At 34.1% G+C, this 123,962-nt stretch overlaps 9 protein-coding genes across 9 annotated transcripts; 4 read left to right on the forward strand and 5 right to left on the reverse strand.

Moving 5' to 3' along the window:
• Positions 1–22,959: 22,959 nt before the first annotated feature.
• On the forward strand, positions 22,960–25,231 carry LOC146165653 (tRNA-splicing endonuclease subunit Sen2-like). Its single transcript, XM_083382638.1, has 4 exons — positions 22,960–23,194; positions 23,457–23,755; positions 24,295–24,493; positions 24,923–25,231. The coding sequence occupies exons 1-4, from the start codon at positions 23,003–23,005 to the stop codon at positions 25,172–25,174; spliced, it is 942 nt and encodes a 313-aa protein (XP_083238764.1). The 5' UTR covers positions 22,960–23,002; the 3' UTR covers positions 25,175–25,231.
• A 1,060-nt stretch (positions 25,232–26,291) lies between these two features.
• LOC146165654 (large ribosomal subunit protein mL52-like) lies at positions 26,292–29,440 on the reverse strand. The gene is made up of 4 exons (XM_083382800.1): positions 29,357–29,440; positions 27,301–27,377; positions 26,740–26,804; positions 26,292–26,533 (listed from the first exon to the last, which is right to left on the reverse strand). Exons 2-4 carry the CDS (start codon positions 27,344–27,346, stop codon positions 26,444–26,446), a joined length of 201 nt encoding a protein of 66 aa, XP_083238926.1. The 5' UTR covers positions 27,347–27,377; positions 29,357–29,440; the 3' UTR covers positions 26,292–26,443.
• A 1,183-nt stretch (positions 29,441–30,623) lies between these two features.
• On the forward strand, positions 30,624–33,728 carry LOC146165655 (NADH dehydrogenase [ubiquinone] 1 beta subcomplex subunit 7-like). Its single transcript, XM_083381913.1, has 3 exons — positions 30,624–32,187; positions 32,778–32,946; positions 33,479–33,728. The coding sequence occupies exons 1-3, from the start codon at positions 32,088–32,090 to the stop codon at positions 33,567–33,569; spliced, it is 360 nt and encodes a 119-aa protein (XP_083238039.1). The 5' UTR covers positions 30,624–32,087; the 3' UTR covers positions 33,570–33,728.
• Positions 33,729–34,402: 674 nt separating this feature from the next.
• LOC146165656 (holocytochrome c-type synthase-like) lies at positions 34,403–39,607 on the reverse strand. The gene is made up of 7 exons (XM_083381641.1): positions 39,467–39,607; positions 38,215–38,318; positions 37,766–37,923; positions 37,013–37,132; positions 36,285–36,371; positions 35,544–35,667; positions 34,403–34,848 (listed from the first exon to the last, which is right to left on the reverse strand). Exons 1-7 carry the CDS (start codon positions 39,525–39,527, stop codon positions 34,648–34,650), a joined length of 855 nt encoding a protein of 284 aa, XP_083237767.1. The 5' UTR covers positions 39,528–39,607; the 3' UTR covers positions 34,403–34,647.
• A 958-nt stretch (positions 39,608–40,565) lies between these two features.
• Positions 40,566–63,113, reverse strand: LOC146165657 (cullin-associated NEDD8-dissociated protein 1-like). The gene is made up of 25 exons (XM_083382738.1): positions 62,993–63,113; positions 62,372–62,515; positions 61,837–61,944; positions 60,957–61,105; positions 60,363–60,493; positions 59,586–59,807; positions 59,097–59,206; positions 57,619–57,748; positions 57,129–57,236; positions 56,422–56,590; positions 55,332–55,555; positions 54,934–55,044; positions 54,196–54,353; positions 51,654–51,890; positions 51,241–51,440; positions 50,513–50,725; positions 49,513–49,691; positions 48,925–49,053; positions 48,157–48,286; positions 47,585–47,796; positions 45,776–45,918; positions 44,576–44,744; positions 43,230–43,337; positions 42,072–42,206; positions 40,566–41,344 (listed from the first exon to the last, which is right to left on the reverse strand). The coding sequence occupies exons 1-25, from the start codon at positions 63,058–63,060 to the stop codon at positions 41,240–41,242; spliced, it is 3,792 nt and encodes a 1,263-aa protein (XP_083238864.1). The 5' UTR covers positions 63,061–63,113; the 3' UTR covers positions 40,566–41,239.
• A 578-nt stretch (positions 63,114–63,691) lies between these two features.
• Positions 63,692–65,714, forward strand: LOC146165658 (protein mago nashi homolog). Its single transcript, XM_083381450.1, has 4 exons — positions 63,692–63,889; positions 64,266–64,435; positions 64,799–64,921; positions 65,428–65,714. The coding sequence occupies exons 1-4, from the start codon at positions 63,802–63,804 to the stop codon at positions 65,485–65,487; spliced, it is 441 nt and encodes a 146-aa protein (XP_083237576.1). The 5' UTR covers positions 63,692–63,801; the 3' UTR covers positions 65,488–65,714.
• A 900-nt stretch (positions 65,715–66,614) lies between these two features.
• Positions 66,615–84,909, reverse strand: LOC146165659 (ubiquitin-protein ligase E3C-like). Its single transcript, XM_083381791.1, has 22 exons — positions 84,777–84,909; positions 83,435–83,494; positions 83,002–83,199; positions 82,593–82,690; positions 81,853–81,998; positions 80,698–81,138; positions 80,051–80,205; positions 79,412–79,581; positions 78,622–78,717; positions 77,486–77,625; positions 77,281–77,407; positions 76,630–76,735; positions 75,990–76,164; positions 74,806–74,915; positions 73,975–74,128; positions 73,418–73,659; positions 72,472–72,596; positions 71,458–71,607; positions 70,578–70,774; positions 69,779–69,909; positions 68,434–68,612; positions 66,615–67,182 (listed from the first exon to the last, which is right to left on the reverse strand). Exons 1-21 carry the CDS (start codon positions 84,840–84,842, stop codon positions 68,445–68,447), a joined length of 3,255 nt encoding a protein of 1,084 aa, XP_083237917.1. The 5' UTR covers positions 84,843–84,909; the 3' UTR covers positions 66,615–67,182; positions 68,434–68,444.
• A 156-nt stretch (positions 84,910–85,065) lies between these two features.
• Positions 85,066–109,707, reverse strand: LOC146165660 (angiopoietin-1 receptor-like). The gene is made up of 30 exons (XM_083380996.1): positions 109,625–109,707; positions 108,018–108,157; positions 107,543–107,675; positions 104,900–105,054; positions 104,388–104,502; positions 104,152–104,283; positions 103,594–103,737; positions 102,943–103,096; positions 102,294–102,378; positions 101,807–101,887; positions 100,946–101,111; positions 100,551–100,710; positions 99,820–99,965; positions 99,360–99,497; positions 98,658–98,825; positions 97,982–98,091; positions 96,894–97,080; positions 96,095–96,276; positions 94,665–94,931; positions 93,403–93,538; positions 91,921–92,090; positions 91,436–91,553; positions 91,180–91,309; positions 90,582–90,753; positions 90,001–90,145; positions 88,665–88,948; positions 87,555–87,739; positions 86,885–87,022; positions 86,345–86,450; positions 85,066–85,882 (listed from the first exon to the last, which is right to left on the reverse strand). The coding sequence occupies exons 1-30, from the start codon at positions 109,671–109,673 to the stop codon at positions 85,811–85,813; spliced, it is 4,368 nt and encodes a 1,455-aa protein (XP_083237122.1). The 5' UTR covers positions 109,674–109,707; the 3' UTR covers positions 85,066–85,810.
• Positions 109,708–112,804: 3,097 nt separating this feature from the next.
• LOC146165661 (transgelin-2-like) lies at positions 112,805–115,676 on the forward strand. Its single transcript, XM_083380997.1, has 3 exons — positions 112,805–112,942; positions 114,693–114,779; positions 115,569–115,676. The coding sequence occupies exons 1-3, from the start codon at positions 112,805–112,807 to the stop codon at positions 115,674–115,676; spliced, it is 333 nt and encodes a 110-aa protein (XP_083237123.1).
• Positions 115,677–123,962: the final 8,286 nt, after the last annotated feature.

A 123,962-nucleotide genomic window follows, 5' to 3' on the forward strand; every position in this document is an offset into this window, starting at 1 on the left:
ACGATTCAGTCCCCGAACGCGCCACGAAATGCGATGGCAGACCTGAATGTCCCGAAATGGACGATGAATGCAAAGGTTGTAAGCCTCGACCCAAGTTCTGCGATGTGGCTTGCATACGTGGGAGAGCCAGGTTTGGACAAGCATGTAAAGGGATAAATTCAGGGTGCGACGAACGTGGATTGTGCCCCAAGCGTCACGATTGCGTCAGTGGAACGTTCACTAGCATCGATGTCAACAACCTTTGTGACGGAATAATAGATTGCGATGACGGATCTGACGAGGATACGATGCGATGCAGCGAAACGAGGTTTTACTGTCGCAATGGAAAGCCCCTGTCGGTCGACATCAACTTGGTTGAAGATGGATTTCCTCAATGTTCGGACGGAAGTGACGAATGCCCGCCCATAAGTAAGCGAAGTTCCACTTTCTCAAATCAAAAGGAAATGATTGGTAACCCTGTTTACAGAGCCTTCTTCTGGTTCATGGGGTTGGCGGCTATCTTCGGGAATTTAGCGGTTGTTGTTATTACGATAAGGGACATTGTAAATAAAAAAAACGCAGATAATTTTACAAAAAGCACCTACATACATTTGCTTAGTTTGGCACCTGCTGATTTTCTCATGGGCATTTATCTAATTGTAATAAGTATAAAGGGTTTACAGTTTTCTGGGGATTATTGCTCGTTTGACGCACTTTGGCGCACAAGTAGTTCTTGTTCCATTCTTGGGGTGTTGTGTGTTGTAGCTACCATGGCCTCTTCGGGTACTATGGCTGTCATGACAGCGTTTAGACTTGTAACAGTTTGCAAACCATTTAACACTAGAACTATGCAGTTAAAGGGGATTTACATTTCATGTGCATGTGTTTGGCTGTTTGCATTGTTGTTTTCACTTTTTCCTTTATTTGATTACAGTTCAGGATTTTTTGTTTCTCATGTTTGGTTTTCAAGCAGGTTTTTTAAAACTAATCAAGTCCTCAAAGAAAAGATGGTTGATTTAGTCAATAAAATAATACCACATAACATGACGTCACTTCATTGGAATGACGTCACTCAGCTAATGAGCAATACTTTCCAAAACCAACCGATAAAAGGAGTATTTGGTTATTATGGTGAAACTAGTGTTTGCATGCCCAGACTGTTCGCCTCTGTAAATGACGCTTCTTGGCAGTATTCTATGTTTCTTATCACACTCAACTTCCTGCTGTTCATTTTTATGCTTGTTGCTTATATACTGATTTACATACGAAGTAACAAAATGGCTAAATGTAGAAACAAGCAGCCCAACAGTAAAATTCAAAAACGTATTTCTCGCTTGCTTATTACTGACTTCTGTTGCTGGATCCCAATGTGTGTGCTTGCTTACTTGGCTGTTTCTGGTGTTCCACTTTCCAATGATGTTTATGTTATTAGTGCTGGTATTTTGCTTCCCATTAACAGTGCATTGAACCCCTTGCTTTACTCCACATTGATAGACAGGTGCACTGTTCGATTGGAGAAACTTAAAAAACTTAAGATTTGTGCATTTAGCAGAAATAAAGAGGGGAATGTCATAGCAGAAAGTCAACTTTAAGTCCAGAAATAAAAAATATATACCAAGTATGATTCATTTGAATATCATTTCAATTAAGGGAACCCTATAATTATATAGACACACAAAAGCTAACTGAATTACCACTCATACAGATTTAAATACTGGAAAATCTTCAATGCTAATTTATGGCATATATATTCACCATCGCTTTATGTTTCTGTTTATCAGTAAGCTTGTTGTAAATATTGTCGTTTGAATTGTATCAAATTGTAGCCTTTATATTCAATGTGTGTAATATGTGCATTTAACAATATAACCATATAACATTTTAAAATCTTGTGTTTTTTTCACACAAGCCAATAGAAGAACATAGGGTGAAAGCCTTAGGGTTCACAAAATAAAACCTTTTCATTCAATGGCTGGTATGCCTTGTGTTAGGAATAGGAAAAAAATTACCTTAGTGTATACCATTTCTTAATATTTGTTTTGTCACAACAGAGTTGATAAACAACCTTTATTGTAGTGACGAGAGCAAAACGTAAACAGTGTGTGCTTTTGCATCGAACGCATAACGCGAGCCTAATACCAACTCCTGAATTCGTTTTCAATCAAAGTTTCCTGTCTTCAAACGTATAGCGAGGCTCTGTATAAACCGGAAAGTTTTTCGCCAGTATTTAAAATTGAGGCGCTCCTTTACAGGTGCCATTATTGAAAGACGTTGGCAGAAAATCAAATGGATTTTAGAGTTTGTTAAAAAAAAAAATTACTTTTTGCATTTAAATACTAGGTTGGCAATAAAAAGTGGTTCTAAAAAATTTAATTAAATTTTAATTGGAAAAGGACGTTAATTTTATTTCACTTAGATTAATATTACCTGTATAAATTTTAAAACAGTTTTTTATGAGAGCGCAACGCATAACCCATGGACTTTTAAACCTAAAACTTTATAACCTGGGTCGACATGAAACTTTAAAACTTTTAATTGGCATTTGTAGACAAGCAGACTAGAAAAAATTGTAGTATGCAAGAAATGTTAAACTGAAATAAAGTCCAAATAAATTCAAGAATAAGGCACAAAAGCGTGGTTTTTGAAATTAATCTTTTTAATTTTATTTTTCACACAATACACTAAGACTTCAATTAAACCTTCATTGACCCACGTATCACTTTTTTTTCACCATCCATCATAAGAACCTACATGTTTGTGTAATCCAGTGATTCTTAATCGTTTTTCGACCAGGCCCCACTTTTGCCTTTACAAGTATGCCAGGCCCCCCACACCTACTCCAATTTATAAGATTATGTGTTCGCACCACATTTTGCTACAGGAAGGAATGTTGAAAGTAAAATCCTAAGGTATCCAAGAATGTTAGGTTTGGAATCTAGAATAAGCAGAATATGGAAATGAAATTCTAATACATTTCAAATATTTCCCCTTTTTTCGGGGGTGTTATTGAAAAAACACCCTTTAGTCACAAAACTACAATTAATCGCAAATTATCTGCTAACTTATCTTCATTGTTATCCAAATTGTAATAACAAATATTTAACATTCTTTACAGCTGCCATTTGAAGCAGTTGATTAACATGTGATACGTACCTACGTAACAAAAACATAATGAAACACCAGGTTGCTGCCCAAACTTGATTGGCAAAACAACTGACATTTTTTCCCTATATATATATATATTGAGTGCAACGCATCACAATGAACTCTCAACAAAATCAGACTGTTTTATAAGACATTGTTGTTTTGTGGTTTTCTTTCAGGTTAATTAGGCGGTCAAACATGATGCTGTAAAGCAGGGGTTCCCAACCTTTTTTACACCGTAGCCCCTTAAAATATTTTGAGAAATCAATGGCCCACCTATTTTTTTCAACCTGATTTAGGCGAAGATTCTTGCAAAGTAACTGGCGCTGACGCCGCACTATATGGCTACATTTAAGTTTATTTTAAGTAAGCACTATAAATGTGTTGCAACACCTACAGGTCTTTATCTAAACTTGCCACTCGCGAATATAAATTACGTGCAACCTTTATAAAACAACTATCTTGTAGCGGTTCCAATTACCCTGTATAAACGCAAGAGAAATACTTTCAACCTTACTAGGTACAACTAAAAAGCGAAATTAAAAAAAATTAGGTAATTGAGTACATTTAAAATTGACTGTTTATAGCTTAATTTCAGCAAGCCTTACCATAATGACGCACATCACAGTTTGTCGCGTCCATTTCTTGTTCAGCTTCCTGTAATAAACTGAGCCAAACCCAGGCTTGCAAGCTGTGGACGAATCTATACCTGCGAAGGTAATTTTAGGTAATTTTCTAGAATTACTAGTAAAGTCGTAACAGTGTAGTTTCCACGTCAATTAAACCAAGTAACTCGTGATGACGATCATTTTCATTTTGATCAAAGAATACTGGCAAAAAATAACGCCGGTCCGGTCCAAGACCAAATAATGTCATCACTATCATACACATCAAACTTTCAGTATTCCAGTTGTTATTCAATCAGTAACATTTAGCCTCCAAACCATGGCTGAAATGCATAATTAAATAAATTTGTTATAGGATCGGTAATAAAACCGGGGTATCGGACAAGTACCAATATTACTACTTGGCATTGGGCATCAATTTGGATCCAGTATTATTGGACATCTTCAAAATTTACAAACAATGTTTGTGGAAAACAAAAAGAAAATCTGTTTGAGTGATTAGTTTGATCGACAAATTACTTAAAATATTACAGTTTTTTAATCTCACAAAGCACAAAATACAGCAAGAAATAATTTTATTCACCTTTTGTGGCAAAGCCTGGATAACAAGCGAGTTCTCTTTGATGAAGATTGGTGGATTGCATCGCTCATTATATTTAAGTGGTTAATATTGTTTTATAGACATATTTATCTAACAGATAAACAGACATACCTCTGGTTATTTAAAATCTGAAACACATTGAATTAAATGTTATAGCTTGATGTAGATAAGTGTCAACACACGTTTAAGCAGAAATTAGTTTTTTTTTTTTTTTAAACTTTACCATGAATAAAAACAAATGTAACCATTCTCTAACCATTCTAGATACAAAGCTCTTTTGTAAAATATTTGTTTGTCGAAAAACCTAGAAACCTAGATAAACTCTAATAAAACAGGTCTAGGTGGAAAACCTAGCACTGGCATCCCTGTGCGGGGTAACCTGGTAAGGTACGTCGTACCTGCAAAAATTATTTTGCCGGAACACAATAAAACCTCAAAACAAATCAAACCTAACAAAAGCAAAGTTACAAACAACTTTTTCACCAATTTATTTTTCGCGCCAAATGTCACCCGATCCGACTCGTTTGGGTCGCTTCAAGCCGTCTTATAATTTCACTTCTTCGGCCTTAAAGCAGTCCCGTGGATGTCCACTGACCCACTGGTGGGTAAACTTGCCTGCTTTATGCCAACAGCTTATTCCACTCGGTTCATAGCACTCACGAATCTTCGTGAATGTGATTTACTGGCAAGCGGCTATAGAGAAACGCAATATTTTGCTTTTTTATTACACAAAGGTAACGATTTCACCCGAGAATGATGCAAAGATGAACTACTTAAGTAATAACGAATAAAAACAGCAAAAATATATTTAGTTTACGAATAACTAGGAAATACGAAAATGTAGAATTTTTAATATTTTTTTTAAAACTAATACTCTCGTATAAGGGGACTCCCCATTGTAGTGACCGTAACACTAAAAAACTTCAATTCAGCTTAAAAAGTTGTCTTTCTGTCAGCACGGTTTTAAAAATTATGAAAAAAGGCAAAAAGTAATTACCTGATCAGTTAACATTTCCTGTCAGCTATGTTTTAGTCATGATAAAGTGTATTATATTCGGCCCTGAGGGTGTCATGTAGCCTGCAGAGCCACTGCCTGTAGCTTTCCCTGTTATTGCATTGCAGCAATAATATATTGTTGAAAATGTTAGGCGCAATCTAACCTATACAAGATGGTTGCTTACTAGTCTTTACTACAGTTTTGGGCAGCCTAATGTATAGTAAAGGGCTTTGTTACTCAAATAACGCTATACCTGCAGAACGAGTCTGTGACCCGACTACCGCCAACATTCGGTCACATTTTTATTAGTATTTAACTGTTTTAACTAGTCTTGACCTATCACTTATCAAGAAACACAGCCGTTTAAACAATCATTTTTTGTGGCTTGTCTAGTTGCCCAGGTCTAAACATGTAGAGAGCCAACATATTTGTAATTATAACTTGTGCGCTGTGCGTAAATAGACCAAATCTTAGTTTAAAACTGTCCTGGCACGTTTTCCCCCGAACCAAAGTCAGCAACTGACTAGCTTACCCGCCATCGCCCTTGTCCCGTATGGAAAATATGACAGATTTTGATGAAATCTTGCGATTGCACTGCCAGAAAATTTGGGGTTACCTGATGCAACTAAGGTCAAAACTGCACCCGCCAATATAATTTGTTGAAAAACTGCTATTATATTCATTTTCAAGGGTTGAAGGTCTAGTCCAGTGTTTCTTAACCTTTTGACTTGGTGGCACACCTAAAGACGTATGAAAACGTGGCGGCGCACCTTGTGAGCAAAGCGAGCGAGAATTTTTTTAGGTGTACCCGGTATTTCTCTTACTGCAATTTTTCAAATATTGTTTATTAGTTGCATATCTTTAAAGGGACTCCAGTGTTTAAGACTGAAAACGTTATTTTGTCCATTTAAGTCTTATTCCGATTAATTTTGGACTTATTTTGACATGTTTAGGTCTTATCTAGACTATTTTAGATCTCATTCTGTCGTGGTTATTACTGCGAATATGGCGTTATCAATGAGCTAAGTTAATTGGAAAGTAAAAAATATGTTTTATATAATAGGACCTACATTATTTTTTCCTTTTGCTTGCGGCGCACCGGTTGAGAAACGCTGGTCTAGTCTGTTAAAAATAATTGTGGGTGCACTTGTCATACTTTCCATGATGGACTCTTGTGCTATAATATAGTTTAACACAGCTACTGGAAATACACCCAACCATACACAACAATCATATTGCAATACTTGCGAGACATGTTCTTGCTGCACTGTGAACTGTATTTATTAAAAGCAGAGCTATGCTGAATTTTTTGAATTTACATATTTTCAAGAACCTGACTATCGCTACACTGACAATATGCACTTTAAAACACTGAGGCAGTTTCTTCAGTTTTCATCTTTTTTGTGTTGGCTCATGGACTGCCTCCTTAAACGACTCTTGACAACTTTCACATTCACTGTGATGTGTTTTTAAAAATGGTGTGCTTAGGAGTATTTTTTTACTTTTGCTCGTTGTAGCATCATAGTGCCACCGTGCTATACATCCCCCAAAATCTATACTGCATTAAACTGTTTATGCCCCAAATGCTGTGCATACTATCGTATGTTGAGCTGTGTGACTTATAAATGCTACAAAGTAAATTTTTATTAAATGAAACTATAAACTTTTTGCACTAAACGTCTAATTATTAGTATTAAGTGTTTTATGACAAAAACTCTGTGATATAATTCGCTTCATGTACTGGGCCTTTAAAAGCACTTGAAAGAGCATTTTGGGCAGCGACAAAAAAGTTTGTAGGCCACTGCTTAAAGAACATTGTACCCAAGTTGGAAAGTTTGCCTTATCTTATGCAGTTGCACTTTGTGCATTTTATGGAAATTTACTGTGGAATCAGATTAACTCCACAATCACAATATAAAACCCCTAGTACAGTTTTCTGTTGAACTTTATCTAAACTAGACAAATTGCATTTGTAAGGTTATTACAGCCTATTCTGTTCTCCAGGACAGGTGCACACCCAAATTAGTAAATTATAGAAAAATATTTAGTTGTGGTTGGATTCAGAATTTAATAAACATTAAACCAGGGGTGTCCAACTCAAACATGCCGGCGTGCCAATTTTTATCTTATAACTTCTTCCCGTGCCAAAGTATCGTAACCGAACCAATTCTTTTTAATCATAAAAGCGCTTTTTTACCAATAATCAGAACGTTTATTTAAACTTGAAAATAACTATCTAGTAGAAAGGTGCATCCCTACATCAAAGTGTCTCTCGGTGAGCTGACTTTTGTTTCTTTACACCAAGCTATATAATATTATGTGAATGCTAGCCTCCACACAGTATAATGTTACTATATCAAAAGTAATTGTTGGTTGTCGTGATTGCCGCGATTGTTTTATATTGTGAACAAACAATGGCAATTGGTTGTATAACAAACTTAATATTTTCTGAAAATTGGCTCTATAACAAATTGAGCTTTTTTGTCAATTGGCTAAATAACAATTTTAGTGTTTTTTGGGCAGGGCTTGCGTGCCATTTTTTATTAGGTCACGTGCCACATTTGGCCTGAGTGCCGCTTGCTGGACACCCCTGCATTAAACCTTAGCCCAACTGAAAATTTGATGCCACTCACCTGAGGTCTTGACCAAATGTGCCATGAAATGCTTACTGAAAACAACACATTTAACGGTTACTAATACTATTTTACCTTGCCAATCCTGTCTTCGACATGTAACTTGGTGTCATTACAATTTTATTTTAATCACATGTGATAACTATGCAGTGCAAAGCAATTTAGTAGAGTCAGAGCTTTATTATTCACGATATACTTTAAAAAAGGCAATACAGCAATCAACCGCAAAACTATTTGCTAACATTTATATTAATATCATGAAATTAAAACAAATATTCAACATTATAAACAACTGACATTTCAAAAAGTTGTATAAATTGTAGTCCATAACTACCAACAAAAAATATCATAATAGAAACACCTGGTTGTTGCCCAAACTTAATTTTTTGTTTATTTAATGAGTGCGGTGCAGCACAATGAGCTCTTTACAAAGGGGGGTAACTGTTGTATTGTATTTAAGTTTTGCTAAAACTGATCTGGTTAATCAGCTGAATATGATGCTGAAAAGAACATGTTACTATTTGCCATTAATATCTTATTATCACTGGGTAAATACACTGTAAAGTAACCTTTGTTAACCTCAAGTAACCCCACGCAAATATTATTATTAGGCGAAGGTTAACAGCAAATAATTAGAAAAAGCTGGTGTCGCAGTACATGGCTACCTTTATAGCAAGTACAGTAATTGTTTCGCCACTGCTACAGACCTTTATTCAAACTTGCCACTTGCGTATGTACAATTAGGAGCAACTCTTTGCACTCCAAGCTCAACCTATACTTCAAGCTAAAAACTATATTGGTTCCAACCATCAAATACAGCAAAATTAGATACAATATAAGCTTAAAGTTTCTCTATTAAATATTGAATATCCCTATGTTTAACCCACTCTTCAGCTAAGCATAATGGGTGCAACAAATTCAGTCTGCAATTTCATTAATATTTTAAATTGCGTATATACAATTGAGGCAATTCTTTGCTGTAAAACTTGAACTATATTGGTTTCAACAATCCAAAACAGCGAAATTAGATACAATATAAATTTGGATTTGAATCTTAAGATCCTTTATTAAATATTGAATATCCCTTTGTTTAACCAACTGTTTAGATAATCGTAATAGGTGCAACAAATTTCCATCAGCAATTTCATTAATATTTTAAATATACTAAAATTAAACAAATTATTATAAGAATGATTAGTATTTGATTACATTCCATAGGATTTAATACATTTTTTGGTATTAGTTATATGTAGGGCGATTACTTTTTGATAAACCGTCCAATACAAATCAGTTATTTTTTCGGGTTTACAAATCTCTTTAATGCATAGGTGATATTTTAGTTATATCTAAATAACAAACAGCTATGAAAATGTCTCAGAAAAACAAGACGCTGGTTATTTTAGAAAAATGTTGTTGGAAATATCTCTTAATGCAAGACAGAATCACAATTATGTTTAATGTTACTTTATACCACTGGATTCTAAATAAAAAATTATATGTAATTTTTTGTACTGACAATGTTTGAGACTACTAAATTATTTTCCATGGATTTTTACACATTATTAGCAAAGATGTACAGTGTACTTTATACTTATTTCTTATCGATAGATAACTTTAATTATTTCAACCAGCACTTCTGCTAAACTATGTATTGTCCTTCAAACTTCATGAGCATTTTAAGGCATTTTGCTAATAAAGTGTATCTGTACTGGTACAACATTCTCGATTACTAGATAATATAGGTATTTTGGAGTTCTAACAACCTGTTTATATTTGTGTCATTAATTGGAAAATACCAATCAAATTTTAACTACACTTCTGTTTTAATTTATACATATTTTTAATAAACAAACCCTATTAGAATGTTGACTAAAAAAACAACATGACTAGGCATTTGTTTAAAGAATTGCTTTGCCTGTATTAAAATTGGGGTTTGAAGGCATAGATTTAAACAAAAAAATCAGCTTCCAGACATTTTGTTAGATAACAGGAATCCTAGTTCATTTTTTTAGCTTTAGGAAAAATTAATTACAAATTGGTTACTTGCTTAAATCCTATAGATGACATGTGGAACAGTTTAACATTAGTTTTTTAATCAGGATTGTTTTTCTTTAATTTGTTTTTTAGAATTCAGCAATAGTCTATCAAAATGTAAAGTTGCTTTTCTCTGAAAAGAATGATACCAAATGATGAACATGCTATACTACATGTTATAAAAAACGGATGAGGTGAATATTGAGGATACATCATTGTAAAAGAATTGATTGATCAATATAAACAGGCATTTTAAAATTAAAATGACAAATTTCATATTTCATAAAACAGGGAATTTCAGTGTTGACTAAAATAAAGCAAATGGTATTTTCAAACTACCTATTCTGTTTATAAATTTACATATACATTCAATGGGTATCTTACAGTCCTACAGTTTGTTGTAACTTAGTATTGGTAAGAGGGATTTTGCTACGACTAGCACTTGAACTATTTATTTTACAGTTTTAGTCAGATATTGAAACCTTTGCACACTATATACTTTGATATTTACTGTCAGATAATAACAACTTATGTATATATATACACAGAGCTACTTTCCAAAGTCAACTACACAAAGACAACTGCTTTAAAGTTAAACACAACAGGATTTTCAACAGACTAATGTTGCTTGATTAAAGATTTACTCAAACGTTCCAAGAATGCTGCATAGTTCTCTATGGGCTTTGATTTTGTTTAAAGCCAACTACAACCTCTAGTTTGTGTTCCAAACTCATTGGCCAATTTGTTAAAAAAACTAATTTGTTTAAAACCGCCATAATTTGTCACTCCTATTACAAGTGCAAGTATGTTTAGTTATGCGTTTATTTTTATACATTGTTTTTCATTTTTGCTACATGACGTTAATTAATTAAAATTTCCAATAGTGCATGATGTTTTTAAGGGGTTAAATAGCAATTGTACGAATTCGTTAACGGTTTGTTAAGTTGAACAAAGGTTAACCACCACTTATTTACCCCGATATCCCTATTCCAAACGACACTTTAACCTAACCCTTAGTTTGATAAACAAACAGACCAGTGCCCAATCGTCCCATTGCTCTCTAAGCTAAATATTTTGATGTTTTGATTTCAATGTAAGGGAATTCCGGTTGGCCACGGTCTACTCCGTCGTAGGATTACATTTGGGTTTCATAAAAACGTTATTTTATTGCTATTTTGCGCTAATGGTGCTTATTCTCGTTACGTTTTTCTATTACGCTGTGTAATAATAAGCTCATCTGCCATTGGTATATGTTTTTCTACTTAGATTTGTGACTCTTACTCTAATTGGCTCACACTTTTGTTAAGAATTGCAACTTTCTTTTCGTCAATTTAGAACAAACTACTATGCCATGTAAAAAGTATCTGTTTTGTGTTGCTTTTGGGTAATATTGTTTATTTTTTTCCGTATTTGTCTGTGTTTTTAACGTTCTACTCTGAAATGGTAAGAAACAGTTATCAATGTAGGGCGGCCTTCTTTTTAACATTGTTTTGAATATGCTTCTGTGCAAAAAAACAAATACTTTTGACCGTAGTCACTAACTTGATCGATTAATATTGTCATAAATCGTCATCTCCTGCGTAGTATAACTTGCCAAGAGTAAAATTTGATTGTGCCTAATAATATGAAATAAACAAAACAGTTGTTAATAAAATACGATTTTAATGCTGTTAACAAGTTATTTAGAAATGTAGTGCTAGTTAAATCAAGAAAACTATTACGTGGTAAATAACGTGGTATTACAAAATATTACTAAATAACGTGTTATTACAAAAAAACTAAAATTTAAGTGCACTTTATCATAGAAATACATTGTTGAGGAAAAACAGCTCCATGTTGTGTAGTGTAGTGATCTAGTGACCTTGTGGGCAACAATTAAGTTGTGCGAGCCAAGTTTAAAAACGACTTCGATAACTTATTGTTATCTAATTCACTTTTAATCAAAGCAAATAATTCAGTGTAAAGCAGGTTTAGTCACGTTCTTTTAAAATATAGCGTTAAAAATTTAACATATCACATATTTTTTCGCTTTTGTTTTACGTACACGATGGAAAAATTTCATCACTCTACATCTATGCCTATTAATTTGGATATTTGCACTGGTGTTTTACCAATTTTTATTAAGAATGGTTTAATCTTGTTTTGAAACAAATCCGGTCAGCTGGGTTGTGGTGTTTCAGTGCAGACGACGTTTAATTCGCCTTTGCAAATTGTACAAACGACCTTGTTATTGCGGTGAATTCTATCGCCACCTTGCGGATTACATAATTCTGTGATTTCGTCAATTTATATAAAATATTTTAGTGGAATTTTATGCCTAAGCTCCAACAGATATAATTAGGACAGATGTACAACGTCCTAAAATATCGAAGTTTTTATCGATTAGGCCTAAATTTTACCTCAAAAATATTCTAAGGTTCCGTTTTATAACAAAAAAATATTGTAAGGTTTTATAACAACAGGAGACTAAAATGTATAGCTCTGCTGTATTGCTTGGTTTATCTCGACATTTTTTTTAAATAAGATAATCTAAGTGTTACATTAGTGGAAAAAATGATTGAGATGAACTATCACAAGAGATACAAACATTTTGAGGCCGAGATAAACACTTAATTAGTATTAACGTGTTCGCTTTACAATGGACATATAATATTTTAATCTCAATATCCAATTCTTGAATCGTGATACAGATTGTAAGTTTAGTTTATTGCATTAAAAACGGCCCGAACAATTAAGGTCATTTTATTTGATTCACTATTAAAGGGTTGAATATTTACTTCGCAAACGTGACAAACATTTAAAAATCGACGCATTGTTTTCATGATCGAAATATAGATTCCGAGTTTAAATCATTTACTTCCGAAACGAGAGGAACATTTCAAGATCGACATTGATCGGAAAACAGATTTCGTGTTTGACTCATTTCCTTTGGAAAGTAGATGGACATTTCAAGATCGACACTAATCGGAATATAAGCTTCGATATCAACTTAGTAACTTCGCGATCGAAATACAGATTTCGTGTTTGACTCATTTACTTCCGAAATGAGACTAACATTTCAAGATCGACACTGATCGGAATATAAGTTTTGATATCCACCTATTAACTTCATAATCGAAATACAGATTACGAGTTTGTGCCATCTTCTAAAACAATCATCTTAAACATTTCATTTTTTTATGAAAATATAACTATTTTTACAGGAAAAAAACAGATTGTTCTTTAATATTTACCGCTCCTTAGTATGTATGACGATATTAAAACATTTCGATCATAAAGTAAACATGTTGATCTTATTCTTAATGTAATCGTTCGAAGGTTGGTCCCGATCGTGGAGCTAATAAGTCAAAATCAAAATTGCTATCTCGATTATGAAGCAAACTCGAAATATATTTTTCTATTGCAACGTTGATAAGCCGATATCAAAACTGATATTTCGATAAGTGTCGATCTTGAAATATTCGTCTCGTTTGTGAAGTAAATAAGTCAAACTCGACATCTATATTTCGATCGCGGAGTAAATAATAATTCGACATCAAAACTTATATTTCGATCAGTGTCGATCTTGAAATATTCATCTCGTTTGTGGAGTTAATAAGTCGACATCAAAACTTATATTTCGATCAGTGTCGATCTTGAAATATTCATCTCGTTTGTGGAGTTAATAAGTCGACATCAAAACTTATATTTCAATCAGTGACGATCTTGAAACATTCGTCTCGTTTGTGAAGTAAATAAGTCAAACTCGAAATCTATATTTCGATCGCGGAGTAAATAATAATTCGACATCAAAACTTAGATTTCGATCAGTGACGATCTTGAAACATTCGTCTCGTTTGTGAAGTAAATAAGTCAAACTCGAAATCTATATTTCGATCGCGGAGTAAATAATAATTCGACATCAAAACTTATATTTCGATCTGTGTCGATCTTGAAATATTCATCTCGTTTGTGGAGTTAATAAGTCGATTTTAAAACTTATATTTCGATCAGTGACGATCTTGAAACATTCGTCTCGTTTGTGAAGTAAATAAGTCAAACTCGAAATCTATATTTCGATCGCGGAGTAAATAATAATTCGACATCAAAACTTATATTTCGATCAGTGTCGATCTTGAAATATTCATCTCGTTTGTGGAGTTGATAAGTCGACATCAAAACTTATATTTCGATCAGTGACGATCTTGAAATATTCATCTCGCTTGTGAAGTAAATGATTTAAACTCGAAATCTGTATTTCGATTATGAAGTTATAGTAGGTGGATATCAAAACTTATTCTCTGATCAGTGTCGATCTTAAAATGTTCACCTTGTTTCGGAAGTAAATGATTTAAACTCGGAATCTATATTTTGATCATAAAAATAATGCGTCGATTTTCAAATACGTTAATACTAATTAAGTGTTTATCTCGGTCTCATAATGTTTGTATCTCTTGTGAAAGTTCATCTCAATCATTTTTCTCACTGTTGTACCACTAAGATTATCTTATTTTAAAAAAATGTCGAGATAACCCAAGTAATACAGCAGAGCTATGCATTTTAGGCTCCTGTTGTTATAAAACCTTACAATATTTACTGAGGTAAAATTTAGGCCTAATCGATAAAAATTTTGATATTTTAGCACGTTGTACATCTGTCTTAATTATATCTGTCGAGGCTTAGGCATAAAATTCGTTTTAAACATTTTATATAAATTGACAAAATCACAGAATTATGTAATCCGCAAGGTAACGATAGAATTCACCGCAATAACAAGGTCGTTTGTACAATTTGCGAGGGCGTATTAAACGTCGTCTGCACTGAAACACTACAACACAGCTGACCAAGCATACGACGGATTTATTTTAAAGCAAGATTAAACCATTCTTAATAAATATTGGTAAAACACCAACACAAATATGTAATTAATAGGCATAGATGCAGATAGATAAAATTTTTCCGTCGTGCACGTTACACAAAAGCGGAAAAAAATGTGATTTGCATTTTTACATTCTATTTCAAAATAACGTAACTAAACCTGCTTTACAATAAATTCTTTGCTTTCTTAAAAGTATATTAGATAACAATAAGTTATCCAAGCCGTTTTTAAACTTGGCTCGCAAAACTTAATTGTTGCACGCAAGGTCACTTGATTACTACATTACACAACAGCTGTTTTTTCCTCAACATTGTATTCCTATGATAAAATGCACTCAAATTTCAGTTTTTGAAGACTTGACATTTTAGCGTTTTAGTCAAAAATACCAGACTTTTTTATTTAAGAACATTCTTGAAATATTTTTTTGTAATACCACGTTATTTACCACGTAATGGTTTTCTTGATTTGACTGGGACTACATTTCTAAATGACTTGTTAACAGCATTAAAATCGCCTTTCATTAACAACTGTTTTGTTTATTTCATATTATTAAGCACAATCAAATTTTACTCTTGGCACGTTATACGACAATAGATGACGATTTATGACAATATTAATCGATCAAGTTAGTGAATAACTTAAAAAGTATTTGTTTTTTTACACGGAAGCATATTCAAAATGACGTTTAAAACGAAGGCCGCCCCAAATTGATAACCGTTTCAGAGTAGAACGTTACAAAACAGATTAATACGGAAAAAATAAACAATATCACCCAAAAGCAACACAAAACAGATACTTTTTACATGGCATAGTAGTTTGCTCTAAATTGTCAATGAGAAAGTTGCAATTCTTAACAAAAGTGTGAGCCAATTAGTGAGTAAGAGACACAAATCGAAGAAGAAATACATATGACAGTTAAGCTTATTCCACAGCGTAATAGAAAAGCAAGAACAAGCACCATTAGCCCAAAAATAGCAATAAAAAGAGTTTTTATGAAGCCTAAATATAATCCAAAGACGGAGTAGACCGTGGCCAACCAAAATACCCTTACGTTGAAATCAAAACATCAAAATATTTAGCTTAGAGAGCAATGGGAAGATTGGGCACTGATCTGTTTGTTTATAAAATTATAAGGGTTAGGTTAAGGGTTGGAATAGGGATGTCACTTTGGGTAAATAAGTGGTAGTTAAGCTTTGTTCAACTTAACAAACCGTTGACGAATTCGTACAATTGCTATTTAACCCCTTAAAAACATCATGCACTATTGAAAATATTAATTAATTAACGTCATGTAGCAAAAATGAAAAATAATGTACAAAAATAAACGCATAAACTAAACATACATGCACTTGTAATGCGAGTGACAAGTTATTCCTTTTTTGAAACATATTAGTTTTTTAACAAATTAGTCTATGAGCTTGGAACACAAACTAGAGGTTGTAGTTGGCTTAAACAAAATCAAAGCCCATAGAGAACTATGTAGCATTCTTGAAACGCTTGAAGCAACATTAGTTTGCGAGAAAGCGTGTTGTGCTTAACTTGAAATCGGTTGTCTTTGTTAAGCTGACATTGGAATCCCTCAAGTTGCTCTGTACATACATATATACAGAAGTTGTTATTATCTGGCAGTAAATATTAAAGAATATGGTGAGAAACTAAAACTGAAAAAGAAATAGTGAAAGTGCTATTGGTAGCAAAATCCCTCTTACCATTACTAAGTTACAACAAACTGTAGGATTGTAAGATACCCATTGAATGTATATGCAAATATATAAACAGAATAGGTAGTTAGAAAACATCATTAGCTTTATTTTAGGCATTATAATTTCAACACTGAAATTCACAGTTTTATGAAATATGAAACTTAGTCATTTTAATTTTAAACACCTGTTTGTATTGATTGATCAATTATTTTACAATGATGTATCCTCAATATTCATCTCATCTGGTTTATCATAACATGTAGCATAATAATATCATGTTTATCATTTGGTATCAGTTCTTCAGAGAAAAGCAACTTTACATTTTGATAGACTATTGCTGAATTCTAAAAAACAAATTAAAGAAAAACAATCCTGAATAAAAAACTAATGTTAAACTGTTCCACATGTCATCTATAGGATTTAAGCAAGTGACCAATTTGTAATTAATTTTTCCTAAAGCTGAAAAAAGGAACTAGGATTCCTGTTATCTAACAAAATGTCTGGAAGTTGATTTTTTTGTTTAAATCTATCTATGCCTTCAAACCCCAATTTTAATACAGGCAAAGCAATTCTTTAAACAAATGCCTAGTCATGTTGTTTTTTTAGTCAACATTCTAATAGGATTTGTTTATTAAAAATATGTAAAAATTAAAACAGAAGTGTAGTTAAAATTTGATTGGTATTTTCCAATTAATGGCACAAATTTAAACAGGTTGTTAGAACTCCAAAATACCAATATTATCTAGTAATCGAGAATGTCGTACCAGTACAGATACACTTTATTAGCAAAATGCCTTAAAATGCTCATGAAGTTTGAAGGGCAGTATATAGTTTAGCAGAAGTGCTGGTTGAAATACTTGAAGTTATCTATCGATAAGACATAAGTATAAATTACACTGTACATCTTTGCTGATAATGCGCAAAAATCCAGGGAAAATAATTTAGTAGTCTCAAATAATGTCAGTACAAAAAATTACATATAATTTTTTATTTAGAATCCAGTGGTATAAAGTAACATTAAATCTAATTGTGATTCTGTCTTGCAATAAGAGATATTTCCAACAACATTTTTTCTAAAATAACCAGCGTCTTGTTTTTCTGAGGCATTTTCATAGCTGTTTGTTATTTAGATATAACTAAAATATCACCTATGCATTAAAGAGATTTGTAAACCCGAAAAAATAACTGATTTGTATTGGACAGTTTATCAAAAAGTAATTAAAATATTAATGAAATTGCTGATGGGCATTTGTTGCACCTAATACGATTATCTAAACAGTTGGTTAAACATAGGGATATTTAATATTTAATAAAGGATCTTAAGATTCAAATCCAAATTTATATTGTATCTAATTTCTCTGTTTTGGATGTTGAAACCAATATAGTTCAAGTTTTACAGCAAAGAATTGCCTCAATTGTACGCAATTTAAAATATTAATGAAATTGCAGACTGAATTTGTTGCACCCATTATGCTTAGCTGAAGAGTGGGTTAAACATAGGGATATTCAATATTTAATAGAGAATCTTTAAGCTTATATTGTATCTAATTTTGCTGTATTTGATGGTTGGAACCAATATAGTTTTTAGCTTGAAGTATAGGTTGAGCTTGGAATGCAAAGAGTTGCTCCTAATTGTACATAAGCAAGTGGCAAGTTTGAATAAAGGTCTGTTGCAGTGGCGAAACAATTACTGTACTTGCTATAAAGGTAGCCATGTACTGCGACACCAGCGTTTTTCTAATTATTTGCTGTTAATCTTCGCCTAATAATAATGTTTGCGTGGGGTTACTCGAGGTTAACAAAGGTTACTTTACAGTGTATTTACCCAGTGATAATAAGATATTAATGGCAAATAGAAACATGTTCTTTTCAGCATCATATTCAGCTGATTAACCAGATCAGTTGTAGCAAAACTTAAATACAATACAACAGTTCCCCCCCCCTTTGTAAAGAGCTCATTGTGCTGCACCGCACTCATTAAATAAACAAAAAATAAGTGTGTTTCTGTTATAAAAAAATAAACAAAAACCAGGTGTTTCTGTTATAATATTTTTTGTTGGTAGTTATGGACTACAATTTATACAACTTTTTGAAATGTCAGTTGTTTATAATGTTGAATATTTGTTTTAATTTCATGATATTAATATAAATGTTAGCAAATAGTTTTGCGGTTGATTGCTGTATTGCCTTTTTAAAAGTATATCATGAATAATAGAGCTCTGACTCTACTAAATCACTTTCCACTGCATAGTTATCACATCTGATTAAAATAAAATTGTAATGACACCAAGTTACATGTCGAAGACAGGATTGGCAAGGTAAAATAGTATTAGTAACCGTTAAATGTGTTGTTTTCAGTCAGCATTTCATGGCACATTTGGTCAAGACCTCAGGTGAGTGGCATCAAATTTTCAGTTGGGCCAAGGTTTAATGCAGGGGTGTCCAACAAGGTGCCACATTTGGCAGGCGAACTAATAAAAAAACATGCAAGCCCTGCCCAAAAAACACTAAAATTGTTATTTAGCCAATTGACAAAAAAGCTCAATTTGTTATAGAGCCAATTTTCAGAAAATATTAAGTTTGTTATACAACCAATTGCCATTGTTTGTTCACAATATAAAACAATCGCGGCAGTCACGACAACCAACAATTACTTTTGATATAGTAACATTATACTGTGTGGAGGCTAGCATTCACATATATTATATAGTTTGGTGTAAAGAAACAAAAGTCAGCTCACCGAGAGACACTTTGATGTAGGGATGCGCCTTTCTACTAGATAGTTATTTTCAAGTTTAAATAAACGTTCTGATTATTGGTAAAAAAACGCTTTTATGATTAAAAAGAATTGGTTCGGTTACGATAATTTGGCACGGGAAGAAGTTATAAGATAAAAATTGGCACGCCGGCATGTTTGAGTTGGACACCCCTGGTTTAATGTTTATTAAAGTTCTGAATCCAACCATAACTAAATCTTTTTCTATAATTTACTAATTTGGGTGTGCACCTGTCCTGGAGAACAGAATAGGCTGTAATAACCTTACAAATGCAATTTGTCTAGTTTAGATAAAGTTCAACTGAAAACTGTACTAGGGGTTTTATACTGTGATTGTGGAGTTAATCTGATTCCACAGTAAATTTCCATAAAATGCACAAGTGCAACTGCATAAGATAAGGCAAACTTTCCAACTTGGGTACAATGTTCTTTAAGCAGTGGCCTACAAACTTTTTTGTCGCTGCCCAAAATGCTCTTTCAAGAGCTTTTAAAGGCCCAGTACATGAAGCGAATTATATCACAGAGTTTTTGTCACACTGGTGCGCCATGGAAGGCTGCCAGGTGCGCCGCGAGCAAAAAGAAAAAATAATGTAGGTCCTATTATATAAAACATATTTTTTACTTTCCAATTAACTTAGCTCATTGATTTCACAAGGCTTTCAAGTGGAAAACTCAATAAGCCTACAAAACAGCAATATCTAAATCATATAATTAATCTATAACAGGCTTCCATAGTTGGCCTATTAAGACCACCGAAAAAATAACGCCATATTCGCAGTAATAACCACGACAGAATAAGATCTAAAATGGTCTAGATAAGACCTAAACATGTCAAAATAAGTCCAAAATTAATCGGAATAAGACTTAAATGGACAAAATAACGTTTTCAGTCTTAAACACTGGAGTCCTTTAAAGATATGCAACTATTAAACAATATTTGAAAAATTGCAGTAAGAGAAATACCGGGTACACCTAAAAAAATTCTCGCTCGCTTCGCTCACAAGGTGCGCCGCCACGTTTTCATACGTCTTTAGGTGTGCCACCAAGTCAAAAGCTTAAGAAACACTGGACTAGACCTTCAACCCTTGAAAATGAATATAATAGCAGTTTTTCAACAAATTATATTGGCGGGTGCAGTTTTGACCTTAGTTGCATCAGGTCACCCCAAATTTTCTGGCAGTGCAATCGCAAGATTTCATCAAAATCTGTCATATTTTCCATACGGGACAAGGGCGATGGCGGGTAAGCTAGTCAGTTGCTGACTTTGGTTCGGGGGAAAACGTGCCAGGACAGTTTTAAACTAAGATTTGGTCTATTTACGCACAGCGCACAAGTTATAATTACAAATATGTTGGCTCTCTACATGTTTAGACCTGGGCAACTAGACAAGCCACAAAAAATGATTGTTTAAACGGCTGTGTTTCTTGATAAGTGATAGGTCAAGACTAGTTAAAACAGTTAAATACTAATAAAAATGTGACCGAATGTTGGCGGTAGTCGGGTCACAGACTCGTTCTGCAGGTATAGCGTTATTTGAGTAACAAAGCCCTTTACTATACATTAGGCTGCCCAAAACTGTAGTAAAGACTAGTAAGCAACCATCTTGTATAGGTTAGATTGCGCCTAACATTTTCAACAATATATTATTGCTGCAATGCAATAACAGGGAAAGCTACAGGCAGTGGCTCTGCAGGCTACATGACACCCTCAGGGCCGAATATAATACACTTTATCATGACTAAAACATAGCTGACAGGAAATGTTAACTGATCAGGTAATTACTTTTTGCCTTTTTTCATAATTTTTAAAACCGTGCTGACAGAAAGACAACTTTTTAAGCTGAATTGAAGTTTTTTAGTGTTACGGTCACTACAATGGGGAGTCCCCTTATACGAGAGTATTAGTTTTAAAAAAAATATTAAAAATTCTACATTTTCGTATTTCCTAGTTATTCGTAAACTAAATATATTTTTGCTGTTTTTATTCGTTATTACTTAAGTAGTTCATCTTTGCATCATTCTCGGGTGAAATCGTTACCTTTGTGTAATAAAAAAGCAAAATATTGCGTTTCTCTATAGCTGCTTGCCAGTAAATCACATTCACGAAGATTCGTGAGTGCTATGAACCGAGTGGAATAAGCTGTTGGCATAAAGCAGGCAAGTTTACCCACCAGTGGGTCAGTGGACATCCACGGGACTGCTTTAAGGCCGCAGAAGTGAAATTATAAGACGGCTTGAAGCGACCTAAACGAGACGGATCGGGTGCAAATGTCAACAACCGGCACTTTACTTTACGTCACGCTCCACTGGCCACAGACGCGCGAGTTTATTATTGTTTTTTACGCTTACACCAATACGTGATTATTTATTGAATAGGGTTAGAATTTAGGTTTGGGTAGCATTAAATTTAATTTTCCGAGTTTTGCATAATTTTAATATTTTTTTCAGAAATCGATTTAAATCACCTTGTTAGCCGGGGAAATAGCCCCAGGAGGTGTTTATCGGCTATTTGGCTGAATCACTCTTTAACGCCTGCACCCGTTAGTGATTATATGTCGATTTAAACTACTTAGGTGTCCTGGTGAATAACCTCTTGCTTTACTAATTTCAAACGAAATAATTTGGTCTTTACTTTTCATGGATATAGAGATATAAGATACAACTAAGTGGAAAATTGCAATGATATAAAATCAACTCAAGCAAACAGAGTTTGACATGTCCTCCTTTCTCTAAATTTCAAATTGCTGTTTTAAATTGAATTTCGGCGCTCTTTTACTTACGTACGTGAAAATTAATAAAAAATAAACTTTCTTCAAATGCCGCATACCACAACGCATAATGTTTGGGTTAGCGTTTGGTTGAGGGTGGGTCAAGTTATTTGGAATAATAAACATAATACTACTTAACCCACCTTCACCCAAACGCTAACCCGCACTCTAACCCAAACAATATGAGTTGTGGTGTGCGTTATTATTTTGTTTTGTTTTTTGCATAACTTTTCACGTACATAAGTGAAAGAGCTTCTGAATTTCTACTCTAGCACACAGTCCGTTTAAAAACTTAAAGGTGCTGGTCTTGAATCCTACCACAACGAAATTTATGGGTTAGGGTGCAGGTTTGGGTGAGTCAAGTAATATTGTTAAATAATAATACTTGACCCACCCTCACCCAAACCGACATGGTGACACTCTAACCCAAGTATTGTGCATTGGTCCAATAAATGTTTCAATGCTGTGGCCTGTGGTAGGATTCTAAACAAACCCCAACTTCAATAATGTATATAGTTTCTGAAAATTTATTAGACAGACAACAACAGTTTAACTTTCCTTATAAACAGTTAGGAATTTGAAATTACAGAAACAACATCGCAGACTGGTTTTAAAACAAAAATTGTCATTATTTACACACAAAGTCACTAATCATTAAGCTGTTTAAATTTTGGGCGCTGGTCTAGAATCCTACTACAGTTCTAAAATCAACGCACAAAATTTGAGTTAGTTTGGGTGTGGGTGGGTCAAGTATTATTATATTCTTTGTTTAATAATTATACTTGACCCACCTTAACCCAAACGCCAACCCTAACCCAAATGGTGTTTCGTTGTAGTAGGATTCTAGACCAGCGCCAAATTTTGTGTAATGCAAAATCGCAATAATGGCAACTTTCAAACCCCCACAAAAGAAGAAAAAGGCAAGTTGTCTTGGATACAAACCCTTTCCAATTCCAACATCCACAATAACACAAAAAACACCCTCAGAAGGGGAATGGAATTTTTACGATGGACACCTTGCTGAAAATTGTGTGCTGGTTAGAAAAGGTGGTGACGCGCATCATTTATTTCAACAGGTAGCTATAGCTTTTTATATATTTAACATGCACTACACCAGTGTTGTAATGACTTAAGATCCTGTTTATATTTTTTTTTGAATATTTTGGGTAAAGCTCGACTTGGACCCTGTTTTTTTTATTTTTTGGTAAAATAGGGTTTATTTTTCACCGATTTAATTTTCCTGTAAACAGTTTCCTATCAAAATGTTATGCAAATCGAAATATCACTCAGAACTTCTGAAGGTTAATTTATTTGCTGGGTATCATTTTATCATTGTAGGGCTTCTTTGGAAAACTTTTGAAGGTTTTAAAGAATGACCAAAATGATGAAATTGAAAAGACTTCAGATAATTGTGAAGCTGTTAAAGATGCACAATCCAGTATTGTCACTTTATCGGATGAACATCTCATGGAAATAGGCCAAGAAGAATCAAGCGACAAATATATTGAAATTAAACAACAATTTGCAACTGGTGAAATCCATTCTCAATTGAGCTTTGAAGAAAGTTTTTTTCTCTCATATGCTTTGGGCTGTTTATTTGTGCTTTCACAAGATTCAACTAAGATTGATTTATCACAGTGAGTGGGTGAAAGAAGATTAGATAATCCAAGTCACTTTATTGGCTATAAATAAATGTCAAACTTATAAAACCAATGATAAAGTTTCATTCTAGGTTATATTTTGCATAGCTATCATCAAAAACAAAACAAAAAGCTTAAGGTTTATTCACAATAAAAAAATTCTTTTGTAATTTATTATCAACATAAATAATCAAATTTTACTAAAATATTCAAATTAAGAACTTGAATTCAAGTAAAGTTGTTTCAAAATAGTAACTCTGTAGCAAAGCAGAATTATAAGAAAAATAACCTAATAAAATGCATATATTTAATGATATTTGTAATCATCAGAAATTCTTTAATACAACAAATATATATTCATTAATATTGGGCAGAAACTAATAATCAAAGTTTCAGTTTCAATATCTGTATGTCACCTTTACAAAGTTGTACTCACCAACAATGACATTGGTACAAGTTTAGCCTTGACGGTCAATAATTTCAATAATTTCAACTGTTGCCAAGGCTGCTATAATATTTTCACATTACAATTGCAGGCAATGGAAAATCTTTTGCGACAAGGACCCTATTTTTCCGATAAGGTACGCAGTCTACCATCATTTCCGTAGTAAAGGTTGGGTTCCGCGCGATGGAATTAGGTACGGAGCAGATTACACGTTGTATCGCAAAGGTCCTCCCTTTTATCATTCGAGCTATATTGTCGCAATACAAGTGGTCGATCAAAAGACACTGCAGGTATTTATTTACACCTTTGATAACTTCTTAGTTGGAAGTTCCTTAATCAAAATGTTTGATATCAATTTTTTTGTCAAATAGAATGTGGCTCTGAGCTGTCCATTTATTTATTTAAACATTAGATAATCTATTATCCTACTGACTTGTCTGTATCGTTGTAAGCCAATCTTACACTTTTACATTTAAAGCACATAATGCAAAATGTTGTCCATATAAAAACTTATACCAAATTAAGTTAGTTCCTTAAACTAGTTGTAAGGCAGACCCTTAATTTATGATGGGCTAGGACACTTTAAAATGGGGCCATAATATAGCTGTGTGTCTTTATTGGACTGCGTTAATGATTTTTTAACTTGGTATGTTGTTGTTACCTTTAACACTAATATTTGTGTGTTCTAATTTTTTTATATGAGGATTTCTTTTTTACAGCTTATTAATTTCAATGGTGCCTCCAACCGAACATTTTCCTGGGTAACAATATCCGCATTACTACGACTTGCGACTACAGTGTCCAAAGAAGTAATGCTGTGTTACGTACTCGTGCCTGAAGATTTAACAGATGAAGATAAGGCTTCACCGGATTGCATAACAAAACTACAGATCCAGGAAAGGATTATGTCGCGTTGGTCATCAAATAAAGACCGGGAGCGCGAATTACTCGATATTGACTGTGATTTTTAACAAGTTGGACGTTTTGTTTTAACACGAGCAATATAATGAAAGATTCACAAAAATTTTGCACAAACTTTAAACTTTAGTGTGGAATAGGCAGTAAAAATGTGACAATTGCAATTCAGAGTCTATTTAGTCATTTTTCAGGGTTAAGATAAATACCAGTAGATGTAAGTTTTAAATGACATGGTAATAATGCAATTTAAAAATATGTTTCAATGTTACATTTTATAATTTGGTAGCTCAGGAATACAACAATTAGTTGGTTTTAGTTAAACACAATCAAGTAGTCCAGTGGATAGTTTGTTGGTCCAATTATTCACGCTTTGTGAAAAGTATGGCAAACCTTGACAAGATAAATGTAGGTTACTGGGTGCACCAAAGGTCAAATATGCACCTTGCTTGTGTAACATACAGGGCAATCGGGGGCACGAAATAAACAATTATTTAAGTCTTTAATAAAATTGTGTTAACTAAAAAAGTGTTTAAAATTATTCAAAAAAATTGAAAAGCAAGGTTGTTTTAAGATGGCTGGCGCTTGTTAGCTAATAACAGTTAATGCGCAGCTGAAATGTGCAATCGCAATTGCTGGTTTCCTGTACAACACTTGGTCAAATCATCTCAAACCTTTCAAGTCATGAAGTGGAAATCACAATCTGCCTAATGTTACGAAACAACATTTTAAGGCCTCTGACGTCATCAAAGAAACCACTAATTGGAGTTTAACTGGACAATACTTAAAAATAATATATTTTTGTGGCTGGGGATGTCTGATAATATCGGATCGGAGCCAACCCCCGATACCAAGTGCTAGGGGTACTTGTCCAAAACTAAATTAATGTAGGAATGCAGGCATGATTAAAGCAGTAGGTTAACAATTGGAAAGAACTTAAATTTTGTCGTGCAAATTGTTTCCCATACCTATAATTTTATAAGTTTGCTTGCTTAAAGATAATAACGACGTCATTTGTTATTGAATTGGAAACATTTTCTGCCCAAATACCGGGTATTGGTATCTGAATAAAAAGCATCGGACATCCTACTTTTTGCTCCCTGGACACTGCTCTGTGGCCACAAGGAGGCCCTGCATCGGATGTTACAATGACATGAGAAAACACACCAGGAATGTGTCAAATTTATAAATAAGATTTATTTGCATGTTCAATCATGCCATAATCAACTCAAGAGCCGTGAACTGAGTTTTAGTCCCGAACAACTTTCTTCACAACACGCTGTTGTTATTTTGCACAGTCCAATGTTTTTCCAATATTGTCACTTTCACTTTCCTTTTGATTCTTCCTTTAACTTTTTTCTTTCAGCGCACATTTCTGCTTCTTCTAAATCAGCGTTCAGTTCAATTATTCGATGCTGCAATGCAAAGTGATTAAAATGTCACTAGTAGCTATAGACTTACAGAGCAAATACATGCTTATAGGTAGTTAAAATAACCCGAAAAATATAAGGAATGGCCCCAGGCAAAGTTTGTAGGATAGGTTCCAGGCCGCATGATTTGCGTTGGTGGGCTTGCCCACCCCTTCTAGAGACTTACAGAGAAAATACCTAAAAAATCTTACACAAATTTGTCGTTGTATTTCCTTGCGAAGAGTTGCTCTTGTTCCAGGTGGAGCTGGCCTTCCGTCTAAAACAGAGTAAAACTTTAGCATTTTGTGAACGTTTCAAATAAGTCTTGAGATAATGGTTGGAGGTTGTAGTTAGATATGGATTTGGAGAAACAGCAGTGCTTTGCCCAACTAATTCAAACTGAAAACAGCCAGCCAATTTGGTACATATAGGTTGACAAAACACTGTTTAACACAGTGGACAAAGGGCAATTTTTTAAACTAAAAAACATGGTTGGGTTCTCAAAAATACTGGTTAGTTTTCCTGATACTCGTAAAAACATTGGTGTTAATATGTTGTTGTATACAAAAACTAGTTCACTTTCAAACTTATGTTTTGGTTTAAGCATTAAAAGTACTTTTTAAAGTCCTAGTGTTTTCTATTTATTATCAAGATATGTTTATGTTTGTTAAAAAACATTGCTTTTTTTCCAACAATAGTATGCCTTTTTGACTATTTGTTGCAAGTTTAAGATAAACATATATTCAAGTTGAAGTATTCAAGTTGTTGATTACCAAGATGGGACCAGTCGGGTGTTTTCACCAATAGGGAAGTCCCCATTCTTCTCTGGCGCTTCTTAAACGAATGAATTCTAGAAAAATAAAAAAAACAAAGGAGATTGCATGGGTTCATGGTCAAAAATAGGGGTTACAGAGATCGCTCGCATGTGTAATGGACTTCAGCAATAAGACAGAAATTATAATAATATCAACATCATAATAAAACACAGGGAGCAAAGACCAAGATCTAATAGTCAGAAGGTCTTAATCTGAATAAAGCTTATACAACCTTTTACAGAACCCTTACATGAAACAGTGGCATCCACACATCAACACCAAAACAGTCGATACCAGACCAATGCCGTATTTTACGGACCATAAGGCGCCCCTGATTATAAGGCACACCGGGCTATAAGGCGCACGATCAATTTATCCAAATCGCCCGGGCGTCCGCAACACGCCGAGGCCTCCACAAAAAAGCCGAGATTTCAGCCGCGTGGTAAACCGCTCCGCTCTTTCTCCTACTTCTCCCACTTTTTCTCCGCACTCCTCTTTTTCGTCTATCGGTACTGGTTTTAAGTGTAGGCAGTAAATGCACTTCTGTACTTGATCCATACATTAGGCGCACCGGCTTATAAGGTGCCTGATCAATTTATGAGGAAAAAAAGGATTTAAACTGCGCCTTATGGTCCATAAAATATGGTAGTTCCCATTGTCACATACGGCGCAGGTTGGATCTGTTGAAAGAACCTTGAGGTTCCACAGTGTCTAAAGCAGGGGCGGGTAACATACATATTTTGAGCGGCCCGCAGACAGTTTCCGGTATTACATGATAATGTGGCCTGCAGCCACAATCCCCCACTACTCGCTTACTACGTCAAATAATAGCGATTGTTAGTTATATATATTTCTCTACTGATGATGCTTAGTAGCGAAATATATTTATCTTATATAACATCCAAACAAACTGATTTTCGGTTTACCAAGTTCTGTACTAGAAAGCAGTATGTTTGATGAGCAATCACAGTGTTGCCGAAGAGTCCAACATTAGGTGCCATTATGCGACAAAATATACCAGCTTTGCCAGTACTGAATCCGGCCCCCCTGACCGGAGAAGTTTCCCTAAAGAACAAACCCATAGGACCAGATGTATTGTAGAGATTTCTTACAAGGAACTTTTACCTAGGCAGGAGGATTAATAGGACATCAAAAACTAATTTTAGTTCAAAATTACTCAAGAGGTTAACCACAAAGAGTTACACTTTGTGCAAAAATTACCCGCCATTTTTTCCCCCACATTCATACATTTGCTAATTTATATTTATTGTAAACATTTCATAATTTAACATTAATGCATAGAATACATATACAAGCGGTCAAGCATTCATATTCACAATCAAAATTGAAAAAAGGTTTTATTCCAAACACTTTTAAAGCTTTATTTTGAATCTATAAAAACCTAATTCTGTAAGTTTCAGGATGTAAATGGGGACCGAAGTTAATTCAACTGACAAAGCAAATCACACAAAGAATCTAATAAATCACAAATCTAATATCACCACCAATGTTTTTCTGAGAAATTTTAATGTTATTCAGTTACATGTATTAACTAGATTGTGATTTTAAGACAAAAGCATTGCTTTCTAGTAGCGACAATAGCCTGCTTCTAATTTGTAAATGAATACATAATTGCAAAAAACATGTTAAAGACGGGTAATACTAATTTACGGAATGATGAATGGTCGGAATGGTTGGAACGCTCACTAATTTAAGTGTTACCCCTTTAAAACAATTATTAAACCAACGCACAATATTTGGGTTAGGGTGGGGGTTAGCGTTTGGGTGAAGGTGGGTCAAGTGTTATTATATTTAATAATAATACTGTGAGCGTTCCGACCATTCCGACCATTCATCATTCCGTAAATTAGTGTTACCTGTCAAAGACAAAAAACTCCTTTAAATGGAAAACATAAAATATTTTGAATCTTAGATGCAATATTAACAATTAAAGCTTTTATTTATCTATTGGTAGACATTTTTTTTAAATATAAAAATCAAACTTGATATTTACCGATTTTTTAACTTGTAAAATTGAACATTTGATGTTGAAAAAAGTCTGGCATGAAATGAAGGTTGGTAGCAAATACTTCCGCAGCGTTCTAAAAAAACACAGTTAAAACAATATTTACAATCACATATCAGTCTCTTTTATTTAAAATAGAATTGTGTTCTAATCACCTGCCAATATCCTTAACGTTGTCATTTTGCAAAAACTTCAGAATAAATTTTCTTCAAAAGGCAAAACACATTTTGTTATTTTGTTAATTTTTTAGCTTAAAAAAATGACGATTACCATAGCGCGAGACTCACTTAAATGTAGTCCTAAAATTAACCCTAAATAGCACATTGCTTTAATTAAAATCAAAGGGAAAATAATTACTGATATTACTGTTTTTAGCGCTTAATTTAATTATTTACAAAATACTTTTACAATGATATAATTGTGTCCTGACTAGGTTTTGATACCGAAAGAAAACATTGTTTGTGGTTCACGGCAAAATTATTTTTTTACCATTGAAAATCTAATTATTCTTTTGCTATTTTTATTTTGCGATAACAAAAAAAAATTGCAAACTCTCTTGTGCGGTTTATCAACAATTGATCAACATAACTGAGAGCACATCAATAATAGTCGAAGACAAATCAAGTAGCAAAATTGCATTGTGAATTTTTAGGACTGTTCGCAAAACAAACCAAAAGATATGACCTCAGAAGAAGAACAACAGGAATTTAAGCGCACTCTCCGAAATATTGGCATCGTTTTGCTCGTATTAACTGGATTAACAGTTATTTTCACAATCGCGTCACTGGTGTTGAACTACTACTACTGGTCGCCGCTGGTCAACGTTGGAATCGGCATCTGGGGAAGTGCGTTTATAATTGCCAATGGAATTTTGTTGATCGTTCATTCGGATTTACATTCGTTCTGCGTCGTTCCGTGGTTGTTCGGCGGATCTGTTATCTCTGGGCTTGTATCACTTACAACTGCGTGTTTAGAAGTAGGCGCGGCGCTCCAAGATAGCCAGGCTTATAATAGGAATATTCTGCACCTGATCATCTTTATAATTACGTTTCCACAGTTTGTTCTATGCTTGTACTTGTCAGTTGTATTTGGACGAATGACCTGCTCTGAAAAGTACAGGTTCACTTGGGAGGAATCGTGCCCCACTTCACAGTGTTGCTTCCCTCACGCCAACAATTACCCAACTGTGCGTTACGGTACTTTACCTTCTAGCTCGGGGTTGCACGTTATATAAGACCGTTCTACATTTCATGACACTTTATGTCGAGATCTTGGGTGTGTAGCACAAAGTTTTGAGGTATGCAGTTATGTTTTTTGCATGTCTTAGGTTGGAAATCCTACCACAATTTATTGATTTTTTTTAATTTAAGTGTGCAATGTGTAAATTCAGGTGTGCACACAAAATTCTTTAGAAAAAAATTTGAGCGATGCACCTGCCACAGAATGCAGAACGGGTTTAAGACACGCTATCTCTAAGATAAGGTAGAAGTTGTCTCAGGGTTCTCCATTGTCCCACTGTATTTCATAATTTGTGGTCGCCAAAGTTCAACGTACATTTTTTAGCTAAAATTTCATACCGGAAAGGCTGTTTATTTTTAAATTACTATGGTGGTTATATGTAACTCCAAATTGGAGCACTGGCAGGTTTTGGCAAGCAGTTTACGCTAAAGATCTTGCAAAATGGGCTGAAATGCCAGCAGAGCTTGCAACAATTTTACACAAAGTGATTACGAATATATAAATTGTATTTTTTCTGAATATGTGGATTTTCAGAAATTGACTTCATAAGGGCTAGATCACAGTTGTTGTTCATGTATATGTGTATCTTTTACTGCCTTAAACAAACCTTTGTTCTGTAAATGGTGATGGTGGTTATATATACTGGGTGCAAAATTTGAGTAAATTAATTAAGAGATAATGTACATTTTTACAACAAAAATAAAATAACTTTTATTATTCTACGATTACATAATGTCATACAATGGTGCTAAATGGATGGGAATTCACAACGAATAACCTACAAAAGTTTTTTTAAGATTACTTATTTTTACTTGTTGCACACAATATTATTTTTTTCTGTTTATTTTTTTTCAATTGAATGTCAGCAATTGCATTACTTTTTTTCTATATTTGTTTTCATTGGAAATGTCAGCAAATTGTGTTAAACATGTTTTCTATATAATGTGCTACCCAATAGTTTACGACCTATTATTTCTATAACATTTTCTACAGCTTAAAAACTTTAATTTAGTAATAACAGAGGCACAAATCTAGTTTAGTTTTTTTACAATTGAAACCATTCAAAAACAGATCTAAAAGTTAATTATTTATTGTGTAACACAAATATATGCAAGTTATATCAGATTTTATTTACTTTTATTAATACTTTATCTCATAAATTTGTGTATTTCTTGCCTTTCTTATTGTTAGATTATACCATTTTAAGCTCTTAAGAACCCATTCACAAAATTGCTTGTCTACATTTAATGTTACTTATTTTATCTGTAAAATATATTGTCCTTTTGCTTTTTCTTCCGAAAACCGCTCTCCTAAGCTTTTCAACATATACATAATAAATAAATTTAAATAGCTTATTTTTGTCTGTAAAATATTGATGTTAAATGGTGCACCAAAACCTTAATGTGTGTATTTCCTCCTTTCTTTATAGCATTTTAGTGAAATAGTTGTCATTGTGACTGTTTTGCCCATCTCTACAAAGATGGGTCAAAGTATAGGAAGAAGTATTTACATTGAAGATGAACCGATCGGCAAACCGGAGGTTTACGAGAAATATTTGGATGAGACCCGCCCAGTTAGAGGTTTCTATCCTATATCACAACAATAATTTGGGCAATGTTTCATCTTGTGGCCCACATAAAGGGATTTTAATGCTACATAAACATCTTTAAAATACTGTGTTTATAAATGTATTTCGGTGGACTGAGACTGTCTCTCATAATACATCCAAATTCTTCTGTGACTATGGTGACAATGTTTGATTTTACTTGCCACATACAGAATTTGATTTTTTGATGATAATGGTGCTTAGATGAATGGAGGCTGTCTAAGATGTGGTCTTAAAATTTCTTACGGGCATGGTCTTAAAATTTTCTTTCACCAAAATTAAACATAAAAAATACTGTTAACATCCAATGATTTAGGTGTATTTGCCGTTGGTTGTTCATAGATATACCGCGTTTTTTTAATAACCTATTCATACTACAAATAGGCATATAGGCAAGCGCACATGACTTGAAAGTTTAGATAACTGATAATATTGTGACATTTGCTTTGTCCGAAGCATTTAAATTTGCTGCAAGCTAAAAGAACCACTGGTATTTACCCTTAAAAGAAAAGGAGATACATGTTTTCTTTAGTAGAGTTTTTAATTTGGCCCTTTTTCTTGCAGAAATGCACACAACCACGGAAGAAATGGACTTGTCGCAAATCAGGCGATGCTACCGTGATTACTGCGCCCACCTTTACATGGATTACATGAAATGCAGGAGGGATTGGTTTCCCCAGTGGTACAAGTGCTCAGATGTTTTGCACAAGTACCAGCACTGCTCTGTGAATGAGTAAGCTTTGTAACAGAAACATATATATACCAAATGTGTATTCCGTCATTGTATTGGCCAATGATAACAACACCCACATATAGTACAAGATACCTAGTCTTGACTGATTTCGAAATCTGGTGTCAAAAAATATATATGTTGCTGCTAAATATAACAATTCAATTTGGTGAAACAATTTTCTTTTAGCGGTACTTTGTTGTGTTATATACGGGCTTTCGATTTTCTAGCCAAAAAATGTTTTATTTGTAGCTGTGCTAATATCTACTGGAATTGATTGTACTTTGATGTAAAAATTGTTACACCAAAGAATCGTTTTTTTCAGCTATAAAAATCCACTTTGTTGTCAACTGTGCCTAAACCTATAGGCTTAGTTTGTAGTTGTTTTACAAAACCTTAGTATTCATAATCAAGTGAAACATACATATGCACAATGTATTCTGTGAACAAGTCGACCCTGAGCAGGTTGACTGATTTGGTGAGCCTTTCCCTGAAGGCATCTTATGTAGTATTCTTAACTTTACTTTTTGTTTAGCTTGAAACACCGCACGATGGAATATGAGCGCGCAAAACGATTAATGGCGAGGGACAAAAGACAACAACGAGAGCTTATCGATGAAGAATAATTGCTGTGCTTATCTTGAAATTTATTCGAAATTCTATTTGTCATCTTTTGCAACAAGGACTTTTGTTTTATTTGAACAAGTTGCTTGCTTTTGTAAACTCCACTGGAAGCCAGGGAGTCTTTAAGCCAATTTTACATAAAAAAATGTTAAATAAGGTTTTAATATTCGGGTCAACAGATTAGAATTGATTTCCAGTACCCAAGTAGTTGTACAGCAAAAAAAAAACACAAAATGCTGTCATTTTACAAGATTTATATTAACTGGAAACATTTATTGATTTCAGTGAACAATATCAGTGGTTTCCAACCAGGATGTCATTTCAAAGGGTCCTAAGAGATATTTCAAATCCTATTGGATTCCAATTTTTACTTTTGTTAAGCTTCTAGGTTACAATTGAGGTTCAACAAAATCCAGAATGCTTTCCACATGTGTACAGCTGATGTGCACATTTTAAATTAGTTTATTGTTACATCACAGTTTACGACTGGGTTAAAACGCTAGTAAGGGTGACGTCAACTATTTAAACTTTAGAAAGGGGGTCATTTATAAGCAGCTTAAAAAGGTTGGGAAATTCCGGCTTAAATATTGACATATAAACTTAAAAGTAAACTGGTGAAATTAGCCAATTATAACCGGCCTAATACAACAGTTCTCAAAAGGTGCTACTGTTTCAAAAAATCATATTTGTTACAACTACGCAAGCGTGCGAGACCTAAATGCACACTACACAAGATATTTGTATAATTTCAGGAAATGGTTCAATGTTTTAGCAAAAAAAACTCAAAAAGTTTTACAGACCAAACTTAATTCAACACAACTATATCACCAAACTCTTGAACAAGCAAAAATGTTTATTTAACAATTCACAGTGAATACTAAACCGAAAAAGTAGAATATCAAAACAAATGTTATTTTGGCAAAATGGCAAACACAAAGATATAGCAGCTTGTGAGATAGACTAAAGAAAATTACAGCCAAGACTTTGTTTTTGAAGTTTTTCCTTTGAATTCCAAATTTTATGTCGGGTTGTATTTTGTCTTAAATTTTCATTCCTAATTCTTCAATGTGTGTAGAAAAATTATTTTGCATGCATTGGACATTCCGGAGGTATATCGCTGTTCGTAGAGTTTGTCTTCATTTCAAGATTTGCATGGGGCTCCCCCATGTGGTAGACCTTGCTTTCGGCGCCGACATCGTTTTGTCGAGTCGTCCAGCGCATCCAATTTGCCTTCGTTCTGTCCCACAATGCACCTGGACTGTCAAGGGCTGGTCGAACATCCTGACAAATAGGTGTTTGTGAAAAGAACATTTCATTTAAAGCCTAAAAAGTCGAGTAAATCAACATTATCTTGAAATTCATTGCTAAGCTACATTACAGATCCGTGCATACCGTTTTTAAATGTCTCTTGTTCGGTAATTTAAGCAAAATATCAACATTATACAAACAGTAAACAGCCTTAAGGTTAAAAATTGCCTTAAATGGCAAAAAAGACCTAAGTAGCAAATCATTTTCTTTTCACTTAACAAAAATAAAACCTGGTTTAATATAAAATCCCTTTTAGGAAATTTAAGACTACACATACTGAAATCTACAAAATGACTTAATTTGTCTCATAAAATCTTGCGAATCTAATGGCACAAATAACTATCATTTTAAATAAACTCTATTACAATTTACTGAGATTTTTTATTCAAATAATTGATTTGACTCATTAACTCAGAAGTTCTCAAAACTGTGCGTCGCACGCTCTGGTGCATTGTTTTAATTTTTCTGTTTCTTATAGACTCCTAAAGGATTACAATTCTCTTCAACAAAAAAAACTTTACTTTTGTGCACGAATTTTAGCAAAATGTCTATCGCTGGGCGTAAGAAAAAAGGTTGAGAACACTAACTAATTGATAATGGTTGGTACAAATTAAAATATTTTAATATGTTAGTTTCAATGTCAAAAGTAAGAGTTTATGAACACTTACCAATAAAGTGAACTGGTAATTTTCCATATTAATTTCGCCACCATCGTAATAATCAATGATATAGCGGACTTTTTTTCCACATCGATCAATAATCCAGTCATGACGATCAAATGGAAGTTCGTAACTGTGGAATATTTTTAACATATTTGCATCGAAAAGTGGGAACAATCCAAGTGTGTTTTCTATGGTAGTAACACAACAACAACTTTAAAAAACTTCAATATTGGGACATTGTTTTTTTAACATTTTAGATCCTAGAGTAATTAAAACTATACTTTAATTGCAACAATACATCATTTATAGCTGGGTAATAATTTTAATAAATCTTAGTTGGCTAATTTATTTGTAATAAAAAACCCAAGACATTTTAATAATCTAACAACCTGCCTTTATTATTGGGACATTGTTTTTTTAACAAATAATAATATTTAAGAAGACTTAAAGTGATAATTTAATTGCAATGATACACCCATTTATAAATGTGCAATATTTAAAAAAATCTTTTTTGGTTAAAATAATTGCAATAAAAGACAAACACATTTTAATAATCCAACAGTATAAAAACAATAATATGACCTTTTTTGTATAACAAATATATTTTTAAACACTTCAGCACTTTTAACAGTTAGATTGGTAATTCAGGTTTACTTTGTTATTTGAAACAAACGCCACTACAAACACGAGTGGTATCTATCAATTATTTATAAATCACCATTTTTTTTAATAAAAACATTAAGTTACCCCATCCAATTCCTTATGCGAGCTCTTGGTGAAAATTCTTTCGCTTTTCCTCCAAACTTTAGAAGTTTAGGCCCACATGGGCATTCCCTTTGAAACAAGATAATTTAAGTTTGATCTAATTTGTAAAATAATTATACAACTAAGACAAAAATAGAATTTATAAATTCAAGATATTAGTTTAAGAACAGTAGTTATGTTTCTAATTTAGAAGAAAAAAACAACTAGTTAAATTGAAATTTAGATCTTACAATATCAGATAAAGTTAACAATTCTGGTGGATTTACAAAAATAATCTCTAAAAACTAAAAGTTAAAGAAGTGTAAACATGGCTGCTCAAAATAAGGACATATTAGAGCCTTCGTAAAGATTTAAACTTTCACCTGAAACACCTTAATTACATAGTTTTTGATTTTAGTAAATGCTGCAATTTATCTGATCTGCACTGTTATGCTATGTTGGACTATCCTTAATTTTAATAAATGCTTTTAAAAAAAAAACTGTAATAAATTATGTTCGGTCCACGAAGATAAACCTAAAAGTATATTTTTATTTGTAATATTTTATGCATCTAGAAATAACATTTTTTTAACAAAAAACTAATAATTATTTTTTAATCCTAAATTTAAATCTCAATTTGAAGGAAATGCACAAAACATTAATCTTGATAGTTTGTAGAATAATATTCTTAAAAAAAATGTTGTGAACAAAAGTCTTAAGTTGATTCTCACTTGTAATGGAAAGCCTCCCACTTAAGGACTTCTTGCCAAGCTTGTTCGTTGTTAGCGTTGTGAATCAGAACAATGTTTTTTAAATCTTCTGGCTTCGGCTCATCTTCTTTCCATCTCCACCTAAAAAATAATAATTCAAAAAATTTCAACAACTGAGTAGAATTTAAAAGTGGGTCTGTGCAACACTAAAAAAACGAAAAAATTATTAAACAAAAATTATCATTAATTTGAACGAAAAAAATAAAAATTTGTAACAATTAAATTTTTAAAAACCAAAAAAAAAATTTAAAAAAATAAAATATTTTTTGTAATGAAAAAAATTATTTAAGTGTCTAAAAACAAATTTTAACAAAAGCTCGTCGCTTTTTGAACCCAGGTAAGATTGTTGCTTTTAAATGTCATTTGGTATGTATTAAAATATGTATAAGAAATAAGTGTGTCTTGTTAATTATTTAGACTAGAGGGTAGAAGTACATTATTTCTGTATGGACCACAGCATTATAAAAAAATAAAAATAATTCTAGAATCTATTTTATTTGAGCATAATAATGACGCCTCTGGAATGAGATCAGATAGTGATACCTGGATCTGAAATATCGGGTATCAGTATAAAAAAAATTAAAATTTCAGACAACGTATTCCCCTAGATGTTAGACTACACAAATCCATCATATTAAATTGCAAGCAAACAGGATAAAGCAGCTTAGCGCTATTATATAACTAACATTAAGGAATAAAAATCCCACTATTCACCCTTTTCTCAGCATTGCATTCCAGAACATTTGTTCGGACGGATAAACCCATTTCTCCTCCGGTTTCTTTGCTTCCGACTTCGGAATGGTCGACACAACACGCGATGTTGACAGATCGAACGGTTGGTCGGGGGCAGGACGTTGGTTCGGAGGGGGCATCTATGACATCATAGAGAGGGTTGGGATAGCATTGCCAACTATTTTTAATTATTAAATAGTTTTTTTTTCATTTGGTTAGTGTTCAAAAAGTAGAAAATGTATCTTTGATAGACAAACAAAACACAATTGTTTAGGTTTTTTTAAATGAATACGACTTTGTGCTAAATAATATTCCAAAGGTCAAATCAGTGTGATATGAGTTTTGCAAGTAAGTCATTTTGTAAAGAACGCATTCTCACAGATTACCAGGCCCCTCTATTTAAAGTTTTTCGCAATAATATGATCACAAACCATGTTTGAAGGGTCAAGATCATCTTTGTTGTGCATTGGACATTCTGGAGGTGGGACGCCATCTCCTTGCGACATCGGGCATTCTGTTGGGTACGAAGCAACTTCTGAAACATAAACACGTTGAGCTAAATTATTTTCTGTATTTACTAATTGAATTTTATTCCCATTGCGCAAAATATATTCGGAAAAAAACATTTGCCCAAAACCGCAGCAGTTAAGTTTGCATTTCATGGCACTTTAGGCCAGGTTGGAAAGTGGATAAATCCCCCGCACAGTAGCACCTTCAACCGCGGTCATAGCCGCGCATTTTATAGAAAATGTGTTCAGCCATGCAAATCTGACTCGATCAAACGCGCAAAACTTCAGCCGCGCAAACTTCTGTATGGAACTAAATTACCTAAAAATGAGTAATGCTGCTAAAATATAAATATGAACTTCAACAACCTTTACTATTTACGAAAAGTATATTAACATAATAGAAACGTTAGTATGGCTTCTGTAAAACTTACGTCACATTTATTAACTCATCACTCGTGTATGACCGAAAATGTGTCAACTTAAATCAAGCCTGCACAACTAAAATGGTACAAGGGCCACAACAAGCACAAAAAAAATTGGCGGGCCGCATACTGAAGTTGCATAACATTTTTTAACGCTAGTTTATAAGACGTATATAATATAATGCATCATATAGAATCCCCTGCGAAACGCACAGTTCTGCGTTTTGGTCACGCATCAGTGGACAACGGTCACGTGTAGTGACGTCAAATTAAGCAAATATCGAGTAATATTGCATATTAAATGCCACACTATCCAACTTTTCAAATATTTACCTGGGCACTGCGCCCGCACACCAAACAAAAATTGCTCAGTGCTTCAAGTATTCTATGAAGGCAGTAAACCTGTAAGTTTATCATAATGTCGCAACTTACAACGTTCGGTAGCCTGATGGTTTATTTTCAGCCGCGCAATATCCAAAGTTTCCAATCTGGACTTTAGGCGAAATTATGGGTGTGACAGCTCAAATGGTTCGAGGGGTGTAATCATGTTTCAATCATGTTTTATTGCACTCCTGACGTTTGGGATCTACCACAACTGCTTTTTTTTTCAATTTTAGGTCTGGTTCAAATCATTAAGTAATGTATGGATAAACTATTTGGATAAACTTTTAATAAAATTACACAACACTAAGAAAATGTATAGTGAAATTTCTATTAAAATTTAATCACAAATAGGAAAACCAGTTACAAACCTTTTGGTGATTCTATCTTCGATTGTATGCTGGTTTCAGCTTTAGTTGATGAGTTTCCCATTTTACTAGAAATCCTTTCAAAACCCCAGAAAATACTACAATTCAAACCCAGACACCAGTATGCTGTTAATTTAGTTTTAGCAACCTAAATAAAGGACAAATTTAAATTTACAGATGTTAAAATCTGGTCTAGAATCCTACAACATGTTTTGCAGTATTATATTTAAATTCAACCTTATGAAGCACAACAGTGTGTAAATCAAGGATAAAAAATACAGTTCCTAGGACTATTGTAACAACCTCTTTTCCATTGACACTGCTACCTGGCTACATCAACTTGAAGTTTACCAGAATTCAAACAAGTTAGAAATGTCAGTGTTTTTAGAGCATTTATATAATTAACTTAAACATCAAAATATTAAAAAATGATCCGAGTTAACTTTTTCAACTTTGCGCGTGACCGACAACTTACGCAATCCGGACCACGGCGGTATGCAGCTGTGACGTAAGTGACGAAAGATGACGTAATTAGTGGGTCGTTACGTAACTGAAATTACGGTGATAAAAATGACACGTTGATATTCGTTAGTTTGTAAAACCACTTTTTCAGCGAACTGTTATAATACAGTTCGAAGATTAGGCGTTTTTTTTTTATAAGAAAGTATCAAGCATTACATTTCAATATTTAGAAACATTTGACCTTGGGCAGCAGTAGCCTACTCATGGAAGTGAGTGGTTCTCGGCTAGGCTGCCGTTTCTAATACTAAGGGGGAGTCATTTAGTTTTTTTTCAAGTTTGGTTCTGGTGGTAAACTTCTTCATACAATTGCTTTTGTACGATTAAAGTGCAATAAATAGTTGCCCAAAGAGTAGGTACACCCCGATGTGTGTTGTTTCAATTTGTTTTATAGTGACATAACAGTAAACCAATTGGCGAATATTTCAAATTTCCTTAGGATTTAAACAACTAACATCGTATCAAAATGTGATGGATATTTACCAGATTCTAGCACCACACGTTATTCTTAAAATAAGTTCTACGAATATTTGCACGCTGGTAACTTCTCGTAACGGTAAACTTCTTAAAAGCTTGCAAGGCACGCTATAGAACTGTATTTATTTGCGACAGAACAAACAAACAAATTTCAATCATTATGAATAGCATTTGACAAAAAGCTGGACTGGAACAAAAAACAACATTATCAGAACCGATAATTACCTTTGAAATGAGCGTGGTAAGTTAAGTCATCCAACTGGACACAAAATGTCGCCAATTGGCCAATAAATCAACGGTGTGACTCGGAACATTGGTTGAACAACTTAAGCAGCATGCAAAGCATTTGGGTGAAATATTGCAACTCTGAAGTTATTTACTGGGCGGATTTCACTTTTCAAGAATACGTTAATATTGGTAATTATTGTGTTTTTAAAATGACCAAAAGATATTTTGCAGAATTAGGCGAAAGAAGGCTCTTAAGTTAAATTTTTTACGATCAACAAAATAATTGCGCGGTAAGGGTGCAGACATCTGCTGAGCGGATTTTTAGGACTTTCAAACTCTAACTGAACTTTTAAAGCGCTTATTATTTCTTTCAAAATGCCCCTAAATATCATTACCTTAGGGAGTGTTTTTCTTATAGAGTGATTAATCAAAAACAAAATCCTCTTTAAAGTCAGACAGAGACATTTTTAGCAACCAATAAAAAACGCGCGATTAAATTCAATCTTGAACTTGACAAGGAGTTTCCCGGATCGGGGACTTCCCCGCACGCGTCTAGCTCGTGTCCATGGTTTCCATGGAAACAGAAGAGACGGAGGAAGGAACAGAATCCTTCTGGATGGTTTCGAACATCGCGGAGAGATCCGAGCTCGAGCGCACCTGTGTGAGACAACAAACAAGGTTGTGACGTCATAAAGAGAACGCTCGGATTTGATTATTTGGGCCGCGTCAGTTGGCAGAATTGCATTTTTTTGTCGTTTTCTTTTTAAACACGCGAGACGGAAATATCTCTTTTTTCAAATAAAGCCAATCAACAAGGTTTTGACGTCATAGAGAGAACGTTCGCTTCCCAAGTGATCTCATTTGACTGTTTGGTTTGGATTTCATTTTGGGTCGCGGTTGTTGCATTAAGATGTTTTAATTTTAATTAACAACACGCCACATTGTTTTTCAAAGAAGTTTTTCTTTTTTTGAAGTCCAAGTCACGCCGTTGGAAAGAAAAATAATTTTAATCAATTAAACTTACAAAATAAAATAATGGCTAATTCATCTTAACCTGAGCAGTGTCCGATTATAATTCAACAATAGACTACAAGCCAATTTTACCAAACAATTATTGAACTAAAGTTTACTGAACAAAAAGGAACTCATTTTTTCGCACGATCATAGCCAAGTAAAAAGTCAAGGTCACAATAGTACACTTATTGCAGTATTTACCAACGTTTGCGGCTTAAAGTTTCTTGTTGAGATACTTGTTATTTTTTTAGTTGTACAAGCAAAAGCTAATATATAAGTTATAAATACTTTTACTTAAGGTAATATAAATTATGAATACTTTTGCTTAAGTTAATGTAGAAGTAATGAACACTGAGTTAATATAGTTCACCTGCGCCAGAAACTCGCTCATAGCAGGCGACTTATCAGCTTCGGGAATCGCCAGCAGAGCGTGGACAGCTCGAAGCGCTGATCTCTTCAACTCGTCTTGTTTCTCAAATTCTTGCTTCACCGAGTCAGCTTTCACCTGAATAACAAGGTACAACAATACAGGTCGACCATAATGTAATAACGTTGCGAAAAATACAAAACAGTTTTGATAATCATGATCCCTTCAGAAAGGTTTACCGAATCAAATCCAGATTAGGTCGACTGATCTTAGTAGGCCTTTGTAAAGACATCATGTGTACTATATATGGGTGCCCTTTTCGTTGGCCAGTACAACTTGAGAAGGACTTGGTCACAGAATATACATTGAGTATAAGTATGTTTCAATTTCGGTTAAATGACGAATTCGTGCTTTGGTGAATGTTTTACCGCAACTACAGGTTTTATAATAAAGCTTACCAGTAAGTGTAGGTAATTCGGCGAAGGCAATATCTATTAGTTAAAATTATTTTGAAAACAATATGTTTCTGTCAATACTATCGTATATATACAACAATATAATGGAGGTTTAGGACTTAACTAAAATTGGCTTAATCCCTGTTTACCCAGCCTACCTTTGCTTTAAGAAGTAAAAAGGGGTTATTTTAATTTCCATTATCCCTTTACATATTTTCATTAAACTAAATAAAACTTTAAAAAATGTTTTTATAAAGATTAGAAATTTAAATCAAGAAACTTTAAAACAAATTTTTCGTTGATAATTTCCAATAGTTTTTACTTCACCTTCGTTCATTATATTCATAGGGTTGTGACAAAGTTATATAAAAAGAATTCAAAGACATTCAAATGCTTTTCAAGAGAAAACTTATTGCCTTTCAATGACCTAAAATTAGATTGCCTTGTTTTAAATACAATTCGAAAATAGGAAGTTAAATTCTCAACACATTAACATTTAGTTAAAAAAGTGTTTTTATTCGCATTTATTTAGCATTTAACGTGAAGCTGCACATAAAATAAATTGAAAGATTTTCGGAAAAAGATGGATTTTTTTAAATGCCAATTCCATTTAAAGGCTTTTAAAGATTAAAAGACTTTATGGATTTAAAGATTGAAAAAGTTTTAAAGAATAAAATATTTTTATGGCGCCCCTTATTGAACATACCTTAACAGCACAAGTGGCTCGTAGTGGTTCAATAAGCCGATCAACATGTTGCAGAACTGCTGTGGGACATAGGTGGGATAAACGGACTAACATCAGGAAAGTGAGCATCTGTCAAGAACAAATATCAAAAGAAAAAAGAAAGTTGTAAGATTGTTTGGACGTTTTTGTCAATTATTTAAAAATAACCGACACTATAGAGTGTAGGCAACCTAGCAAGGCAATTCAGGTGAGACACTATTAAAATTTCCTAATATATATATGCAGAGACAGAGTGGGCCAAAAGTAAGCTTACAGATATAAAAAGTAGGGTTTGGTCTAAAAGTAAATATATTGTTTTGGAGTTCTTCTCATACACCTTGTTCTTTACAACACCCCCAAAAAAGAAATCGATTGGTGCCAGGTCAGGTGAGCGTGGTGGCCATTCAATGCTGCCTAAAAAAGTTGAATAACTGTGCGCCTACTTTTTCCACACCCTTTGCTAGAATATTCTGATGTTACTGATCAGGAATTAAGGTCGACATTAATCTTGTAAGGGGTGATTTCCAATATCATATATTTAGTGCTAAACCGAAACAGGTTGAAAAGATATTTAAACAAGACAAGTTATAAATTGGCCTCCATTTTGTATCCCAGGTATCTCACTCTCGGAATGGTTAGGTTTCGAATTCTCGGCTTTTTACTTTGTATCTATCCCTGATTAGTAGTCAACCTCTAATAATAAAGGTAATTGTAAAAACGCTCCAAAATTTTAAAATTGTTGTAAATATCCCGCTAGGTTGTACTATTTTACGTGACTGTACCAAAAAACAGTCATCTTTAAATACTTTTTAAATGTTTTGCAGAAAACATGAGTTGGCAGAGGCAAGATTCGAACTCACGACCTCAGAAACATGAAACGATTCACAACACAAGTTACCTTGATGTTTTCGTCACTGCAGGCCTTTGCAAAATTGACCCCAAACTTAAAAATTGTTGTAAATACCCCCCCAGGTGTCCACAATCTCCCCCTTGAGACGACATCGGCTCCGTTTAATAACACCATTTTACGTGATCATTTACCAAATAACAGTCTTCTTTAAATACTTTTAAATGTTTAGAAAAGAAGGAAATGTTAACAGAGGCGAGATTCGAACTCACGACCTCAGGAACATAAAACGATTTACAACAGAATTTTACCTTTGATGTCCTCAGTGGACGACATCGCCTCCGTTAAGAGCACTATTTTATGTGGCCGTATCAAAAAACAGTCATCTTTAAATACCTTTTAAATGTTATACAGAAAACAAAGTTGGCAGCGTCGGGATTCGAACTTACGACCCCAGAAACACGAAATAAGAGATTCTTACCTTGATGTCGTAGCTGTCTTTTAATCCACTTTCAACGTAGGTTAGGAACTCGAAGATGTCGAGTTGAGTGACAGACGACTCGAGTAGTGTGTACATACACTCAAATGCTGCTTTGCGAACATCCAATCCGTCATCTACTGTGTGCCGGAATGGACCCATCATAACTTCCCTGTGATGTCGGTGAAACATAAATATCAAGCAGAATTAAAAACATGAACTCTATTTAAAGGGGAAATTTTAATTTTTCTATACAATTTTTTTTATTTTAATACTGCAATCGAAGTTTTACTAACTTAATATATTTGAAGTACATCAGGCCATAACTCCCACAAACTACATATTGTGCCAACTAAATATCACTTTTTCTTATTCTTCAATCAGGTTTTATTATGTTTTTTTTCCAACATTTTATTTTTTTTTAACATTATATACTTTATCTCATAGTTGTTTAAATGCTAAAAAGTAATTTTAAATTAATATGCATTCATGCTCTTTTTCCCCCTCAACCTTGCGTATGTTTAGAGCCTAGAGCAGGGGTTCCCAACCTGTGGTACACGTACCACTAGTGGTACGCGAAGGTTTTTCAGGTGGTACGCGAGTAGCTTTCGTTTTTTTTTACAAAACCCTGGATTCACAACTTTATATTTTGTTTTCTGGTTTTATTTCAATAAAACAAAATTCCCCGAAGCCCATTCTTATTGTTACGTAACTATTCCTGTTGTTTCGAAACAACGCAATCTTCAAAATACAGGCCATGTCAATTGTTGACAAGGAGCACAGTTGCTTTGTAAAGCGTACAACGCTGTGGGACTGTTGGCGTTAATTATGCCAAATGATCGCTCTTGATAGATATGATCTACTCATCCTACCGTTTTATAGCTTAAGCCTTAAGCTACAAATAGCGTTGAATAATGTTAGTTGTAAGCTAAAAATAGATAAAAATATGATTCAATTAAATTATTTTTCTGCTGAAGTGGTACGCGTACCACTACAGAGCGTCCAAGTGTTACGAGATCGTAAAAAGGTTGGGAACCCCTGGCCTAGAGGGTAATTCAAACCCTACATCTCTCATGGGTGACTACAAATAAAGTACCTTATTTAAGGTATTGTGTAATTAATAATTCCTGCACACTTATAATAACTTTAGTACCGGATCTACAAGGTTTATCATAAACAAGCCGTTCCAACACTGCTCCGTACCTTATCAGTTCCTTGCGTATCTTGGTCTCGCTGTAAAGCTTCGGTAGAACTTGTGTCAATAAATCCCTTATAAGCATCGATTTGTTGTGGGCTGCCGAGTTGAGGAGGGTCAGGGTCACTCTACGTACGTTCAAGTCGGCGTCCTGAAGTAGATTAAAGCATTTGGTGATACAGATCAATAACTGAAGACATTCATGGCTATAAGTAAGTAACCGGGTGGCACTATATAAAGACAAAATATATTGATTCTTGAGAAGCTTTCGCAAAACCGACCAGTGCTTCATCAGGTCAACAAAATAGTTTCAAAAAAGAATTGCAAATACTAACCCACAACTGACAAAATAAGTTTTTTACCATCATACCTCAGGGTTGGGCTTAAGCACTCGCCCGCTCGCCAATGCGAGTGCAAATCGCTCCGGGCGAGTGCTGGTTGACACCAACTCGCCCGACTGATGAGTGGCTTCGGCGAGAAATTTAATTAGTTGGTGTAGGACAACTTGTGTTAAGCACCACCAAAGCAAAATATTACTTAGCGCCAGTTATTTCCTTAAAAACTAAGACGCAAATACATTCAACACTACACAAATAATAAGGTTAATCGAAGTCACATTCGGGGCTCGTAATAAAGACTCTTTGTCCCATTTTCAAAAAGTCGTTTACGGACAAACAATCAAAGACGTCATCTTATGTCGCCTACTTGTGTAACTACAGCTGATAATTAGCAATTAGTCTACGTGATCTTTTAATTTAATAGCGGTCAACCAAGCCAAAGCTTAAAAAATAACATTTTTCTATGAGATAAAATATTTTTTATGGGAATTACGTTAAAATACAAACCGAACCATAGCGGAGACCCTTAAAAAATTGAAACGACCCACTATAGGGCGTCGCTCAGCATAGAACCTCTGGTGCATGTGGTTTTTAACTTTTCGAATGAATGGTTTAGATGTAAATTTGACTATTTTGTCAGTATTTTCTGTTCAACCAGTAACTATAGTGTTAGGCAAAATGTGGCGTTTTGTTTGTGGCGCGAAGCAACCTGCGGTGAAACGTCCTTCAAGCAAATAACTGTCACAATACGAAAAAACGAGAGCGCGCGCGGGAGCATTTTTAGAAAAATGGTGTTATTTTTTCACTAAAGATTGCAAATATGTTGCTGAAAAACATTGTTTTAAGCGTAAACTGCTTTATGGGTCATTAATGTATTTATCCATGCATGTAAATAAACGACCTGACTTTTATAAAAACTAATGTATACGTATAGAAACCATAAGTCAGGTTAACGATTAAAAACTTATGGATCCGATCCGATACTGAAGTCTTTATCAGTGTACACGTACAGGAATTTATTAAAACACGAAAAGGCTTAAACAAGTGGATTCTTAACAACGATAACCCAAAGAAATGACCGCGCTAGGACGGTAGTTTACAAACGGCACCAGATATTTTTGGCGAGTGTTATTTCGTCCGGGCGAGTGCTGATTGGTTACCGCTCGCCTCGCCCAACTGGCGAGTGTAAATTTTTGCTTAGAAACAACCCTGTACCTATTAAATTAACAAACAACAAACGAATTTCAAACAAGAATTGCAAACAAATAAGAAAATCCAAATAGGCCAGACTGCCAAAATTAAGTTGTTTCTGACCTAAACAAAACATTTTTTTTTAAATCAAGTTTGTTTGTTTTTCTTTCCAAAAATAATTCGCAGTATTTAAAATAAAAATAATTTATTTAAAAGTTTGTTGATTTTTTTCTACCAAAAATCATTTTTTAAAACAAAAACCAATTGTTTTTTACAATATTTGTTTACCTCCAGTAAGCTGAGGAAATCTCCGAAGCATTCTCGCAGCAAGGTGTCGATAGAGAGCGGTTGGTCCGAGATTGTGAACTTTACAGCAGTGACCACAGTGCTCCGGATTAAGGGCGACTTGCTGGTGAGGAAGGATCGTAGTTTGGGGAGGAGTCGCTCAGGGTGGATCAGTGTGAGCTTACCAAGGCATTCGGCCACTACGTTGCGGGTTCCTATGGGAATGTGGGGAATAAGAGAATTAAAGGGAAATCGTCGGATGCTTTGAGCGTTTCTATAAAAATCTGGTAAAAAGTTGTATTTTTTTTTTTTTGTTAATTTTTTATATATATATTATATATTCAAGGTTTAAAAAAACAAATGTACAACACATTTATTAATTTAAAAATCAGTAAGAAATAAATGAATAAAAAAGGTCTAAAACTTAAGGCAAAACAAGTATTTTCTGGCGAAAATAAGTTAAAATCCATCACGGGTAAAACACTGTTTGGCAAAGGTAATATATATAATTATAAAGTATTATTGAACCAAGATACGATACAAGGCACCAACCGGTACAGGAAATTTACACCCACCTTCTTCGGGACTTTCGGAAAACTTGAAAAGCAAACTCCAGATATTTGCCATGTAGCTCTCCAGCGCCGTTGGTGGTGAGTGTGTGATGGTTTCCTTGAGTGAGTGGAGCAGCAAATACTGCATCTTAGACTGTGGGCAAAATTAAAGAGTTAGAATTGTGAAATATATATGAGCAAGAAATCTTCAATAATATTGGGACGAAGCCGGTTGTATTCGACTGAGAGAAAATAAAAGGTTTAAAACAAAAGACTTCTGACACTTGACCTTTCACCCCGATAGCGATGCCCGATATTTTGGACAAAAAGTATCGCGATTCGATAACAAATGACGTCATTATTATTATGCTCAAACAAGCGAAGGTTTATTGAATTTTTTTCAGGTCATTACGACAAACTTGCGTTAGCGTTAAAAATTTAAGTTTCTTTAAGTTGTTAACTTTTTTTTAAAACAAATTACCTTTTAAGGTAGAAATCAATAGGTTTTCTCGCAAACTCTTGCCGAAATAACTAATTAACTATTACCTGTGCCAATTTGAGATCGGATTGTCACAGATTCAAAACTGATAATATAAGCGTAAAGTTCGAGCTTAAATATTCATATCTTGTTGTACTATAAATAGGCAGAATTTTGCTTGAAAGTCTACAAAAAATAACAACATTAGCAAAGTACGAAACTGGCTATGGATAACCGTTTTTTTTAAACGTCTTAAAAATATTAACATACTTCTGTAGAACATTGTTTTAAAGTTAGATAGATAAGATATTGACCTGTTGTTGAATCTGCTTGAGCATTCCTGGCAGATAATGTTGTAAGTTCCCGATGCAGATTCTTCCGAGTGAAAACGAAGCGGCAAACTTGACTTCCTCGTTCGAAGCACTGAAAGCGCCGATTATAACCTGCCAAGAAAATATAAACATTGAACAAACAGTGAGTAAGCGCACCTCAAAACCGAAAGTTAAACTGTTTATGTTTGATATAATTTGTCATTTTATTATTAATGAAGTGCTAATAATTCAATGCTAAAAGAAAGCACTAATTGCTGGTAAACACTGATAAAAAAAATCCCAACTAACAGTGTCTAGTTCTACAAATAAGCTATAACTTTATATTTTATTAAAAATCAACATGTAGAAAAACAAAGTTAAAATCCCTTACAAATTCGCCTAACCATGTCAAAGTACCGATTTATACCTGACATGGATAAAAATAGGTCAACAGCTAAAAATCGAATTTAAAAATTAAAATAAGAAAACACCAAAAAAATTCCACGAATTTGAATGAGCTACAGATTGAATTTTAACGCAAATCAAAAAGATGAAAAATGCAGCAAAGTTTCACTAAAAATCCCCTCTAACCGTATCTAGGTCTTTGAATGAGCTGAGATCAACGTTTTGTCCGATTTCTCCAAGAGCCAGAAGAACAAAAGTCCGGATGCTTTCGGTGGACTTCTGGTTGCCCACATCCATCATGAACTGACGAACTATCATCTCACACTCGGAGGGACAAGCGACCACAAGTGCAGAGATGCATTTTGCTGCAAGTAGATGGTTTGGGTTTGATTGGGAAATTATATTTATTTAATCATCGATGTGGGTTTAATTTAATTGTAAAGTAGATTGAAAAAAAAATAGAAGGTAGATTTAGTCAAAAAAGTAGATTTCTTATTCATTGTGAAATGGATAGTAGTTAAATTTGAGATTTTTTATTTATTTGATCAATAATTCTATTTTATTTTTTTAGAGAAGTAGATTTTAATGTAAAAGAAAAAGTATATTTCTTCCTTCCATGTATTTTCATATATTTAATAAAGTATGTTTCTGCAGAGATGCATTTATCCGCAATGGAATATTTGTGTTTGTTTCGGAAACCGATTTTGTATTATTAGCTAAAGTTTATTTTTATTCAATTGAAAAAGTGGATTTCTTTTACATTGGGGATTGGATTCGTATTCAATTGAATATTTAGATGCAATAATAACTTTATGTTTAATGAGTAAAAATATTTACAATAAACTTCAACAAAAGTAGACGTCAACTTTGGAAAAGTTAACTTATTCATTTAAAAAAAAAATGGAATTTCAACTAATCAGAAAAGTATGTTTCTTACAATTTCCAAGAAAGTAGATATGAGAGTTGAACAATTTACAGTAGTTTTTTAATAGAAATTCAGAATTTTTTAAGCCGTCGTTATATTGACAAACACACATAGAACAGTTAACAAATTATAATTAATTTTAAAATAAACACACAAATATCTGAAAGAAAACTCGTAAAAAATTAGACTGAAAACAAACCTTTTTTGATAAAATTATAAATAAAAAAAAAGTAATATTAAAACTAAAATCCTTATTCTAACCTGTTGAATGAAAAGCTTGCTTATGTAGCGGAGTTTCTGCGCTCTGCGGCGACGAAGTTTTTTGTTTGGTTGTCCTTTGTGGGTAGATGGGTTCAATGAGCGATCGAAGAACATCTCGGAACGACACGAACGTTTCGTCGCCCTGCTTGCGTCGTACATCACTGCACGTTACGAGGACTCGCAGAAATTCAAGGACTGCATTTAATGCGCCACCTAATGGACAAAAAATTAAAAATATATTATCACAGGAGTTAATAACCAAGCGAAAATTTAACTGAGCGCAAAAAATACATAAATAATTTTGAGGCCTCTGGTGATGGCAATCTTAAACCACTGCGACCTAAAATGTCACCAAAAAATTAAATATTATCCAGGTTCTACTCAACCGTAGACACTAAGTTTGGGTGCTAGGGGTGCTCTGGGCATCCCTAGAAAAACTTGGGGTGCTCAGCCCCCCTAAATAAATACAAAGGTTTAGGTAAAAAAACTAATAAAGGCCGTTTTTCAATAAAACGAAACCGATCAACCATTAATGGGCATTCCCAAAAATAAGAGAGGTAATATTTTTTTGCATGATAAGTATTAAAAGTATTGAATACTTAAAGTTAATTACATTTTACTCACTGTATAAACTCATTTTTTCAGCAGGCATTTAGTGACAGCATATTTAGGGGAATAATAATTAAGCACCCCTGTGAAAATCAAAAGTCAGCGTTTATGAGTCGTACCTTGTAGCAGCGGAGATTTGACGATGACATAAACATTGGGCAGGATTTCGTTTAGCATTCCCTTTATTCCGCTTGATATTGGTTGTTGCACCATTAGTGAGGTCAGCTGCATTGCGAGTTGTGTGATGTGGAGGTCCGTGTCGCTGATCAGCTGGGGCACCTCATCTATTACTGACGTCATCATTTCGATTGTGATGTCACTGATGGAAGAAATGTGCGATTTTTGGATAAAAACAGTATACACACATGCAGAGGTTTTTACAGTTTGTCTTGGTGAGGCCAACAAATTTTTAAGACTACACAACTATTCCCTTAAGTACTAAATGCTGATTCTTTCCTTAAGTTACTGAAAGAGGCAGAAGTAATACCTACATAAAAGGTAAACAGTTTTAAAAAAACACAGAAAGACATACTTTGAAAAGTTCTTGAAAATACTGTCCAAACACTTGAGCGTGGAAATCTTGAGCGAGCGTTGGTTTTTGCGCAGAAAGTTTGCGAGGACCGGCATAGCTTGGCTCAGTATGGAGACGAGGTTCACTCGACCGGATTGTGCCATCGCATCAAGCGACTTTACGGCCGTCAATCGAGTGATTTCGTTGCGAAGTCGATCGAGGAAAAGTTGAAGAGTTGCCGGGACTTCAGCTGTCAACCTAAAACGTATTTTGTAAACATCAGGAGAAGTAGGCTTATACTTGCTAAAAATGGGATTTGTATCCAATTCTACCGTTTGTTTCAGGTAGTTCAAACCAATATAATTTAATGTTTAACTGCGATGGTTGCGCCTAATTGTGTACATACACAAGTGACAAGTTTAGATAAATGCCAGTAGCTGCGGCTTTATAGTGTTTTCACATAACCACTCATGTGATAGATCATATAACCACTCATGTAATATCCCATACAACCACTCATGTGATGGATCTTATAACCACTCATGTGATACCTCATATAACCACTCATGTGATAGATCATATAACCACTCATGTGATAGATCATATAACCACTCATGTGATACCTCATATAACCACTCATGTGATAGATTATATAACCACTCATGTGATTACCTCATATAACCACTCATGTGATAGCTCATATAACCACTCATGTGAAACCTCATATAACCACTCATGTGATAGATTATGTAACTACTCATGTGATATCCCATATAACCATTGATGTGATACCCGATATAATCACCCATGTGATACCTCATATAACAACTCATGTGATACCTCATATAACAACTCATGTGATAGACTATATCACCACTCATGTGATACCTCATATAACCACTCATGTGATGCCCCATATAACCACTCATGTGATATCCCATATAACCACTCATATGATATCCCATATAACCACTCATGTGATATCCCATATAACCACTCATTTGATAGATCATATAACCGCTCATGTGATACCTCATATAACCACTCATGTGATATATACCTCATATAACCACTCATGTGATGGCCCATATAACCATTCATGTGATACCCGATATAATCACCCATGTCATACCTCATATAACTACTCATGTGATACCTCATATAGCAACTCATGTGATGCCTCATATAACTGCTCATGTGATAGATCATATAACCACTCATGTGATAGATCATATAACTGCTCATGTGATACCTCATATAACCACCCATGTGATAGACTATATCACCACTCATGTGATACCTCATATAACCACTCATGTGATGCCCCATATAACCACTCATGAGATATCCCATATAACCACTCATGTGATAGATCATATAACCACTCATGTGATAGATCATATAACTATTCATGCGATTACTCATATAACCACTCATGTAATACCTCACATAACCACTCATGTGATGCCCCATATAACCACTGATGTGATACCTCATATAACTACTCATGTGATACCTCATATAACCACTCATGTGATATCCCATATTACCACTCATGTGATATCCCATATAACCACTCATGTGATAGATCATATAACCACTCATGTGATAGATCATATAACCACTCATGTGATATCCCATATAACTACTCATGTGATAGATTATGTAACTACTCATGTGATATCCCATATAACCACTCATGTGATAGATCGTATAACCACTCATGTGATAGATCATATAACCACTCATGTGATAGATCATATAACCACTCATGTGATATCCCATATAACCACTCATGTGATGCCCCATATAACCACTCATGTGATACCTCACATAACCACTCATGTGATAGATCATATAACCACTCATGTGATAGATCATATAACTGCTCATGTGATAGATCATATAACCACTCATGTGATATCCCATATTACCACTCATGTGATATCCCATATAACCACTCATGTGATAGATCATATAACCACTCATGTGATATCCCATATAACGACTCATGTGATAGATTATGTAACTACTCATGTGATATCCCATATAACCACTCATGTGATAGATCATATAACCACTCATGTGATAGATCATATAACCACTCATGTGATAGATCATATAACTGCTCATGTGATAGATCATATATCACTCATGTGATAGATCATAATATAACCACTCATGAGATAGATCATATAACCACTCATGTGATAGATCATATAACCACTCATGTGATATCCCATATAACCACTCATGTGATAGATTATGTAACTACTCATGTGATATCCCATATAACCACTCATGTGATAGATCATATAACCACTCATGTGATAGATCATATAACCACTCATGTGATAGATCATATAACTGCTCATGTGATAGATCATATATCACTCATGTGATAGATCATAATATAACCACTCATGTGATAGATCATATAACCACTCATGTGATAGATCATATAACTACTCATGTGATAGATCATATAACCACTTATGTGATATCCCGGGGCATATAACTACTCACGTGATACTTCATGTGATACCTATTCATATGAACCCACCTGTGACCCGCTGATGACATGATTTGTCCCATGCACGTGATTGCTCTTTCCTTAACTTCTTGGTCGATGTCGGAGGTCTTTAGTCGGTGAAGCGTAGCAAGGTAAAGTGTCTCGATAAGTGGGTTCGGGTCAAAGGTCACAGAATCAACGCAGATAACCTGGAATAGCAGATAGTTTAAAACAAAGTTTTAATATGATGGGATTTAATATAGAAAGTAAATTACTACTTAGTTGGGAAGTAAAGCGGTTTGTGCTTTATTCTGCAGCTGTGACATGGTAAAGTCAAGGGGTAGTGCATCACAAACACGCATTATTCAGGAAGTTTATTTTAAAAGTATTTAATTAGGAAAGTTGATTTAGGAAAACTAAGAAAACATCCTCCTGTAAAAAATATATCTTTAAACAGAAAACCTATAACAGTTTGTTTCCTTTTAATTTTTAAAAAAATGGACAACAAACAACTTTAGGAAAAATTACAAAATTTAGAAGAGAAATAAAATTCCCTATTGAAATTTTAACACTTGGGGCATTATTGAGGTAATATTAATATAAACCAATAAATGAAATCCTGAGAAATCCAAATTTAATTCCAAATATTTTCTAATCCAAAATACATAATGAAGTTGCCGTAGAAAGAGATATTAAAGTGTGTTTTCAAGAAAAAAAATACTGTGTTTAATAGGTTTGCTTACCTAATAACATAAAACAAATGCCTCGTTATATTTAAAAGTAACTTACTTTTACAAGATCCTGCATTACAAGCAAGGCATCGGAGGTTATTTTGTAGAAAGCGTCCTTTACACAAACAACCACACGAGGTGCCATAGATTGCACGAATGGATGAATCGTCTGAAATAAAGTTCGGAATAGTCAGTTACCTTTACAACAGTGTAATTCAATAGTTAGCGAAGTCTAGAGATGTCCGATAACACTGGATCGAAGTCGATACTGATGCCAAGTGGCAGTATCGGTACTTTTGCGATACTAGGGCGGCATTGTGACCGAATGGAAAAATTTTTGCCATGCTTTGCAATTAAATGCAGGTAAACTTCTTAGAAAACAGATAATTAAGATAACTAATTTTCTTAATACTTTGTACATAATTCCATAATTGGATAAACTTTATAATCTTCTACCTCTGGTTCATGGTTAGTCAGCAGAATATGTAGGAAGCCGAGGGCGTCGATTTTCATGTTCGACGAGTTGTTTCGATTCACCGTCAAACTGTACTCGATGCCGGGCATTAGCGCCCCCAAGTGGCTTGAAAGTGACCCCGGTATGGTGAGGATTAGCTGGGTGAGCAACGAGAAACAACAATGGCGCGTCTTGATGCTTTTCTCCAGCAAATGTTTGTGCATACCTGTGAAAAATGTGGATAAAACATAAAAATAATACACTCTATTGTCTATATATTTATAAATAACAATTATAAATTAGTTTGTCCGATACATATGGATATTTTCTTACCTGTGAAAAAATGATGATTAAATATAACCAAAAAATATACTCAGTTGTGTATTTACCTCTAAATAACAATTATTAAATGGTTGATCTAACTAGGCCTTCTGTCTGGCATACACATATATTTTTTAATAATAATATGATATTTTTCGGATGAACGATTTTATACAATGCCTGCAGCGGCAGTATAATTCATAGCCATAATATTAAACAATAAAACAATATTCTGGCCTTTAAATTTTTATTGAAGATGTTTGGAAGCCAATGAAACTTAGTAAGTTATGTTCAGACTAAGTGAGAAGAGGTATTTACATCTAAATGTAAGCATATTGGGTAAATTGCTTTTGCCTCTTTCTGTGCATTTGTTGAAATAGAAAAAGTAAAAACCACTATTAACATTTTTTTGTACTTTCATTGATTCAATGGTGTTACTATATTCCTTCTATATCAGTCAATTTTTTTTTCTGTAAGCTGCCCTTACAGGTAATGCAAAGAATGAAATAGTGCATAATATTGTATCTTTTACCTGGAAAGTATGTTTGGAAAATGTTAGGAATTAACTGATTATATTTTACAGAGGAAAAGGTTCTTTATTTTTTATAAAAGAAAAGAAAATAACTTACTGACAAACTTGTACAACACAAATATTTTACAGAAACATTTTTTTTAAACACAAATTGATTTCTATGCTTTTTATATAAACTTTTATTTAAATATATAAATTATATTATTCAGCAGTAAAGTTTCTATGAAATGTTGTCTTACTTTTTACGATGTTCGGAACTTGCATCATGAGAAGCGACAACGACTCATCTTCCATCTCCATCGCATCCGAGTTGCCGATAGCAACCGTGGATGAGGTCACGACCCTTGTGTGTTTGACAAGAGCGATGAATGCGTTGAAGATATCCGTCTTCACACTTTCCTCGCGTTCCTGCAAAAAGATGACCAATAAATCTTGAAAAAACATTACCAATTGTGAAAAAGACAATTTAGCGTTTTTGGAAAATTGGTAAAATTACAGTTGAAATGGTAAAACTGAGGGAAATTAAAAGTAAAATTTGGAAACTTAAAGTAGAGAGTGAAAGCAATGTGAAAATGTTAAAATCAAAGTTAAAATGGTAAAATTAATCAACTTTAAAATAAAATTAAAATTGTTAAAATAATAGGTATCTTTTATTGATCTTCCATATGTAAAAAGTTGGAAGAAAAATAATTTAATACATTTAATAAATGGAAGATTAAGAAACAATCAAAAAGCAGCAATTGTGCCATTTCTTTTGGTTTAATACTGGAAACAATATTTTATTAGTATATAAAATAAAGTTTCATTAAATTGAGTTTTCTTCATTATTGTTAAAATAGTATAAAAATAAGCTTTTTTTAAGTTCCAATTTGGGTGAGATTAAGAAAACTTATTTTTTTGTAGTTCATTTGCAAGACAACTTTTACAGGTGTAAAAACTAGTTTACCTTAAATCTTGCGATTAATGGAAGTGAAACATTCTGGTAAAACTCCATGAGTAATTCTGGTCGAGTTGAAACAATTGCTTCAAGACATTTGGCCGAAGCACGACGGACCTGGAAATAAAGGGTTTCTAAACATACAATTACTGACAAGTTACAAGCATTTACCATTATTTGGCCAGAATTAACAAATGAAAGACCAAATAATAAACAAATTAATTGCAGTTTACAAAATATTTGTTGATTCTAGATTTTAAACTTGGCTCAAAATGGCAGAAGCATGAATGTTGGCCACCATTTTATCTTATATTCACAATCACTGATGATTTTTAACCTTCCATTCCATATCTCAATCATCCAAGTAAAAATTATATTTAAAAAAAAATATTTTTGAGTTCTTATATTTTAAACTCGGCTCAAAATCGCACGACTGTGAATGTTGGTGACCATTTTCTGTCTTAATACCACGACAACCAAATAAATGGTCGAAAGTCACCTTCCAGCTCATGTCCTCGTCATCAGAGTAATCCTCTTCCTCCTCTTGTTCCTCCACATCCTGATCATCGTCCATCTCCTCCTCGTCATCTCCGTCGTCGTAGTTGTAGTTCGGGTCGTACGTCAAGTACCTCATTAAAACATTTGCAAAGGTAATGAAAGATCCACACACATGTGTGTTCAACAACTGTAATCTAGACCTTATGAAGCTGCTATTTGACCAACAATTATGAATCTTTTGATCTATGATGCAAGCAGGGCAGGCCAAAAAAAACTATCCTGTAGTGGATTTGAACTCACGACCTCGGTCATACCAGGACTGCCATTCTCCCAACTGAGCTACACAGGCTCAAAGGGGAGCAAGTCAAGAAACAACAATAGCACCATTGCTTGCTACATTCTGTTTTGTAAAAGGTAATCAAGGACACGTCCGGTGTCCCCATGAAAATGGTAACTGAATTTTTTTTCAACTTTTTCTAATAAAATTAGATTAGAGTTATCAATTAGAGATGTTCAAAAAAGAATCCCCGGGGATTTTAAAATCTTAAGTTTCGAATCTAGAAATAATTAAAAAAAAAAATAGTAGGACTGATCAGGGCTGGGGAGCCGGAGCTAAACATTTTCTCTGAAGCCAGAGCCGGAGCCGGAGCCATTGTTATTATTTTTGTGGAGCTGGAGCCGGAGCCGGAGCCATTTTTATTATTTTTGTGGAGCTGGGGGCTGAGCCCTTTTTATTATTTTTGTGGAGCTGGGGCCATTTTTCAATTTGTGGTGCTAAAGCTAAGAAATTATGTTTTGTTCCATGTCCAACGTTAGTAGCCAAAAGCAAATTTTAAAACTTGCGATTGAATAAGTGACTGTGGCACCGGAGCTGGAGCCGGAGTCATTGAGTGTGTGTTTGATGGCTCCGGAGCTGGAGCCGGAGTCATTTAATAATTGCCTGATGGCTCCGGAGCTGGAGCCGGAGCTAATGCTATTTTACGGTCGCTCCCCAGCCCTGGGACTGATAACAATGAATACTTGCGATCAGCGATCACATTGGCAAATAGTGGTAAAGTAAGCCTGTGTGCCTAGTAGACCTTATGACTAGTACTTGTCTTTTGCAAAATGCAAAGGTTTGATACATAGTATTCACACTAAAGTATACCAAATTCGCAAAAGATGAAAAGAAAGCTAAAATTAGAACTACATACAATTATTAAACTAAAATAAACTTACACGCAAAAATATCTTAAAAAATTTACGCCTTAAAATAACAAAAGCATCTCCTAAAATATATGCTGAAATTATGAAGCTTTAACATTTTATTTTGGGTTTGGTTTTTAATAAATCCAAATAATTCCATATATCAGAATAAGTCCTAATGATTCTGATAAACAAATATTTGCTAACATACATAAACAAGAATTCACTTAGTTTTAAAGAACATAATTACATCTATAGATGAAATATTGTGCATTTTACAAGATGGTAACTTACTGCAGGCACATGTTGATGATAGCAGACAAATGTGGAGTAATTTCCATCGGACATCGACGCACAAACAACTCAAACGCTTGGAGGCAATGTTCCCTTAATTCATCATCAGCCTGTGTGATGTAATAGTATAAAAAACGTGTTATTTAAAAGCACGTTTGGAAAACACAAAACTGTAACGGTAATCCTTTAATTCAAATTGATTTTAGATGGCACAAAAAAAAAAAACATTTTTTACACTTTTGTTACATTTTGCAATTCAGCATGATATCAGTAATCTACATTTTCAAAGTTTTAAATAAATAAAAAAATAACATTACGAAATACATTAAAATTAACAAATTTTTTTTATAAACCTTATTACTTTAAAAAAGTAATAACATTCCTATTATTTTTTTTTTAATTTATCAGCAAAAATAATTTTAAATAAACTTAATTATTAAACAGATTTAATAAAAACAAACAAATATAAAAAAGTTAAAAGAATCCAACCTCGTCTTGCGTACAGAACTCGGTCACAAGTGGCATCAGTTGTTCGAGAGATCTGCCCACACGATGTCCTGCTTGCCTCGTGATTGAGCAGATGCACTGGACGCAAGTGCGTCTTGTTCGAACCAACGAGTCGTCGTCTCCGCACCCGTGGTCGTTGCTCTTCAGTTCGGACACTAAGTGGTGCACCAGCTCCCCGAAAACAGCGTTGTTGCAACTTATCACCTTAACATTGGAACATATTATTCAATTTTTTCCGTTGTTGTTTCTCAGAAAAACTTTTGTTTTAACTGAAGGTTTTAGCTAAAAGTATTATTCATGAATAATTATTCAAAATTAAATAATGATATTAAAAAGTTTTTTAATAATTTGAGAAGCGCACCGCTTCGAACGACAGTTAGTCAGCAAGGTCTAAAACTTTTAATAGAAAATCGCCATATAAACATATAGCATCATCAGTTCATCTGTACAAATACAGAGTGTAAAATATTTAAAATGTAAAATAAATAAATAAAATACATCTAAGACTAACATGGACAAAGACAAGGTGCTGTTAATGCCCACCAATAAGTAACAATTCAACATTTTCCAAAACTATCTAAAATTAAGTAAGAGTTACTAAAAATGCTTGTTCACAAATGTGTGATTCAGGAGAAGTAACAAAAACTTAAAATGTATATTATATATCTAAACTTAAAGTATCCTTATTTAAATATTGCCAAAGTTTTTAAACATGTTTGAGATCTATAGGCATGAAAACAACTTTTGTGTCACACCCACCAAATGTCCGATGGCAACATTAGCCCGCTTCCTCACGGCCATTCTGCTGCTGTTGAGCAACGGAAGTAAGGCTTCTTTTATCGGTTGGTGGAAGTTTGTGAGAAGAGAACCGTGTCGACTCAAAAGATCACCTAAAAATAATAAAGGGAATAAACTAATCACTTGTGCGTTCGGAAACCGTAATCAGTCAGCTGATTAGGATTGTAGTGAAAGTTGCCTGCTGCATACCGTTCGTAAAACTAGCTTGCAGTGAGGTTCGAACTCACGACCTCGGTAATATGAATGACAGCTTATTAAAGCTCACCACACTTTTTGTTGCATTTTCTTTATTTAAATCCAGTTAGTAAAAATTGACACAAAATTTTATATCCAGCCGTCAAAAAAAACAAATAAGTTTTAGAATCTCTATTCTGTTTTCACATGTTGTTTTTCTAGGCTACTTTTCTTGCATTATTAATGAACGGATATAGTCATTCTGCGATGGCTTTCCGTGTACTAATGATACCTAAGCCATAATCGTCAGCCCCAATTATCACCATTTATCAAAAAATCAGCATCAAAATGTAAGCAATAAGTTGCTGACTCATTGCTTACCAAGAATATCGAGAGCTTCCAACTGAACAGAGACATCTTTTTGTTTTGAGATGGCTGAAGTGAGTCGACTTGTAATCTTCCTGCAAATATTTCCGACCAAACCCACGTTCGACTGAGGAAGCTCAATAATCACCGTTTTCAAACCAATGCTGGAAAATGTAAATTAAGTGTTTATAAGTGAATTAAAAAAAGTGTAAGAAAAATATCTTATAAATGCATCTTTACCTACAATTAATTTTATACATGCGTATGTAATTATGTACTTAATAAAAGTTGTGAATACAACACAATTTTTTGTACAGTCGGTGATTTGACTTTGTCTTATTGTGAGAGTTAACATACAATAGCAGTTATTTGTCTATTAATTTCAGTCAATTTTAACTAGTAAATGCGTTCTCACAACTACAAATAGTTAACTTCAAAAATATGCTAATACTTGAAGCTAATGATCGAATTCATAAATATTATGTTTAAAGGTTATTTTTAAGCTTCAGTGTGAAATAGACTTACACATTTTAACCAAACTAACTTTATGATCTATATATTTTTGGACGTTGCTAGCTTAATGTTTAATTATATATTGAGTTAGTTAGGGCCAATTCCAGTTAGCCATCGTTTCTTAAAAATTTTTCTAAAAAGTGGATAATTAAAATACATTGTTGCATTGACTAAAGTAATAGAACAAGTTTTGCCGCTTATTGCAGAATACTTTTTCGCATTCTTTTTTTTGTATTGAGAAAATTGTTTAAAATTTAAAGAAAATCTGAGAACATGAGTTGACAAATTTTGAAAAACTTTAAATAAAAGATTAAATGACCCTATATCTAGTTCAAAATTCGAGTGTATTTTAATAATTTCTTTTTTTAATTCCATATTTTACCTTGAAATATCTCTCAGTTGTTCCTTGTCAGAAATCATGTTGCTACAAAGCGTGTCGACAATTGTTTCAATCTGGTATTCCTTAACCTTGCTCACCAAAGGTCCCAGGCTGAAATTAAAAAACAAAATTTAAATGAAAGTTCTACTAGTTTCAAAGCAGAGTTATCCATGGAAACTTGTATAGACTTAGAATTTTTTAAAGAATATGCTTTTAAGAAATTGAGTGAGTGTAAATACAGGTTTAAAAAATCTAACTTATGGAAAGGAAAACTGAAAAATACAAAACAGTTTGACAGAACTTGAAATTTTATTATTTTTTTATTTATGTGGACTTGTTTAGAATGGGTATATAAATAAATGCTCAATCTTTAATCAAACAATTTTCATTAATTTGCTATTTAACAAAACAAGACAGGTCAGTTTGCGTTTGGTTATCACAAGAAACAAATAACTATCCAAAACAATTATGATTATAAAATCCTACTTGTTAAACTAGGAGAAATACTTTTTTTTACAAAAACCCAACGTTACCGTACCATCTCACAGCCAGATTCTGAACCTCTCCATTCTTATCTTCAAGCAACTTCAAGAGCATTTTAATAACTTTTCTTTCACTTTCATCGTCCAATTTAATAGAGTCTTTTTGCAGCTCGGACATCAAATCATTTGTTGCCATGAATCTAAATGAACAATTTGTTGATAATTCTGGCTTATTTTAATTTAAAACAAATTATTAAAAAAAAATTATGATTGCAATTAGCAATCAACATTGATCAATTTGATTTATTTTAGTTACAAAAAAGTCTTTATCATAAAGGTAAAACCAATAATCATTCTTTCTGCAATAAACTTTTGGGAAATTAATTCTTTACAATTTGTTGAAATCTTGGCTCTGGTCTAGAATACCACTTTTTTACAGTAACGAAACAAGTTGTTAAAATTAAAATAAAAAGATAGAAATAAATATGGGAGAATAAATATAACAATAAAACCTGGCCCACCCGAATTCAAACTTGCACCTTAACCCAAATAATGTTAGGAATATAAACCCTGAATATGTGGTAGGATTCTAGACCAGCGCCAAAATTTGAATACATTTCGACTTTAAGATATATTTTTGTGTAAAACTTTCTATTATAAATAAAGTAAAAACACACCTGTAGTCCTTATCGTGAGAGTTCATTTTATCCAAGAGACTGGATATATGATAAGAAGCGTTAGCCATTGCTAATGCTGCTACAATACAATTCTATTTCACATGTAATGTAAGGTAAACCTAAAAATAGGTATGTACTGTTAGGCGAAAATGTGTTCAGACAGATTGAAAAAACAAAAATAATAGAAAAACATGAAATTTATCGCATTTCGTAGCGTTAATATATTGTACGCGACTAATTAAAAAAAAACGTTTAAAACTGATAGTTTAAAGCTTTCATCGGCAGCGGGATTAAGACTTGATATTATACTAGTTTATGAATATATTACAGCTTATTAACGGAATGTTGTGTGCAATTTTATTAAAAAAAACATAAATCGGCATTAATAATAATCTGGCGGCAGTCGCATGATAAGTCAGTTTTACCAAAAGGAAAAGAAAACTTAAATGAAACCATTTTGTATCTATTCTTGAAGAGCTTATATTTTTGTAAGTATTTTGTTTTAGGTATTAACGTTTTTCAATCAATTAATTTATTAAAAAACAGATTAAAATAAACTACAATTTTACGAAATAAAAAACAAATAAATAATGTTTTTTACCCACCGCCATTTCCGCTACGGTTGAATGGTTTCGGCTTGTGCGTGTTGAAGAAGAATTCTAATTTTAAAGTTTGACGAAAGTTTTGTTTCGTGTTTTTGATAAGGTTGTGTTCTTTAAATCCTTTGAAAGTTATCTTAAATTGCAATTTTATCTACTTTTAGTCCGGAGTAGATTTAACTGTTGTAATATCGTCTTAAATCGTAGAAAATGTCTTCTGAATTTTATCTGAGATATTACGTTGGCCACAAAGGAAAATTCGGTCACGAATTTCTGGAATTTGAATTCAGGCCCGATGGTTTGTCTATTAATTTTATGTTTTATCATTTTAAGTCTATTGTAAAGAATAAATAAATTTTAGTCAAATTTTTTTTTTTTGATATTTTTTAAATGTTTTAACTTTCAAGAGAGTTTTGTGTTTTGCATGTTATTTGTAAAGTATAAATGGTATAGAAATTTAAATTGCAGCTTTTTAACAGTTTAAAAAGTTTTTTCAACTCCCTATTTGAAGCATTACTGTCAACCATAAGTACGACTGAAGTTTAACTCATCAAGCGACTTTTTTCTTATTTTTTGATCGACAAATGACTAAGCGGAATTTGTCATATGATGTACGACTAGGGTTCGGAAACCAAGGTTATTTTAACATCTAATAGAGTCTTTGTCTATTTCAGGCAAACTTCGTTACGCCAACAATTCCAACTACAAGAATGACACAATGATCCGTAAGGAAGCGTACGTGCATAAAGCGGTCCTCGAGGAACTGAAACTTATCATCGAAGACTCGGAAATCATGAAAGAAGATGACACCTTGTGGCCAAACCCTGACAGAGTCGGACGCCAGGTATTACAATGACTTTAAAATAAAATAAAAAATGCGTCACTTTTTATTAATATTTGGGTTAACGAAGTGAAATGTTTCATGGCCTGGTTTATGTTGTCCATCATAAAAAAGTGTATTATACTTAAAAAACAAAACTTCAGTCATACAGCTTTAAATGATAATTGTAACCTCTTTAGGGGAACTTTATAACTGTTTTTAGTCGTTAAGAGCTAAAATATTTTAAAATATAGTTACAATTTTTTATTAATGTCTAAATTGCAGAAATATATATATATAGCTATTGATCACTGATTTTTATAGACTATTTTGGCTTTGTTTGTTTTCTATACGGAAGATAACATTCTGATTCCTTATCATTTTTAGGAGTTGGAAATTGTTTTGGGAGAAGATCACATTTCATTCACAACTTCGAAGATCGGATCATTGGTTGATGTGAATGAATGCAAAGACCCTAATGGATTGAGATGCTTCTACTATCTTGTGCAGGTATTTTCATGTACTAACCTAAAGATACACATTATGTATTTGTGTAATTTAAAGCTGTGGACAACTTAGCTTTAAACTCATATTTTCTAAAAAATAGAGCAGATGAAAAAACGACCAAACATATTGGTAGAAATTACTATTTTTTTTAATAATGGTAATAATAGTTAGGTATCCTATGCACGCATCTGTAATGTAGCTTGATAATCAATGTCAAAGCAAAAAAGGTCGAGTAGATCGACATAATCTTGATTAAGACGTTTCAATACGCATTTGTATCAGCATCATTAGTTACGAACAGAAGTTAGGAGAATTGCAATCAATGCAGATTCAATTCCGTAATATTCTCAAATTTTGAAAAAATCTTACCCATGACTAATTCTCACTAAATCTAGCCATGTGAACTACTGCAGTCAAGTCGTGGCCCATAGGTTGACAAACACTGCTTTATCGAGTTTAATTCAATAATATCAAAGCTTGATAAGCCAGCAAATCATTTGCATTTGCAGGATCTTCGATGCCTGGTCTTTTCACTGATTGGTCTCCACTTCAAGATTAAGCCAATCTGATCTGCTTGCACCATGATAACAAGTGGCACAAGTTGTGAAGGGCTCGGACAACAATCATTTGTAGCGATGCTCCATGCTGCCCTCCGATGAGACATTCTCACGAACTCTTGATTTCAACCAATGTATTTTACTTTAGCTTTCAGATTCAAACGATTCAATTTTTAGGTTATTTTCTTTGATTGTGATCATATTTGAAGATTGCAAGAAATACAATTTTTAAGAAAACATTTTGTAGAGTTCTGTTTTGACTTCAACTTAAAAGGAAAGCTGAAATGTAGTTTACATTGAAAGGCAGGCCAGCTAAATCAACCAAGAGAAAAATCCTGTTTACCCAATAGAAGGTTGACAAACAATTAAACTTAAAATTTTGTATTCTTACTTTATGCATAAATAAACTCTAAATAAGCCAAATCATTACTGGATTTTTGCATCTCAATTCAAAAAATTGGGTTTGCTACAAACCAATATATCCCACAATTACTACTTGAAAGCTGGGCAGAGAATTTAGAATATCTTTTGTAGAAAGTTCGGGACTGATAAGGCCGCACAGTATAAGTAAAAATGGAATATTTGGTTATAATCCCTGTACCAATTTTAGGTCTTTCATAACCTAATTTTTTTTAATTCTTTAAACTTTTTTTTAATGGCTTTGAATGTGTCAAAAAATTGTGTGGCGACCCTGTATTTGTGCACGCACATTTTATCCCTAGTTGTACTTTCCACCCACGTATTGTTGGTAAAAGAGATGTATACACACCTATGAGTGGATTTCTTTATATCCACCTTATTTTATATACAGTGTTGGTTTGAATACAGGGATGTAAACTCGTGACTAGACCTTACATCTAGCCTGAGGTCGGATTTCACCGACCCGGCCCTGCTTAATCAAAAGCATATAAACAACTCTTTAAAGTGGCAGCAATGCTGGGGTTGTCAATATTGTAATGACTTGACTCAAGCCACTGTTTTCGAATGACTTGACCTGAAGTATTTTAGACTAAGTCACTAAAAACTAAGGTTGAAATAGAAAACAACTTGGATATAAGTTATTTTTGATTTAAAAAAGACTTCATTTCGGTTTCAAAATGACTTGTTTACTACACTAGTTGAATACCACTAAATACCTGCAATGCAGTTTAATTTAAGAACATTATATTACTACGACGAGCAATGGAAACAAATTCATCAGACGTATGAGAAGAAACAGAAGATTGCGAAGAGTAAGAACAGAAAATAGGGATGTCCGATAAAATCGGATCGGAGCCGATAACCGATACCAAGTGGTAGTATCGGTACTCGTCCGATACTAAGGTAAATATCAGCCTGGATTCGTGATCCCACGCAGCGATTCAAACTTTGTAAATTCATGAAAATTATAGTAGTTTAACAACTGAGGAACTAAACTTCTGAACCAAAAGCGAATTTTGGCCTAATAACCTTAAAATAAGGCCTTTGAAGGTTTCAATTTCTCCTATTTTGCTTATTGGAGCACAGCAATGACGTCATTTGGTATCAGATCGGAAGGTTTTTGTCGATAATATCGGGTATCGGAATAAAATGTCAACTATCGTACATTCCTAACAGAAAGTATGATCAACGAAAACGGGAAAATCGAAGAACAGTGAAACTTAGATAGTAACATTTTGCACAGCTTGAGATGTGAGCAACCTTTGATGCTGAATCTTCGCAGCAAACCTGTAAATTGCACCAATGAAAAATTCACATCGTAAAGTGTATATAAAACTAGTTAAACATTGTTATAGCCGTATGTCCTATTAAAAAACTAAAAACAAGTGGTACTGAATGATACGTAATTACGTAAGCCGTAATCGTAAAATAGCAGCTTCCAAAAGGCTAGATCACAGTTGTTGAATACATATATGTGGGTGTACTTTTCATCGAATGTCACTGTTGACAAATTGTATTTAATGTTTACGAGCTTCCACAAACGTGCTTTATCAGGTCAGAGTGAGAATAAAAACGGTGAAAACAAGCGAAGGCGCACAGATTAAAAAAACTAGTTACTTGGCTCGCAAAAAAAAATATTAAAAAACAACAAATTTCTGGGCATGTTTAAGGTGCTGTCTGCCTGGCTGACTTTTCTGGTTCTAAGAATATTTTTATACTGGAATCTGATACTATGAGTTTGTATTTTAACCAACTCCATTACTAGTGATCCCTGCTTGTAAGAAACGAAGTTGTTTTTGAGGTTTTTGGTGAATATAGCTGTATGACAATTACTCCAAAAGGGTATATGGCAATTTTATGCGAAATTTTGACAATGATATAAGATGTTCTTTAGAAGCATAAAGTAGTATTCAGCCTTTTAATCGCAAATACATTACAAAGTCATTCTAGTGCTGTGTTTCGTTATTTGGGTCAGGTCATAAATTATTTTTTTTGAAATGTAATTACAATGCACTACGTTGTTCTTAAAGAAACGAAACTAAACGACTTTCTCTTGACTTTCTGGGAATTTACTTAGCATTGGATTGTTATTAGCAGAACGTTTTAAAAAGACTTGTCGACAACACTTATAGTGTACTGTTGCTGCCAGGCCTTGTATCAATTACAATTGGTTCATCCGACAATTTTTATTTTATCGTGTCGTCATTTCGGTTAACTATTCAAATTATCTAACGAGGGCAATAAAAAAAACTCAAGTGAAAAATATATATGCAGCCAAAAATAAAAACAACTTTAGTATTTGTAGCATAATTTTTTGAGGTTGTAGTAAGCCAATCAAATGCTATACAGAAGTAGGAAGCAATTTTGAACGTTTTCGAATTTTTAGAAAATAATCAAAAATATATTTGAAACGTTTACACTACCCACTTCTGTATGAGCTTTGAAACTCAGTCTATGTCAAAAAACTACAACCTCCAGCCATTATTTTAAGTTTACAAAATACTACCTACTTCTGTATGAGCTTTTATATTATTGTACCTGTTGAAATGTTAGGAGAGTTCAAACCCCGACTCGCTGTTGAGGCAATATAGCAGCTTGTCCTTCATCAGTTGTGGGTTGTCGTATTGTGGAAGCCGCAGAAGGTTGAGGCAAGTTGAAGAGGTTGGGAGTCGGTTACCCTCGCCACCGTTGTGCACACAGAAGGGGGGATGCATCTCCTGTGAATGTTTATGAAGGCTGTAGTATTTTGCAACAGTTTTAGCATAAGAGTCACCTTTTAATGGACTTTTTTACGACGAAGGGGGATAAATTTTCTGAGATTTTTTATAAGATAAGGTAAAAAATGCGAACGCAGAGTAGCCAAGTATCAACAAAGAACCACAAGGCGTAAATGGTAGAAGCTTTGTCCCACAAGGAAACTTTTACAGTTTGTGTTTTTGACCAGGTGCTCTTGTGAATTTCAAAATCGCTGTAATATTTCATAACTTTGTCTGTATTAAGAGTCGTCTTTTGACGGTGTTTTTATAATTACATGTTTTGTAATGAACTTACTTTTGTACCAATAAGGGGGTGCATAACCTGGAAATTTTAAAAGTAAAAGCAACTGTTTATTTGTTGCTACAATTGCGAAAGGAGACAAATGATCAGCGAATAATTACAAAATGGTTTTCGAGTCGGTTGATCCTGATATGGCTGGAGTGTTTCACAACTTTTTATCTGTCATCAAAATGCAACTTGTGTCATTTTGTAAGCCTATATCCGATATTTTGTAAAACTTTTGCAATCCAATAACAAATGACGTCATATCGTGCTCAAAGAAGTTAAAAAGATAAATTTGAAATGTTCAAGGCGTTTTTCAGGATTATATTACCACAGTGTGCTTTAGCATTAAAGAAGTTGATTTGCATCCAGTTGACAATCCACTTTTTTAATAAATTTACCTTTAAAGGTAAAATTACTTCGTTGAATTGCAAACTTAGACTAATCATCCCATGTTAACTTGCTATCGTATCAAAACTAATATCAGCTTAGATTTGTTTGTTTCATGCTAACTTGTAACTTCATACACAAGTGCCTTGACTTAACCATATTAGCAGTGCCGGATTATTGGGCTACTAAGGCCATAGCCTAAGGCCTGGAAATATTCGGCCCTCAATTTTTGAAAGTTAAATTGTAGTAAGGCTGATAGTGATACAGCTCCAGTACAGTACAGTACAATTTTTGCTTAAAAACGAATGGCTGAGTCGAGTGTTTGTATATTTCTTATTACTTTTTTGCAGCTCGGTTTGCAGGCTCTTGTCTAGTAAACAAGAAAAATTTCACATATTATTTACACTTAACACCCCACAATATATTTCATCGAATTACTTAAATTGTTATTCACCTTGAACCCGAGTAATGGAGGTCTGGAACAGCTTGTGACGAACAACAACAAGTTTCGTTTGTCCTCCTCTGTGAAGTCACTAAGAACATTCCAGAACAACTCGACAACTGGATGCTCTGCATTGTATCCTCCTGTGACGTCATAATAAGCAGTGGCAACAACAAAGAGATTACTCCCAATGCACAAAAATCTTGAGCACAGTATATTTTACTGCAGTATTTTTAAACTAACCCCAGGATAAATAACTTTTTACAAAAGCGAATCCCCTCATTGGGGTGGATGACAGATTTTTAATTAAATTTTCACTAATTCCAAATTTGCTGTTAAATTACTCCCATGGCAAAAAATAGTTTAATACTTTCGTATTTCATTGGTGAATCATAAAATAAGGTTTATAGCTCGTGCGGAAGTATATCGTAATTAAATTTGTAACTATTGTGACGTCAATAAACCGACTGTTTTACTGGAACGTTAAAACGATGAACGAACTTTTGTATGGACGTTTTTCAATCCAGAAGTGCAAAACTAGATTCTTAAGTTTATCTTAGTAAAATCACAACTTTTTTCGTCAAACTTTGCAAATTGAAAAAAATAAGAAAAATAAAAGTGTTGTTTAATGAGTTTGCACTGTTTTCAGTCAACATTCAAAAAGATCAACCTTTATAGGAACAAAAAGGTACTGCTATTTTTTTGTTTTAAAAAACATCTCAACTGAATAGACAGTAAAACCACAGCCCAAAAAGCGTGAAAACCTATTTAAAGCCGAACCTTTGTTTTTTACGTTTTTTTATTTTCTCACCTGAATATACTGCGTTGGTCTTCATATCGCTCACACTGATTGGTGCTTCGGCCCCCGATATAAGGGTCTGGAACTCCCGGTGGTCAAACATACGTAACCACTCCAGGGGAACCACCTGGGACAGCCCGTCCCTGAACGCGTCACAAGCTGAGCGCATCTGGATGTTGAGTTTGTAGTTTGCAAGTAGGTGGATGTACCTAAAGTGGAAAATAACAACGTTTTGTAATGTTTGAAGTAATTTTTTTTTTCTTAGAAATATATTCATGTTGAATTTACTGACAATTTTACAAAGTTAAAATCTGGATGTTGAGTTTGTAGTTTGCAAGTAGGTGGATGTACCTAAAGTGGAAAATAACAACGTTTTGTAATGTTTGAAGTAATTTTTTTTTTCTTAGAAATATATTCATGTTGAATTTACTGACAATTTTACAAAGTTAAAATCTGGATGTTGAGTTTGTAGTTTGCAAGTAGGTGGATGTACCTAAAGTGGAAAATAACAACGTTTTGATGTTTTTAAAAGCATAAGTTATAAACTGTACTGTTTGAAGTGACTTTTCTTAGGTATATATATATTCATATTGAATTTACTGGCAATTTTACAAAGGTAAAATCAATATGGTTAAAAAAAAGCTAATCAAATTGAATAGTGCGAAGGTATGATGAGAGCGTTTAATCGTAATTTAACATTATGAAGTGATTTATTTATATTTACGATTGTTAACGTTATATTTCTAACAAATATAACGTTTCAAAGTAAAAACTCTACGTTGCAAATCATGGCTGAGACGCTAATTGTATATCTGATGGACCCCTATAGCAGCCTAGTATCCTACAAGTACCAGCACTATTACTTGGCACCTAATATTCCCATCCAACCCACCTGACTCGGTTGTCATTGGTTACGGGGATTTCCCTCCCGCGAGGAATGAGCTCGGTCACGGTGGTTTCCCCAAACCGATCGTCGACCACCGTGAAGTCAAGGTCAAGGTCAGCCACGTCGCCGTCGTACGATCGTAGGAACATAAGGTTTCTATGATAAGAAATAAAAACATTAGGTTTCTATAAAAAGACAAAACTTAAGACTTTGATGGTTAGAGGTTGTAGTTAGACGTAATAAGAATATCAAAGCCCATACAGAAGTAGGTCACATTTGAACGTTTCGAATAACTCTTTATTTATTTCAACATAGCTATACGTTAAAATCTACATACTTTTTATCTACGCACTTTTTGTTTCCAATTATTGTAACTTTCAATATTGCCACTAAATTTATTTATTTTTGAGGGGCAGCTCGACTCGATGACCGAATGGTCCTTTCGCTGTCCTTGTGTTATTATTTATGTTATTTTGTTTTTTCGATGTTTGCAAACATGCACAAAAATAAATTGAATCTGAATCTATACGAAACAGAAAAAAAAAGAGATTTCCCGAACAGGACAAAACCAAACATATTTTTCCCACAGATAATGACCACTCTGGGCACATGTGGGTTTAAAACACCCTCATCAGTCCAGTGCTTCCCAACAAGTGAGTCGCAAAGCATTTCGAAATGCTACAGTTTTCTATTACACCGGGAAAATATTGCATCATCATTACGTAACATTTATGCAATAATGTAACAATCCATTATGCAAGCTCAAGTTTCGCATTATTAGTAAATTGCGTCTGTATGCATTGTTTCTTTTCTCATTAACTTGCTTTTCAAACGTTTGGTCATATCTCATTGTGGGTCGCACAATAAAACTTGCATTAAAAGTGGGTCGCGAACTGAAAAAGGTTGGGAAGCACTGGTCTCGCCAATAATTAAACACGGAATTAAAATAGCGTCAGTTTACATTTCATGGATACAATAAAATCTCTGACGTTAAACCTGTAATAAGGTAAAGTTTCTCACTTGTAGAAATCTGGGTCGAGTAATTGCAGGTGGTTGATGTCGACGTCACCGTTCTTGTGACGTAACAATTTGCAGAGGAAAAAGGCGGCGAAGGGGAGTTCGACTTGCATCCCCTCGTACAAGACCTGAGGCGAAAAACGTGATGAACACAGGTTTTACAACAAAAGTTGCCGTTGATTTGAGTATTTTAGACTAAATTTGGCATTTTTTTTTTAATTTGCAAATTTTATTAAAGGTTTTCGTAACAATTCCGCATTTTTTTAAGTAAAAAGTTTTTTTCCACATTATTATGCCCAAATGTGCTTAAAAGGATTGGAACACACTGGCTGGTGTTTGTTTCTTATAAAAAAACACAATAAATCAGACTCACTAAAAACTATATAGAAACCAAAAACCTTTGGGATCTCAAATTTGTAGAAAAGTGTCACAAAAAAGTTCCAAATTAATTTGCTCGTTTGTTACTGGACTTAAACTGTAGTTCTCAGTCCAACATTAAACTTTTCCAAATATCTATAACATGTTCAAACATTCTCACACAGCTAATAAAAGATTTCAACAACTTACTTAGATTTTCAACGAACTTATTTATTATTTTGTTTATAAATTTTGTTTAAATTTTTACTATATACAAATAACATTTCAGAGCAACTTTCCACAACATACTTAAATGGCGACAATTTAATAACGATTTTACCAAATTATGTTCATCAATTTCCACCATTCTCCAAAATTTAATTAATAATTTTATAAACTCACTTGAATTTTCACAATTTAGATTATAATCCAGTAAAGTCGCCAATAACTCACCATTTAAGCAAAATTATTTAATTTTTAAATTTATTAAAACTTTTACTTAAAACCCACCTTAACCTTTTTGAGCAATTTTTTAATTTTTTTTATTAAAATTTTACGTTTCATTGAAGTTTTTACTTTTCACAAAGCCCACCTTTCCTAGCAACCTCCCGAGAAAGTGGAAATGTTGTTGCGGGTTTTCGAGAACCCTCCCAGCGTATGGGTTCGGGTAAAGTCCCCACTCCCCCGCCAGCTGGAAAAGCCCCCGTTTGGGGTCAAAGGCGGTTCTTATAAGGTGCTGCAGGAACTCCCGGGTAACCCCCTCACCGTACCCAGCTTCTGAAGCCCCAGCTTGGTTGACGAAGGTCACTCGAAGGACACGGCGGAGGTCGGGCGCTGGAAAGTGAGATTTCGTGTTTTTGTTTTATTATTTTTTTTGCAAAATTATATATATATTTTTTTCAATAAATAGGCCTTAATCGAGCGTTCGCTTGTGAAATCGAGCATTTGGTATTTTTATGAAATGTGAAAAAATGCCATTGCGTTACTAATGCATAGCTGTGACTTCTTAGTAACAATTGTTACATCAAATATGATCCTATTGAAAATAAAAATCTTAATTTATTTTAATTTTAGGACTTTTTAAATCGTGAGTTCGAACCTCATGTGATTCAGATTCATTTCAAAAAAAAATAACACCACATGACTCACCATTCGCTTGTGAAAGGTCGTTAAAGGAATCCTCATAAAGGTAATCACGTCTCACGGTCACGCGTATCACGCTGGACGTATCACCGAGCCCGGCGTCGTGAAGCAAGACATCACGGTGAGTCTCACGGTGCTCACGGTCCTGACTCAACATCGTCTGTATCACATGATTCGTGAGCATAAGTAACTTCGTGAGCCTTTTTCACTTATTTCGGAAAAAGTTTTAATAATTCCTGAAGCAGTTTTTTTTACCTAATTCTCGAGAATTATTTTCACTTCATTTGCAAGATTTTTTTAAATTATTAATTTTTTGAGTATTTTGTGAGTAGTTTTTAGTTTATTTTGAGAGCATTTTTCACTTCGTTTTAGGAAAGTGTTTTCTAAGTTTTATTAGCAATTCTATTACTAATGATTTTGAGTAGTTTTTTACCAAATTTAAAAAAAATTGTGAACACTCTAACTCTAACCAAATGATTTGCCTCATGTTTTTGCTGTTAAACTTAAATGTTAATAATTGTGTCAGCAAACCAGTCGGAATATTCGAATCAGTCGTTTATTTGGCTTTGATTTTGTCTATTTAACAAAATCAAGTTTGCCAAAGGTTAGGAAAAAATCCAACTAAAAAAAAGTTAAAAGTCAACAAACGGAATAATTCTCAGTGCTCCTTGCTTTTGCGTTGTTACAGAAAAAATATTTTTGCGTTTAAACAGAGAAAAAAGTTTCGCAAAATCGCAGAAAAGTTTGTGACCAACCGACTATTAATATTTGCAAAACACAAAACCGAGGACCGGTCACTAAACCCTTAGAAATACTGATGTGACGCCAGTTACTTACCGTGAATATTTGCACCCTGGTTTGGAATGGAACGACGAACGGGAGGGTTGTTAGCACGGAGAGCTGCCGCGCTTCAGTGGTCGTGATTGGAAGGTCTTCATCTGAAGGATCTAAAGAATATCAACAATTGATAAACCAACTGAAGCAGAAGTCGAAGTGATTGTTCAAATACAATGTTTATCAACTTTTTACCTGGCGAGTCTCTTTTGCCTGGAGCCAATTGTTTTAAAACTAGTCTTTTGTGTTTTTTTTATCTGTGGAAATATCGACAATTGCTGAACCAACTGAAGTAGTACTGGGAAAAAAGTTATCAAAAAACCATATGATGAAGTCGTGGAATCAACACGGTATATTCTGTGATCTAGCCTTGCACTCACAAAAAGAAAGAAGATCAACATTTAATGAACCAAAGCAGAGGGTAAAAAGTGAGAGAAAATAAATAGGTTGTATTCCAAAAGTTTTATTTTGGAAAGGAGTGTGTATGATTTAAATGCAGTGGTTCTCAAACTTATTTCCTGGCACCGTGGATGATCAATTAATTTTTAAAAAAAGTTTTTTTTAAATTTGCCTATAATAATTCCCAAATATACATAAGCTGCTCTACTTCTGAATGGGCTTTGGTATTCATTCTACGTCTTACTACAACCTCCAGTTAAAATCCTCCAAAGCTAATGCTCTAATATTATTAAAATCTAATGAGAATGGCGTACTTCATCTAATATAGAATTAATTATCAGTCATCATTGTTGAAAAGATTACCTCACGGGACCACTTATAATTTAAAATTAGAATAATTTAAAGTAGAAAATACCGTCGGCATTTTCTGAAGTATAGACAAGTGATTCTCAAACTGTGTGCCTCGAGAGATTGTTCGCCGTGAACAATTTGGCAATTTAAAAAATAACCGTTTCGTTTTACAAACGGGGATCCATCAAGCATGCGAGACCTATACAACTATGCGTGACTACAAAAAATAATATCATATATCGTCTTGTCGTAAAAGAGTGATCGTCATTTTGAAATTATAGTTTTGTAGAAATGTTCAGCGTTTTTTTTTTTTTTTACTTTACCAGATTGAAAGCAAAAAAAAGTTGGAGAACCACAGCCACGGGTATAAACCAGTATTATTAGCACGGCGTTCCATTTTAACAGATAGGAAGAATCATTATATAAGCAGTCCCCACCTGCCATATGCGCCGCAATGTTGTCGTTCCTTAACCGTCGTCTCCTCCAGTTTGACGACAGATATTTACTGCGGTCGTCTCCGATGTGGATGGCGCTAGAGAGCCAGATGTCGTCCCTGGCGAAAGGGCGCCTCGTGTGGCGAGTGTGAAGTTGGTTTAAAAGTCGCGAACATACCTGTGTTTAAATAAAGTATTAGATTTTTGATAATTAGCATTTTTTTCTGACACCCAATATTTTGGGCAAAATGTACTTAACACCAAATGGAGCCATTACTGGTAGAATAAACTAAATTGAAAAAACATAAGAGAATTTTTGTGGATTGTTAAGCCAAAAATTGATTTTCAGGATGTTAGCGCTATGAAGTTTAGATAACTTTATTTTTTAACCCAGCCTATTGTTTTCTTGATAAATCCCTGCAATGGACCGCATATCATGACTAAAACTTCTATGTGAAGTTGCTATTCGATCATCACCGATACCCTGATATCGGACGAATACCACTTCTACCACTTTAAGGTATAACAAAAACAAATTACTTAAAATTCACACGAAAAGTCGTCGCAGTTAGATTTTGTGCAAAATTAAAAATAAAATGTGATTTTTTCTCAAGTTTTAGTTCTGGGGAAGTCCCGCACTCACCCGAAAGCACAGTGCTGCTGTAGCGACATCTAGTGGCCTCCTGTCGTGTTGTGAAGCGGGAAGAAACGGCAGCCGACGGGCGCTAGAGAGGCAGTTGTACACATCCCTGGAATGATAATGTGGTTAGCTGGTAATATGGAATAACATGCTATGTACAATTTCAGAAGTTACCACTAAACAAACATTTTAATTCACAAATGTTGTGAAAACTCGGTAAGATTTTAGGCCTTCATTAAATAAAACAAAACTCAAGAGGTTTTTTTTATAGATGATTATTATATCGTGAAAAAAAAAACTTACGTGCAAAACACTAAAATAAAATATGTCACATACCACCTACATGACGTCACGGTAACCTACATGACGGCACACACCACCTACATGACGTCACGGTAACCTACATGACGGCACACACCATCTACATGACGTCACGGATCCCTACCTGACGGCACACACCACCTACATGACGTCACGGATCCCTACCTGACGTCATGCTTTATTAACCTGACGTCAAAGTTTACCAACCTGACGTTTTAGTTATCCTGCCAGTTGCAATAGCTCACTAACTTGACGTCACATTTAATCTACATGACGTCACAGTTCACATATCTGATGTCAAAGTTCACACATCGTACGTCATAGTTTACCAACCTGACGTCATAGTCCATAGAGTGGTATCTAGTCTCGGGCAGTATTACTTTGACCAAACTGAGACAAACATCGCGCAAAGTTGTTGAAATTGCGACAATTTCTTCCATCTTGAACATTCCAGAAGAACCTGGGTGGAAATATAAGAAAGTGGGTCATTATGCGCTGTTTTTATTAAAGCAAACGTCAATAAACAACAAAAGCTCACCTGCATAGAAATCGACGTCGTGTAGCGACAGCAAGTTGTGTGAGAATAAGCAGGCGAAGGTAACCAAGCGTATCATAAGGTCATGCATGGATGATTCGGTCATGTGACATCCGTCAAGTAACGCTCGTATACTGGACAAACTGAATAAACGTGTTATTTCATAAACTCTACATAATGTACAATGATTTACCAGAAAACTAAAAACTTTTTTTTACTAGAAAAAAGAAAGCCCTAAATAACTACAACGGTTGGGTCAAGTTGTGGATAGTCACGTTTTTCTCATAAAGCAAAAAACACAAATACAAAGAACTATTTCTGGTAATACACAGAGCTTTTTCCAATGTATGAACTTTTAAAAACAACAAAACAATTTCATACAAAAAAGCCAGGGGGGATTTGAACCCCAAACCCTTGGAACATTAGCTAAACACTCCAGCATAACGCCACCAACTACGGCCTGCCCTCGGTGTATTTCCTTAATGCAGCTAAATTAGGGTTATTAATAGTTTGCTAACTAAAATGTTTGTCAAAAGAAAACATTTTTAAGAAACACATTTTAAACTTGACAACAACTCTATAAAGCCAACCAGGGCTACAGAGTCGGTTAAAAAAACGGAGACCAGCTCCGGAGAAATGTAAGATTTCGTCGAGTCCCGAGTCCGATTGCGACTCCAAGTTATTTGAGGGAAGCCATTTACGTTACTAAAATAAGGTGAATTTCAGCAATACACTCATAGGGTTGTCAAATAACGCATCCACCCAACATACATGGTTGGAAATTCTTCACGATATGCATTTCCGCCATTGCAATTTATAGTTGGTGGCAATACCAGCTTTGAAATTTGGTACGCTGGTTTAGGACCCTACTGCATTTTTGGGTCTGGTTGTGAGTCCTATCCCGGCGTTAAATAATTATCAAATCAATGCATTTGGGTTAGGGTGCGTGTTAACGTTTGGGTTCGGGTGGGCCAAGTATTAGTATATTGCGAAACATTTCTTGAATATAGGTTACGATTTAAAACGTTGTTTGTGTTAAAATGCTAGATTACCATGTTATTTATCGGCCTATATTATCGGTAAACTACTATATTGGTCTGTATTAGTGAATGGGTTGCAGTTATTGGTTTGTGTTTCACCTTATCATGCTGTTCCTGGTTTGAGCTCGTGAGTTGAGGATGGATTTCCACAACCTGTGCAGGAAGGCAGGCGAGAAGGCAAGTGTGTAGAGGAACCTGGAAATAAGTTGGAAGTTCATGTTGCTTGTATTGTGGTACGATCAAACTTCTCCTTTGACCAAAAATTTAAAAGGGATTCCGACTTGAAACATAACATATTTTTTCCAAGAAGTAGAATTAAAAAATAATGGAAGTTTAAGATGTTGTCCTTGACTAATTGAAATTTGTAACAAGAACCCAGAAAAAGTTACTTGAAGTCCAGGTATATTTTTTAACAAAATTGAAAAGAGTATTATTTTACTAATTTGTTAAATTATTTTATCAAAACTTCTACAAAATGTATATTCAATTATTTTTTTTAATATATTTTGCCAATAGGGACATTTTAAAACCAGTTTGTGGACACATATTTAAAGCATTTTATATAAAATACAGAAGTATGACAAAAAATAAGTTTATTATTTCAAAAATACAATAGAAAAAGTAAAGTAAAGACATACAATTATTTTCCTAAATCATTTAACTCTAAATTCTACAAACTAATTTTTGATGTAAGTTTTTTAATTCCATTTAATAAAAATCTTCATTAGATCGAAATCGTTCTTCAAGTGTAAACAAAGTTATAAACCGAAGTTTTCGGTCATTAGTGCTGCCTGGTGGAACCAAATCTGTTTTTAAAAATCGTCACTGATAAGCTATTAATTTGTGTGGACCAAACATAACCTAACCCCAGAAATATGGTGTTTTTTACCTGTTTGTGTGCGCAGCAATCCGCATTTTAGCCAATAGATGGAAGGATATCTCGCAGAAAGTTGTGATCACTTGTGACTTTTCGACGTCTTGTTTGAGGAAATAGTTGATGAAATTCTTTGAAGTGAGGAAATCAAGGCAATCTGAAGCAAGCTGAAATGTCGATATTTCCTGCGATGTAAAACAAATGTTTTAAAAGTTTATCGCTAAATATCATGAATATATTAGACAACTTGCTTTAAGAATATGCAAGGATAATCAGAAATATTTATTACATAAAACAATTGGATATGAGAAAATGACCAACTATAAGAAACATCACTATAAAAAAGGCTTAATTTTAGAAGTACCATTTTTGATTTTGTTAACTATTTAATTAATAGATTGATACAAAATTGCATAATAAAAAGATAAAAATGCACATATGTTACAAAGTGTAATTATAAAAAATGAAGTAAAGGTAAAACAGAAAATATAAAATGTTTTCAAATAATAATTAACCAATTTATTACAAATCACAGAATTACTCACATTTTTACACCAGATTGAACAAAAAATGGATAGATAATAAAATCAGTAAGAATTTATTAAAGCTCAGACTAGGGTACATAAAGGTTTAGAAAAACTGCTTAAGCCTCACATTTTCGATCCCGGAGATTTCCATTTCTTCGTAATCTTCTTCATCGGAGCTGTAGAGGTCCACCCTCCCCACTCCCCCGATCCGACCATTTTTGGGAATCGTCGGAACCAACCACTGGATCACCGACAGTAAAGACGGCTTCGACAAAAGTTGATCTTTAAAAAAAATCCAAAAATTTTGTTAATTTTTTCTGGGGTTTTTGGTTTTCGTATTATTCTTAAAAACATCTTTTTTATCATTGAAAGTGGGATTTTGTTAAACACAACGAATGTTAATTCATGAATACAATCATCTCCTTAAAAGCAGATAAATGAGACTTGCCGTAATATATTAAATCTTGGAGTTTCGATTAAAGTTTTAAATTCACAATACGAGATACAAAATTAGTCAAAATGAACCCTAGTATTTAATTTACACACAATATTTTTCTTATTAAATAACAGGTAATTGGGATGTCCACATAATTTTGTTAATTCAGATGTATGCTAAAAATCTTTCACACTTTGGTAAATATGGTTTTACCAGGTCAATTATAAAATACATTTTCAAATGTGGATTTTTTTATTATATTATACTTCATGGTATATCCAGGCTTGAAATATATTTTTTACATCTTGCAAAAACTTTAAATAAAAAGAAATATTTACCAAAATGTTTTTTGACGAGCACAATCACTGAAGCGAGCAAGTTGAGATTCTGCTCAAGTCGTTTCGCGTCATTTTCAGCGATTTGTTTCTCCATGAAGGTAACAAGCTGTTCGAGGGGGAAATCCCTTTGCTGACTCATCGCAGGCAACAGGTAGCCGTAAATCTGCTGAGTCATCTTGCGACTGAGTACGTCCGAACAAAATCTTCCGAGGATTAGTTCCTTGGTTCTGGAGTAAGTTACGACCTGGTTGTCGTCGGCAACGAGTTCGGAAGTTTCTTGAAAGTCAAGAAGTTTTGCAAGGAAGGTCAGAGGTTGAACGAGGACTTCCGTTAAGCTGTTCGCAAGCGCTATCTGCGGATTTCTGGAATTATGAACACTGGAGGGCTCTATATCAAGTGGAACCTTCTTCTGGAAAACTTGGATTATGCACGGGAAAAAATCTAGAAAAATAGGATTTAAAATTAACACTTACTGAATTAAAGGAATTTAAATGAATCTTTAGTCAAACTTAAAATGAAACAAATCTTTTGTTAAGTAGACTTTACAAATTTTAAAATATTTTTACTTACATTTCATTGGCAGAAAAAAGGTAGCTATTAATTAAAATAATGTACTATTTTTTAGTTGGAGAAGATCCTCAATAAAGGTTTAACAAAGATGCCTTTATGTGCATGCCTTTATGAATCCACAAATGTTTCATGTATGTATATTGTATATAATTAAAAAATACTAAATATTTTTACGAGAGTTGTAATCATTCCCTGAACTTAAATATTGAACTAAAAGATGTTTAAAACTTGAACAACAACACACATATTACAACTAAAATAATTATTAAAACAAAACCCACTATTTTTAATGATTCTATAAATGAATTTTTAATCAAACTTAAAATTAAACAACTCTTCTGTTAAGTAGACTTAATTTTAAAAAAATATTTTTGAAAATATTTTTACTTAAAGGTTTAACAAATTTGGTGAATGTGCATGCCTTTATAAATCCACAAATGTTTCATGTATATAATTAAAAAATACTAAATATTTTTACGAGAGTTGTAATCATTCCCTGAACTCAAATATTGAACAAAGTAAATGTTTAAAACTCAAACAACAATGCAAATATTAAAATTAAAACATCATGAAAACGAGACTCACCATTTTTCATGATTCTCTGCCACAAGTACGAAGCAGTTTGAAACTTTGCCATTTCATTTTCTTCTTGGTCGATGATCTTTTTTATTTGAACTTCTAACATTCTCAGTGGAATTGCTGCAGAAGATTGATTCTCATCCAGTAAGTACCTAAAACATTATAGCAAATGTATGCAACAGAACAAATAATATTGTATCTGAATTGATTCGCGAAGCCAATTGAAAGTACAAGGGCTTATCTGATAACACATTATTCGAAATTACAATATTCTGTTTAATACAGCCAATGATGTTTGCGATAAAACAAAGTTTTTAAAGAGTTTTCTTCAAAGAGTTTTCTTATTTGAAAGGTGATTTTCCTAAAAAATATTGCATAAAAAATAAAAAAATAGGTAAACAGGCTTCCTAATGCAAAAGCAAATGTTAGCCTACTACCTTGAAAATCCTTAAATGATATTAATTTGGTGCAGATGTCCTACTGACATATAAATGGAAACATCAAAAAAAAGAAACTTTTTAACAGCACCATTTTTTTCTTTTTGGCGATAAAAATAAAATGTTTTACTTGAAACTAATATATAATATATACCTGTATATATTATTTAACTAATATCAGATATTCTGAACCAGTAGTTAAACCGCAAAACGCCAGTTCTATAGAACTTAAAAAGTAATTCAAAACACATATTTTTAAATTTAGGTAACTTAAATAACGTTGATAAACTGGTAAGTTTATTTACAAACCTGCAGCACAGCACAATGATTTGCGACATGAGATGAACAGAGCAATACTCAAGCCAACGAGTTTGGGTGGATTTGAGAATGTTCTGACACAACCAGACCTGAAATCAAATTGATGGTACAAGGTTAAATTAAAAGATTTAACTGCTGCTATATATATTCTTTAAGCTAAGGCTATGCTATGAACATTGAAGACAACATTAAGCCAAAAGGGTTTAACCAAGGTCTTGAATTTACATACAGAATCTGTGGAAATAGTAGCAGTTTAGTTTTATAACAAACTTTCAAGCATACACAAAATATTTTCCAAAAAATTTGAAATCAAAATGAAGGTCCATTACTTTAGTCACAAGGAAAAAATGACCTATTTTGCAGCTCAAAAATATATACATATTTTAATAAAATTACTCACCAATCTTTCACCATCAACACTGCCATCATAAAAGAAGCTTATTTGCCTAGCTGCAATCGAGATTTCATTTCCACCCAACTTAACATTTCGATACTGGTCAAATATGTGTCTGAAGTTTTCCTTCTGTCTTTTACGAACAAGGTAGGAACGGTATGCTGATTGGATGACAACGGCGCTTCGTAATTCCTTACGAGCATTCTTAAAAACAAAAATCTTAGATAACAATTCTACAAACACCGCAATTCAGACATGATTTACATTTTTTCTTAGGTTTTGGCGATGGTTTTATTGCTTTTGTTAGCTTTTAAACACTGCTAAAAGTTAACATTGTTTATAGAAGTAATACACTTACAATCCTCTGACCAAACTGAGTGTCATAAAACATGAATATAAAAAAAATATCTTAAACATAAAGTACCTATTCATTTCTTACCTCTCTTTTCAGTCTTTCAAATTGCGCTTTTTGTAGCAAAGATGCTTTATTCAGTTTTTCCTTAAAGAAAAGATAAATGTAATAACACTTAATAATTTATCTTTTTCTGTGTTTTTATTCCACAAGTTAACAAAAGTTAATCTTCAGTCCTTAAGGCTTAGATTGTTTTTAGGTGGAAATAATGGAAATATGACTTCTTTGAAAGCCAATCAAGAAAAGCACATGAATCTATGACTTATCAAAACACTTTCAAAAAATTGTTATGGCTTTTTAGTAAATAGCATTACTCCTTCCATCGGTGAAAGTTCAACAACAATATAATGTAATCAGTTTGTGGTTATTGATCATTTTGTATACTGTTTCTTTGACTTTAAGCATCGAATCGGCACTTTCAATTAAAATATATATTTTTGATCGTTTTAATCCCTTTGTTAGTTAAAAATCTATTTCAGTATTCAAAGGTCAAAAGTGCACCCGCTATAATTACATATCGCCTGAAAAGTATGACAGATCTTGCCGGTACAGAACCGAAAAAATCAGGGTGAACGGGTGCAACTCTAAGCTCAAACATACACCACGGCTAACAGATAGGAAATGGGGGTGCAGATTTAGTCTATTGAAAAAATGCGGGTGCGATGCCATACTTCCCATAGTGGAGTACACACTAATTCTAAAGTACTTTTGTAGCCATCTTTCTAAACATTGCTACATAGGATACTATAAGCAACAAAATATCCAAATATTCACTTTCCTTTCGCGATATTAAAACGCAAAAATTACGACAGCCAGTTTAGTATTTAAGCTAAACATTTATGAAAATTTTTGGCGCTGGTCTGCAATCCTACCACTTTGTTTTTAACACTAACAAAACGAGTTGTCAAATCTAAATCACAAGGAAGACATAAATATGAGAATAAATATATTAATAATACTTGAGCCACCCTAACCCAAACTCGCACCCTAACACAGCTAATGTTAGCAATATAAACTCCCGGATGAAAATGTGGTAGGATTCTAGACCAGCGTCCTTAAGCTAAAATGTCATTAACTTTTTGGGCGCTCTTTCACTATTGTACGTGAAAAGTTATGCAAAAAACAAAACAAAATAATACCGTATACCACAACGCATATTGTTTGGGTTAGGGTGCGGGTTAGCGTTTGGGTGAGGGTGGGGTAATATTATGTTTATTATTAATAATAACGTGACCCACCCTCAACCAAACGCTAACCCGCACCCTAACCCAAACAATATGTGTAGTGGCATGCGGCATTTGAAGAAAGTTTTTTTTCAATTTTTACGTACAATAGTGAAAGAGCGCCGAAGTTTTTATACATTTCTTACTTCTTTGCTTTTTCCTCCCAAAGAAACTTGGGGGCGGCTTCTGAAGTTGCCTTCGAAGCTGTACATCGTAAATATTCACGATACAAACAAAATATGCTTAGTTTTCCCAGCTAACTTTAATCTAATGCTAAACTGAACAATAACAAACTTTATTTCGTTAAAAAACTAGAACTATCTATCTGACTCAGCAGAAATTGCTTTTAGTTAGTCATCATCAGCTATAGAAATCGGATAATTTATTTTCAAAACAAACCCAAATGCATTTTTTATATGATAAAAATCCGTTTATTACACTGATATGATGTATAACCAACAAACAAAAAGACACATATTGCACTAAAGTAATGGCACACTTTACCTAAAATATTGATCATTATACCTTTAAAACTGTAAAATAGAAAGTGATTAGGATAAAACAGGCAATAAAAAAATTCTTATAATTATATCTTGTAATAATTTGGTAATTTAAAGTATTACATCAGCAAGTCAACAATTCTCTGACGAGTCAAAGGTTTTGTGAAAAGTTTTTTAAAACTGAGCTTTTTAGTTCGTAAAAGCCGATAAAACGCAAGTTTGCAAGATGGAACAAAGCAAGCAGAGTGAAAATACGTTTTTGTTTTCGAAAATCTAAATCTAAAAGATGATCAAGCAGAGTTTAGCAAACTGCGATTGGCACAATAAGGAACAGAAGGTCATCGAAAGCAGGTAATTTGTAGATTTATAATAATAATTTCATACTATTCAGTATTTAAGTCATTTCAAGTTTTCGACAATAAATGGCATAAAGGAGCATTTTTATATTGGGTGCATTTTCGTAATTGTGTGTTCTGTGAAATGAGCCTAAATTTGTTAAATCTGTAGTAGTTCACTGTAAGTATAATGATTTTTTGTAAACAGTGCAATTTGCTGTGTATGTGGATAGTTATACTATATCTTACACGCTATACCGAAACAATTTTAAAAGGCAAACGATTCAAACGATTGTTCAGAACTGAAAATCAGAGATAGGAATGACGTCATGTGAACGTCATCATTCAGCCTTCTTCTTCGTTGACGTCAATCGTGGCGAACTTGAAGTCTTCGAATATGGCAGTGTTCACGTAATTCTACAAACAACAATTGTGGTCAGCTGGTGGTTTGCAGCATCTACGCCCTCCAGCGGCTACTAGGACTACTTCCACAGCACGCTAGGTGACGCAGCGAGTTACTACAGCGCAGAATGCGTGGTTGGCTTAAACCTCAGCTTTCCTTCGTACTTACAGCTGAGACAGCTGTTGTCTTACGACCTTGAGAACCAGCAAGCATTTGCACAAGGCTACAGTTCCAACCATAAATTAATATTGCGCATTAGGCCGTTTACTATGTTCAGGTATAATTGTACAGCTAGGTGATTTGAATAAATAATCTCTTTTCAACAATCGTACCAAGTGGTAGTACATGCGTTAGCCCGATATTTTAGTCGTATCGGTCCTAATTTCATATCTAGTTGTGCATTTCAGCCATGATTTGAAACCCAATTTTACGTTTTTACCAGTTATTTTGGCTAAAAAACTTGAATATAATCTCACCCTGCTTGATCTTGCGTCACACATCCGCTCGAGGGCGACGCAGAGTTGAGCGAAGGTCGGTCGATCGTAAGGTCGGTCCTTCCAACACTGAACCATCAGGGCGTATCTAAAGTGTGCATAAGTAAGTATATAAGCAAGTATTAAACCGTGGAACACAGTAAGGTCGGTCCTTCCAACACTGGACCATCAGGGCGTATCTAAAGTGTGCATAAGTAAGTATATAAGCAAGTATTAAAGTGTGGAACACAGTAAGGTCGGTCCTTCCAACACTGGACCATTAGGGCGTATCTGGGGAGTGGGTATAGTTAGATTATATAAGGAGCTGAAAAAATTGCTGTGATCTCTTTTTAGAAGAATTAAGGAAATAAAAATTATTTCGAAATATGATGGAGGTTGTCTTGTACCTATTTATTTATTTCAAACTTTGCGCAAAACGAATGTTTTTTCTTTTTGAAAATTAAATTTTTCATGGGGGAAATTCTTCAAAATTTACTTTTCAAATGTTTGTTTGATTCGATGTGAAATTGAAGAGATACTCACACTTCGTCGTCACAGTTGATTGGTTTCTCCATACGGTAACCGGTCGGAAGTTTCTCATAGAGTTCTGCACACGACATCCCACAGTAGGGGGTTCCCCCAAGGCTGACTATCTCCCAGAGAAGAACTCCGAAAGACCATCTTTAAAATAAGCAGATATTAAGCGGATATAACTTTTACAACTTAAATTGCTCTCACTTAAGTATTTACCTTATAAAAGCTTTTAAAATAAGAAGATAAAATGCTCCGTTTTGTTGGGGTTTATTAATTTGGTGACTATGAAAAAAAAAAACTTTATAAATAGAAAAATATCAAGGAAACTATTGAACAACTTCAATTTTTCTCATCCAAGTTTGATAATTTTAAATCAATAAATCAATCAGGTTTCTCAAAACGTATTTCCATCTTGAATAGTATACTTAATCACCTCTGAGAGCTTTTCATTACATGATTTACATGCAATGTAGTAATGAATTGATTTAAGTACACTTAAATCACTGTTCTCAAAAAGACTTTACTTTAGTCAATGGGGCAAACGCCTTGAGTTGAACTTAAGTGCTTTTAAATAAATTGGGTACAATTTAGTTATAATAACTCAAAATGACTTGGACTTGGACTTAAGTTATTAAAAATGACTTATTTCAAACACTGCTATTATAATCACGTGACTTACACGTCACTCTTTGAAGTGTAGACGTTGTAGTTTAAACTCTCTATCGCCATCCAACGAATAGGTAGTCTCGAAACAGTTTTCTTGACGTAGACCCCCTCCCCCCTGGATAGCCCGAAGTCCGCCACCTTGCACACCAAGTGGTCACCGAGCAGAATATTTCTCGCCGCAAGATCGCGGTGAATCAACTGGAATGGAAAAGGATTTTGTTAAATGGAAAAGTTTACTGATCAATTAAAAATACTAGGAATTACATATAATGAAACAAATGACAATAACGCAATCAATTGGAACGAAACGAAAGGCAAAATCATAAGTATAATAAAACAATATGAACACCTCAATTTTACTATGCTTGGAAAAATTAATATAATAAACTCCCTAATAAAAAAATAAATAATTAAATACATGGAAAAGTTTATGAAGCTACAATAGAACAAAAGTCTTTTTTAATGATTTTCACAAAACTCTAAAAAAAAACAAAAAAAGTAACCATTTCTCTCCAAGATAATCCAAAGCTATATACAGTATATACTATGATGATTTCTAATTTTCAGCATTTTCTAATTTTTCAACAGCGATTTTTCGCTGAAGGTGAAGTATTATATAGTTTTAAATTTTTTATCTAATATAACTTAGAACAGGAAATACCGATTTCTCTCTATATAATCAGTTCGCCCTATTGCTCAAACACATTAAACAAAAGTAGGTTAAAATACATTTTCCTATTATTGAAACTGGAATAAATCATTGAATGTAGCAGTTTATCAAAACGAAAAAAGGTTTTTAGAGAATAATGGCTGGAGGTTGTAGATAGACTTAGAATGAATATCAAAGCTCATACAGAAGTAGGTGGCATTTTGGACGTTTCGAATGAATGTTTATTCATTTTCAACATCAAAAAAGGTTCCGTTTTAAATAATTTAAAAACCCTACTAAATAGAGCTTATTAAATAGTTCTCGCATGAGTAATCTAAAAAATATTAATGTTCTTTCTTAAAGATTTTTTTAAATTCTTTCTAAACATAATTTTTTGAAACAGAAAAATACCAATTTTTCGTTGTGTTTTAGTAGAAAGTTTTCACATTTTATCAAACGGGAAAACAAAAGTACCGATTTTTCGCTGAGGTAAGCCATCCCCTGCGCCACATCGGACGCAAACTGTAGGAGCTGGTTTTGCGAGAGAGTCGTGTAACTTCCATCGTCTTCTTCTGGCCTTCTGCTCTTCCGGAGGAACTGAAGGAGGTTCCCGTTAGGTGCGAACTCGGTGCAGAGGTACATTGCGTTGTCGTGCTCACAAGCTCCCACCAGGGAAAGCACGTTCTTGTGGTGCCCGATGCGGACCATCGTGTCAAGCTCGGCCAGGAAATCTCGCTTGTCGTCTGTAGTGCTCCCGTCTGTATGTTCGGGGGGTAAATGTTTAAAACTTGGACTGGAGAAGGGTTTAAACCAGGAGTGGGCAAACTGCGGCTCGCGAGCCACATGCGACTCGCCGGCGTGTTTTTTGTGGCTCTACTAGTCGAATCGTAAAAATGCCAAAAAATTGTTCAAGCTACCAAGAGTACCCGTTTCTCTCTTTTTCTTTTCTTTATTTTTCTTTTATTTCGTTTATGACGTATACATAGAATCCAAAGAGTTAGTTAACAGCAAGTCAACGCAATTTCATTGCTAAGGTTTCAAAGTTTGGCAAATCAAACAAAAGACTGATGTTGATAAATATTGTGCGTGTTATTTTGTTATTAACGATATTAATATTGTGTTAATTATTACGATTTAACTATTTTACAATTCTGTTATTATTGCCGAACTTACATTATTTACCGTTTTTGTATTAAAATAATTTTGAGGCTCTCTGGTACTTATATGTTCCGCAAATGGCTCCATTGAACACAGTTGCCCAACCCTGGTTTTAACCGAAAAAACATAAAAAAAATTAAAAAATTTGGAAACAATACAGATTTTAATTCCGCGTCTGTATTATTTTACTTAAATGAATTAAAACGGTAAATTAAAAATGAATGTCGCCATTTGAAGAGAATCTTTTTTTTGAGGAATGTTATATTTTTTGCAGATTTTCCTAGTTTTTTTAAAAAAGTTCATATTTGTGTCGTTTTTTTTTGTTTTGTTTTCTGTTTTATCAAAAGAGAAAATTTTCTGCTGTCAGTCTGTTCGGGGTGTTTGAAGAAAAATAACGTGTTATAATGTTTTTTTTCGGAAGAACTTAAAAAAGTGTCCTAAGTTAAAACTAATTTGTTTGTTTTCCAATGATATCAAAATCCTGTTAAATATTTTCAAAATGACCTTTATTGCGGCATTTTCACGTTTTTCTTTTATTTCAATCAGCTCTTGCAACCGAAATATAAGATGACAAAAACTATATTTAGATTAAAAGATTTCCGGTGATAAATAACTTCAAAACAACAGCTAAACACATTTAATCACAGTTTACCCTTCAGCATCTTGACAGCGGTCTGTATAATCTTGTTGTCTTTTTGGACGACCGCTTTAACAACTTGACCAAAGTTTCCGACGCCAAGTGGAATGTCTTCGAACAAAATGTTCTCCCAGGGAAGAATCAAGGCTTCTGGGAAAATCTGAGGGAAATTGTCCAGAAATAACTGAAATATACACGATATGTTTTCTGTGATCAGGCCCCTTCTGAAATCGTACTGGCCAATGACGTTCGGTATGGCCGAGGTCGTGAGTTCGAACCTCGTCGCAGGATACTTGTTATTTTAGGCTGAAATTGCCTCAACTTTAATCGTGAATAAACCTACTGATTTTGGTAATAATATTTCAGAAAGTATTAGGTCTATTGCGTAGAAATATATTTTATTTTATTTTTTCCCGGCATGGTGTGAAAGACGCAATGGCGGCTTGCATATGTTTCCTAAACGTTGGTAAAGAATTAAAATTACCAGAGGAGCTGTTTTTTTTATTTGTATATGTTCAACTACTTCGAAAATACGTAAATCGGTTTAAGTTTACGCGCGTATACGTACACCTGTTTAAGCCCGTTTTCATACGTACCTGTCCTGAGTATGTTGATGGGCACCTTGAGTCGGATGAGGGCACGGAGTAGGATGACATCATGGTTCCGGTCCTGGAGTGGAACCCTCCCCCCTGGGATGACCCAAGGGTATTCCCCCTGAGGTCCATCTCGACTTGGCTGGGGTACATCACCTGGGGCTTGCTCGCGTATCTATCAACACAAGGGGTTAAGGTGGGGTGTGAGGTTTTAAATTATAAAGTTCACTAAAAGATACGGTGTGAGTATAACTACAAATGAATATGCTGTTGCAGCAAGGTATTGCTTCACTTGAAAATTGTTCTTACGGCATTTTTTTTATTAAAATACCAACTTTTTTACTCCCATATACTTGAATGGGTAATCGAAAACGTTGGCACTTACAAATAAACTAAAAATAGCATGTATTTGTAAATATATTTGTTAATAGCATAGCGTGTGGTTCTCCTTTGTGTATTTTTATACTTTTACACTACTTTGACCTGATGAAGTGAGGGTTGTTGATCAACAATACAATATTGAATTATCAACTCTTAAAGCACTCACACTCACACACACTCACACACACGCACACTCGCGTACGTAAACGCACACACGCACCTGCGGCACGCGACGACCGTGATTGCAATCACGACGATCACGATGAGTGATATCACGCCCAGGATGATCTTAAACGTCATGGAACTCACGAACGGAACCACAGCGTTGTCCTTGTCCAGTGTGCTAGAAGCTGGAGAAAAGTCAAAGACTTGGTACATCCGTTTATATGCGTTCACGCCGGTAACAATAAAAAAATCGACAAAATATGAAGTCAAAGTTTTGAAAATCGACAAAATATGAGTTAATGTTAACTCACCGCCTAGTTTTGTGCGGAATGACAAGGTTGGGTTGCCTGAACTTTCACCCACATAATTGCTCGCGATTACTTCGATCTCGTAACCGGAGAGAGGTTTCAGCGAAGTAAGAAGCTTGTGCTGGGAATTAACATAAGAATGGTTGGAGCAGTTGTTCTCAAACTGGACTCTTTATATTTTTATAAACTGGCACGAAAACCTTTGTTTTGCGTTTGAACTATTAAAATAAAACCTTGGTAATGACATCGACATATTTTTAGTTATCAACGATCATTTCAAATAGCTTTTTTTATTATATGACTGATATAAAAGGTTTAACTTAAATTCTAATTTATCATAGTCCTAAAATTTATGCCAGAAAATTTTGCATTTAAACGAAACTTATTAATTTTGTCCAAATTCACCTCCCATCAGATAAGGCAAATGAATGAATATAATTTAAACCAATATTTTTTTTATGATTTTTCTAAGCAACCTTCATTCGCACCTGTTTTTCTTCATCGTCGATTTCAACTAGAAGCGGATCTTCATCTCCTGAGTTGAGGAACCTTATTTTCACGAAAGTGATTCGGAAACCCTTGCGCACAGACCACGTGATCATGGCACTCGATGACGTCACGTTTGAACATATGACGTCATATGGGGAGGGGGGAAGGCCTAGGGTTGAAGGGTTTTTGCGAAAAAAAAGTATAATTTTACACACAACCCAAAGTGTCTGGAAAGATTCCGATTAAAATTTCACCATTTGGAGCGTCTAAGCCCCATTTTAAAACGGTAGCATGATTTGTGTTTAGAATTGTGTAATTAAATTTTCAAATTGCGCAACAAATCTAATTTTTATTAGGTTGCATAATTTCCCAAGTTAAGTTACCATCAGCTACACCGATGCAGTTCTAATATGCAATTAACTTTATACAAAGCCATTAGAAGGGTGTATGTAATTATTTTGAAAGGTGAGTTTCGAGGATTTTTATATTATGTTACCTAACGAAGCGGTTGGCAACCGCCGGTCCGCGAGGAGTTCGTTACCGGTCCGTAGCAAGGTTGTCAGATTAAAATTTCGTTTAAACACGAACTGTGCGTAAAAAGCCGGACAAAAGTCAAAAACAATTTACTGTATTTTTATAATCCAAATACATTAACTTTTGATGAAATATACTCCATGGCTGATTGGTATGATGAAAAATAACAATGAGTTTCATATCACGTCCACAACATTCATAATGCATATTTGTATTACGAAATTTAACTTATAGTACTTACAATATATCGAAAAATGGGAAAATATCATGTTTTTTGATGCTCAAGTGAAATAGAATACATTCATGCAAACAATGTTTATAAACAATGTCACGTAATGAAATGATTTATTATGTTGATATTTAAGCAGAAAAAGTTTTGAAAAAGTTGTATATATTTTAATAAGCTTTAGCAAACCTCTATAATATAAAAATGATGCAAAAAAGCCAAAACGCTAAATGAATTTTTTGACATCAACCACGTTGAAAAAGCCAGATTTTTTTAAATTTGGTGTAAAAAATCTGGCAAGCCTTGTACGAATGTCCATCCTATATTTCTCACGTGTCAGTCTGTGGTTCGTATACGTTTTTGTATCGTCATTATATTTTAATAGTTAGTCTTTTCGTCTACTATGGAAACGAAAAGTGTTGTGCGGGGCCTGTACATAAAATAGAACCGAAATTTGTGAGTTCTTTTAAAATTGAAATGAATGCTTTAATCGCATTGAAAAAAATTGTTACATTTCTCTTTCTGAACAGGTTCATCGGGTCAAAGTAGACATTTTTACTGGACAGCGTGTCAAACTAGAAACAAAAAACTTTGACTTGATGAAGCACGATTGTGGTAAAAGCTTGTGGAGAATCCAATAGAATTTGTCTCCATAGTGCCCCTAAATACTCTATTAAGAATAGGAAAGATACGTCCATCTACAAATAAAGTATAAACTTACCGAGTCTGTCAGTCCTGCGAGTAATCTTGTTCGAGTACTCGCTCAGTTGCCGAGTAGCAGCTGCCACTTTAAACGAGTAGACAGAGTCGGCTCGCAACTCTTGGATCACAAGCGAGGTTTGGTCGCCAGGAACAACCTGGAGTATAAATGTTGTTAGACACTTTAGCAATAAATGTGGGGTAATATTTATTTCATAGAAATTTGTTAAGTTTTTGTTAAATAACGTCAACTTTTAAGTTTAAGCCATTTTTCCATAGTTTGGAACAAAATAGAAAAAATTACTCTGTTAAACTTTTTATTGGAACAACCTGGCGTATGCATGTAAATATGCTTCTTAAGGATATTGTGTTATATGTGAAGACCGTCATTCGACTAATTAACGATGAAGTGAAAACATAATTGCCGACTTTAAATTCGACAGAAATAGCTTCAATTTGATTCCATTGTTGCCATGACCTTAAAAGGGCGGGGAAATATATTTTATAAACATTTTGTTTGCCTTGAAGTATTTTGTTGTTTCACATTTTGCACAAAATCGTGACTCATGCTTCTTGGTGTGAAAATTTCACCGACAAAATCAACATTGTTTACCTTGAAAAAAGCATTAAAATATATCTATAGCAGGGGTTCTTAAACTTTTTTCAGCGCGGACCCCTAAAATATTTTTTTGCCTCGCGTGGACCACAGAATGCAAACAATTCTAATATGACGTCATAAATTGACGTCACAGTACAAATAAACATAAATCTGTCGATTTCGATTCAAAAACGTGAAAGTGAAAAGGAGTCTAAATAGGATTCAGTGCAAATCCGTTTTATTCCTAATCAAACTGTTTTCTTTAAAAAAATGATTACTTCCTAACTATACTCCTAATATTTCAAGTAGGTCTTTATGGACCCCCTTCAACCAGTTCGCGGACCCCCAAGGGGTCCATGGACCCCAGTTTCAGAACCCCTCGTTTATAGGTTTTAAAACATAGCACAATTATATAAAGGCAACCACTAAGGAGTATTTGTACAACCTAGCTTTATTACCTTTGTAAGTTAAGTTTTATCAATATTAACTATAACAATGACATCATTAAATATCCCAAAATACCGGGTCTGAATACAAAAACACCTTCAAACATCCTAATTAGTAACAACTAATTTGATCCCAATTTTGTCAAAATTAAACAAAAAAATAGATAAAATTACTAATTAACTCACTTTTGTCAAAATTAAACAAAAATAAATATAAAAAAAACTAACTAATCAACCCACCTTTGTTCTCCAATGCTCGTTCGTCTGTCTCAAGTCATCCGTGTAAATCACCTTGTATGACGTAATATTGCCCACGAAGGGGGAGGGGTCAGGGGGGGTCCACCTGATCGTCACGCTCTGCGACGTTATGACGTCAACATCCACTATTACGGGGGGTTTCAGGGGCTTGTTGCTCATCGTCGTCACACTTATGACGTCACTCCACTTACCGCTGGCCACGGTGAATCCCCGAACTCGAAACCGATATTGCGAATATTCCTTGAGATTCTGAGAAAAAAATCAGTCAGTGGCAACAATTGGTACAACCTTAAACTTTTTCAATACTTAAAACTGAGATTGAAATTATGTTAGAACGTTTCTGATGTCGTTATATGCAAATAAATAGGCAAACATTGTTTCGGGTCATGGTGTCGTCCTAAAAAAAAGGGACAACTTTTTACCGGTACGCTGTTCCTGACCGTTTCGGAAGACTTTCGCAATTGGTTGCCGACTATAGTAAATATAAAGGCGCGAAATCCTATTTAGAGAGACAACGAAATGACACAGTTTGACATTCTCCCAATAATCCCCCAATAATACGAGATTCATTCTAACTCACTAACTTGCTGTTTTACATTTTCACACGCACTCGCTAACACTTAACCATTCTTACTTACAATCACACACTCCCACTGATACACTTACTTTCTCACATCACTTAACAAATTATTGTTGTTGTTTTTTCAAATGTTGAAACAGAAGTAAAGAGTTATTTAAAACGTTCACTTAAGTCACCGTTTTCAAATGATATTTTTCCAATCCGCAATATAAATGCGTATCAGTAAATACATTTGAAATAATAGAGCGTGCGATGCCAGAAAATATATTTTTGTTCAACAACGAGTTTCTACTCTGCTACAAAGTTTGTTTTACCCAAATTAAAAAACCGTAGAAAAGCGTCAAAAACTATGCATCCTCAGTACAATTACTTTAAACATTTTAATTGAAAAAAAAGAATAACGATCGAAAAACATTAGAATCAATTATAGTTGACAGAAAAAAGGAGTTTTCTCAAGTCTGCTTTTATTATTACCTTACTTTACGGCGTTATCTGAACAAGTACAAACCAAATGTGTTGGACTTGAATACCAGGAAAAAATTGGAGAATACTTTCTTTTAAGTATATTTTGTTCAGAGACGGTCAAATTTCTCCAATGGTCAATCCAATATAACTTACTGCTTTAACTTAGAAATTATGGTTACATTAAATAAAATGGCAGCAATCTCCAAACATCTTACAACCGAAGCCGAACCACATGTTTAAAAGTAAGTAGATAGTTAAAAGTATGTGCTGTAATGACTTTAGTCAATGATGACTTTACTATGCACCGGGCATCCCTAAATAAAATAAGGGCAAATAGTTAAAAGTAAGTGAACGACAGATGCCGAACCTCGACATCACTGCTCGTATTGTTCCCATCAATCTCCACACCTTCCCATTGTTCACCCTCCTGTTTCATCTGGAGCTGGAATCCTCTCATGACCCCGTTCCTCATCAATGGTGGATCCCACAGGAGTCGGACGCTCGTGGAAGTTGCGGAGGACGAACGGAGGTTGGTAGGAGCGCTGGGAGCTAGGGACACAAGAGTGGATGACCTCGAATCGACATTTATAAATATGCACAAACAAAGACAGATTGTATAGGTCGCACAGAAGTTAATTTCTTATTTTTAAAGTAATTTTAGATGAGCTGATTACACAAGAGCAGATAACACGACCTTAAATGGACAATTATAAATAGGAATAAACACAGACAAAATAACTGATGATGCTTTATTTTGTGGCGAAATATGTTTCTCTTAAGCACTTTTAAATGACTGAATTTGATTGAGACAGAAAAGTATTAAGAATGTATTCAATTTTCTTGCTTACTAACAGAATATGCGCAGAAAAAACAAAATAATCATTGAGTGATTTGTCTTTATCCGCATCGGCCGCACTTTTTCACCAAAGTTTTGAGGAAACTTCACACAGAAGTTAATGTTTAGCATTTTTTAGAAGTTGTTATAATTTTTTTAGAAGTTAGTTTAACAATGATGGACAGATGTGTAAGATGCACTAGAAAGTATTGAATTAAAACCGTTAATGCTTTGGATTTTTAATAAAACTTTAAAATTAATAAAATGTACATAGGGTCACATATAGTATACATATATAATATACAAATATTTGTTTGTTTTTTTCTCTTACCAGCTTCGTGCGTCACCGCCGTTATGACGTCACTATAGTTCCCGGCGGTTTCGTGGTTGAAAGCTCTCACGCGTAACGAGTATGACGTAAAAGGCGCCAGTTCGTCGAATTCATACGTCATCAGTGACGTATTGGTGGTGAGTCGCATCGCGTTTGGCGAGAAGTTGAAGGTTTCGTTGAAGGTCACCTCAAGGTCGAAAGTTTGGGTCGTTTAAAAGTAAATAAAGCGGCGGCCGATATTATCGGTTATTGGAATGTGCGATAATATCGCTACTCGTCCGATAATATCGGGGTATCGATAACGTTCTTATCAAATTACTTTAAGAATTCAGTCATATTTTTTATTAGATAGCATGATCGATATTTATCGACTTGGAGCCGATGCCCGATACAAAGCGGTAGTATCGGTATTCGTCCGATACTAGGCTGGTATCGGTGAAAATTATTAGGTTAACAACTGAAGGTAACCAGAATTCTTGCACTGTGGCATAACAACCTGGAAAACGCCTTTTCAAATTTTGATCTATCTTGCTTGTTTAATGACGTCATTCGGATAGGATCAGAACGCGATACATTTGTTTAAGAAAAATAGGAATAAAGTGTATCGACAACCATAATGCGCAACACCAGGTTGTAGTCGGTGACATAAGTTACTAACTACTTTAAAAAAATAACTTCAACTTTGAAAAGGTGAACTTATTCAAAAAATATTAGATTAACAAACTTAACTTAAAGAATACCACAGTGTCGACTGTGACGTCATAAAACAATGTTAGTTTAAACGTAAACACGCTGGAAATGGATTGTGAAAAACTGAATAACATTTTCTTGGGCATGGGATACAGCCATTATAAAAAAGTTAATTCTCTTATTTAAATTTAACTATCTATGTAAATAAAAACTGGGGCTTTTCTTTAAAACAATAGGATTACTGGTTAATGCAGAAACGCCAACTCAATGTCTGGCCTAATAACGGCATTATCGAAATCGAATTAAAATCTAAAATTGTATCGAAATCTATACTCGATACCGAGTCATTGTATCGGAACCAGTCCGATAATAATATCGAACAAACAACAAGTTCTAACCTCGTATGTAATAATCGTATATGGCTCGGCATTTAGGGGGGTTTCCCACTTGTAAGAAGCAGAGGTCGAAGTGAGGTTGGTGAGAAATAATTTCGGTCCCTGCGGTTTGTCTGGAACAAGAAAGAGTTACTGATGATGATACAAGTTCGTATCGAAACGTCACAAGTTACGTCAACGTGTTATCATTTTATAAAGCAGAAAAAATTTAGGTGCAGCTTAAAAAATGTCTTGTATAGTTTGCAGCACTTTATGAGTAAAAACTGAAGATGATACAAGCTCTGATTAAAACGTCTTAATTAAAATGATGTCGATCTACTCGACCTTATTGACTTTGCAATTCATTTTCAAACTGAATCATAGATCCAGATCCGTAGCGTACCTAAGAAAACTTTGTTTTTAAAAAGTGGATTATTTAGTCAGACAATAAAAAGTAAAACAGTAATTTTTACAAAAAATTACACTTGGCCAAAACATGTAAATTTTGGAGGACTTTGCAACTAATTTATGTCTTACAATTTAAATCAAAATGACGAAACCTTCTAATATTCAGCTTCTCTGAATCATTAACTTTTTCAAATCTTAAAAAAACTCTTTACAAAAAAATGTAATATCATACCGTATATCACTATTTTATTAACTCCTTAGGTTTGGCAATTAACTCTTTATCGCCACCTACCGAGTTTTCCCATGGTGACCCTGGCCTCCTTCGAGTAGGGGGAACTCCCGGCGCAGTTGGCCATCTGCATCTTGACCCCGTATACCTGCAGGGGGGAGAGGTTCTTCAGGACGGCTGTCCGGCGCCTTCGGTCAACCTCGTCGTATACAACCGGTTTCAACTGGTTTTCTGTGGAAAGGAGGAATTCAAGCTTAAATAGGGTAAAACAAAAAAAAGACAGCTAAAAACAAATACTCTAACGGCTAACACCTTCCAAATTAAAACTCATATCACTAGTAATGGTACTTAAAGTCAATAATTTACTAAGTTTTTTTTATGTTTTATCGTTTAAATTAAACCATGAAACGTTACCAGCTACGCGGGCAAAATAATTTAAAAAAATAAAACATTTGTTTTTTAACATTTTTTTCTTTTTATTTCGGCTTGGCTTATTGATTCAACAGTAATTTAAATTTTAAAATCTAACAAAAAACTCTAACAAAAACTAGAGCTCATTTCACTGTGAGGTGAAAAAAAGGGCTAAGCACTGCTTAGAATCGAAAGAATTTACCAATTTTAATAGTTTAATGTTTTGTTTTTTTGTCAAGGACTTGACTCGAAGTTGACTTGCTCTAATAATGACTTGACTTGGCGATTAGGCTACTTTTTGAATGACTTAACTGGGACTAAAGTACAAGTACAAGTTCCGATAAACCAACTCACCGATTGGATAAATGACGATTGTGAAGTCCTTCAGCTCACCCCTGATGGTTCTCGCGTCGGGGATTTCCCAAACCAGATACACGCTCGTCGAATTTCGTATTCTATGGATTAGAGTGATCACTGGAGGCGCTGTTGGGACTAAATGAAACATAAAAGTTTGTTGAGGATTTTGCATTAAAAGCTACACTAGAGACAAAGCTTTGGGCTTTGTTAACAAAATCAATTAAAAACTTGAAATAATTCGTTTTGCAAAGATAAACGTATAAACGCGTATTTAAACACTTTTTTTGCATATAAATGTAGCAATAAAAAATCGGCTAGGGGATTCTAGATTTAAAGATAGGTCAGGAATTCAATAAATAAATGAAAACAAGTGTCTAGATGATTACTAAAATCCCAAAAAAATACAAATGTATAAAAAATTGTTTGTGTGTCGAAAAATAACTAAATATTTTCAAACCTTGACATTTCGTTGTAAATGTAGCAACAGGTCCGGGCTTTCCCCTCCCGGTAATTCCCCCTTCCCGATACAAGACGACTCTGACGTCATATGACGTATATTCGTCTAAAGCACTTATCGCGATTGAATCGTTGTACGGAATCGTTCTGAAAAAAAAGAAATTTAAACTTAAAAACTGTTACCACCAGGCAAATATTAATCAAAAACAGCTCCTCTGGTAATTGTAATTGTTAACCAACGTTTCGGCAACCTATTAAATCGCCTTCTTCATGGTTGAATGACTCCGAACGCTTGAAATACAGTATTATTAACAAAAACAAAAACGGGAGCAGCAACACGATAAGAAACGATTAATTGTGTTTGCCGTTGGTTAGCAATTACATTTACCAGAGGAACTGTTTTAAATTAGTATAAAGTTATATTTTGGACAAGAAAAACAATACAGTCTGTGGCGTAATCTAAAAAATATAAAAATATTTTTTTTTTAGATTAGGCACATAGTAACACACTTGTAGCTTTGCCTGCATACACTTTTTTGCATTTAAAGAAAATGAAATATTTGAAGTACATTACCACCTGCAAACGATGGATATACCTGTTTTAAGTTCATATTTTTCAGGATTTCTTTCTTTTAAGTTAATAAAAAATTCACGGTACTTTACGCACATTTGTAAAGCTGTTTACGAAATAATTGTGGTTTAATAACTTCCTCGGGTGCAAAATTTACTTACTTGTCGTAATGGTTGTAAGTTGTTTCATTGGCTCGTTTGAACTGGACAACTTTCCTTACGATTGGTCCATCCCCAGTGAAAGGGAAGCTGTTTAGACCAATCACAAGCCGAGAAGCTCCCTGGTGGATCAAACGCGGCGCTCTGATTGGTCGAGGCAATGCTGGTAAGTTAAATGGAAAATATTACGAAAGGAACTTCAACTTATAGAAATTAAAGAGTTTGAACTTGCTTTATGATGGAGGATTTCTTTAAGTTATCGAAAGTAAGATAAACAATTATTTGCAAAGTTATAGAAAGTTGAAATTGGAAATTGTTATTTACAATTTCCCTTTTGGTTGAGTTTTGGGTTTTTCTTAGATGATGCAAAACTATTTTTTCAGAAGTTTTAGATTTACCTGACACATTGAAAGAGAAGGTTTTAGAAGCTGTTCCGGAAATAGTTGTCGCCACACAACTGTACGGACCCGGATATAATGAAACGACGCCGAGAGAGAAGATTGCAGTGGTCCGGTTCAAGGAAACAATAGTTTTCTTCGCTTTGATCACTCTGCTGCCATTTCCCTGAAAACAGTTTCAAGTTTACTACAAATATGCTTTAACATAATGTTTCGCCATATTTTATTCTAAGCTTGACACCTTGTCACTGACCGGATGTCGTACTTAAGTTGAACACTAGTATTTATTATCATCAGAATGGCCGTGTGGCGCGAACGCCAACACTGAGGTCAAACTATAGCAAAACTGCTTGCGCGTACGCTAGCTCGCTCGATTGCTCATAAAACAACTTCATTGTACCACACAATCCAAAAAAACAGACTGCCGGGGTGATTTAGCTTCAGCAGTTGCAAAATAAGGGATTGTTCTTTAGCATTAAAACAAAGGCGGAAAACAATTAGTGGTCATAAGTAAAAACGCTGCAGAACGGCAACAAAACACCAAAGTAAGGTGAAGTAAATTAAACAAAACAGTGAAATACAGCAAAGTAAATCATATAAATTTGCTTTACACATATTCCTCAGTACATATGGTTGTTCAAAGCATAAGAAAGGTTAAAATTATTTTAACACACAGATATAGTATTTGTTTTAAAGTTTTAAAAAGGTAATTTGCTAAATTAACTTCACAATATTTATCATAAGACAAAAAAATTTTATAAAGGAATTAAATAACTGAGAAAACACGATTGAAATTCTTAGAAATTTAACCAAAGTGATAAAATGTCTTGGTTTACCAATATATAAAAACGCTTCACTTACTCGCACTGTTATTTCACCGGGAATGGGGAGGGGAAGTCCCGAAACCGCGCATCTGACTTGGGCCGACTGACCCGTGTTGACCTTGAGAGAAAGTTAAGGACAAATGTCGGTTTGGCGCCACAAGGTTTCGAACACGTGGATATTGGTTGGCGTAGAAAGAGGTTATTACTCACGAAACGCGTTACTAACTTACGCAGCATTACGGATCTAAACGGATTTGACGTTAACTACCTTATATAAACATACGCACGTTTACGTAACGTTACGTTGTTAGTTAATACATCTTATTAACCAATAACCGGATTGCAACAATGAAATTACTTGAGTCAAGTCATTATGAAACAAAGACTTAATCGCACTTTAAGTCTTTTGAGGTAAAATGACTTAAATTGGCCTTAGTCATGCTTTGGAAATAAACTTGGACTGGGACTTAAGTCATTTTACAAAGACTTGACTTTAAGTCATTTTTTCCACGACCGGCACTTACCTTAAAAGATGAAGGAACCGCCACAATTTCAACGATGCGTGGCGAAACTTCACGCTTCAGTTGTAATGGCACGTGACTCGAGTATCTGGCAAGAATAACATTGTGTAACAAAATATTTCAATTCATATTATAATAAATAACTACAATGGCTACACATAAAAAAACAATTGCCTTGAAGAAAATCCGTAATTGATTGACTGATTCGGTTAGTTAGTCTGTTTAAGACACAGTCTAAAACCAAATTGTATGAGACACTATATAATAAAACTGAAAAAAATCTCACAAAGACCTTTATAAAAATTGTCATTAAACGCTTTAAATGTCTAAATGGATGGAAAGTTAACAAGTAAACGACCACAAATTAGGTGATCAGTTTTTTATGGGTACAAAAATTGGGCAGTTGAAAAAAGTGTAAAGATTAATATAGTTGGGTACACTATGAAAAGCTCTGTAATTAGCTTAAAAATGAATTTTAAAGTCAAAAAGGTCCATTAAATGAACATCATCTTGATAAAGACGTTTCGGCACGAACTTGAATTATTGTTTAACTGATGTATACACAGGTTCGTATAGAAATGCTTTATCAAGATGATGATTTACTCGATACATTTGGCATTTTTATTCTTTTACAAACAAATACATTTCCAACCTATTTGTTTGTTGCTTGTGGTCAATCCTCGACTTGCAAGAAGTTCCGTACCACCTGGGGGGGCAAATGCACCCCCTGAATCTGTCACAAGTTCCCTGGTTGCTACAGAGACACCTCTCGGTACATCCGGCACCGTATCGGTCCGGCGGGCATTCTTACGAAACAAAGTATGACGTAATAATGGAGAAGGTTGATACATAATAATGCTTTTTCAGAGGGGGTGGTTTAAGAAATTTGAATGCTAATTTTAATTTTATAACTTTTTTTAAAACAAACTTTTATTATTCGAAATGATATTCACAAATAATAACATTCCTGAAGAAAATGACAAAAATATCTGGTAAATTTTCAAACCGATTCTTACCAAAATACTTTTTTAGCTATTTCTTTGTAAATTAAAACTAACTCCAAATTAAAACAAACTTGATCCGTTACAAATTAAAAGGTTGAAAACGTATTTTTATTAAAGCATAAGAGTACAATTGATCATTTTATACTTAACTACAGCCAAAACATTTTTTTAGTGATATTAAAACTTTAAAAACTCTAAATCAAAAGTTTAAAAGTCTAAATATATCGGAAGTTTAAATAGCCTAAATAACAATGCAGTGAGAAACATCTCAATTAAAATACTTGTTAATTTTTTCTTACTTTCCTTGCAGTCTGGTCCTGTCCAACCGGACATGCAATTGCATCCTATGGACTGGCACATCTCCACTCCGCGGCAAGTTACGTCATCAGTGACGTCAGAGCATGACGTAGTGCAGTTGGGACCGAAATAATTCGCTGGACAGGCTTAAGCAAAATTATGAGCTCGAATAAAAACAAGCCTTGCTAAAATGTTATTAGGTTTTATTTTTATAGTTCATTTTATTATTTTTATTTTGGAAGAATTGGTTGAATCACAAAATTTACTTTAGGCAAAATTTCCCGAGGAAAAATATATCGAAATTTGTCAAAAAAAAAAATATGTTATAAATATGTTAAAAATATTCTGAATATAATAGGAGAAAGAGACGGAATCATGCTGAAGATGAAATTGTGTTTTTTTTAAATAAAAGTTATTTTTTTTTAAATAAAAGTTTTGTAAAACAACTTGCTAAAATGTAAAATATATTTGAAGAAAAAAAATAACAATATATTACATTAATAATGTTTAATAGTGAAAACGTTCGAAAACAGTATTTCTTCTCAAAACGATTGGTTTACCAGATTGACAATGTTTCCCGCCAAATCCTGGTTGACAAACGCACAATCCCGTTGTGACGTCACACTCTCCATTGTTGTTACAAACGGGACAACGTTTGGAGCAGTCACGTGACCAAAGATTGCGCGGGCAATCTGCAAAGTTCAAGTCGAAGGTCAAATATAATACATTTCCAAAAAGAAAAACCATCTTAAAGATGTAGTATTAAAATTAGTCGAGGTCGCTGTAGCGAACTCACCTCTCACGCTGACAACAATCCCAGCTTCGATTGTTTCGTCATAATACCTCGCTGTGTATACTCCGGCGTCACCCATTGTGACGTTGTGAATCACAAGACTCAGTCCGTTTCGAACCTGAAGTCATGTGAGAATAAACATAATTTATAAATAATATAATATTGAAAGCCAGTCACCATCAAGACGTTTGGAGGTATAAACATCTCTAAACATTTTAAAAAGTGTCTGGCTTTGATTAGATTTCATTCCAAAACAGAAGTAGATCACATTTTTTTTAATGTTTTTAAGCATTTAAGTAAGATGTTGTAATTCTATAATGTGCAGTTGGTGCATTTAGAGTCACTGTTTTCAAATAAATTACTTAACTTAACTCTTTCGGGCAAAATTACTTCACCTAACTAAAGTCACTTACGCAAACTTAACCTACTTTAAGTCTAAGGCAATGACTCAAGTAACTTTTCTTTTCACTGGATTTGACTTCAACTGTTAACTTAAAGACAAACTGTCAACTTACCGTCCATGCCCTGCTGGTTGCGGTAAATTTTCTTCGGTTCTTGTACCACAAAACGCCGGCAAACTGTGGTTTCGAAGAGTTGGTGACCTTCATTTCAAGAAGCAGTCTTTCACCAACATTAACTCGCCTCGTGAAGTTTAAAGGACGCAGAGAGCCTACGAAAAAGTAGCATCATAGAATACTTATATAAACTGTTTCTACCAGGCATGGTAATATAAATCCAAAACAGCTTCTCTGGTAAAACTTTTTCCTTTTTTTGCTTTCCATTTATTGTACGAGCGTTCAGTGTCATTCACCTTGACGAAGGCGGCTTGCATAGGTTGCCGAAACGTTGGTTAACAGAGGAGTTGTTTTTGATTTATATAGAATACTTATGTTTTAACGTATCTATGCCTAAACTTCAATTGTGCGAAACTCTAAAAGAGGGGGCTTTATCAAGATAAATTCAACTTTTTAAAAGCTAAGAAGCAGCAACATATGTTATATATGTTTTTTGGTATCTATATTCCATATATTGGGTTGAATAAACCGACAGCAACACAGAATACTTATGTTTTAACGTATATATGTTGCAATAATATTATTACGAAAACCCACACAGAAGTTGACCTAGTTTATGTAACCTATGTTATATACCAGGGTGGTCCAAACCATGGCCCGAGGGCCACATGTGGCCCGCGACATCATTGTTCGTGGCCCGCGAAGCACTGTTGAAATATTGTAATACGTAAAGTTGAGGGTTTAATCAAAGAAATATAACTGACCAACGATCATCGGCAAGCATATTGCAATTGTTTGATTATAGGCCTAGTTACATTATTAAATAAATTAATCGGTTTACTATCGACCATCAAGGTTTAATCCAGGGGTGCCAAGAACGCTTAATTTTGATATGTGTTAGACCGGTTTGAAACTCGCAGTATGTCCTGTATGGAACTTTCCAAAATGGCTGTTTTGCGAACTTGTAGGTTACATTTGCGTTTTGTTTTACGTCTTTTTAATGGACCAGTAAACATAACATTAAAAGTTCGACCCTATATAAATTACTCTTGTTTGCCACTTTAAGGTAAATGAACGATGAAATATATAGCGCGGTATTGTTTTACAGGATTTCACTGTGACTAAAGGTTAACGCCCTGGACCTTTCCATCGTACAATTCTAGCCAAATATATCTAGTTAAAAAACATTCTACGCTTATAAATGCAGTATTCTGTTTTGTCAAATACGAAATTTTTTCACGCTTCGCGCGCACCATTTTACAAGCAGTCTTATTATCACATTACTTTTTGGCAATGATTTTTGTCGTTATCTTTAAACATTTCATGCCCCGACCTTACGAAAATCGTGGATCGCTCCTAGCAGGCATGTCGCATATATAACCTACTTTATGTGGCCCGCCAAGTATATCAAAGAAATATTGTGGCCCGCGATGCTGTCAACCTTGGACCACCCTGTTATATACAAATTAGGGGTGAATTCGGTGCGCTTCAAAAGCATGCTGACATCATCCAGTAATCTTATTAAGGTAGATTAAAAACCTTATAGTGAAAACGTGGGTTATTTTCGAAAGATAATTAAAGTTTTTCAAATCAGAAGCAAAACAGACGACTTTAATCTTCTTAAAACCAACATTATAAAAATCCTAACTATAGACAAACATAAAACATAGAACACTAACACGATCCAGACAGCAACTAAATTGAACTATAAAGTATACTTTACAAAAAAGCTTAAGCTTACAACAATTCAAAATACAGTGAACATGTAATGTTAATTAACAACTGTGAAATCACACACTCAGCAAAGTGCTGCCGCAATTCCACAATTACCTTAATCATTCGATTGGCACATTCGCAACGTTCCCCGTGCTTGTATTTTTTCGTGTCGGCCAATTGACAGCAAATGTTGAGCGAAAAATGAACAAAACATAAGACAACAGGCCAACAGTACATTTCGTGTCAAACTTTATTTAAGTGTTTTTCACTCGCAACTAGTGGATACTCAAAAACTAAGTATAATAGCTAAGCTTTGGTGGCCCAATGCTTTAAAATTAAATACTTGTGATTGAGAACAATATTAGACAAATAGCATAAATTTATTTGAATTTAAATTTAAATAATATGAGCTATGTCAGGATGTCAGGTGCGCATACTCCAGTGAAAGCACCAAATCTACTGTTTAAGGCACAACAGTGCTTTCTAAGTGCGTTAGCTGCTACAAATCAACCTTTATCTTAATCACTTGCATGGAGGAATCGCGCCCAAATGCAATCTTAGCACATTTCAACTTACCAAACGGATCATCACAATACAAAACAAAATAGGAACAGTTACTAGATGTATCTGAAAGCTTGTCAACAGCATAAACCACTGTTTCTCAACGTTTTATGGCTTGCGGCACCACTCAGAAATTACAAATAGATTACAACACCCCTACAAGACTGGAAAAACACATATCAACTCTACACAGCATAGAAATTTATAATTGAATTCCTTCCACTCTAATATTACAAAAATATTTCTAAAAGTTAAGCAAAAATCAGATTTTTAAAGATTAAATATCTCTCGGCACCCTTGAGTATAAGAAAAATAGCACCCTATGGTGCCACGGCGCCCGGTTGAGAACCACTGGCATAACCCTACCTTTGTAGTTCATCTTGAAAGTTGTTATTTTTTCCTTGTTTCTTCCACAAGTAAAAGCTCCTTCAGCCTTGTCCAAGTAAGTGTACCACGTGACCTTCCTACCACAGTTGCCAAGCACGCTGCTGTGTCGAGCCTTCAACAAGCAACAAGTGATTTCATATCAGTGAATTGACTGGGAGTTGAATTGGGCAACTGATAACTTGGACTGGGACTTGACTTGTTATTTTTTTAATATACTCAAGTTGGACTTTTTTATTTTACAAATGATTTGACTGGGACTTAAATCGTTTCAAAATGGTAATTTGCTTAAACTTTTTAAACCCATTTCTTTTATCTTTACCCTTTTGAACCCTTATTTTCCCACTTTAACCCTTTTTACCCTCTCCTAACTATTTTTAACACTTGTTAACCTTTTTTGCCCCTTAAACCCTTTTTCATCCTCTTTAACCCTTTTTACCCCGTCTTTAAAACCCACCGACAATCCGCCCCTCCACGGCCTCATTCTGCTGATGCTGAGCTGTGACCTTGACGCTCGGCATCCAAGGTCAGCGCACACGAGGGATGAGTTACCACTTCGGGGAATCACCGGAGAGTAGTTGAGAAAAACGTACTTGCCTTGAAATGTAATATTGTCATTTTTACACTGAAAGCCATTGCAGACTCACCGAATCTGTCGATCAATAATGCAAGCAAGGCAGGTCAGAAAAACAACAAGCCTGCAGTGAGGTTCGAACTCACGACCTCCGGTTAAGCCGGGACCGTCGCTCTACCAACTGAGCTATTGTCATTATTTAGACAAACTGTTGCGACCAATCACTCATATTAATCAAAATAAAATGCTCTAGTAATTATATTTGTCACCCAACGTTTCGGCGACGTTAATAAGTTTAGTTTCTTCGATATTCACCCTACTTGAATATAGTAACGATACTACCAATTTACGTAGGGTATCGGCTATGTTTGGAAAAACAGACTAAAAAGCTATAAAAACATTTAGTGGACTTGTGTTATTAAGTGTGGAAGAAATATCAAGGTCATGGCAGTAAATAACATCAATAAATGCCAATTTAATAATGCATTAAGCTAAATCCAACACGTTGATTAAATTCGCAAGCCTAACGTAATTATGTTCCATTATTACGTTGAAATTAGTGTGCTGCAGAATTAAGTCTAACGGAAAAAGAAGAATAACTTTCGCATTCATTCTAAAAACTAATTTAGGGGCATATGGCGACTCAGTGTGTTAATAACTAGTTCTAAAACACCATAATTTTGGTATTTTGGACAAATTAGGGCGAACTAATGCAAAATTTATCTTTAAACTTTCAATGTTTTATGGGTGTGGCAACCCGGATTATTCAATGCAGTTTGAAATCACCGCCAACCAGACATTTGACTCAGACTGTTGGCTCGGACCTATTTCCTTTTCTCAGCAACAATCGCTCATTGAGCTACTTTTAGTGAAATGTATCATCAGTGAAAATCTATTATTCCTACGTTTTTTTTTCATGTTAGGATAAAACATAAGCAATCTTAGAAAAAATGATGATTTTAACTTAAGAATCTTATTTTAGGCCGAAACAAAATAATAATTTTTTAGAGTTTTCTTTTTGGTCAAAATTGCACTCTTTTTTGTGTTACACCCACCAAGAAATTGTAACTTAAGGTCACTAAATAAAACACTATTATTTAAAAAAAGCGGTATTATTTGCACTAAAACCATTCAATGTAGAACCACCGTATCATTCTTTATTCTGCGTCATATGTTTTTTGGAAGCATCGCTTAAACGGTATTAAACTTTAAAACAGTATTTCTCAACTTCTCGCTTGCGACCCGAAATTGTATCGCTGTTTGATTTAGCCGACTGAATAAGTTTAAATGCTTAGATTTTTTGAGTGGTTCTGGGCAAGATTGTCCCATTCGGTAAAATCGTTGAAGCACCACGATCAGGTCTCCGTAACATTATAGTAATGCTAAGTGTCTTTAAACGATAACTTACGTATTTTTATCGCAGTTTGCGACACTATAAAAGCACGTTTAAAAGTTTAAAGAGTTCGATGAAAATAACTTAACAAACTCACCTTGAGTTAACTGAAGTAAAACAAAGCAGCAAATGGTCGAAGTAAGCATTCTATGTTTAGGTAAACTTTTGTAAAATAAATGAATAGTAGAAATAACTGTATTTTAAATCTTGGCTTTATTTCTTTAAATATTGTCAACTTTTATTTTTTGGGCAAAATGGTCATACGCAATTTGAATGTTTCGAAAAATTCTTATCTATTTTAAACATAGTGAGAAGGCACGGGTTCTAGTATATGTGTTCTATATACTGTCGAGGCAGACTGCAAAAAAAAGGAAACGAGAAGAAACACACTATCTTAACAAATATTGTCAATCTTTATTTTGCTATTTTTTCCCATAATATCATACTGAGCATCGTAATAACTTTAGAAGCGCTCGGCTTCGAATAACAATCAGTTAGAAAAGAGCAAGATTCTGTTGTGGGAACACATACAAGCTTATTAAGCTTCTCAATGTTTTTTTCAAAATTGTTTTTTTTTAGTTTCCTCGTAGCTCTGTATAACGCTTGGAGGGGCTAAACCAAGATTTGTGCCAACAACAACATATTTCGACCAAAGGCATTGGAAACCTATCTATGGAAGCGCTACTGTATTTAAAAACTTTTAAACTCTGCTTTAGAATTTTAAACTTACAACTAATTTTTAACGAAACATTACGAAGACGTTTTTGAGTGAAGTAAGTTTCTCACAATTAAAAAATGGAACAATATCATGTAACACTTTAAAACTAAATACCGAATATGATTAAGTATAACTCATATTAATCTAACAAGAAAATGGCTCAGAAAAAAAAATTAAAATAAAAAAATATATACAGTTTTATGTATTACTACAAAACTAAATACTAAATATTTCAAAAGATCCATTTAAAACTTGTTTGCTTGTATCGACATCTAAATCCTGTCTCAGAAAAAAGTAATTTAACAAGAAAAAATATTTACAACTACAATTGTATAAATCACCAAGTTAAACGCTGGGACAAGGTTCGTTTGTGACCGAACAATCGCTTTCCACCACATATTTGCTACCGCTCCTTCCAATTACTTCCGCTCTCACAACGTCGCCTTCCAACTTTGTCTGTGACGTCACAACTACTTATTGTTGCGTGTGAATCGATTACCGCCGAATCGCGTTTGTCGCGATTTTTTGAGCGAGAATCGAGTTTGTGACGTAACAATAGAAACTCTACCTAATATAAGTTTTGTAAAAGTTTGCTTATCAATCCTTAGTGTCGTAATATAAAGAAAATTTTGTGACGTCATTTTATATTTAAAAATCAATTGAGACGTCATCAAAACATCCTTACAAGATATGACGTCATGTACCGAAAAAAACACAATTAGGTTATCAAAAAAGCAACGTCACACAGTTGACGTCATATTACGCTCAAAATTTGTGTGACGTCATCGCATAGATCATTTTTTCGATGCGCCACCTTGTGGCAGTGTTGGCTGTCCAAAAAACAAAACAAACTTCTATTTTTGAATGATTTGACAAAGTTTGACTGTATTTTCTCAGCATTATTTTATTTTGGGTATCACAAATTAAAGGTCTATTGTTAAATGTGGAAATAACGTGAATAAATGTTCTCCGTGAAAATATCTGCAATAATATCAGAGTCAGTCGTTTTACTTTCTGAGAACCAGAAATGCATTCAAATATACAAGACTGATACTGGCATTATAGCCTTATTTTCTAATTCATAGATTTTTCTGAAAATGTTTATTTATTTGAAGTCAATATTGTCATTAAGTAAATCTTCTAAAAATCTTTTGATCTTGAAGTTGATGATGACTGATTCAGATGCATTTGGTTAGTAAAAAAAAGTGTTTTGAGCAAATGTTACTGGAGTGATATATTATTTCAAATTTAAGAACAAGGAAATTTTAATTTAGGAAGGAAGTACCCGCTTTGTACATTTTTTTTACAATGAAGCAAATCTTTGGTCATTTATTCCAGAAAACCTGCTCAGCAGAAAAGTTGTGCTAAACCTTTGCTTTTCACAGAAATTCCACAGAAATTTAAAAGTTTAAAAGTCATCAAAAAAAGTAAATTAAAAAAATAAATTAACATCAATAAATTTATAATGTTGCAATAATTGAATTAAAGCGCGATACACGCGAAGTCTCTGAAGCGATCATCGCCACAACAGCGCTGCTCTTTGTGACGAAACAAACGAATCAATGACACGTCACATCTCTTCCGGAAACCAAATGTTGTCGGTTTTCTGCGAAATTTGCTGAAAAAAAACCACGAAACAAACCACTCATTTAAAAAGGGTGAAAGGAGAATGTACGAGTTTAAATGAAAGTTGTTTATGAATATGCTGATATTGCGTCAAGTGCAAAATGTTATAATTAATCAGCCCTGAATACAAATAATCAGAAGTACATAATCAATGGATGATTTGTTTAGACGTAAAATGAATATCAAAGCTTACACAGACGTAGGTAGTATTTTGTGAACATTCAATGATATGGTACTGTGAATCCCCTTCAGTGAGGTTGCTTGTACTAACAGATTGAGCAAGCATTGGCGTATGGTTGTTTCTCGACTCGTTCCCTTCGGAGCCTGTGCAGCTCACTTGGTAGACGGTCCCGGTCTTCCTGAGGTCGTGAGTTCGAACCTCACTGCAGGCTAGTTGTTTTTCTAGTCTGCCCTGCTTGCATCATAGATCAACAGATTCGGTGAGTCTGCGATGGCTTTCGGTGTACTATACACAAGTAGTTAGTATTTTGTGAACGTTTCGAATAAATCTTAGATAATGGCTGGAGGTTTAATGAGACTTGATCAAATATTAATAATAACCAATATTAAGGCATCAAATTTTATTTTTATGGGGTAATACTAATTTACGGGACGATGAATGGTCGGAATGGTCGGAACGCTCACTAATTTAAGTGCTACCCCGTTAAACAATTATTAAACCAACGCATAATGTTTAGGTTAGGGTTGGGGTTAGCGTTTGGGTGAAGGTAGGTCAAGTGTTAATATATTTAATAATAATACTGTGAGCGTTCCGACCATTCCGACCATTCATCGTTCCGTAAATCAGTGTTACTCTTTATGTTTACGACAAATTTGTCGTAATTTGAAGTTTAAAATCGTGACTTTTTTCCAAAAAGCTTACAAAGCAAATTCAGATTGCATTTTGCAAAAGTTAAGTTTTAAAACGAAAAAATGGCCGCTCGACCAAGTGGTTTTGGAATGACGGCTGAACTTGAGAGAAAAAAAGATTCAAAATATTCGGAATATTTGGAGTTACAAGCAATTGCTTGGATATTGGAAGTCATAAATGAGAATCCATCTGAAGGGCAGGTAAGTTTATCGATAAAAAAGCAATCTTTTTTTTATTTTTTAACTAAAGTTGACTTTGCAAATTTTGCATCCATAAGTACAAGACAAAATGATGACTACATTTTTTTAACCGAACTTTTCCATCTATAATAATAAATGGTTAATACAAAAAGAATCAATATTATTTTAAAAACGCACAAATTGATTAAAAATGTTTTTCAAATAAATGTGACGAAAGTTAATGTGTAAAAAATTGTCGCAAACGTTCTTTCAAAAAGTTGATCTTTAGGGTTAAAAGCATAAAGTTTACCAAACAAGGTTTGAATTGAAACTAACAAAAATGAGAAAAATATCAAAAGCAATCAAATAAAAGCCAAAGAACCAAGGTTTTGCGAAGTTTTTGACAACCGCAATAAAGGTTTTTTTTAACCAACAACCGACTTATTTTGCCCCTATATTACGTCACAACCGCAAATTGTTTCGCAAAACGAAGCTATTTGCAAAACAACCGCGACGCGAATATTCAATTGTTGCGCAATAATAAGCAGCACGTATGTTAGGTCACTATGACAAATCGCGCTGAACTACGTCACAAAGAAAGTATAGGCTGCACGAACAAAGGGCGCGGTTGCTACGTCACAATGGTTTTGCCGCGCACAACGTTTAGTGATGAGCTATATTTAAAAAAAAAGAATAAATGCTAAACATCAAATTAGTCGAAAATAAAAGACTGATGTCGCTTGAATTTCTCAACTTCTGTCACTTTCTCCGGTCCGATGAGAAAACATAAACATTGTAAAATAAGAGTTTTACAACTTTTAACGCTTCGGATGGAATTTCTGGTATAAGCTTTTTATATTATCAAATTTCTAATTTTTTCACCGATCAGACTCAAATAACAAACGCCAATTAACATTGAAGGTTTGGCGACCAAGTTAAATATTTCTAACAACATTTCTTGTGAATTAAACTGGTTAATTTAGATTTTTATGAAGTGAGTTGATAGCTTTTCCTTTGCGCATTATTTTTTTACCACACCAACACCAATCTCTTTGAATGTATTTAAATTTAGATACCAGTTGCATATTTTTACACGACATCAAACAATAACCTTAGAATTTACCCGTTTTTATGACGTAACTTTCTGACGTCAACTCTGAATTTTTTTTATTCGTTATAATAAAAATATTTTTCATCGTTTCGGTAAGAAGTTTTTTCTTTCACCAATCGACCAAACCAACTAAACTTACTGGAAAAAGCCAACTTTGGTTTCTTATTCAACTTTGATTGGCAATATTTTATTTTTCATGGATGTAGAAAAAAAATAGTTTTTTGGTATTTGCTGGAAATTAACTGCGTAACTTTCTTTGCAGACTTTTCAAGCTTTTTTGAAAGATGGAACCATCCTTTTAAAACTAATCAATAAAATCGAACCGACGTCACTTTTTAAAATCACCGATGGTGTAAGTAATCGTGAGTTTGTGACATTTCTTATCACAATGTTTTTGGTTTGAATAATATTGATATAAATGGTCAAAGTGCTGGGTTGGATTCCGATTAAGCAATATAAGCACGTGCTTAGGGCACCAAGGGAAGGGGACATCAGCCACATCACAAAACGTTTCATAGCCGAATTTTCAATGGTACCTCAATGTTTAATATAATAATTCGAGTTGGTCAGACGACTCAGACCTCAATAGCGGCCCTGTTGAAATTATTTTTTGCCTATTTTTCCTTCTTAAGTATCATCTTAAACCTCTGTTTTAATTAGCAAATGGCATTTGAATGCATGGAGAGGATCTGGAACTTTCTCGGCGCTATTGAAAGATATGGAGTACCAAAGGAAGACTTATTCCAAGTAAAATTAACAAAAAATTAAAAAAACGCAATTAGGCAGTATGTTTATATAAACTGTTGCTACCAGGCATAGTAACTGATTGAACAAACAGCTCCTCTGGTAATTGTAATTGTTTTGCAAAGAGCGGGGAAAGATATTCACTTTGATGCATCCATGGTACAATTACAATTACCAGAGGAGCTTTTTTTATCATTATTTCTATGCCTGGTTGCAACAGTTTGTATGTGTGTATGTTTATTTCCCAGCGAAAAAAAAAGTAAAGTCTTGAAACATTTTTTTGTTAACTATAGTGTGTCTAGACTTAAGTGCACTTAACAGACGTATTCGGCCAATGACTTCACTTGAGTAGTACCAGGAGTAATATGGTCAATCACAAAGTTGTTTAGGCATATTGACTTAACTCTCTTGTCAAATAACTTTTGATAAAATTTGTTTGGTTTTTCATCCAAATTTGTCTGTAAAATTGGCTTGTTACGTTTTTATTATTTACGAATCCAAACAACGCTCAGAATCGCATAAGTTCACCAATTTAATAATTAATGAAACATAGAAAGCAGTCTGTTTGACGGATAAAGTTGGAGTAGATGTCTCAATTTAAAAAAAAAATAATTTCATTAAAAGTACTAAAATCAAACCGTTTTACCCTAAGAGTTAAGTCAATTAATTTTACTCAAAACATTGAGTCAGGTTACTTACCGAAACGACTTGACTCAAATTATTTAAGTCAAGTTAAAAACAATAACTTGAGACAACTCATTGCAACACAAACAAACTGTTATTTGCTCGCAGGTTGTCGACTTATTTGATAACGAGAATATGCCTCTGGTGGTGACAGCCCTCCACCAGCTTGCAAGGTTGTACAGCGCTAGAGGTGGACCGGGGGTTAAGCCGCTCTAGACATTGCTGTGTGAAACTTACGTTTGATGGACCCTACCTATGCAACTTACACAGACATTTAAATTTAACTAACAATTATACCAACATTTAAAATAAATGTTACTGATGTGAAAAATACAACTGTAGGCCTACATATACAACACTTTAAAAGCGACACTCACAAACGTAAATCTGCACCACATTTTAAAACTTTTAAATGTAAAAATTAAGGTATTGTTTAAAATATGACCTACATTTTAAAAGGTGCACCTAAAATTAAAATCCAATTTGCTGAAATTTACATTTTACCTCAGCCTACATTTATACCGCCACCTAGTGCCCATTAGAAGCCCCTCTTTAATCCCGCAAGCGGGCAACATATTGAATGATACTATTATTCTTTTTGGGTCTATACCCAAATTATATACCCAGTGCTTTGTGTATATTTTGTTATTCGTGGGCCAATTAATATATAATCTTCTATAATAAAAATGTAAAAATGTTTTTTAGCTTGTTTCAAGTCTGTATTTAGATTTAGATGCTGTTGAAGGAAAAATATTAAGAAAATTAAAATATGCATAAAATCTTTTTACTAGGTATTACAATATTGATGTGTGGCATTAAGCCTCATGATAACAAAATTATTTATGTACAGTTCTTGTTTGGTCAAATATTTGCTCCTACGTTGTACACAGTTAATTGTTTCAATACTTCATTGTGACATTATATTAAACCACTTAGCCAAAGTGCTCATTAGTCAGGGTTTCGCAATCTATTTATATTTTATGATTAAAGCTGTTAGTCAAAAAGCTTGGGCACCACTACTTCCGGCTGCAAAATGGTAGCCGTTTTTTGTGTTTTTAAAAAAATCTGCTAAAACTCCCAGTTCACTGTAGACTACGGTGTTTTCAACCGGTTTCTAGCTTCAACTAAAGAATATTTGACTGATAACTATTGTCTCAAGCCTAGAAATTATCTGAAGTATAACTATGGATTATTTGACTGATAACTATGTATAAGATGCTGACGATGATTCTCAAATTAATATTCTTTTTCAACAAAACGTTTTTTTTTTGCAAATTAGACGAGTTTTTGTCCAAGATATTTAAAAAAATGACAAGGTTTAACAAAAAATTAAAAATAAATCGTGGGATTATTTGATTGATATCTAAAAATTACTGAAGAATATTTGACTGGTTTAATTGCAAAATGTGATAAAAAATACCCGCAGTTCACTGTACAACGTTTTCAACACATCGTTAGTATTTACAGTCTGTGAGTAAGTTTGAAGGATCCGATTTATTGGCTAATAATATAAGTAAGTGAAGATGTCTTTCTGATTAAGTAATATAGATGTATATCATTTGACGTTCGGTTAGATCGGAGGTTTTCAACCTATGGGCCATGGCCCAGTAGTGGGCCATGACGTTGTTTTCAGTGGGCCACAGAGCTTTGCATACAGCGATATCAGATACCAGGTCATTATGAACACTTAAGAGTCCGACAAATAAATACCTAATGTTATGTTGGTGAAATTATTTCTTTTAACATTGTGTTAGATTTCTCGCCACCTAACGTGTGTGGTACGGATGGCGGGAATGTTGCCCAAATGTAGGCTAACAATCGCCTTGCTTACGTAATATTCATTGTTACGGTAATCGTTTTGTTTGCGAGCAGTAATTTTGCCTTGATTAGGACAGGAGCTCCCACTGCTCCGCAACCGGTGTGCCGCGACGTTCCCGTGGGTGGGGGTTACTTGTGTTTCCGGGTACTTTTTAATCAGTCGAATTAACGCGAAAATGAATATCTCGTAAAGGTAAGTACGGTATTTTGACCTTATGCAATGTTCCAGGTGTAAATTTATCAACTTCAATAATAATTAAAACTTTTTTAAAACCGATGTTACCTTCTATCGTCATAAATCGAATACTGACTTAACCAACAGGAACTGCCAGAAGTATAAAAATACAACAATTGCTTTTGTTGTGTCCAACGTGGAAAGGGAGATTAACCATGCGCTCGAAAACAATATAATATCATTGTAAATATATTATTGGCATTTTGTGATAGTCTTGGGAGTTGTTTCGAAAAATATATGAAGCTACAAAAAACAAAGCACCAATGTCCGGTTTCATTTTCCAAATGCTATTAAAAGCCCTCTGTTTTTTGTCAGCTATTGCAAGGGAGTATAATTTTTAGGACTTTGACTGGCTTTAGAAAGTTTGTAAAACCGCAAATCTGAACATAAAGCAATGTATTACATAAAATCGGCGCCGATACCACCATAGTATCGGACGAGTACCAATACTACTACTTAGCATCAGACATCGACTTAGATACGATATTATTAGACATTCCTGGTAGTTTCAGCTGTGGTTTACAATAGACCAGTGCTTTTCAACTCGTGGGATGGTACGCACTTGTGCGGATGAAAAAAATTGTAATGCGGATGGCAAATGTCGTGCGGATAAATGTGCGGATGAAAATGGTGCATGTTCTTTTTTTTCAGATGCATAATACAGTAATGAAATAAGCTGGTGCGCCCACTTATGCGATACAGGTACAGTAGTATAGTCTCTTAGTGGTTTATTGCAGCTTAAGCTATCTATTGTATATCGGTCAAGGCTTAGGCTCACGCCCCACGGTTTTAATACACAAGCCCTTTTTGTTGAAAATAAATGTTTTGTGCGGATGAAAAATTTCCGAAATAAAAAAGTGCGGATGGAAATTTTAAAGGTTGAAAAGCACTGCAATAGAGTTTCTCAAGTTTGTCGGCCTTCAGAAAACTTAATAGAAAACAGGCTTTAAAACAAATAGTAAATTGCGATACGGTCAATGTACGAATAGGTGATTCCAAATTTTAAAATATGGAATATTCAAATGAAGGTGAATACTTGTTTCAAAGCTAAATCCAATTATGGCTGTATAACCCAGTTACAGAATCAGATGCACTATGCAAGGACCTATTAGGAAGCTTGATGACAAATCTTAAAGCCATAAAGGTTGAGTAAGTCGACATCTGATGATGATACAGTTTTTTAAAACGTCTCTTCAATACGATGTCGATTTACTTTACCTTTTTAATTTCTGAAATCAGCTTAATAAGTAAACCACAACATATTTTGCAAAATTGAAAGCAGTGATTCCCAAACAACTATGTGCCTTGAAAGATTGACATGTGTGCTGCGAAACTTTTTGTAATTTTGAAAAGTTATTGGTATTACTAATAGGCATACACGCAGGCATTTCACAATTAAATACGCGCAATCCATTACAAATTTATAATATTGAAATGTTTACATATAGTTTGTCGTATGTTCAGAGCGATTGTAAAATTACTTAATTGTTCTTGTTAAAAGTGTGCCCTGGACTAGTTTTTTTTAGTGTGCCGCGAGGTAAAAACAGTTTGGGAACCACTGGTTTAAATTAAAGTATAAAAACAAACATGGCGGAAAGACCAGAGGGCTTCGGATTATCGGCTGAGACTCAAAGAAAGGTTAATGCCAAGCATGATTTGAAACTTGAGGAGGAAGCCATCGCATGGGTCTTCAAACTAACAGGAGAGAGTTGTCATTGTTTCAGATAACATTGTTTGAAACTATGCGTTTTTATTATAATTTTTAATAAAATTGGGTAATTTATCTCAATCTTAGCGCGGAAAACAAATTGCTTTTTTCACGTTGAGTTTTGTTTTAAATTCATTTATTGCTCGTTTCCCAATTTTAATTGTTTGACGTTTTATTTTTATATCAAATGAGCAATTTTATAATTTTTTGACCATATCTTATTATGCAGCGTTTTATGAACAGTGTTTCACCTAATGTCGGATTAAAAGAAATATTTTTTTTTAAATAGCGATGTTGTAATTGTGACCAAATAACCTATTCCAAATTCAGCAGTTTAATTATATATGTCCAGGTCGAAGTATTGTTTTGATACACTACTGATGATGCTTACAAAACTAGGGTCTTGACTTGGTAAATACTCAAACAGTCTTTACTTGAGCAAGTCCCTTCGAAATTACTTTTAATAGCGTTGTTGTTATTCCACAGACAGTGGATTTGTACGAAAATACAAACATGGCGGCGGTGGTTCAAACTTTACATGCTCTGGGAAGAAAGTGCAGCGAAAAAGGTGGGATTGGAATCAGGCGAAAGGAGAGTTAGAACACGGCACAAAAGTTCCATACCTTATTTAACAAATAAAATTCCGTAAATAGCTTAAGGAAAAAAATCACAATAGGATATCTCCCATGCAGCTAACGACCACCGGCATACTTTGTCCTTTCAACGCCGAATACCTTACACTTCTACTTACAAAACATATTTCTACAACTTAACGGTTTGCATAAGTGTCGTATTACACCCGATAAACAGTTAATGACGTATTGCATGACGTCATTATCCTCCTACACGCTTGTATATAAAATTATAACTTTCTCTGCAAGCGGACAGGGCACTTTGGAAGTCCTTATATGAATAATTAAAATTATACAAAAAAAATACTCGCTTGTAAACCGGTCTTGTCAATAAAAACTATCCACGTATTTATGTTGTTTCTTTTCTTCGCTAACTTAGAACAGTCTAATCCTGCAATGCTTGAGTTGTTTGGTATTTATTAAAGATTACGTAACTTTGTGAAAAACGAATTTTTTTGCTTTAACGTATTTAAAATAGGCACAAATAGCCCCTTGTGTGATACCCGGCGCAAGTTTTCAGGTAAATTGTGGAACTTGGAAAAATAAACGAAATTGTAATATTATCGCGGCTGCAACAGGTTGTTTTTATAGAACAATTGCCGTTTTGGTTGTTATATTGAGAAATAAATTGCTCGCCGTTGATTTGTTTGGGGTCGCCGGCCGCAGTTGTTAATCACCTGGTTAGATTTTTGAGATTGTTTGTTTATAAAGATTGCTTCAAAGTTTGCAAAATTGCTTAAGCAATACGATTACATGGCTCATACAGAAATAAAATGTAAACTTATTAAAGCTACTGTCTTACGGTAATTGTGTTTTGCTTAGCTAACAATATGTTTAGTCAAGAGAATTGGGATTCGTTGTTATACTTTCGCTTAACAATTGGGTTGCCGCAAAAAGGTTGAGAAACAATGTTTATTACAACCAGTTAATTATCATTTAAAACCACTCTCGTAAGTTCAACTGCGGTGACGAGCGTTCTAAGTAATGCCGCGGATGTGTCACTAATATCCATGAAGAGAGTTCCACTTTATGGTAATGGACGGTAATTAGGTTGTCTAATGACAAGATGGTACGTCACAGAACTTTTAGAAGGGCTAGACATATAGAACAATAAATATATTAAGTGCATAACGGTAGTTTTAGCAAGCTAATATAAAGAACTTCATTCGGTAGATTCAGAAAAAATCAGATATTTTTAATTGGCAGAAGTACAATAAGAAAGAGTTTAAAAAAGTAGAAATCAGTTTCCAGGTAATTAAGCTGACTAATGAAGCAAAGCCATCATTCAATGCAAAGAAAACATTAGCCGAAAAATCGAGCCACGGTTCTGAGCCCGACCTGGCTTTACGTGACTGCTAGAGTTGCACGAATTTCCTGGAAAAAAGGCGCCATTCAGGCCAATTTGATGGCCGCTTTCAAACACGGGAAATACTCTTCCAGAAGAACTATTTACAACTTTTTGTGTCTACTTTGGAGCAATGGATGGATGTTGTAGTTAGACCTGGTAAGTATATGCTCATACAGAAGTAGGAGGCATTTTGTTAAAGTTTAAATCTGTATTCTATTTCAGATAGTTTTCATGAATAAAGATTTATTCGAAACGTTAAAATGCTGCCTACTTCTATATGGGCTTTGGTATTCTTACAACTTTTCTAATCTTTTTACATGTTTACAAATCCAACTAGCTATTTATTTATAATAGAGTTACCGAAACAATTCAAAAAACGGTCCAAAACTAGTTTCAAACAAGAGAGCCGGCCGATTGTAAAACGGCCCAAAAAACTGGCTTATCACTGCCGAATAACGTCACTCGTTTCCTGCCTTAAACTGCTGATTGTGACGAAACAGGCGGGGCTGGTGGCTGTCTCGCTTGACACGCCAAGCAAAGTTGGCTCGAAGAAATATAATACTCGGCAAATGTCTGTTTAAGTTAGCATAATTATTTCAAGACTGAGTTAGAAGAGTTGGTCTTAATTAATTCGGGAAAATTAGTCAGTAGATTACGTTTTGAATTTTGCTAATGAGATTTGATGTTTACATTTTAAACACTCTCTTTGGGCTCAATTTTATATACATTTGATTTGTAAGTGTGTGAGAATTCTTTTTTCACGCGCAAATCGTACGGTCGTGCAGTTATTCATTTGACCAAGTCTACTGAAAAACGCCGCCATAAACAGCAATTCTAGCAGCTTCATATAGGGCAAGTCGGTTTAGCGAGCTTTATATGGTCATCATAGGCAAGTACTTGGCGCTTGTACAGTAGTTAGCCGGCAGCAGTGTACAACCCATAATTAAAAAAACGTCGCTAGCTAATATGATTGAAGTGATGTACTTAGTGTAGTAGGCTACAGGTGAAACGCTGCCGTTCGTATTGGAACTAATTAAGCCCGGTTTTGACATAGCTTCCGTTTTCAATTAGTCATTTTTCAGCGAACTTTTGTTTACAATACCGTACAGGAAATCATTGCTGTCACCAAGGTTTATAATAACAAGTGCGTTTATATAAGCGCGTGCAGTTGTATTAAAGTCTGCTGTTTTAAAATGCTAACAGCTTTTACAGTTTGTAAAAAAGTTTTGAAATTAGGAAAATTTGGTTCACTTCAGTATTGTGAATTTATAAAACGAAAATGAAAAAAAGAAATGCTTTACTTTTTTGTCCGAGCCTAATACAGTAGTTTCAACCTGTTTTAAGTGGGAAAGTCTATTATAGGCACTCGCAGATGTCATAAATAGTTTATGGCAACCTTATAGTGTACTGATATAAACTGGGTTTGTAGAGGCTTACACCAATTACTTCGGATGTTGTTTATACAGTCGAGCGCCTGATTTGCGGGTAACATTGAATGCATTTGTTGAAGTTGCGTGTTCTAACAGCTTAGCCACAGCAATTACAGCATTAAACGTATCTGTGTTTGTTGAATAACAACATAAGGACAATCAACTTGTAGGAATGGCGGAAGTCCAGTACTAACGGTCAGCCATAATAGCTTCTGTCTGTTACATTACGTTAGTTAAGTGAGTTGGGCCATTTGTCCGGTTCAATTATATTCGCTTGTGTTCCAACCCGTTTGTACACATCGCTTGGCCATAGAATTGTTTAGCAAAGGCGTGTTAACGGTAAATATTAACTGTCTGTTACATTACGCGGTCAATGTTTCATTGTAACAAGGACTGCATTGGGTCACGTTATAAAGTTTGGTTATAAAACTTAGTTGAAATACAAATATGCCACTACACTACCCCGTAGGAAACCACTTGCCCAGTGGCATGCTTTAATTTCAGTAGATTAGCAATTGGGACAGTGGCACTACTCACAAATAATTATAATAAACCACAATTGTACTATGTTACAAAACATCATTGTGTTGATGGCAAATACTTTTTCAACTTTAAACCTGTAAGCTTGCACAACTAAAAAAGTTTAAAGGACCGAAATTGGAAAAGCTTGTTTCGCATGTCATTTAGTGCGATTTATTAAAATATATCGCCGAGCCAGTAAAAAAACAACTGCTTAAAAGGTGGCTTTCTAAACTGGTACTGGTTAATGGCAGTACCTTGTTGTTTTAACACTTGTTTAAAATCGAGGACATAAACCGGAAAAAGTTATTACATCGCGGGTCGCATCAAAAGGTTGCGTAATTACGTCCTGCTGTAGTGTTGTTCTACTACATAGCTTAAGGCGATTGTTTAGTACGTGCAGTCATTGGTCAGTGTCACTTATCAAGTGATATTTAGCAGACTCTACAAGTATCTCTTATTTAATTGCTTTTAATCAGGCAAGAAATAACAATCAAAATATTTAGAGATGGTAGTTGTAAAATTGTTCTTACAAAAAAAATTTCGAAAATTTTTAATTAATGTGCAAACATTTCGACCACCTGCTCGGGCTCCCTTTTCTGCAGGGCAATATAATTGCAACTATAGGCGAAAAAATATATACTGGGCAAACAATGAAGGGAAAAACACAACGCACCACGTTCTAAACCACGAGGCGAAAAAACACAGTATGTCCGAATAGGAAGTCAAAACGTTGGTATTCTGAAAAAACAACAACATTATATTTATTTAGAGATGACGTCATAAATTTACGTCATAACCGAACGTCTAGG

The sequence above is a fragment of the Ascidiella aspersa genome, chromosome 2, assembly GCF_963924565.1.
Source record: "Ascidiella aspersa chromosome 2, kaAscAspe10.2, whole genome shotgun sequence".
Classification (NCBI taxonomy): domain Eukaryota; kingdom Metazoa; phylum Chordata; class Ascidiacea; order Phlebobranchia; family Ascidiidae; genus Ascidiella; species Ascidiella aspersa.

What these genes read in the sequence shown, in the direction of transcription:
- LOC146165653 (XM_083382638.1), top strand. Translation starts at nt 23,003, where the DNA reads ATGGCAACTTTCAAACCCCCACAAAAGAAGAAAAAGGCAAGTTGTCTT. An exon ending in CGCATCATTTATTTCAACAG is followed by an intron (nt 23,195 to 23,456) that starts GTAGCTATAGCT and finishes TTATCATTGTAG; the next exon opens with GGCTTCTTTGGAAAACTTTT. An exon ending in TCGATCAAAAGACACTGCAG is followed by an intron (nt 24,494 to 24,922) that starts GTATTTATTTAC and finishes TCTTTTTTACAG; the next exon opens with CTTATTAATTTCAATGGTGC.
- LOC146165654 (XM_083382800.1), bottom strand. Translation starts at nt 27,346, where the DNA reads ATGGGGACTTCCCTATTGGTGAAAACACCCGACTGGTCCCATCTTG. An exon ending in ACCCGACTGGTCCCATCTTG is followed by an intron (nt 26,805 to 27,300) that starts GTAATCAACAAC and finishes ACTCTGTTTTAG; the next exon opens with ACGGAAGGCCAGCTCCACCT. An exon ending in AAATACAACGACAAATTTGT is followed by an intron (nt 26,534 to 26,739) that starts GTAAGATTTTTT and finishes TTTGCATTGCAG; the next exon opens with CATCGAATAATTGAACTGAA.
- LOC146165655 (XM_083381913.1), top strand. Translation starts at nt 32,088, where the DNA reads ATGGGTCAAAGTATAGGAAGAAGTATTTACATTGAAGATGAACCGATC. An exon ending in TGAGACCCGCCCAGTTAGAG is followed by an intron (nt 32,188 to 32,777) that starts GTTTCTATCCTA and finishes TTTTTCTTGCAG; the next exon opens with AAATGCACACAACCACGGAA. An exon ending in CAGCACTGCTCTGTGAATGA is followed by an intron (nt 32,947 to 33,478) that starts GTAAGCTTTGTA and finishes CTTTTTGTTTAG; the next exon opens with CTTGAAACACCGCACGATGG.
- LOC146165656 (XM_083381641.1), bottom strand. Translation starts at nt 39,527, where the DNA reads ATGGGAAACTCATCAACTAAAGCTGAAACCAGCATACAATCGAAGATA. An exon ending in GAAGATAGAATCACCAAAAG is followed by an intron (nt 38,319 to 39,466) that starts GTTTGTAACTGG and finishes TTTATGTTTCAG; the next exon opens with AAGTTGCTTCGTACCCAACA. An exon ending in TGGGAGGCTTTCCATTACAA is followed by an intron (nt 36,372 to 37,012) that starts GTGAGAATCAAC and finishes CTTGTTTCAAAG; the next exon opens with GGAATGCCCATGTGGGCCTA.
- LOC146165657 (XM_083382738.1), bottom strand. Translation starts at nt 63,060, where the DNA reads ATGGCTAACGCTTCTTATCATATATCCAGTCTCTTGGATAAAATGAAC. An exon ending in ATCATCAACATGTGCCTGCA is followed by an intron (nt 57,749 to 59,096) that starts GTAAGTTACCAT and finishes TGTTTTAATGAG; the next exon opens with GTACTTGACGTACGACCCGA. An exon ending in GAGCCACTTGTGCTGTTAAG is followed by an intron (nt 42,207 to 43,229) that starts GTATGTTCAATA and finishes CTTGTTATTCAG; the next exon opens with GTGAAAGCTGACTCGGTGAA.
- LOC146165658 (XM_083381450.1), top strand. Translation starts at nt 63,802, where the DNA reads ATGTCTTCTGAATTTTATCTGAGATATTACGTTGGCCACAAAGGAAAA. An exon ending in ATTTGAATTCAGGCCCGATG is followed by an intron (nt 63,890 to 64,265) that starts GTTTGTCTATTA and finishes TGTCTATTTCAG; the next exon opens with GCAAACTTCGTTACGCCAAC. An exon ending in CTGACAGAGTCGGACGCCAG is followed by an intron (nt 64,436 to 64,798) that starts GTATTACAATGA and finishes TATCATTTTTAG; the next exon opens with GAGTTGGAAATTGTTTTGGG.
- LOC146165659 (XM_083381791.1), bottom strand. Translation starts at nt 84,842, where the DNA reads ATGTACAGCTTCGAAGGCAACTTCAGAAGCCGCCCCCAAGTTTCTTTG. An exon ending in ATCATTGTGCTGTGCTGCAG is followed by an intron (nt 81,999 to 82,592) that starts GTTTGTAAATAA and finishes ATAATGTTTTAG; the next exon opens with GTACTTACTGGATGAGAATC. An exon ending in CATTGCGGCGCATATGGCAG is followed by an intron (nt 74,916 to 75,989) that starts GTGGGGACTGCT and finishes GATATTCTTTAG; the next exon opens with ATCCTTCAGATGAAGACCTT.
- LOC146165660 (XM_083380996.1), bottom strand. Translation starts at nt 109,673, where the DNA reads ATGCTTACTTCGACCATTTGCTGCTTTGTTTTACTTCAGTTAACTCAA. An exon ending in AGGACCAGACTGCAAGGAAA is followed by an intron (nt 103,097 to 103,593) that starts GTAAGAAAAAAT and finishes TTGTTTCGTAAG; the next exon opens with AATGCCCGCCGGACCGATAC. An exon ending in CCGGTGAAATAACAGTGCGA is followed by an intron (nt 101,112 to 101,806) that starts GTAAGTGAAGCG and finishes AACTGTTTTCAG; the next exon opens with GGAAATGGCAGCAGAGTGAT.
- LOC146165661 (XM_083380997.1), top strand. Translation starts at nt 112,805, where the DNA reads ATGGCCGCTCGACCAAGTGGTTTTGGAATGACGGCTGAACTTGAGAGA. An exon ending in AGAATCCATCTGAAGGGCAG is followed by an intron (nt 112,943 to 114,692) that starts GTAAGTTTATCG and finishes TGTTTTAATTAG; the next exon opens with CAAATGGCATTTGAATGCAT. An exon ending in CAAAGGAAGACTTATTCCAA is followed by an intron (nt 114,780 to 115,568) that starts GTAAAATTAACA and finishes ATTTGCTCGCAG; the next exon opens with GTTGTCGACTTATTTGATAA.